We start from the raw sequence: 128,156 nt of genomic DNA on the forward strand, positions 1-128,156 counted from the left end.
ACTAATTAGACACGATATTACACCAGGGACAGTCCACTAATTATAGACATGATATTACACCAGGGACACTCCACTAATTAGACATGATATTACACCAGGGACAGTCCACTAATTAGACACGATATTACACCAGGGACAGTCCACTAATTATAGACATGATATTACACCAGGGACACTCCACTAATTAGACACGATATTACACCAGGGACAGTCCACTAATTATAGACATGATATTACACCAGGGACACTCCACTAATTAGACATGATATTACACCAGGGACAGTCCACTAATTAGACACGATATTACACCAGGGACAGTCCACTAATTATAGACACGATATTACACCAGGGACAGTCCACTAGTTATAGACATGATATTACACCAGGGACAGTCCACTAATTATAGACATGATATTACACCAGGGACAGTCCACTAATTATAGACATGATATTACACCAGGGACACTCCACTAATTAGACACGATATTACACCAGGTACAGTCCACTAATTATAGACATGATATTACACCAGGGACAGTCCACTAATTATAGACATGATATTACACCAGGGACACTCCACTAATTATAGACATGATATTACACCAGGGACAGTCCACTAATTATAGACATGATATTACACCAGGGACACTCCACTAATTAGACACGATATTACACCAGGGACAGTCCACTAATTATAGACACGATATTACACCAGGGACACTCCACTAATTATAGACACGATATTACACCAGGGACACTCCACTAATTAGACACGATATTACACCAGGGACAGTCCACTAATTATAGACACGATATTACACCAGGGACAGTCCACTTATTAGACACGATATTACACCAGGGACAGTCCACTAATTATAGACACGATATTACACCAGGGACAGTCCACTAATTATAGACACGATATTACACCAGGGACAGTCCACTAATTATAGACACGATATTACACCAGGGACAGTCCACTAATTATAGACACGATATTACACCAGGGACAGTCCACTAATTATAGACACGATATTACACCAGGGACAGTCCACTAATTATAGACACGATATTACACCAGGGACAGTCCACTAATTAGACACGATATTACACCAGGGACATTCCACTAATTATAGACATGATATTACACCAGGGACACTCCACTAATTATAGACACGATATTACACCAGGGACAGTCCACTAATTATAGACACGATATTACACCAGGGACACTTCACTAATTATAGACATGATATTACACCAGGGACACATTCCACTAATTATAGACATGATATTACACCAGGGACACTCCACTAATTATAGACATGATATTACACCAGGGACACTCCACTAATTATAGACATGATATTACACCAGGGACAGTCCACTAATTATAGACATGATATTACACCAGGGGACAGTCCACTAATTATAGACACGATATTACACCAAGGACACTCCACTAATTATAGAAACGATATTACACCAGGGACACTTCACTAATTATAGACATGATATTACACCAGGGACAGTCCACTAATTATAGACATGATATTACACCAGGGACATTCCACTAATTATAGACATGATATTACACCAGGGACACTCCACTAATTATAGACATGATATTACACCAGGGACAGTCCACTAATTATAGACATGATATTACACCAGGGACAGTCCACTAATTATAGACATGATATTACACCAGGGACAGTCCACTAATTATAGACATGATATTACACCAGGGACAGTCCACTAGTTATAGACATGGTATTACACCAGGGACAGTCCACTAATTAGACACGATATTACACCGGGGACAGTCCACTTATTATAGACATGATATTACACCAGGGACAGTCCACTAATTAGACATGATATTACACCAGGGACAGTCCACTAATTATAGACATGATATTACACCAGGGACAGTCCACCAATTATAGACATGATATTACACCAGGGACAGTCCTCTATATATAGACATATTACACCAGGGACAGTCCACTAATTATAGACATGATATTACACCAGGGACAGTTCACTAATTATAGACATGATATTACACCAGGGACAGTCCACTAATTATAGACATGATATTACACCAGGGACAGTCCACTAATTATAGACATGATATTACACCAGGGACAGTCCACTAATTATAGACATGATATTACACCAGGGACAGTCCACTTATTATAGACATGATATTACACCAGGGACACTCCACTAATTATAGACACGATATTACACCAGGGACAGTCCACTAATTATAGACATGATATTACACCAGGTACAATCCACTAATTATAGACATGATATTACACCAGGTACAATCCACTAATTAGACATGATATTACACCAGGTACAATCCACTAATTAGACACGATATTACATCAGGGACAGTTCAAAGTATCTTAATGCTTAATTTCCCTCTAATTAATTGTTCGGTTTGTTTTAAAAATATCGCTGGATTTGGAGGACTGACAAAATAACCACAAAAAGACTTAAAGTCCATGCACACTTGTACCCAATCACACGCCTCTATAAATGTCAGAAACCCGTGATATGAACATGGATTTGTCCCAGATATTGACCCTACACGAACAACAGCGAGCTCGTCGGATGAGCGATGTTATTGACTGTAGTCATACATAATGTATGCGTCTTATTACATTGTTTTATCATGAGACCTACCGGAAGTTGCCGATTGAAGTCGAGACTAAAAAATTTAATTTTGAATCTACATTTTGAATTCAACAGAACAACTCGCGCTCTATCAGGTTGCCAATTTACACAATTTATGTCACGTCGGAACGAATGCCACAATTAAATGATTGATATTATGTTATACTGCATCTAGAGATCAACTTGGTTTTTGTGCATGTTGATTACATATGTTTCAGAGCTAGTCAGAATTAATTCGACTGTGTTCTCCGCCATTTTGTACTAATGAATTGGTGTAAAATATATTTGTATCTTGGAATCATATATGGTGTGTTAATTTTGGAAATAAACTGAAATGACTTTAATTTAATTGACACAGTTGTTCTATACGTGACCTATATTATATTTTTTTTACACTACACAAATGAATGGCTACACAGTTTGGGTAGAGAATGAGGCTAATCATTTGATTGTTTGGATTACATCAGAGACATTTGTTATCAATAAATAATACATTCTGTCCAGTGGAAAAAGGAACGACGTGTTTTTTCGTTCGAGTCTCTGCATTATTCACTTTCATTAAAATCAAATAAAATATTTAATGTGAAAATTATACAAAAATGCTTTCGAAATTATAACAATAACACAAGTTGCATACCTACAGCGCACAACAAGCAGATCACATGACTCCAAAGCACTACCAATGATGTACACGTGATAATAATTAAATTATTATAATGTAAATGACATTAAGTGCCAGCAAGGTACATGACATGCAAAGCACCTCAAGTACGCTCCATATACAAGCACCATGGCAATGTTGTTGAAACAAACACTAAGCATGAAATTGTAGTAATTTATTTGTTCAATGTACAGATGAATTGTCAGTAAACGTGAATAATTATATTTATATCGAGTATCTGTAAAGAACACACACACATACATTGTAGGCTACATATATATATGTATATAAATCGTATAATATACAGTAATCAGATAACACGTATATCACCGTGTCCTTTAAGAAGCACGATGACAATTATCCGTACATACATTTTTTTTTTTTCTTTCTCTAAATCGTACAAATGTTACAAATCATTCTCAAAACCAAAACTATAAGTTTCCTTTACTGCAAGTATCAGTGATGTGGAAGCTGTCACTTTGACACCTCCAAAGTGTAATTTCGTGCTCAACTTCAAAATAAATAAACAAATAAATTTTAGATAAATAATGTCATGACATATCTTACTACACTATTTCTATATCAGGATTTAAGTTGGATTTACTATGAAACTAAGATAAACAGATTCAGGAACATTTGAATGATTGATTGCTTTCCCCCCCTCCGGATCGTGTTCACTAGTGTCTGTTAAAAAGGGACTGACTTTGTACGTTTGATTATGTACCTGCTTTTTTTAAATCAAGAAAACTGTGTCTATAAAATGATATGAAGTGTATAACCAGAAAGAACGATTTGCGAAATCAGATGTACAGTTTCCTATCATCAAAATAATATAGATTATAGTATAGTTACAATGTCTTCATGCTAGTTGGTTTTAAAGACACGATGAACGCAGGGGCATTTCGAAATAAGGAATATCATTTGATTTTGAGTCATGGCACGGCCAATATAAATAGAACAAATGTAGGTAGTACCATACTACCATTGCACTTGGATTAAAACTGGGTCTATAAACACAGAGTTGTTCTACCCAACCGAGGAATGGTTAGGCTCTTTTTACACAACCCGTATAGAGTAAAAGACTGACAATGAGATACCTTTGTACAATTTAAAATACACACATGTGATCGACGACAATGATACGCTTGGATTCCCATTGTTCGTTCTAGATTATAACCCTATGCTCTGTTATATAGTCAGTATAACTTACGCGAGCTAGGTAGTCCGATTCTGGTACACAAGCAGCACGATCGATATCTGACGGAGCAATACAGTTAAGTGTCAATCTACCATAGGTTCATACGTACCCGGCACATCTTAGCAACAACACTGTTACAGTCATTCATCGACAAATCCTATATATTCTGTTACCATGGACGCCATTTAACACAGTTCGAAAAGTGACTTCAGGTAAAAGACAACATGGGAATGTTAATGCAGTTTGGTTTATTACTATGGAAGAATTTCACCGTGTCCCGGAGGAGGACCTGTGCCACAGTGTTCGAGATCGCTCTGCCAGTGACATTTGCACTTCTTATGCTAGTTATACGCTTCCTTACCAGCACCACAAACCACACCACGTCGTCCACTTGGGACCCATTCTCAGTAAGTGATGTGGGTCTGGCTGTACCAACTTCGGCGAGAACAAAGATCTACTACTCTCCAACCTCTACAGCTGTTGATGACGTCATGAACAACAAAGTGTCCACGGCGTTAAGTGGCAATGCTACAGGTATACATTTATGTATATATCTCTCGATAAAATGAAATTAGATATGTCAGAGGACGAACATCTTATTTCCCATTTGATTTAAACATATTTATTGTATCTTATTATATTCAGGGAAATTGGGCACAATTTCCCTATTTGACATCTAGATTGTCTAACAACTCTAAGATTATATGAAAAACTTGTATTAATTAAATTGTCACTACAACTGAGGAGCTAGAGTGGGCGTGTATTCATCGTTATCTAATATTCTACTTATATTGTTATTGTCATCAAATTACTTATGTAATGGGATTGTGTAGTAAACATATTGATTTGAATTTCAATTGAATAAGATACGTATACATTTTAATATAATATACTGCTGGGTTTTTCGTGATGGCAAGTCGTATTTCATGTTTGTTACACTTTCATTTAAAATATCTATGTTTGAAGTAGGCGATACAAATATTTCAAGCCTAAATAATCTACGAAAGATGCTCCGTAAATAGACAACTCAAACCTTGACGTAGGCAATTTGAAGCATTAAAATCATATCAGAACACGTAATCATCCATCTGCTAGTTACATCAATAGTCAATGGAACTGGTAAAGATAAAAACAATACAGCAGCGCTGACCAAGAATCTTTATTCTTTAACACATGTGTACTATAAATTACGGTGAGAAAAAATATATTATAATCCAAAAATGAACGAAACAATACATATACACTGTTCGATAGAATCACATAGAAATATGACACGTGCCCTGACCGGGCCTAGAACTCGCAATCCCCACCCTGGCTAGGCGAGACTTCAGGCGAGTGTCATGTGAATTTATTGAATAAGTTTAATCAGCTCCATATGACAAAGTCACCGTAAGATCCTGTTTATCACATTACTTATATTTATGAGAATATGCAGCTTCAGTAGAAAGTCATAATTTGAAGTGAAATATAGTACGATATAATACCACATCACACAAAAGTACATATATTCCCTGAATTATTGACTTTATTATATGATAACGGGTAATGTATATACAGCAACATACGTCACAGAATTACCAAGAAACACAATACATGTACAATGAAATTTAAGTGAACAGTAATAACGTCGATAGAGGTGGGGTTTACTTATACACCAGAAAATAATCACCAGGTAATCTCGTATCACAAACAATAAAGCATTTCCGGCATAATTCACCAGCTTATAGAACTAGATAGAAAGAAGGCAAATGAGAGACTCAGGAAAAAGTCAAGATAGTTCTTTATTTTAATAAAATACATTACAGTCTTTGGAAAAGATTGATACATGTTTTTAATAACCAGAAAAAATATCCATCGAGGACGATGTCCGCGGTTGATATTTTCGGGCAAATAAAACACGCATTGACCAACATATAGAGGTTGTACATAATAGTGTTATTATAAAATGACTATTTTGCTTCTTTTTATTTTTTAAATTTATATATAAATCTTTGAATGCAAGAAACAGTTGTCGATTTATTGATCCCGAATGTTTTAAGGAGCATTTGCAAATATCTAATTATACCTTTTAAACAGCACACAGTCGAGAGTTAACTTATGCATTAAAATGCATTCATTACACTAATTCTTTATTTATGATAAAAAAAGGGTCATCCAACACTCCTTACATAGAACTTTGCGGTAGTGTCCTTGGGTGGATATGTTTATAGGATTCAATAGAATTCCTAAACAAACACACATAATAGAAAAAAGGGGAACACAACACAACGAAGATGTTTTGTGACATTTACCTGCATGTTCATAATGTATCTAATTCTTTAATGATTTTATACGCTTGAAACATCCATAGTTATTGTTTCTCCTGTTTCAGTATCGAAGAAGACATTTGACACTGTTAAATAACATTAAGAGGAAGTAATTCACAATTAATCTATTATCAAGAACACCAAATAAATCAACAAGTTTTACTACTTTTTTGTTCAGACAATTACAATGACAATTGTTCAGCAGGGCAATATGATATTTTACTGAGAATCACATGGCACTATTTTATCCAATCAGAAAGTGGGGGAAATATGATTTTATAATAATAACAATAATGTTGTCACAACTTTTTATAGATGCTTAGTTGGATGACAAGCTAATTGAATTCTGCTTTCGTTTGAAAATGATCTTATGCAATGTAATATGCGATATCAAAAAATCGAAAACGTCAAAACAGAAAGAGGAAAAGGGTTTAGGCTTGTGTATCGCTCCTTGTACATATCATATACTATGTATAATTTCTCACTGCTACATTTCACAGTTACCGGCTTCGCCTCCTCTACACTGTTAAGAAATGCGTATGATCTGAACTCTGCGTCGGTGTGGGCGGCGGTCGAGTTCGACGAGTCGGCCGACTACTCGTCCAGCCTCCCCAGTCTTGTGACATACTCCCTGCGAGTGGCTCTCTATGAGAAAGCAGACGACAAAAAATGGTACACAGATCGTTCTTATCAATTTTTCCAAGCACCGGGTTATAGAAACAACTTCTCAACGGCAGGGGAACCATGTGAGTAAACGATTAAAATAAATCTTTCAAATATGTTTGAAGGGACCTTAAACACTGAACGGGAAAGTATTTGGATCTTACATTTAGTGGAAGTGGTTATCGGTGGTGTAATCATGTTCCATTGAGTATAGTTATTACTTTGAACAATCACGAAAAAGTGACAAAATCCACCATTCCATTGTATGAGAAAGCTCTACGGATATGGTCGATAATGTACATGTACCGTTAATGTAAATATTTAATGATCAATATTTGATGTCGTGTCAGCAGATGAATTTTACTTGTCTGGATAGACAATCAAGCTGTTAAACCCCCAGTGTGTTTAACTATTTCGAAAAAAAATACGTTATATTAATAGGACAAAGTTTTATTTTCTGGTATTCAGAGTTGTAAAATATGTCCCTCTTTCCATTACAAATAATTCAGCCGTCAAGATATTCTTCTGTCTAGCTTCCAACACAATCTTATTTAAAAAATAATAAATTTCATTAATATTTATGATTTATAATTTTCTTGTTACAAGTATAATGCATGTCAATACAGTTAACGAGGTAATGTGAAGTTCATGGATACGACAATTATTGATTGACGTCGTTATAAGAAAACCATATGATATGTTTGCACGTGAGTTACCGATGTTAAAAATGTGTACTGTACTGATAAAACAGATTGATTTTATGCTATTTTAGATTTAAGTAAACTATATTCCACTGTAAGTATGATGGATTAGAATGAGATTGAGTTGGGACACTTCGTACAATGACGTCACACTTAACCAAATTGTTCACGTGATATTTTATTTTCTGTCTGGTTTATCTGCTCTGCTCTTGTTTCTTCGTATCCATGCAGGTGTTGTTATCATGGGTTTGTCTTAGGTCTTCTAACCATACCGATATTTCAATGTAAAAACAATAAAATATTCTGATGATAGTGGTAGACATTGATTGTGAGGTACTATACAATGGACAGTTGGTAGTGGTATATACATTATGAGGTACTATACAATGGACAGTTGGTAGTGGTATATACATTGATTGTGAGGTACTATACAATGGACAGTTGGTAGTGGTATAGACATTGATTGTGAGGTACTATACAATGGACAGTTGGTAGTGGTATATACATTGTGAGGTACTATACAATGGACAGTTGGTAGTGGTATATACATTGATTGTGAGGTACTATACAATGGACAGTTGGTAGTGGTATATACATTGATTGTGAGGTACTATACAATGGACAGTTGGTAGTGGTATAGACATTGTTTGTGAGGTACTATACAATGGACAGTTGGTAGTGGTATATACATTGATTGTGAGGTACTATACAATGGACAGTTGGTAGTGGTATATACATTATGAGGTACTATACAATGGACAGTTGGTAGTGGTATATACATTGATTGTGAGGTACTATACAATGGACAGTTGGTAGTGGTATATACATTGATTGTGAGGTACTATACAATGAACAGTTGGTAGTGGTATACACATTGATTGTGATGTACTATACAATGGACAGTTGGTAGTGGTATATACATTATGAGGTACTATACAATGGACAGTTGGTAGTGGTATATACATTGATTGTGAGGTACTATACAATGGACAGTTGGTAGTGGTAGACATTGATTGTGAGGTACTATACAATGGACAGTTGGTAGTGGTATATATATTGATTATGAGGTACTATACAATGGACAGTTGGTAGTGGTATAGACATTGATTGTGAGGTACTATACAATGGACAGTTGGTAGTGGTATAGACATTGATTGTGAGGTACTATACAATGGACAGTTGGTAGTGGTAGACATTGATTGTGATGTACTATACAATGGACAGTTGGTAGTGGTATAGACATTGATTGTGAGGTACTATACAATGGACAGTTGGTAGTGGTATATACATTGATTGTGAGGTACTATACAATGGACAGTTGGTAGTAGTATATACATTGATTGTGAGGTACTATACAATGGACAGTTGGTAGTGGTATATACATTGATTGTGAGGTACTATACAATGGACAGTTGGTAGTGGTATAGACATTATGAGGTACTATACAATGGACAGTTGGTAGTGGTATATACATTGATTGTGAGGTACTATACAATGGACAGTTGGTAGTGGTATAGACATTGATTGTGATGTACTATACAATGGACAGTTGGTAGTGGTATAGACATTGATTGTGATGTACTATACAATGGACAGTTGGTAGTGGTATATACATTCATTGTGAGGTACTATACAATGGACAGTTGGTAGTGGTATAGACATTATGAGGTACTATACAATGGACAGTTGGTAGTGGTATATACATTGATTGTGAGGTACTATACAATGGACAGTTGGTAGTGGTATAGACATTGATTGTGATGTACTATACAATGGACAGTTGGTAGTGGTATAGACATTGATTGTGATGTACTATACAATGGACAGTTGGTAGTGGTATATACATTGATTGTGAGGTACTATACAATGGACAGTTGGTAGTGGTATAGACATTGATTGTGAGGTACTATACAATGGACAGTTGGTAGTGGTATATACATTGTTTGTGAGGTACTATACAATGGACAGTTGTTAGTGGTATATACATTGTTTGTGAGGTACTATACAATGGACAGTTGGTAGTGGTATATACATTGTTTGTGAGGTACTATACAATGGACAGTTGGTAGTGGTATAGACATTGATTGTGATGTACTATACAATGGACAGTTGGTAGTGGTATCGACATTGTTTGTGAGGTACTATACAATGGACAGTTGGTAGTGGTATCGACATTGATTGTGAGGTACTATACAATGGACAGTTAGTAGTGGTATATACATTATGAGGTACTATACAATGGAGAGTTGGTAGTGGTATAGACATTGATTGTGAGGTACTATACAATGGACAGTTGGTAGTGGTATATACATTATGAGGTACTATACAATGGACAGTTGGTAGTGGTATAGACATTGATTGTGAGGTACTATACAATGGACAGTTGGTAGTGGTATAGACATTGATTGTGAGGTACTATACAATGGACAGTTGGTAGTGGTATAGACATTGTTTGTGAGGTACTATACAATGGACAGTTGGTAGTGGTATATACATTATGAGGTACTATACAATGGACAGTTGGTAGTGGTATATACATTGTGAGGTACTATACAATAGACAGTTGGTAGTGGTATATACATTGATTGTGAGGTACTATACAATAGACAGTTGGTAGTGGTATAGACATTGTTTGTGATGTACTATACAATGGACAGTTGGTAGTGGTATAGACATTGATTGTGATGTACTATACAATGGACAGTTGGTAGTGGTATATACATTGATTGTGAGGTACTATACAATAGACAGTTGGTAGTGGTATAGACATTGATTGTGAGGTACTATACAATGGACAGTTGGTAGTGGTATAGACATTGATTGTGAGGTACTATACAATGGACAGTTGGTAGTGGTATAGACATTGATTGTGATGTACTATACAATGGACAGTTGGTAGTGGTATCGACATTGTTTGTGAGGTACTATACAATGGACAGTTGGTAGTGGTATCGACATTGATTGTGAGGTACTATACAATGGACAGTTAGTAGTGGTATATACATTATGAGGTACTATACAATGGACAGTTGGTAGTGGTATAGACATTGATTGTGAGGTACTATACAATGGACAGTTAGTAGTGGTATATACATTATGAGGTACTATACAATGGACAGTTGGTAGTGGTATAGACATTGATTGTGAGGTACCATACAATGGACAGTTGGTAGTGGTATAGACATTGATTGTGAGGTATTATACAATGGACAGTTGGTGGTGGTATATACATTGATTGTGAGGTATTATTCAATAGACAGTAGGTGGTCGAATTTCAGACTACTACAAGTTAGCATACAATAACAATATTTCAGACTACTGCGAGTAACTATATAATAGTAATACTATTTCAGACTACTACGAGTAACTACACAGTACAAATATTTCAGACTATTACGAGTAGAGATACTATACTAACTCTATTTCAGACTACCATGAGTAACTTTACAAAAATAACACTATTTCAGATTACTACGAGACAGGATTTCTGGCACTACAGTATGCTATTGACAAAGCTATAATAGATAACAAATTCCCATCCAATACCCTCGGCACTACATACACAATTCAGCTCAAGAAAATGGCATACCCGACATTTGTGGAGGACGATCTTACAGCGACTCTCACCACTGTTCTGCCACTCTTTCTCATGCTGTCGTTCATCGTCACTGTTTTCACGTCAACTAAAAACATCGTCCTCGAAAAAGAAACCAAACTCAAGGTAAGGAGAAGCCTAGCGTAGCTATTGCCCCGACACTAATCCCAAGGTAAAGGAAGCCTAGCGTAACTATTGCCCCGACACTAATCCCAAGGTAAAGGATGTCTAGCGTAACTATTGCCCGACACTAATCCCAAGGTAAAGGAAGCCCAGCGTAACTATTGTCCCGACACTAATCCCAAGGTAAAGGAAGCCTAGAGTAACTATTGCCCGACACTAATCCCAAGGTAAAGGAAGCCTAGCGTAACTATTGCCCGACACTAATCCCAAGGTAAGGGAAGCCTAGCGTAACTATTGCCCCGACACTAATCCCAAGGTAAAGGAAGCCTAGCGTAAGTATTGCCCGACACTAATCCCAAGGTAAAGGATGCCTAGCGTAACTATTGCCCGACACTAATCCCAAGGTAAGGGAAGCCTAGCGTAACTATTGCCCCGACACTAATCCCAAGGTAAAGGAAGCCTAGCGTAACTTTTGCCCCGACACTAATCCAAAGGTAAAGGATGTCTAGCGTAACTATTGCCCCGACACTAATCCAAAGGTAAAGGATGTCTAGCGTAAATATTGCCCCGACACTAATCCCAAGGTAAAGGATGTCTAGCGTAAGTATTGCCCCGACACTAATCCCAAGGTAAAGGAGAAGCCCAGAGTAACTATTGCCCCAACACTAATCCCAAGGTAAAGGAAGCCTAGCGTAAATATTGCCCCGACACTAATCCCAAGGTAAAGGATGTCTAGCGTAACTATTGCCCCGACACTAATCCCAAGGTAAAGGAAGCCTAGCGTAACTATTGCCCCGACACTAATCCCAAGGTAAAGGAAGCCTAGCGTAACTATTGCCCCGACACTAATCCAAAGGTAAAGGAAGCCTAGCGTAACTATTGCCCCGACACTAATCCCAAGGTAAAGGATGTCTAGCGTAACTATTACCCCGACACTAATCCCAAGGTAAAGGAAGCCTAGCGTAACTATTGCCCCGACACTAATCCCAAGGTAAAGGAAGCCTAGCGTAACTATTGCCCCGACACTAATCCCAAGGTAAAGGATGTCTAGCGTAACTATTGCCCCGACACTAATCCCAAGGTAAAGGATGTCTAGCGTAACTATTGCCCCGACACTAATCCCAAGGTAAAGGATGCCTAGCGTAACTATTACCCCGACACTAATCCCAAGGTAAAGGAAGCCTAGCGTAACTATTGCCCCGACACTAATCCCAAGGTAAAGGAAGCCTAAAAAGGCGTAACTATCGCCTCTACACTGAACTCTTCGATCTTTCCTAATCTAAATACAATAATTTCAATAAAATGAGAAATTGAGGTAACTGTTAAAACTATATGTAACATAATGTAAATAGAATGTTGAAATGAATGATGCAACGGAAAATAGAAATAAATATATATATATATATATATATATATATATATATAGTAATAATAATAAAAAACACAAACCAGAAATTCACACTAGCGCTTTCAACATGCTTTGAGAGCAAGCTCTTCAGGCATGTTGAAAGCGCTAGTGTGAATTTCTGGTTTGTGTTTTTTATTATTATTACTATGTATACCCATCACAAGGACATTAATATATTTTTAATTATATATATATATATATATTTAATCAAGGTCATGAAAAGCCTACTGTAACTATTGACTTGTCTGTAACTAGTCTTACCTGAACTCCCGACAGCTACAGGTGTGAGGTTGTCGACCTTACATAAGGTAGAGTTAGAGCTGGTCCCTACCGTGTGATGAAGCCGTCCACCGTGTCAGTTTATATTTGGTTGTCACCACCCGTAGTGGCAAAATGTCCCGTATCCTTATTCGCAGAAGTCCCACAATGAAAGTAATGATCGTCATTCTGGCTCTACCATATCCTTGACTATGTACATTTGTTCTGTTTAACAGGAGTCGATGAAGTTGATGGGGATGAGTCCCACGATGTACTGGTTGTCTTGGTTCGTCAAGCTCTTCATCTACCTGTTTGTTATTTGTTTCTTGTTCGCGCTGCTGTTCGGGATCAAGGCAGGCAACAATGGCAGTGTCTTACAGTCGTCTCAGCCATCACTCGTATTTGTATTCCTTCTCCTCTTTGGCATCTCAATCATCGCCTTTTGCTTTATGATGGCAACACTATTCAAGAAAGGTAAATTTAATGCATTTGTAAACCATCTGATTTTGAGAGAGGAAAATAAATCCTTCTTGAGAGAAAATCCGTCATCTCACAACCTGGCTGCTTCACGGACTGTTAAACTCCAAACGAACATGCAAAAAATAAACAAACTGGTTTGACATTTTTTTAGATAGAAATGCTGCTTTGTATTACATTCAGGTAAGTAAGGTAAACTGCTACTTTTTGAGAAAGAGGCATATTCGAGATATTTTTTACAAATGTATACAGTTTGCTAGTGTGATGGTAAATGAATTTTCGTATTTATCTAGAGATTACGCTAAGTACCGGAAGGACCTATTTTACTGGTAAACATTATGATTGCCCTTATCGAAGTTTCGTTTAATTGTTTTGTGTTAGGTTTATTGCGGATGTGTCAATCTTTTTCATTTGATAATGCACTAAAATTTGAGAACCTTTAATATGTAAAAGTATTGAGTTCTTTGAGGCCGTAGATACTTTCAATACTATCGTATTATAGATTTCGTTATATAGTATCATTAACCATATATATATATATATACATGATGTATAGGCTATTAGTAATATGCTTGTGCAATTGAACTTTCTATATCTGGTATTCGTAGTCAAATACCAATTTACTCAGAGAACGAACATGTCTGTTCATTTGTTTTTAACATATTGGCGTAAATCAAATTCGTGTGAGTTATTAAGTCTTAATCCTGTCCTAAGGAAAGCTACATAGTGTATGATTACTAGGTATCGATAATATACTTCAATATTAGATATTAACAATGATGGATGTATACACTCCACCTTGTAGGGTAACACTATGACCACAGGTGTAATGTCATTTTACTGTTAAATATGTAGGGTAACAATATGACATAAGGTGGAATGTCAGTTTACTGTTAAATCTATAGGGTAACACAATGTTCACAGGTGTAATATCAGTTTACTGTTAAATCTGTAGGGTAACACTATGACGTAAGGTGCAATATCAGTTTTCCGTTAAATCTGTAGGGTAACACAATGACCACAGGTGCAATGTCACTTTACTGTTAAATCTGTAGGGTAACATAATGACCACAGGTGTAATATCAGTTTACTGTTTAATCTGTAGGATAACACAATGTCCACAGGTGTAATATATGTTTACTGTTAAATCTGTAGGGTAACACAATGTCCACAGGTGTAATGTCAGTTTACTGTTTAATCTGTAGGGTAACACAATGTCCACAGGTGTAATATCAGTTTACTGTTTAATCTGTAGGGTAACACAATGACCACAGGTGTAATATCAGTTTACTGTTAAATATGTAGGGTAACACAATGTCCACATGTGTAATATCAGTTTACTGTTTAATCTGTAGGGTAACACAATGTCCACAGGTGTAATATCAGTTTACTGTTTAATCTGTTAACACAATAACCACAGGTGTAAAGTCAGTTTTCTGCTAACACAATGTCCACAGGTGTAATATCAGTTTACTGTTAACACAATAACCACAGGTGTAAAGTCAGTTTTCTGTTAACGCAATGTCCACATGTGTAATGTCAATATTTTGAGACTATGACAGATAGAATGATGAGTATGTCAATGTAGTAATATGCTGTTTGTAATGCTTGTTAATAAATGAGTAACATCCTATTACAATTGTGTATTGTAGCCACATCTGCGGCGTTCGCGGCAGGAATCATTTATTACCTGTTCTACACGCCCCAGTTCTTCCTAAGTCGGTCCTACGATACATTGGGAAAGGGAGAGAAGGTAGCCATCTCCCTGCTCAACCTCATGGCGATGTCATTCGGGGTTACCACCCTTACTCTGTATGAAGGCACAGGTATACATTTTACTTCCTTTTAACGAACTACGATTTTCTATAACGACAAGAACGAAATGAAGCGTTCATTATGATATTGTATTATGTGTATTTTAACGTTACCGAACATGTTTGACGTCTTTTGAAGGAAAATTGCGTCATAGAATTATCATTTTGTGTGTCCTGGTTTTGGTAAAAAAAAATAGCATTGAAAATTAGCAGATTTGTGGAGGCTTGCCAGTGGTCAAGCTTCCATAAACCTGCTAATTTTCAATACTACTTTTTATACTAAAGGTGCTGGCACCTAGTGATCAAGCTTCCACAAGCCTGCTAATGTACAATGCTACGTTTTATCCTTAAGGTGCTGGCGCTCAGTGGTCGAACTTCTACGAGCCTGCAACAGTTGATGATAACTACTCCCTTGGGGACGCCATGGGCATGCTTTTGCTGGATAGCATCATCTACTTTCTGGTGGCTTGGTATATGGAGAATATTCGTCCCGGCGATTTCGGAATCCCCAAACCATTTTACTTTCCTTTCACGGTACGACATAACTGCAGTAATTGCCTTGTTACAGATTGACCACATTATAAAAGAATGGGTTTACCGGACTATTGTTTAGCCCTACATTTTTGGAATTCGGTATACCTTTTTGTATTTAACACAACGTTTAATTGACATTATATCGTAATGAGATCCAGGTATTGAACACGTTTCCTACAAATGGAATGACTCCTTGTTATGAGAATTGTCGTGTTATGTTAAACAGAAGAGCTACTGGTGCGGTGTCCGGACGGAGGCTGAAATGCTACAGGTCACTGTAGACCACAAAGACCAGGAAAAGTTCGAACCAGACCCCGCAGACCTGCATGCTGGTATAAACATCAGCCATCTACGTAAGGTAGGTTGTACGGATGTGTAACAGTATAAAATCAATCTTAATGTCATCTATGTAAGGTAGGATGTTCGGATGTCTGACAGTATAAAAGCAATCTTAATGTCTTGTTTGATAGAACGTTTGTCTCGTAGGTATCAACACTAACCTATTAGGTCCTTTACGTAACTGACTAGTCCTAAAAGCACAAAACGGTTGTATGGTGTTGTCAAGTTTTAAATTTGTTTACTCTGCTGTATGTAACTCTCAATTAGTATTGAAGTCTAAGGCGCTGATAGTTTGTGTGTCTTTTGTACAATCCCTTCGGAAGGTTTCTATTTCATTGTGCTCTCACTGAAATTTGTATGATTCAGGAATTTGGCAGCGGCAAGGATAAGAAGGTGGCAGTAGCCGATACATCTCTGAACATGTACGAGAATCAGATAACAGTGTTACTGGGCCACAACGGGGCGGGCAAGACTACCACCATGTCTATGATCACAGGTACGTGTGACTCGAGCGCATCATATAATATTACAATCATTAAAATCATAGGTACGTGTAACCCAAGCGCAGCATACAACATTACAATCACTTCAATCGCATGTACAAGATATATATATATATATAACTCACGCGCATCATAAGATATCACAATCATATTATATGACAATAAGGTAAGAAAAACGTCCAGATATGCCCGAATCACTACGAATATTCGGTATGTGTAACGCATATGTATTTCTTTATCACAACCACTTTAACCAGTTGAGAGCGAATCACTCATCTTACAACAATCGCAAGCAGTATAAATTGCAGGTACATGTATGTGTAATTCGCAAGCAGGTAAATGTACATGTATGTGTAATTCACACGCACCCATATCATGCCATAATAACTACAATCCTTTTGGACCATTGAATTTGACTTACCAAGACATACACTATAGTAAGCTACAAACGATGAATGTATATGACCAGCTTTTACTTATTGAATAGTTTCTGATGAACATCAAGTAACTGTATACTTGCTAACTACTTTAAGTAATTATTTGATGACGAATTGTGATTACCATCCTAGGTTTTATACCACCTACCAGTGGAACAGCCATCATTAATGGCAGCGACATCCGAAAAGACATAGAGGGTGTCCGACAGAGTCTTGGACTTTGCCCACAACACAATATCCTGTACGACAACATGACTGTCGAGGAACACTTGTGGTTCTTTGCCAAGGTACAATTTCGGTGTTAAGGTCGAGGTAGCCACATGGCAAAATTGATTTTCTGTCGCTGTTAGAGTGCATAGTGCGTGGGTCGTATCAGATAATTTTCGAGACAGGATGATGCGACATTACTTAATAAAATTGTGTTTTAGTTGAAGGGATGTCCATCGGAACAAGTCAAAAAGGAGATCGATGACATTATAAAGGTGATGGGAATAGAAGCAAAAAGACATAGACTCTCATCAACACTTTCTGGGGGACAGAAGAGGAAACTCTCTGTTGGCATTGCACTGATCGGCAACTCAAAGGTATGTACATCTCAACCTTAATCGACAACTAAATGGTATGTACATCTCAACCTTAATCGACAACTAAATGGTATGTAGAACTCAGCCTTAATCGACAACTAAATGGTATGTAGAACTCAGCCTTAATCGACAACTAAATGGTATGTAGAACTCAACCTTAATCGACAACTAAATGGTATGTAGAACTCAGCCTTAATCGACAACTAAATGGTATGTAGAACTCAGCCTTAATCGACAACTAAATGGTATGTAGAACTCAGTCTTAATCTCAAACTCAGAGGTATATACAGCTCAACTTTAATTAGAGGTATATACAGTTCTAATCAAGATATAAAGCAGTATATAGTTCTCGGCAACCCCTCATCGCTGATTCAACTGTTTAGATATTTACAATTTATGACATAGCTCTCTCAAAAATAGTATTTACTGACACACGTAGCTCTTGACATACATCGTGATCGCCATCTTCATTGTATGCATATCATAAGACAATGTTATGGTCAGTAATGGACTTGCCGTATTTGACGAGTGTATCTTTGAGATTTAGAATTAATTCTGTTAAGTACCAAATCGATTATAATCAAATAGAAACAGACATTCAAGAATAAAAGAATCTAAAAAAATGAATCTGTTTTTCCCCAACGATCAAAAATTTTGCTGTTTCGTTACAATTAAAGCAAAAAGAAGGTAATCGTCATTGAAAATGCGATTCATTACGTTTATCTTTACAATTTTCATTTTCAATTCGGTATTTAAGCGATTTTCTCTATTTCTTGGGTTATCCTAAAAATTGACAAAAAAAATAGTACTTCCTATTTGGATGTGTGGTATTACCGTGAGTATGTCTTTGCAGTGCTTCATATTTGGACTTTTATACCATCATGTTGGTTAGAGACCAATTGAAATGTCTTTAGTGTCAAATTTACAGTATGAAATGGATTGTTAAGAAATTTTCTCAAGCATTCTGCAAATATTATAGGTTTTTGTTAACGCTTGTAGTACATTCACAAAAATAAACTATAATTTGAATCCCGTAAACTATTCGCGTTTTGTTGTAAAGTTTTATTCTGGCGGATAAATGGAAAATACAATGCCTAATCTACCTAAATCTCCAAAACTGCATACCAATACTAATAAATTGTGTCCATGAAAACAACAGGTGGTTGTACTTGACGAACCAACTTCGGGAATGGATCCGGCCGCTCGCAGGGAGACATGGGAAATTCTCCGTCAATACAAAGAAGGTCGAACAATTCTACTGTCGACGCACTTCATGGACGAAGCAGATCTTCTTGGTGACCGAATCGCTATCATGTCTGATGGAGTCATCAAATGTTGTGGAACCTCTTTGTTCCTTAAAAAAGCTTACGGTAAGTTTGTTTCAACCTTTACAATTAGTGAAGATAAAGGACTAAAACAAATCACATGTCATTACGAGATAAAGGACTGACAAGAATTATAGATAGCTTGAGTGTCTCCTGATCCGCCTAGACCATGTAATATATTAGGCATCCCCTGATCCGCTTAGACCGCGTTATAGATTAGTGTCCCCTAATCTGCCCACACCATGTAATAGATTAGGCATCCCCTGATCCGCCCAGAATGTGTTATAGATTGGTGTCCCCTGATCTGCCCAGACCATGTAATAGATAGGGCGGTTGGTTTTCATATGATCTTGGTGTTGTTTTATTTGATTATTGTGAAAAAATTAAGGTCATGTTCGAATACGGTACGCGGTAGTAAATGAGTGAAGAAAAAGGACATATTACACTTTGCCATTTCTGCAATAGTGTCTTCATTATCTTCGAAATTGGGTAAACTGTCATTCCAGACTAAAACAGTATAGTAAATTTATACCTAACTATAGCCAGTTGTATTGATAAAATGAATACCAGAAACACGTACGCATATTAACATCATATGCCACTGTTAAATCTACAGGAGCCGGCTACCATTTGGTCACCGTAAAGACAAAAAACTGTGATGTATCCAAGGTGACAAGTCTCATTCAAAGCCACATCCCACGGGCTTACGTTGAAAGTGATATCAGTGCGGAGTTGTCGTTCCTGTTACCGTTTGATGAGTCCGCCAAATTCGTGAAATTGTTCGAGGAATTGGAGGCTAAATTGTCATCAATAGGACTTAGTAGCTTTGGTATCACAGCTACTACGATGGAGGAGGTGTTCCTCTCGTAAGTATCAACATGTTTTCAGTTTCATATTGACTGTACCGCAGGATGAATAAAACAATGTACACCAATGCAAAACATCAATAAAGATACAAAAAAGTAATATTATTGTCTTCGGAGTAATACCACGTAGCAGCAAGAAAAAAACAACAAATAAGTACAATTGATAGGATACCTTTATGTTTGATAGGGTTGGCGAGGGGACGAGTAATGAAGACGACGATGAGGAAGACAATTCTACTGATAAGACTGGACTTCTTAAACAGAATGGTATTAGGCCTGGTGTCATCAACAACGCATTTCTTATTGATGAAAAGGCCAACGGGAATCCGACTGGAACTGTGGACCAAACCGTAGATCCTGGAACGTCTACAGGTACATGTCAATGCTACTCTTTAAAATACAAAGGTTTCACTCTGAATAATCATACTGTTTCGGATCATGCCGTGTGAACGTTATAAAGAAAAACATTTAAGCTGATGCATTTGCACCAGTCAATAAATTGTTGCACAGTAAAACATAGTTTTCATACAAATTAGAAGAAATAACACAATCGACATGTCTATTCCTATTTGGACGCGACTCAGTTGTAATCTAACAAAATGTCTTTATTTTCTATTCAATTTTATAAATTCCAAGTTACAGGGAAATCTATTGAGAGTAGAACCGTTTTATTTCGAAGACCTACCGTAGAACTGTTATATTGTTACCTGTTAATAGTATTGGCCTACCTTTGTAATTATCAGTGATATGGTTCTAATAAGGATCAAGTACATTCACCATGTAGCTTAACAATGTTTCTATAGCAATGAGTCATTAATTATGACGATGTTACTGTGAAATGTAGTTGTCTTTATCGCGCTAATGGCACCATTATCAACTCTATTAATCATTATCTGTATTTATGGTCATTGTTACCCTGGTAATGAGCCTGTATCTATTTATGATTGGTTTTCCATAGTCATTATGCTTATAGTTACGCACAATATCAGATATTATGCGTCATGGTTGTTTAAATTTTACACATCCAGTTTTCATATAGTAATGCAGTGAAATTTTTTCCTCGTACTTTTATCAAATTTTATACACTGTATTATAAACTGAGGCAGCATTCTATTGCTATTCAAACATTTTATTTGATTCCTGAATACAAAATTGTTTTTCAATTACATTATTTAACTGAATATTAGGCAAATTAATAGCAACATTAATTAAATTTCTTTCAGGTTCGCCTGGATTAAAGAAGAACTCTGGCATAAAATGGGCTACCCAGCAATTCTACGGTATGTTTGTAAAGAAGGCAATTCACAGCTGGAGGAACAGAATCGTGTCTATAGTACAGCTATCCCTGCCTATTGTGTTTGTTATCCTAGCGTTGACAGTAGACCAAACCGCTCCCACTAACGACGATGAACCGGCTTTGACACTGAGTCTTACCCAGTTTGGGACAAGTGCGGTGGCAATTTACACGGATGGGACATCACCAACCACGGCTTCAACCAGGATTGCCAACCTCTATAGTAATTTCTTGTCTAACTTCCAGAGAGAGGATGTTGGGACCACGTCCTTCGACACGTACGCGGTAGACAAGGCAAACGCTATAGGCGTGGATACGTTCAGTAACAAATATATTATTGGCGGCGATTTTGACCAGTCAAACACCTTCACAGCTTACTTCAACGGCGAGCCCTATCACTCACCCGCCATCGCCTTGAATGCTATGACTAATACAATGCTCCAAGAATTCGGTACTGGTCACTATATAACTGCCATCAACCATCCCTTACCGCTGACACTTGCTGAAAAGAATGAGAGTGTGGTCGTAACTGCCCTGGCAACAGGCTTCGTAGTAGCATTTCTTGTGCTTTTCGGAATGGCCTTCTTGTCTACCAGTTTCATACTTTTCCTCATTAAGGAGCGTTCCACGGGTGCAAAGCATCTACAGAAGGTGAGCGGCGTTGGGTCTCTCACCTACTGGCTGTCAAACTACTGCTGGGATATCATTAACTACCTAATTCCTGTTCTGTTCATCCTAGTGGTTTTTGCGGCATTCCAGACTCCTGCCTACGTCAACGACAATCGCCTAGGAATGGTTTTCCTGTTGTTCTTCATATATGGGCTATGCTGTTTGCCATTTGTATATCTGCTTCATTTCCCGTTCAATGTTCCCTCCACAGGAATGGCCACTGTCACCCTCGTGAACATATTATCAGGTACATGTACCCTGTAAATGTCAATTTTACATAATTTTACATTATTTGGCAACATTTTCCAATAGGATAATGCTAGCTAATGTCTAAATGTTAGACAAAAATAAGCTATCTTAATTCTGTATTATGTTTAAATAATGCAGAATCATCTCACTACTATTTTCTGATGCGAAAATGTAATGTATCAACATATCCATAACAACACCTTTTGCCCCGTGTCTACAGGTTTGGCGACGTTACTTACCGTGTTTATACTACAAATTCCTTCGTTGGGTGCCGAGGCTGTCGGTGATGGTCTCGACTGGTTGTTTACCATCTTCATTCCACACTATTGTCTGGGGCAGGGACTCAACAACATCTATAACAACTACGCCAACCTCAAGACGTGCCAGGATATCAACTATGAAGTGTTGTGTACGCTCAACAACACGCTGCCTTGTTGTACAGGTCAGTTAAGTATTGTCTTTTAAATTATCAATTATCATCAATAAAACAATTTTAATTTTACAGGAAAATTATAAACAAACTCTGTGAGTATTATGTAAAAGAATACTAGTAAGCTTAAGCACTCCTTAGATGTAGATCCATTACTAACATATTTTTACATGCTAGCTATCTTAAACATTGTTATAAACAATAATCAACCAAATAAAACTAATACCATTGTGTTTTTCCTACTTTTACATTTCACAAAGAAGTTTGGATATTTATCATTTACTACTGAAAGCATATTTAATATATATAGGTCATCTATTTCTAATAGCCTTGTAAATAATTAAAAACAAAACCCATAAATATCGTTTCAAGTTTATGTTTCGTTGTATTTACTTGATTCACAGCATTGGAACACCGTATTATCCTGTCGTAAATATCAATTCTGTCGTTGCGAGCATTCCAGAACGGTGTTATTATCTGCATATTTTGCTGATAGTGATTAACCGAAATTTCATATTTTGAACGGATGCCACATTGCAAAAGAAAACTGACATAATCAAAATATTTGAATCTGGGCTTAGCAATAGAAGTGCGCTTGAAAATATATATTTCGGATTCAGAAAGAAGATAATAGACTGCCAGTATTTTTTGGTTTAACGTACAAATGTACATGAAATTATTTTTTTGTTTTGGTTTTAATTCAGTTAGTTATTTCAATATTCTTTCAGTGGAACATATTCTTAAATCGTTTGATGATTTTTGTTCATTAGAATTTTTAGAAATACATTGGTAATTTGTTATACATTGGTTCTTCATTGAATTGGTATAACGTTGTACATGTATATAACTTTTTGTTCGGGTAACATTTACTAGTTTTTCAATTAGAATGGTTCTCGTCTCAGTGAATGGTTTATTTTCCAGGATGCACATCCACCTGTTACGAGTTTAGTACCAACTACTTCGCGTGGAAGACTCCCGGGATCCTGCGATATATCATCTTCATGTTATTACAAACCGTCTTCTTTATATGTATCGTCCTCATGATAGAATATGGCGTCATCAACCGACTGGTGTACTATGTTTCAAACCGGTCTAATGTGATAAATCCCAACGAGGAAGAACTGATTGACGGAAACACAGAGGATAGCGATGTTATGGAGGAACGAAAGAGGATCCGCGATACGCCTCTGGATACTCTTTTGGAAACTGACGCTTTGGTTATTAACAACATTGCTAAGACTTACGGTAGCTTTAAGGCTGTGCGGGGAATTAGTGTCGGTGTAGGCAGCCAGGAGTGCTTCGGACTGTTGGGACAAAATGGCGCAGGGAAAACAACCACATTTAAAATGATGACGGGAGATGTGTTCGTTAGCAACGGAAACGCCTACCTCAACAAGTATGATGTCAAGCAGCATCTAACCCAGGTAAAATATAATATTCAAAGAAATATATATTTCAAACATGTTCGTGATAAAAGTAGTAACTTAACTGCAGTCATGTATAGCCATTGAATAACGGCATTGTACGGTAGTGTTGTTTTGTAAAGTGAAAGCGAAATCCAACATATAACACGATCTCACAAATACAGCATCAGTAACTGATCTTTAAGAAAACACTCCAGTTAGAGACGACGACCGGAACTCACTGAAATAAAAACATGATTTTTTTAACAACGAACGAACGATAGTCATTTAAAATGTTATCTTCACAGGTTCAGCAGAACCTCGGCTACTGTCCACAGTTCGATGCTCTGATTGACCAGATGACTGGCCGGGAGACTTTGACCATGTACGCTAGACTCCGAGGAGTACCAGAGGAAGACATCAAATCTACTGTTAACGATCTGATCGACACGATGATGCTAAGGAAACATGCTGATAAGAACTGTGACGTTTACAGGTAAAGAAGCTGATGGTTTACAGGTATTCAAGATAAACATGTTTGAAATTTGCCAGTGTTTTTTAACTAAAGGATTTAAGTGTATATATGTCAAAGTATCATGAAGAAATGTACGTGATTGTCTTTTTTCCTTTTCAAGTAAAGGTGTGTTTTGGTCGTTATGATAATTGTCCGTTGATTTCTTACAGTGGCGGAAACAAACGGAAACTAAGCACGGCCATTGCTTTGATAGGCGACCCGCCATTTGTATTTCTGGATGAGCCGACGACAGGAATGGATCCAGGTGCTCGACGAAAACTCTGGAATGTGCTCTCTGACGTCAGGGCAAGGGGGAGGACGTTAGTGATGACGTCACACAGGTATGTTATCAAACTTTGTGGATAATACGATAAATTCATAAAGGTTAATATTTCGTTTACCATATGCAATGTTACAACTCTTATTGTAATAACAACGCTTAATGTAATGGATGTTTTATTCCAATAGGCGTAGCAGTCGCAACGTTTATTGGAATAATCATATGTATTAATTAAGTGCTGTTACTAACATCACAGGTGTAGCAATATATGTACTGTAGTAATTTTTATTATCGAATATTCTAAATGTTCTTACATTTATTTCAGCATGGAGGAATGCGATGCGCTTTGTACCAAGATTGTTATCATGGTCAATGGAAAGTTTGTCTGTCTGGGAAGTCCACAGCATCTCAAAAACAAGTTTGGACAGGGTTACACGCTGATAATACGGATGACCGGAAGTGCAGGAGAACTGGTTTCCTCCACTCCCATCAAAAACTATGTCATGGAAACGTTTCCCATGGCGGAGGTGTTTGGTAACCACCAAGGCTACTTACACTTTCAAATCAAAGACGCCAGCATTCCACTGGCTAAGGTGTTTGATGCTATGGAACAGGTAAAGGATCAGTTCAATATCGAAGACTATTCTGTGAATCAGACAACACTAGAACAGGTGTTCCTAGGATTTACTAGAGACCAGACCGCTCCATCAGACACCGGCAAAATCATTAGATGTTGTGGAGTGTATATGTGTAAGAATTAGTAACGTTCTGCAGAGTTCCATACAACTGAACAAGACCAGGATATATTGATACTGTTACGTTGAGTAATTAATCACTGGTTGTTGTAAAAGCAGGGTATATTTCAGACGCAGGATTTGAGGATGTGTGATGTGTTTGTATGTGATAAGCTGTTGTTTAACTTGTAATATTTGTCAAGTGTAAGACAAAGTGCGTTACAATTAAGTGACATATGTTAATGGTCGATCGACAGTCACTTTATATATAGTTAACGTGACAATTTCTATTTAATCATGTGGATCAGTGTTTTTTTCTACTCTGATATAGTACACAGTGGGCTGTTCAATGACAGCTGAGTTGATATAGCTGTTAACGGAAATCGAATGTTAATAATGTGTAAAGTATGGTGAAATATCGATTTCCTTTAATTAATAACTGTAGTTGACTTATGGCACTTCAGCATTATAATCATAAACTAAGAACTAATACTTACCAATATAACATCAGATTTAATTGATAAATTAGCTAATTATAGAAATGATAGATACTGTCTACATCAGTACTCTTACATCATTAATGATCAGGCCAAAATTATCGTTGTTTGAAACGTAATTTAGAAACAAAAACATGTCATTAAGATGTTGATTGATTACTGTTGGTATTGACACGTTATAGTGTGTGCGTTACCCCGGTTTGGACAGCATGACAATGTGCATTCTGGTCAACCCCGAAATGTGTGTACACGCCTGTCGGTTAGTCAGTTTTTGCTTTAACTCATTGTGATATTGCGTTTATTGTTTATTGTTAATGCTACCATACTTTGATATAAGCATCATTGTGATATTTTATTAGATATTTCTATTATATATTGCAAATATAGTCAATAATTGGTCACATCAGCTGTCGTGACGGCAATGTATCTGTGATAACTTGTATTTCTCGTGTTTACGATTTTTTGTGTCATAGAAATAGAAGTTATTTTATAAATATTATATTTTTATATTGCTTTAGAGAGAGAGAGGGAGACAGAGAGACAGAGAGAGACAGAGAGAGAGAGAGGGGGGGGGGGGGGGGGTATGCACTGTTCACAGTTGTGATCCTCCGTCCAGTTTACTGTTATATTTATACTAACCAATACATGTAGATACTAAAATTCCGAGCTCTGTTACTCTATCACAAGGCCATTGGTCAACCCCTTCATGTTCGTGTCTTTTGTTACAGTATCGTATACAATGTGACTTGTATCTTTTCTCTCACTTACAGTAGCTTAATGTCACAAGATCATTGTCTATAGTATACTCTCTTCAAATACAACGGTAAACTTAAGTGTGTACCTTGTGATCCTTTTTCAAAGATACGATATAGTTACCAGATTATCTGCTTGCTCTTACTTTCTAGATCTGTTATGAAGCGTCAGTGTTACATGACAGAGTTATCTCAGATATAGTACTGTATATTGATGGCTAATAGTTATGCTACCCATTACTTAGGCGATGTTATTTACAGTATGGAAGTACAATATAGAAGACTTACATGATTTTTTTTATGTATTCTTTTAAGCTAAAGTATGACTTTCTGTTCGGAAGTGAATTTAGCTGTAGGTTTAAAGGTTGGTATACATTATGTTAGGAGGTAACGGACAGCAATTATTTTGCAGTGAAGCATTTCTTAGTTCGATGTAACGTTCTGTTTCGAAGTAAAAGACTCGGTATGACGTTCTATTTAGCGGTGAGTAGCTAGGGGAATGCAGTAAATCCCGCGGTGGACCACCACTATTAGTATCATTGTAGTTTCGTGTTTATTTGTAATGGAATAAGGTGAATCATTTCTATTACTCAACTAGGACAAAAAAACGAAGTCGTAAAAGTTCATTGCAAATGTGTGAAAATGGATAAAATATATAGTAAAAGTATCAAACTGGCGAATAATACTTTGACCCTGGTTCTGTATCTCTCTGTTTGGAGGTAACAGACTACGGTGAATTTCACAGTAAAGTTTTTCTATAAAGTTTATATTTTTCTGATTGGATATAACAGACTACGGTGAATTTCACAGTAAAGTTTTTCTATAAAGTTTATATTTTTCTGATTGGATATAACAGACTACGGCGAATTTCACAGTAAAGTAGTTGGAGGTAACAGACTACGGCGAATTTCACAGTAAAGTAGTTTGGAGGTAACAGACTACAGTAAATTTCACTGTAAAGTATTTCTATAAAGTATATATTTTTTTTTCTGATTGGAGATGCCAGACTTCGGTGAATATCGCAGTATAGTATTCCTATGAAGTTTATATTGGTATTTTTTCAGATTGGAGCTAACAGACTACGGTGAATTTAACTGTTCAGTATTTCTATTAAGTTTGTTTGTTTCTGTTTGAAGTACAGTGTACTAGACTTTAGTGGATTTTTGCTGTGACGCGGGTTAAGTAGGATAGATATGGTGCATGTTTGTTCAAATGTGTATTTTATCTAATTGTTTGATGTTGACTTTTAACGCTATACTTGTTTCTTGTTTTTAAATACTTACATTGTTTGTCTGTTAATTAATAATTTATTAAAAAGTAAGATCTCAATAGTTGTTTTTATTTTCTGCTAACGGACTCGATACTCGGTAGATATAAAAAAAAAATGAGCATCCAACCCATTGGAACGTCCAGTAGCGCAGAAAGAAATGTTATTGTGAAGCAGCAACACCAACGTCTTTCTGCATTGTTTACGTATAATCTATGGACAAGCGGAGAAATACTTGCAACTTTCGTAAATTACTAACTCAAAGAAAAGTGAAAGAGGGAAAAGTATAATGAAAATTCAAAATCACATATGGGAGATAACTGTGTGGTACTACGCTAAATTGATATATAATTTTACCACTTTTACAAATTTAAAAAAAAATGGATTTGGAGGCGGTGGGGCACAAAGATCTTATGGCTCTCAAGAATATCTAGGCAAAACAGTTATTTTCCGTTTCATTACATGTTTACCTCGTACTCGTGAAAATTATCAAAATATTAGCACCACTCGTGAAATGATATACATGTATTTGGTATTATTAAAGACACTGTTATATATCCTCTATATCATTTTACATACAAAAGAAGTCGAAATCTTGATGGTATTGCAAACAGATTAATGTTACATTTAGATTAATGATGGATCCTACCCAATCAAACCCTCTGCCATTTAAAAAACTTTGAGGGTAGTGTAAACTCTAAGTGTTCATTTCAGTGGGATATATATTGTAAATCATAAAATCAGGGACTCTACAGAGTCTTCAACATCAGCCGCTTACCTGGATATTTACTTAATACCGAACCAGCATGGACAATATTAAGCTGTATTATAAGCGTGGTGATTTAAATTATCCCTGCCTCTCCTACTTACGCCGTTTACATATGTCAACTGATTCGATATTCAATAACTTAACTTATTCCCATTACTTACAATCTAATTAAAATTTAGATGGTCATTCTCACTATGTTACATGAACATCTAACGACATCGCATAAGGGTCAAATTCTGGTGACCTTCGTTATCTCAATATTTCACTTTCAGGTCTAATTGTCAATTTTTCCGATGTCATCGATCTCATCCATTCGTCACACCATGTATCTGAAGCTAACCATGTCGGTACAGTATGGTTATAGTTATATGCTTCGTTGGACGAAATGAGTTGAAACATATTGACAGATTTTGCAAGCTATGCACTCTAGTCATGCTCTTTCACAATACGAAATTCACTTCCAATATTCTGTAAGTAGTAATTTAATTGGTTAATTCAAAAAGTCACCCCACGTGATCCCTTTTGCGATGTCGTTAGATGTTTAGTCGGAATACACCCATCATATATATTTTTGCTGTATACGGCAGTGACGGAAAACAGCTGTATTTTGGAATCTTTGCACGTTCGTCAATTCGACTAGCCTACTTCCAAGTTATTTGGATTATTGTTGATACCGTTTCACTTCAAAATTATGATTTTTGATGACTGTTGCAGGATAAATAGAATACATGGACAGTGTCTTGAAATATAAGCTGTATTTTGGCGAGGGTAAAGAAAGACAAAAGTGACGAGCCATGGCGAGCCACTTTTGTCCTCTGTCCCGAGCCAAAAATACAGCTTATATTTTAAGACACTGACTATGTATTCTCTATGTAACATAGTGAGAATGACTTTCTAGATTTTAATTAGATTGTATTACTTAGCATCACGATTTCGTAACAGTTATATTGTATATTTGACTACTGACGGAGAAATTAACAAGGTTTTGAGAGATGTTTGTTGATGCGATATAAAGTCAGATGTGTTGATGTAGGAGGCACGGTGGTCCAGAGTGGTCTAGTAGTAGGGCTACGTGACCAAAAGGTTGCTACATGAAGTTCGAGTCCCGAAATGGGAACAAGATACCATACTATGTTGTGTTCCAGTGGACTCCGCTGTAAATGAGTACGTGGTATGACAGTGCAAGAATGTCCCGAGTAAGGTGTTAACGCCGTAATGGCAGTTCCGACTGTATGATCATCAGGTAGTTGAGAGAGACATTACGACCTTGAGTTGACCAAGATTTGTATGGCTGGTGTCGTCGATTTGACCTAGATTTGTATGGCTGGTTTCGTCGATTTGACCCAGATTTGTATGGCTGATTTCGTCGATTTGACCTAGATTTGTATGGCTGGTGTCGTCGATTTGACCTAGATTTGTATGACTGGTGTCGTCGATTTGACCTAGATTTGTATGGCTGGTGTCGTCGATTTGTCCTGGATTTGTATGGCTGGTGTCGTCGATTTGACCCAGATTTGCATGACTAGTGTCGTAGAGTTGACCAAGATTTGTATGGCTGGTGTCGTCGATTTCACCTAGATTTGTATGGCTGGTGTCGTCAATTTGACCTAGATTTGTATTGCTGGTGTCGTCGATTTGACCTAGATTTGTATTGCTGGTGTCGTCGATTTGACCTAGATTTGTATTGCTGGTGTCGTCGATTTGACCTAGATTTGTATGGCTGGTGTCGTCGATTTGACCTAGATTTGTATGGCTGGTGTCGTCGATTTGACCTAGATTTGTATGGCTGGTGTAACCGATTTGACCTAGATTTGTATGGCTGGTGTCGTCGATTCGACCCAGATTTGTAGGGCTGGTGTCGTCGATTTGACCTAGATTTGTATGGCTGGTGTCGTCGAGTTGACCCAGATTTGTATGGCTGGTGTCGTCGATTTGACCTAGATTTGTAGGGCTGGTGTCGTCGAGTTGACTCAGAATTGTATGGCTGGTGTCGTCGATTTGACCTAGATTTGTATGGCTCGTGTCGTCGAGTTGACCCAGATTTGTATGGCTGGTGTCGTCGATTTGACTCATATTTGTATGGCTGATGTCACCGATTTGACCTAGATTTGTATGGCTGGTGTCGTCGAGTTGACCCAGATTTGTATGGCTGATGTCGTCGATTTGACTCATATTTGTATGGCTGATGTCACCGATTTGACCTAGATTGGTATGGCTGGTTTCGTCGAGTTGACCAAGATTTGTATGGCTGGTGTCGTCGATTTGACCTAGATTTGTATGGCTGGTTTCGTCGATTTGACCCAGATTTGTATGGCTGATTTCGTCGATTTGACCTAGATTTGTATGGCTGGTGTCGTCGATTTGACCTAGATTTGTATGACTGGTGTCGTCGATTTGACCTAGATTTGTATGGCTGGTGTCGTCGATTTGTCCTGGATTTGTATGGCTGGTGTCGTCGATTTGACCCAGATTTGCATGACTAGTGTCGTAGAGTTGACCAAGATTTGTATGGCTGGTGTCGTCGATTTCACCTAGATTTGTATGGTTGGTGTCGTCAATTTGACCTAGATTTGTATTGCTGGTGTCGTCGATTTCACCTAGATTTGTATTGCTGGTGTCGTCGATTTGACCTAGATTTGTATTGCTGGTGTCGTCGATTTGACCTAGATTTGTATGGCTGGTGTCGTCGATTTGACCTAGATTTGTATGGCTGGTGTCGTCGATTTGACCTAGATTTGTATGGCTGGTGTAACCGATTTGACCTAGATTTGTATGGCTGGTGTCGTCGATTTGACCCAGATTTGTAGGGCTGGTGTCGTCGATTTGACCTAGATTTGTATGGCTGGTGTCGTCGAGTTGACCCAGATTTGTATGGCTGGTGTCGTCGATTTGACCTAGATTTGTAGGGCTGGTGTCGTCGAGTTGACTCAGAATTGTATGGCTGGTGTCGTCGATTTGACCTAGATTTGTATGGCTCGTGTCGTCGAGTTGACCCAGATTTGTATGGCTGGTGTCGTCGATTTGACTCATATTTGTATGGCTGATGTCACCGATTTGACCTAGATTTGTATGGCTGGTGTCGTCGAGTTGACCCAGATTTGTATGGCTGATGTCGTCGATTTGACTCATATTTGTATGGCTGATGTCACCGATTTGACCTAGATTGGTATGGCTGGTTTCGTCGAGTTGACCCAGATTTGTATGGCTGATGTCACCGATTTGACCTAGATTGGTATGGCTGGTGTCGTTGATTTGACCTAGATTTGAATGGCTGGTGTCGTCGACGAAGCAGACAACTCTTGGTCTTAATTTAGTTTTAAGAATAAATTAAATTAATTATATTTGAAAAGATCTGCATTTAACGCGCTACAGCCATGACTGAGTCTAGTATGTTTTATTTCAAATTTCCTGTTGCCTACAGACAGTACCGATCATATTGTTATGGTAGAGCTATCTTGTGAACTTCACATTATCAGTGTACTGGGGATGAAATATCAAGCTGAGAGGGTTCTGAGAAATCTTATAGAGATCAGAATTTCGGTACATTATCATCGGAATGTGATTCAGTAAACTTTTACAATTAGGTGGAAGAAGAAAACGCTTTCTTTCAGTACATGTATGATACCATAGTAGATCTAGATTTTTTTTTCAGAATGCATCTCTTCATGGTTGCGGAAGAAAAATTATGAGGACTTATAAGTGGTATGTTCTCTTTCTCCTGATCATCACACTCATGTACTGAAATAATGCATGTGATGCACATGTATATGAACGTGATTTAAACTGTATAGCCTGTTATATGCATTCTCAGTGAAAGAGGGAAGGTGCATTCATTGTATATCACATCAACTCATAACTTGCAAACTACACGTATTACTCGTGCGATTTTTATATGTTGTAAAATTATCATTTAAAATTAATAATTCGTTGATATCAATCATTAATTTATTATAACTGAATATAATTGAAGTATGTTTATGCCAATAAATCACCATCCCCTTCCCTCTCCCCCTCTGATATCAAAATACATAAAAATTATCGCAATTATTCTAATATTAAAAATAAAATATAGATGTCCGTCGCTGCTTAGAGTTGTCGTTCCTTGCATTCCACAATAACTCTGGTTTAGGTACATGTACATATATAGATAGAAACTAGCATACCATGAATAGGTGATTTGAATATAACTTAATCATCAATTGTCTTTATTGTCTCGTCAATTAAAGAGCAGTTATGACATATGCCTATCATGTATCTTGAAGGCAGATTCTTTAAAGATGGGTTTGGGAAATTCCTTGCACACGAAATAGTCCACGTCCTGTATTTTGATTGGATAAAATGGGGGAATCCCTCAAGTAAAAATATATTCATTCGCGTCAGAAATTCAACGTATACCTATATATTCACATGCAAAGTTAATACATAACGTTAAAGAATAAATTCCTATGATACTTGTTACGTATGTTTATTCCGTGTTACTTAAGGATATCGTTTAAGAACTATTTTTTACATGTGTAGTAATCATTTAAAGGTGTTGCAGGGCACTTCCGGAAACAAAAGTCAAAGTTAGCTGAGTTGTCAAGAAAACGAAATATTGTAACTTAGGAGAAAGTAATGGGCTATTATGAAAAAATTGATAATTTTGTTCACTTTAATAGTTTTGTTCTCATACAAAATCCAGGGTTTACATAGATTTTGGAACGATAATACTGTAAACGGAAAGAAATATGGTGAGTTTTCAGACGAGGAGAGATTGGAGATGTTGGAAGCAACAAAACGTATGTTTCAGTTCGGATACGACAATTATATAAAGTATGCATTCCCGGACGACGAACTTAATCCAATTTACTGCAAGGGCCGGGGACATGACCACGCCGATCCGTATGTATAGTTAGTTCCTCTTCAATCAATCGTTTCATGTTTGATTTATGAACAGGGAGAACAGGAATGTTTGTCTGTTTGTATCAATCAAACAGTGCTCCTTCAATATCTAAAGTTATCGGTAATTATCACAAATATGTATTGAATAAAATATTGTAAAATTGTATTAACTGTACGCCATGTATAATTGTTATTACATATATGTGTGACATCTTGTTACACATGTTAGTGAGACAGAGTGATAATTCCTGGCTCTACCTCGTGGGTCAATTTGAAGCATGCTCCATCAGCTGAGTGATAGAGACCTATATTAACACTATATACAAGCCACACTGACCCATCTCTTTTACATATATATGGAATGTTTATGTGTAACGGAAGTGGACTTGGCTGAACATATGTGTTACGGGAGAGGAGAAAATGTAGCGGCCAGACCAGGGTTCGAACCCGGGACCTCCAATAATCGACCCAGTCCAGTCCCGCTATAATTGGCTCCCAACTAAATACCCTCAGAGGTGTTAGGTCTCATGTGCGTCTTCTAGGTCAAAGACTTTGTTGAAGGAGCTCAAGAGATCGAGGAATGTAGTGAAACTGGACTTGGCCCAGTGAAGTAGCTCAAATGGTTATAATGTCTGTATAAAGATAGGAGGTCCTGGGTTCAAGTCCTGATCGGTCATTACATTTTTGATACACAGTCTGTACATCAAAGCATTATTGTACATGTACAGTATTAAAGTATTATCGGACATTAAATCTATCAGGGCCTGAAACAAACACAGCTTTGATATGTTGACTGGATTCAAATCCCTGTCTCAGGTTGTAGCATTTTTCTCTTCTTTGTTTTGTTGTACATTTCGACCCCCAACTAAATACCAGCTTTTCTCTCCTGACTCCTATTTCAAGGGTAGCATTAACATTTTGCACTTGTAATAGCCTAATAAGGATAGAAGAAAGAACCCAAAGCAAAGTTACAGAAACGTTACTCATTAATTTCAAAAATAAAATAAATTGAAAACATGATATTACAGTAGAACTGTACATATGGTTCAAAGTTTTAACACCTACTTTTGTTATGTTCATGTTACTTGAAATGAGTTTTGTTCATTATCAGTATAATATGACCAAGTTGGTGTCATGTTCATTATCAGTATACGTATAATATGACCAAGTTGGTGTCATGTCACCATGTCCAGGTGAGGTATTTCAGTGTAACATTACAATAAATCATCCAAATCAGTGGCCTTAATTATTCTTTGTGGACATCGTCTTTATGAGTAATTTACCTTATTGTATTAATTGGACATATTGTAAACCAAACCAATATAATTCTCTTATTAATATATATCAGATGAGACTTGGGAAAATAGTTTACAACTCTCTCAACATTATATACACACACATTTTAAGGGAAAAATATAAGGTAAAGTTTATAATTTATTTATAATTTGCAGGTCAAATATCAACATAAATGATGCTCTGGGTGACTATATCCTGACACTGGTGGATTCACTGGACACACTGGCAGTATGTATTTCATAATAATTATTATGTACCTTAATATAGCTTTGTGTAGCATCACACCTTCATATATATATACTGGCTTTATGTACATGCAGCTATAACATTACCCTTTTTACATGTACACTGCAGGCTGTATTTAAATTAAGATTAATTTTGTACCCTGATCATCACTACATATATATCATAAGCTGTGGTATGATGGATGTGCTATAATCGAAGCCTTTAAAGTGTTAATTTTTATTGTTTTCTATTTGACAGGTAATGGGTAACAGCTCAGAGTTTAAGCGTGCTGTTAAGCTGGTAGTGGAGAATTTATCCTTTGAGAAAGCCAATACAATCCAAGTCTTCGAGGCAACGATAAGGTCAGTGTCTTGTTATTACTCACACCAGAAGTGTCAATTTTAACATGGACAAAAAAACTGAATGTGTATGAATTTTAATCTCGGAAATATAATCCTGGATATTATGTAAAATAATTGAACTATTAAATGTCTAATTTTATAAACAAGTAAAAGAACTTTGAATGTTAAATGAACTTTCTTCCATGCCCAGCTGGTTGACATGTTTTCATGGGATGCATAGTATGTGTGTTATTGAGTTTATATAGTCGTACATGTATCTAGATAATTTATATATTATAACTAGTTATAAAACATCATTTTCATTAAATGTAAATGTGTTTTATTTTAGAAATGAAAACAGTCATATAAGAATATATATATAGTGCCATGCGTAGTATATTCACTGTACTAACTAATGTTTAAATGATCAAGATTCATCTGGGTATTCACAATAATCTTGAAAGAAAGTGCATGGCCACAATTTTCATGTTATAAACTAGGCGATTGTCATAAATCTCTCAATTTAATGTATGATATGATTTCTTGGTTCAGAACTTCTTGTTGACCTAGGATGCTCAGTTCAGCCCTTGATAATCATCTCTTCTTGTTCATATCTGTATTGTATACAAGATTCTCAGTTTGGAGCTTGATATACTGTGACTTCTTGTTCATGTTGTATACAGGATTCTCAGATCAGAGCCCTATATCGTAAATGTATTTTTGAATACAGGGTTCTTGGATCACTATTGTCTGCCCATCTCATCATTACGGATCCAGACCAACCATTCGGAGATATGGTCCCTCCTCAATATGACAACGAGCTTCTTTCATTGGCTAGCGACCTTGCCACAAGACTTCTTCCAGCATTTGAAAACACAGCTACAGGAATTCCATTTCCCAGGGTGAGTCAGCATTTTAGATAAATCATACTATATTCTATGTCTTTTTGTTGACCTACCTGGCAGTGTGTATATGTAATTATTGTGCAACCCTGGTAAATACTAGCCACAATATACAGCTCGGCTAGATAGATCTTCTCTTTAGCCTGATTGGTTGAGTGTAAGACTAGTAAGCCAGAGGTCCTGGGTTTGATCCCTAGCTGAGGCAAATATTTAAATTTAGTTTATCATGTGCTCTGTTACAATAGTATAGTCATATATATACAGTCTGGTGGGAAATCGGTTGCAAATGCAAAACCAATTATTGGTTATAATAATAACTAATTTACTTAGGTCTTCTGATGTAGTTACATATTATGTAATTCATTATATAATCCAATGACTCTGTATTCCGATTACCTATAAAATGATTAAGTTTTCAGTTGATGTCTTATTATCTTTTTTGTAAATTTAAGTAAAAAATGGCCAACTTATTTCGGATTAACTGATGAATTAAATATATCAACAACTGACACCTTGTTTATGCAGTCTAATTAGGATATATATGAAATTTGATTGATATAAAATACACTCAGGAAAATATCAATATCTACGGTCCCAATGATATTTTACTATCGATTATCAGATCAGTTAATGTTTAACAATTAGTTAATAGATTATCTCTATCATTAACCCATCACTATTACTAAAAGTAATTATATTGTACATTTTTATTTCACGTTCATCTTTAATTGTGTTATTTCAAAGACTTTTAATTGCATATACAGTATTTAAGAGTAGTTTATAGCATCCTGCAAAATCAGGAAGATATACAGTGTATTTCTGCAATAGTTTTTTGACGAGTATGTCAAATTACTGAAATATTGATACCATATATAAAAATAACAGTGACTTGGCACAAACCACAACATCACAATCCGTATACCAGGGTATGTGTATTTCCCAGGATCAGGATTTTGTGCTAAGTTACTGGTAACAGATCTAGATGATAGACACAAACTTATAAATTAGAGTCTCTGCTCTAGGTATCTCTCACTTTAGCTTCCAAGAATGGGTCTCCCAAAAAAGTCAACAGCTTTGTGATAATCTTTGTTATTATAAATCATCAATTATAGAAAAGGATGGTGTATTCATAGTAACAATAATATGCAGCAAAAGCTATCTTCATCATGTATGCACTCGCTAGCTGAAGTTCAGTTGAAATTTGGAGACTTTGACCCATACAATGTATACAAATTGATTTTAAATTTTGCCAAATTAGATTAACTATTAATAAAAATTGTGTTTATCAATATAGCTGATATATATATTATTGTGCTGATTAAACTTGAAAAGTGAATGATTTACTGGCGAAAACACAATATAGAATCATGGATATATTTCCATGTGAATTTAGGGTTGAAAACAAAAAGAATTCTATTTTTTAGAAAAATAGACTCTTTATTGCATGATATATATGTACATGTATAGTGGTATTAGACATAATCAATCTGATAATACAGATCATTATAAACACTATGTTATGAAAATCTGATGGTGGCTGGTTAGGGGTCACGTTCAGATGACCTTTCAACCAACCAATCATAATTCAACTGACAAAATTTTGCCAGAATCTGCTTCCCCTTGCCATCCTCATGGTTGTTCCTTATTGAATAGATGATATCCAAGTGTCTTGAATGTTAACTTAACTTAGATGGCTGTGCCAATCGCTAGCCACTTCACATCCAAAGCGATGTATTTAGTGGACAGAGTATGCGTAGTTTGTGGATTTTCCATTGTTGTAATGGACAATACCCAGGAATGAAATGAAGAAGCGAAATTGAGATGTACATGTATATATATTAAGAGGATGAGAGGCTAATTAACATTTCCAACACTGTTGGATCGCCTGTTCAATTTACACACAGAATCAAACAGGCATGCAAGAGACGCTTTTTGATTTGCTAATTATTATATAGTATACCATACATGGTAAGCTTTGAGGTCAACTGAACAATCCCTTACCAGCAACCATCAGATCTTCATAATATAGTGTATAAAGATGATCTGTATTTAATCAGATTGAGACACAATTTGTACATGAGTGAGTGGATGTATGAAGTAATGGTACGTCAATGGTAATAGACATATTAAGTATCAATATATATTACTCAAACACAAAAATATGTAAGTATCGATATCTTTGTTCTTCAGTACAGAATTTCAGTTGAACAAATATACAGTGAAATGAAAGTTTTTCTCTCATATGGATGCACTTCCCTGTATATCTCTTCATCTTTGTCATGTAATTTAATACAAAAGGGAAAACAAAAAAGTGTCAAGTCAAAACCTTATACGAATTAACTTTTAACAAGTGCACCCAACCTCTTTCCTAGAAAAAATGTAAAATACCTATCTGGGTCCATACTACATCAATAATAGGTCTGCCTCATGTTTTTTTTTTTTTTTACTTCAGACAATGTAACTGGATATGCTGACTGTTACAGGTTAACTTGAAGCATGGTGTGCCAGAAAACAGCGTGAACACAACTTGTACTGCTGGGGCTGGTACTCTGGTACTGGAGTTTGGTGTGTTGTCACGGTTACTTGGAGATCCGACTTACGAGTCATTTGCTCGTCGAGCAGTGAAGAGACTTTGGTCCTTTCGTTCTAACATAACAGGGATGCTAGGTAAGAATTTACTGTAACCAAGGTTATGGTAGTATACATAAAATACCTTATAAAAGGTTTTGATTTTAAAAAAATGAACACATGCTTAGTTCTAAATTAATGAAGAAAAAAACAGCGTGATTGGTGACTTAAATGATATGGGTGGTTTGATATTACAGGTGATGTGATCAATGTACAGACGGGGGAGTGGGTAGGTGAGATGAGTGGTCTAGGGGCTGGACTGGATTCCTTCTTTGAGTATTTATTAAAGGTAAGTTATTCTGTTACTGAAATATAGAAAATATTTTTTTTTTTTATAAATGTTAAGTATAAATTGGTACATGACATATGTTACAAAAAATAAGTAATGATACATCCCATAATATTTTTTTCTAGATATTAACATCTGCCTGATGAACATCGGTACATATCTTTTCTCTTTGTCCTCACCACAGATTGTGTAATTATGATATAATGTACAAACCCACCAATATAGAATTATGCTTTGTTTAATCAAATTAGTAAGGAATGTAATTTAGCTTAATTTGTTTTATTATAATCTATAGGAAATGTAATTTTAGGTTTGTTTTATTAATTAGTAAAGAATGTAATTTAGCTTTGTTTTATTAATTAGTAAAGAATGTAATTTAGCTTAATTTGTTATATTATAATCAGTGAGAAATGTAATTTTAGGTTTGTTTTATTAATTAGTAAGGAATGTAATTTAGCTTTGTTTTATTAGTTAGTAAAGAATGTAATTTAGCTTAATTTGTTATATTATAATCAGTGAGAAATGTAATTAGCTTTGTTTTGTTAATTAGTAAGGAATGTGATTTTAGCTTTGTTTTATTAATTAGTAAGGAATGTAATTAACATAATTTTCATTTTCCTTCTACAAGTACTTCTTTATACATTTGTATATATATGTACAGTGCATATTAATGTAGAGTGTTTAATTAACAGATCACAAAATGTGTTAGTATTTCCTGTCATAAAGTTAATATTAAACTTTTTTGTCTTTACTATAATAAGGTTTTCCCATTTTTTCACTTGATGATATGACATATTGCCAGAAAAAAATGAATATTTTCATGAGAAGCTTAGAATGGTTCGATTTCTACTGTTACTGAAATATACATGTTATCATTACTGTTGAGTCATACATTATGTCTGGTTGATTTACTGCATGTTCGATAGACAGTCATATATTTTTTTCTTATTTTTTCACTTGGCTTAATTAGTAGTGCCAAGATTTAAAAGTTGCTCAAAACATATACAGGTTCAGTTTTCACCAAGTAAACAAATTAAACTCTTTACCAATTCCAAGTTACTTTAAAATACTTTTGTCTTGGGCCAGATTTATAATGTGTATACTTAATATATTTGTTGTAAAATAGTGATAATTACAGCTATCTTCTGTTTTTCAGGCATTTATATTATTTGGTGAAGATGAGGACTTGAAAATGTTTAATGAATCGTACGAAACCATAAAATTCCACATGAGAAGAGGGTAAGTGTGTATGTTGAGGGTATTTCTAGCTAGTTGTATTTTGCTTACCCAGGAATTCCTCTTCCCTACACTACAAGCTTTATTATCCCCTTTCGACTGTTTCAGTATGTACATGTATATGTTATACTATGTAATGCCCATCTTTGTAAGTACTCTGGACTAGAGGCTACATTCCTGGAGAGACTTTCAAACCCCACCCACTTTATTATTAGGACCACAATGTCTTGGATGATTTAAGTTTTAGGATTAGGGGCCAAGGATGATTTAAGTTTTAGGATTAGGGACCAAGGTCTTGGTTACTATTATAATACTATATATTTAGAAACTCTAGTGGCTTCATTTTATCTGGATTTTTTATTAAACTGATCACGTTTGTAGGACTAGAATATTTTAAGTTGGAGTTCAAGGTTTAAAGTGGCAAGGTCATGCTTACCATTGCTATTTTTAGAACAACCTTGTCTGTGTCTGCAACTTCATTCCTGCAGGTTTTTATAAAACCTTACTCCCTTATATTTATTTAGTTATAAAGGACCATAATGTCTCAGATGAATTTGTACTACAGGGTTCTAGGGTCAAGGTCAAGGTCATACTTACTATTTTTAGAAAATCTTTGTCAGCATGCTAGTGGCTTTCTGATTCATCCGTTTAACGTTGAGGGATTTTTTATCAAACACTTTCATAAAGGACCATGATATCATGGAAGGGATCAGTTAAAGTGGAATCGCAAAAATATTTGTTTTGTCTTGTTCCTTTGGATGTAGATCTACTTCTTCAGGACTATGTAAGGCAAAAACAAGAACCCTACTTAAGAGTATTGTTTTATTTCTTTAGGAGACAGAGTTGCAACAATGGCAATGGCTATCCTCCTATCTATGTGAACGTCAACATGAAAACAGGTGTTACCTCCAACAATTGGATTGACTCCCTTCAGGCAGCCTGGGCAGGTGTACAGGTAGGTAATATCAGGTTCACTACAGACACTCTGAATGATAGAGTCACTACAGACACTCTGAATCACTTATTATAGTGTCACTACAGACACTCTGAATCACTTATTAAAATGTCACTATAGCTAGAGACACTCTGAATCACTTATTATAGTGTCACTACAGACACTCTGAAATCACTTATTAAAATGTCACTAAAGCTAGAGACACTCTGAATCAAAAACAAATATTTCGTTAACTCTTTAATATTATTCAGACATACATTTTTAATCTTTCCTTTATTTTCTACAGGTACTGAAGGGAGATATAGAGGAGGCCATCTGTTCTCATGCACTTTTCTACACCATTTGGCAAAAGTATGGGTTTTTACCAGAGAGATTTAACTGGCACCTTAAGGCTCCTGATGTGCTGTTTTACCCACTGAGGCCAGAGCTAGTGGAGTCCACCTACCTGTTGTACCAGGCCACCAAGAACCCATTCTATCTCCATGTCGGCAGGGACATCTTCACTAGTATAGACGAGCATGCTAAGGCCAAGTGAGTATTATAACCTGTTTCTCAGTTTATGGTCTGCTGATCATGACCTCATAGACCAGAATGACCAACCAGTGTATATCCTTTTTTTATGAACTTTTCTTTACATTTGCATTACATCTTACCACTAGCAGGTGTGTGAAGTAAAACTTTTAGCTTTGTTTACAGATGTGTGAGGTAAAACTTTTAGCTTTGTTTACAGGTGTGTGAGGTAAAACTTTTACCTTTGTTTACAGGTGTGTGAAGTAAAACTTTTAGCTTTGTTTACAGATGTGTGAGGTAAAACTTTTAGCTTTGTTTACAGGTGTGTGAGGTAAAACTTTTACCTTTGTTTACAGGTGTGTGAGGTAAAACTTTTACCTTTGTTTACAGGTGTGTGAGGTAAAACTTTTACCTTTGTTTACAGGTGTGTGAGGTAAAACTTTTACCTTTGTTTACGGGTGTGTGAGGTAAAACTTTAACTTTGTTTACAGGTGTGTGAGGTAAAACTTTTACCTTTGTTTACAGGTGTGTGAGGTAAAACTTTTACCTTTGTTTACAGGTGTGTGAGGTAAAACTTTTACCTTTGTTTACAGATGTGTGAGGTAAAACTTTTATCTTTGTTTACAGGTGTGTGAGGTAAAACTTTTAGCTTTGTTTACAGGTGTGTGAGGTAAAACTTTTAGCTTTGTTTACAGGTGTGTGAGGTAAAACTTTTACCTTTGTTTACAGGTGTGTGAGGTAAAACTTTTACCTTTGTTTACAGGTGTGTGAGGTAAAACTTTTATCTTTGTTTACAGGTGTGTGAGGTAAAACTTTTAGCTTTGTTTACAGGTGTGTGAGGTAAAACTTTTACCTTTGTTTACAGGTGTGTGAGGTAAAACTTTTACCTTTGTTTACAGGTGTGTGAGGTAAAACTTTTACCTTTGTTTACAGGTGTGTGAGGTAAAACTTTTACCTTTGTTTACAGGTGTGTGAGGTAAAACTTTTACCTTTGTTTACAGGTGTGTGAGGTAAAACTTTTACCTTTGTTTACAGATGTGTGAGGTAAAACTTTTACCTTTGTTTACAGGTGTGTGAGGTAAAACTTTTACCTTTGTTTACAGGTGTGTGAGGTAAAACTTCTACCTTTGTTTACAGGTGTGTGAGGTAAAACTTTTACCTTTGTTTAGATAATGTTTACAAATATGTGATGTAAAACTTTAACCTTTGTTTACAGGTGTGGCTATGGTACAGTGCATGATGTCAATACTAAATCCTTAGAGGACCGTATGGAAAGCTTCTTCCTCAGCGAGACTTGTAAATATCTATATCTGGTAAGTACACTTCCTCAGGGAGACTTGTAAATATCTATATCTAGGTAAGTACACTTCCTCAGCGAGACTTGTAAATATCTATATCTGGTACGTACACTTCCTTAGCGAGACTTGAAAATATCTATATCTGGTAAGTACACTTCCTCAGGGAGACTTGTAAATATCTATATCTGGTAAGTACACTTCCTCAGCGAGACTTGTAAATATCTATATCTGGTACGTACACTTCCTTAGCGAGACTTGAAAATATCTATATCTGGTCAGTACACTTCCTCAGCGAGACTTTTATCCTCAGCGAGACTTGTAAATATCTATATCTGGTAAGTACACTTCCTCAGGGAGACTTTTATCCTCAGCGAGACTTGTAAATATCTTTATCTGGTAAGTACACTTTCTCAGGGAGACTTGTAAATATCTATATCTGGTAAGTACACTTCCTCATCGAGACTTGCAAATATCTATATCTGGTATGTACACTTCCTCGTCGAGACTTGTAAATATCTATATCTGGTAAGTACACTTCCTCAGCGAGACTTGTAATTATCTATATCTGGTAAGTACACTTCCTCAGCGAGACTTGTAAATATCTATATCTGGTAAGTACACTTCCTCAGCGAGACTTGTAATTATCTATATCTGGTAAGTACACTTCCTCAGCGAGACTTGTAAATATCTATATCTGGTAAGTACACTTCCTCAGCGAGACTTGTAATTATCTATATCTGGTAAATACAATGCCTCAATACTGGATGATGATGTGGTACATATACAATGAAACTCTCCTCTGTATCTGATAATTTTCATGAACACCTGCTCAGGTCACCTTGAATAAATTAATATCCTACACAACTATCAGGTATAGCCTAATACTGAAACAGAACAATATGTTCTTGATAGAGTGACAAGTTTTACTTACATATCTTTTAATTGAATATCTTACACTGTATTAGGTAGAAGCATCTCCTGATAACAATGGAGCCCTGCTCAGAAAACATATTAGATATATAACGTATCAATATCTGGCGAGGAAAAAAAACAAAACTTAAGTGAATACTGAGTAATCAAATAGCTTTGTCAGTGAATTATTTGAATATCTTGATGTAACTTCCTACATAAGCAAAACACAAAGTTCTACATATCATTCTGTTATGTTTGTGTGAATGATATTGTTTATCATTATTCAGTTGTTTGACAAAGACAATCACGTTAACAAGGAACAGTCACGGTATCTGTTCAGCACAGAGGGACATTTATTTCCAGTGGACAGAATGTTTCGTCTTAAGCCATGGCAGACCAAGGAATTTAATACATATGCCAAAAAGAAAAAGCGGAAAATGGCCTCTGTAGTCAATGTAAGACACAATTCAACTTATTCCAACGTAAGTATATGACGCTGTTTATAATTGTCCAAAAAATGAAGAGAAAAAACTTAAATTAGAATAAAGCTCTAAGTAGAAGTAAGTTTATTCAATGCATCTGCTAGGGAGGTAGGGGTCTCTGGCATACTCATGTCTGAGTGATGATTTGCTGTATCTGGCATACTCATGTCTGAGTGATGATTTGCTGTATCTGGCATACTCATGTCTGAGTGATGATTTGCTGAATCAATTAAAGAGAAACTCTCTAGCGGTCGTAGTGTTTATATACAATAATACTCAATCTGGTATGTTGTATTAGAAATGATTATTAATGTATCTTGAACCTCTGGGATAGTTAAATTTCAATAAATCTAAATTGATACAGTTCTCAGGTTCCTTTTTTTACACTGTAAATATATACTATCAATGTTATGAAATTAAATGGTTTCAATAATTTAAAAGGGAAAACTTTCAGATTTTTATCAGTTATCACAGAGATTAATATTTGATTCACTTTTAATGAAAAATGAATTTAATTTATTTTTGTGATCACTTCATTTGAACACATACAGTGCTATAGGTGAAACATAGGTTAGGCTCTTTATTGTATGTATTAAGTTATCTAAGGATGTGTATTGGGAATGGTGTATATATTAGGTTATCGGAGGATATGTTTTGGGAATGGTGTATATATTAGGTTATCTGAGGATGTGTATTGGGAATGGTGTATATATTAGGTTATCTGAGGATATGTATTGGGAATGGTGTATATATTAGGTTATCTGAGGTTGTGTATTGGGAATGGTGTATATATTAGGTTATCTAAGGATGTGTATTGGGAATGGTGTATATATTAGGTTATCTGAGGATATGTATTGGGAATGGTGTATATATTAGGTTATCTAAGGATGTGTATTGGGAATGGTGTATATATTAGGTTATCTGAGGATATGTATTGGGAATGGTGTATATATTAGGTTATCTGAGGATATGTGTTGGGAATGGTGTATATATAGAGGTTACACAACGAGTGGTTGTTGGATATGGAATTTATTTCACACGAGTAAGTTATTTTTTAAAAGTTACAAAAGACACGAGCTTTAGCGAGTGTTTTTTGCAACTTTTAAAAATAACTTATGAGTGTGAAATATATTCCATATCTAACAATTTCGAGTCGTGTGACCTGTTTCTACCACAATAATATCGGCTTGGATCAAAGGGAAACGTGGCCAAGTATAATTTCGCGTATGCAAATAAAGTGTACCGGTGACGTCCGGGACCCGGTGATGTGACGTCATTAGATTATTGATGACGTCAATAACAATTGCAGCTTGGGTCAAAGTTTACCGTGTTAGCCAATCAAAATGCGTACAGAGTTTATACCACGTGTGGTATAAACAGATTGTTAATCAACAGCTGTAATGATTAACTGATGGTCTGAGAGTTGAATAACACAGGGTATTGTGGTAGAAATTAGGTTATCTAAGGATGTGTATTGGGAATGGTGTATATATTAGGTTATCTGAGGATATGTATTGGGAATGGTGTATATATTAGGTTATCTGAGGATATGTTTTGGGAATGGTGTATATATTAGGTTATCTAAGGATGTGTATTGGGAATGGTGTATATATTAGGTTATCGGAGGATATGTATTGGGAATGGTGTATATATTAGGTTATCTAAGGATATGTATTGGGAATGGTGTATATATTAGGTTATCTGAGGATATGTTTTGGGAATGGTGTATATATTAGGTTATCTAAGGATGTGTATTGGGAATGGTGTATATATTAGGTTATCGGAGGATATGTATTGGGAATGGTGTATATATTAGGTTATCTAAGGACGTGTAATGGGAATGGTGTATATATTAGGTTATCTAAGGATGTGTATTGGGAATGATTTATATATTAGGTTATCTAAGGATATGTTTTGGGAATGGTGTATATATTAGGTTATCTAAGGATATGTTTTGGGAATGGTGTATATATTAGGTTATCTAAGGATGTGTTTTGTGAATGTTGTATATGAGGTTATGTAAGAATGTAATATGAGCATTGTGTATGTATTAGGTTATCTATAAGGATGTACTCATTGTATATTGAGAATTGTGTATATATTAGGTTATCTAAGGATGTATTGTGAGAATTGTATGAATATTTTCTCTGCAGTGTGATAACATTCCAGCAGAACGTCGTTACTTCATGCCCATACTCAGCCCCTACTTTGAGCAGATCCAGGAAAGTGTTGGGCTGTGGTGATCTCTATTGTATTGTATGGTGATTGGTAAGGCCTTGTAGTCATGGTGATGTTTGTACATCCTTGCAATTGTGACAATTGTACAACTTTGTTGTCATGGGATGTTTGTACATCCTTGTTATTGTGACAATTGTACAATTTAGTTGTCATGGTGATGTTTGTACATCCTTGTAATTGTGACAATTGTACAACTTTAGTTGTCATGGTGATGTGTGTACATCCTTGTAATTGTGACAATTGTACAACTTTGTTGTCATGGTGATGTGTGTACATCCTTGCAATTGTGACAATTGTACAACTTTAGTTGTCATGGTGATGTTTGTACATCCTTGTAACTGTGACAATTGTACAACTTCATTGTCATGGTGATGTTTGTACATCCTTGTAACTGTGACAATTGTACAATTTAGTTGTCATGGGATGTTTTTATTTTTTGTACATCCTTGTAATTGTGGCAATTTTACAGCCTTGCTGTCATGGTGATGATTGTGATATATCTATTGTTTAGTCAATGATGACCTACTAATTTAAAAACTGCCATCATTATGATAGTGATTGTAAACATCTGGTTTTTTAGGTGATGGTTGTATAGTACTGTTCAATGTTTTGTACTTTGTCCACTGTCATGAGATGGTGGGCTATTTGAATTGCCTTACGTCCATAGTACGTCATATGATGTTCATTGGTACATTCATCATCCGTCTGTTAATAATTCTGATAATTGCTATTTCATGAGACTTTTTGGAAGGATATTTCTCAAATCATATGTATTGGTTCCCTTTGGTCTCTATTTTTGATCATTTAATTTTGAGTCTGAAAAAGTCTTTTTGTTTGTTTATCATTTCTCAGAAATTACTTGATGGATCTTTCTCTAAAATAATATGCAGGTATCCCCTGGTTCCCAATGGTGCATGCTCAATTTTGAGACTAATCTCTAAGACAAACAATTGCCAGCTTGCATGTAGGAATGTTTGATATTAAGAGATGAAATTTGGTGTTTTTCTCAGAAAGTTCTTAGAAGTCATATGTAGGTTCCCCTTTTTACCAAATGGTTAAGATACATGTAGATAGAGAAAAGAAGGGAAAAGAAGATAAAAGATTAGTATCTTACATAGAACCAATAAAGATCATTCAATGGTGGGCGCCAAGATCCCACTGAATTACGTTTTTGTAATATAATATCAAGAGCAATACTAAGATCTCAATATGATTTTCAAACTGCAAACCTGCAATTTAACTGAATTTGTTCTTGTTTTTAATTGTTCTGTTATTTAGGTTTATGTTTTCAATTAATTTGTTTTTATGCAAGACACATCATTTGCCAATAACAAATCTGAATGTATTTCTCAAGCACATGAAGGACAATGTTTTACTCAACAGTCTTATATTGCAATCCAGTAGAGGTGCGCATCTCAAGCTATGCAAATTGTCTTATGTGACTAAGTGTATATATATGTAAGACTGAGAATGAGTAGATGTTAGAGTTTACAATCTATTTGGATTGAAAGATGGTGAAAATCAAAAATTCATCGTAAGCTGGCCGAGACTCCTCTTGTCGGGTCTGTAGACAGCTAGGTGAAGTTTTTATAAAACAGTGTTGTGTCAATACAAATGATGATACAGCTTAGGTTTTTGACATGTGTGCTCCTTGTGATAAAACCTATAATAGTACTACAGTAACTGTTAACAGTTGCTGACCTTGACTATGACCTTTGATTACTTTAAAAAAACTTTAACCTTGGCCACTGTACAACACAGGGCTTCCATATTTGAAATGTGTGTTCCTTGTGACAAGACCTTTCCATTGGTACTACATTTGTGGATGAGTTGACCTTTGACTGACTTTTAAAAACTTTAACCTTGGCCTCTGTATGTTAACTGTATGAGATGAGCTTTCATACTTGATATGTTATCCTGTTGACAAGACTTTACCATAGGTACTTCATTTGTAGACCTGCTGACCTTGACTTTGACCTTTGACCTACTACAAAATTATTAAATCCAAATTTCAACCCAGTTGGCGAGCCATGTTGTCTTCTGACAACTTTTGTTTTAGGTAACATCGTCAGCTGGATTTGATATCTAAATACTGTAATGTGATTCTTCCGCCGCCAAATCAAAAGTGTTCTAACACACACATTTATCAACCAATGTTTGCATATTTTTTTGGGTAACTATTTTTATTAGTAATTAAGTAAATCTTGTCTGTTATATTGTAGTCCTATGAGGACATGTAGTTTTTCAAGGAAAAGTTTGTTGATTGCATTTGATAAAACAAGATTTGACACCTGTTTGGAAATAATCAAAAGGTGTTTCGAATTTACAGTTATTAACAGTAAATCCTGCCAAGTGCTGTATATTTTGTTATATTACAATGGGTATTGGCTGACATTTGACGACTACACTAAATTGTCACCCCTATCAAAATAAGGACATGTGTATGTCACCAAAATACCAGAAATGAATTCCATTAGCAGTTGTAATAAATCCATTCCTATTGACCCACAAAAAATGTTTTATGATCAATTATATGTTATTATTTGACAGTTGGTGACAAATGGATTCTGAGTTACCCCCCTTGAATAATGGTCTACACACTACATGTATTTGTATACCTTTCCTTATTTGATTTTACAGCATTTTCTTCATAGTCAAAAAATACCATGCCAATGAATTATCCTAAATGATTATGTATGTTGTATTTGACATATGCACTTGATAAACATATTTTTGTAAACCTCATACTAAGTGCTCTTTATATATGTTAACACAACACATCTGTTACCAACCGAGAATTTTTAAAAACCATTTTTGTTATGTTGTCAAAACAAGTTACATTGGATTCCTGCTGTGTTTGTTTTCTTTTTCTGTAATACAGTTGAACATATATATATATATATATATATAGTAGAAATAATGAAATCAACACAGCATTTTCGCTAACGCTATAGTCTGTTCTACAGTAATAATAACTATAGTCTGCTCTACCATAATAATAACTTTAATCTGTTCTATCGTAATAATAGCTATAGTCTGTTCTATAGTAATAATAACAGTAGTCTTTACGATCGTAATAATAACTATAGTCTTTCTATTGTAATAATAACAATAGTCTGTTCTACAGTAATAATAACTATAGTCTGCTCTACCATAATAATAACTATAGTCTGCTCTACCATAATAATAACTATAGTCTGTTCTATTGTAATAATAACTATAGTCTGTTCTATCGTAATAATAACAGTAGTCTTTCTATTGTAATAATAACTATAGTCTGTTCTATAGTAATAATAACTAAAGTCTGTTCTATAGTAATAATAACTATAGTCTGTTCTATAGTAATAATAACTATAGTCTGTTCTATAGTAATAATAACTGAAGTCTGTTCTATAGTAATAATAACTATAGTCTTTTCTATCTGAGACTTTTGGAGGGTAATAATGGTGTATAATATCAACCTATTTACATTTTGTACAATAGACAAGGGCACAGTTGTTCAAAATGTCATTAGGCTAGTTACAGTTTAACAATCAATTTTACAATTCTGTTGAAAGTCATTTCTGGTAAAACTAACTTGACAAAGTTTTATGAGACTATAACACTGCTTAGTATCATCATACTTGTCTATTTTAAGTAATATACCTACAGAGGTATTGAAGTAAATGATATTTTCACTAATCAAGTGATTATGCTAATGACCTTTTAAAAAATGGGCCATTGATTAATTTTAATAACAGCTAAGCTCTTCAGACCTGCTTCAGGCCCTTTGGGCCTCTTGCTGTTATTAGCTCACCTGGCCCGAAGGAAGGGCCGGTGAGCTTATGGCATGGCGCGTCGTCCGTCCGTCAACTTTTCCTTTAAATCGCTACTAGTCCTTAACTACTCAGTGGATTTTGACCAAATTTGGTCTGAAGCATCCTTGGGTGAAGGGGAACCAATTTTGTATAAACGGTGGGTCTGGCCCCCCAGGGGCCTTACATGTAGGGGCGGGGCCCAATAGGGGAAATATAGAAAATTCTTTAAAATCCTTCTTCTTCTGTAGAAATGAAGGGATTTGATTCATATTTGGTCTGAAACATCCTTGGGTGAAGGGGAACCAATTTTGTATAAACGGTGGGTCTGGCCCCCCAGGGACCTTAGGGGCAGGGCCCAATAGGGGAAATATAGCAAATTCTTTAAAATCCTTCTTCTTCTGTAGAAATGGAGGGATTTGATTCATATTTGGTCTGAAGCATCCTTGGGTGAAGGGATACCAATTTTGTATAAACGGGGGGTCTGGCCTCCCAGGGGCCTGAGGGGCGGTGCCCAATAGGGGAAATAAAGCAAATTCTTTGAAATCCTTCTTCTTCCGTAGGAATAAAGGGATTTGATCCATATTTGGTCTGAAACATCCTTGGGTGAAGGGGAACCAATTTTGTATAAACGGTGGGTCTGGTTCCCCAGGTGCCTGAGGGGCGGGGCCCAATAGGGGAAATAGGGTTAATCTTTTAAATCACTACTTGTCATAAAGTTATAAATGAATTTGACCTAAATTTGGTCAGGAACATCCGTGGGAGAAGGGGAACAGAGTTTGTATACATTTTTACTCTGAACCCCCAGGGGCCTGGGGGGGCGGAGCCAAATTGGGGAAATAGAGATTAGTCTTTAAATCGCTACTGGTCATAAAATTTTTCATGGATTTTAATTAGATTTGGTCAGGAACATCCTTGGGGGGAGGGGAACAGAGTTTGTATAAATTTTACTCTGAATCCCCAGGGGCCTGAGGGGCAGGGCCAAATAGAGGAAATAGGGTTAATCCTTTAAATCGCTACTAGTCATAAAGTTATGAATGAATTTGAACCAAATTTGGTCAGGAATATCCTTGGGAGAAGGGGGAACAGAGTTTGTATAAATTTTTACTCTGAACCCCCAGGGGCCTGAGGGGCGGGGCCAAATAGGGGAAATAGAGATTAGTCTTTAAATGGCAACAAGTCATAAAGTTATGAATGAATTAGAACCAAATTTGGTCAGGAACATCCTACGGGGGAGGGGAACAGAGTTTGTATGAATTTTATTCTGAACCCCAAGGGGCATTAGGGGCGGGGCCCAATAGGGAAAATAGGGGTTTATCCTATGAATCGCTATTTATCATAAAGTTATGTATGGATTTGAACCAAATTTGGTCTGGAATATCCTTGGGGGAAGAGGGGAAAGAAAGTTTATGTAAATATTGACTCTGACCCCCAAGGGGCCTGAAGAGTGGGGCCAAATAGGGGAAATAAAGATCTGTCTTTATATCGCTCCTAGTCATAAAGTTTTAAATGGATTTGAACCCAATTTGGTCAGAAACATCCTTGGTGAAAGGGGAACAGATTTTGCATAAATGGTTACTGTGAACCTCCATCCCATAACTATGTATAACATCACTTGACATTAAGGGATAAACACAATTCTGATGTAAAAATAGGCCCAAGGGTCTTTCCCCACCCTAAGGGACTTAGTTTCTTCAAACGCAATTAGGTTGTAAAAATAATCCATAGGGTCTTTCAGTCCCTCAGAGAGTATGTGTATTAACAAATTGAACATGAACATTATATTGACATTTGGTCAAATCCTGGAACCAGGTGAGCGATACAGGCCCCATGGGCCTCTTGTTTTTTTCTTTGGCTTAGGTGCTTTTCATTGTTTTTAACAAATAGTCATAAATACAAGAAATATTTGTTTTCAACAAATAGTTATAAATTAAATGATCATTTTATGAAGAGTACAGTAGGGCTGTAAGGCAGATCCCTTAATTTGTTTGATGATCATGGTTAATGGGTCTGTACATTTCCAATAGTGACAGCTTCATTATTAAGTACAAGGTTTTTCTTGGCTGTCCTCTGAAATCCCTTATCTTTGTACAGCTATCAGTATCATACATATTGTATTTTGTATAAGGAATCTTAAACTTCACTGTTTGAGTAAAAAAAATTAAGATTTAAAAAATGATGACTGTAAATATACATTTTAGTAGTAATCCTTGATGATATTTGCAGTTTACTGCTAAATTATGACTGCTAATCACACTACTGTTGTATTCTATGATTTATATCACTGTCTTTACAGTATTTACTATTAGGTGGTTTTAAAATAATGTTGATTTGAAATGGGAATTAAGAATTAACAATGTACTCTATAAGATATCAATGAATTACTATCACCAATAGCAGTTTTACAGTGTATCAGAATTAAGATTAATCAATGATTAATTATTCAGTGAAAACTTAATCGAAATTAAAACATCTTGTTTCAGAATTGTTGTAAAAAAAAAGAAAGAAATAAAGCAGCATATTTACTGTATGTGATTAATGATAAGAAATTAATTAAGCAAGTTTCAATAGATAAAACCGATATTAATGTAAATGTAGAGGATGAGATATTGAAACAATGTAGAAAGGACGTTTATACATGATAGTATAAATTGGAAGTCTTCCGGATGTCACATTTACACAGTAAGCTTATTGTGATGATGTGTCTTTGATTGCGGATCACAATGGTACAGGTATTTGTTCTGTTTGTAATTAGCTCACCTGGTTAGAATGACCGAGTTTAAGTCATAGTGTGACATCCATTTTCTGTGTTCCGTCAGTGGTTTTAGGTCACCTGTTATAATCTGTCTGTCCGTCCAACATCCCTCAAAGTTTTCTCAAAATGGCTTCTTTTGAAGAACAGTTCGTATATGCATAAACAAATCATGTAGTTGCCAGACGTAACATGACAAATTTGCCACAAAGATTTTTCCCTCCCCTCGTTATGCCACAAATATTTTACCCTCCTCTTGTTGTGCCACAAATATTTTACCCTCCTCTTGTTGTGCCACAAATATTTTACCCTCCTCTCAGTGCCACAAATATTTTACCCTCCTCTCAGTGCCACAAAGATTTTACCCTCCTCTCAGTGCCACAAAGATTTTACCCTCCTCTCAGTGCCACAAAGATTTTACCCTCCTCTCAGTGCCACAAAGATTTCGCCCTCCTCTCAGTGCCACAAATATTTTACCCTCCTCTCGGTGCCAAAAATGTGTTACCCTCCTCTCAGTGCCACAAAGACTTTGCCCTCCTCTCAGTGCCACAAAGATTTTACCCTCCTCTCAGTGCCACAAAGATTTCGCCCTCCTCTCGGTGCCAAAAATGTGTTACCCTCCTCTCAGTGCCACAAAGACTTTGCCCTCCTCAGTGCCACAAGGATTTCGTCCTCCTCTCAGTGTTACAAAGATAATTTATATAAAAAAATCCAATTTCTTCCAACAAACTGAACGATAAAAATTGATGATATTCGACAAGGCTTGCTTACAAGGAGTGTTAAAAAAGTTTTTTTTTTTTTTTTTTTTTTATAATGAAATATCACTGAATATGTCTATAAGTTGTTTATTAATGTTCTTTACAATACCATAGTGGTTCAGTTTATTAATTTAAAATACTGCAATGATCTCTTTTGATGGATTGAGAAGTCGAAGTTATTCTTTTCATTAGCTCGTAGCTTGCTTGTACAGAGTGCTACTAAGTTTCAACAAGGTCATACAGTTAAAATCTACGTATATATCAGAAGCCTCAAACAGTATCTTCTTTTGAGCTAAATTATCTGTAATGTAAGTAAGAAGCAATTAAAATACCTACAGTAAGAATTAAATTCTCTATTATAGAATTCCACGTTAAACTTGGAAACGTTATTCCTGTACACGTGTTGATGGCTCCAAAAGTCTGTTGGACAGGACAAAAGGATAATAACCTAGAGGGCCCAAATAACCTTAAACGAATTCAGGACAAGTAGAGCCGAACGTAATCAAGCTCCCGGAATTTGTCACGTGATCTGGCCCTGCCCTGGGTTTACGTTCACCCATATAGAGAGCGTCTTGGACTCCCCTAAAGGTCATAATTAACATGGAGCATTCGAAATGTCTCGTCCTCTGAAAGGTCGAAAGGCCGTAATAGCTTACCCCGTTAATGATAAGAATATGAAAACCCCACACGGGAACCGGTTATAAATCAGCAATTTACTGATCGCGTTAACACGTTCTGTATTGGCCCTGCTCGACGGTACGGTGGATATGTGAACACGTGCTGCTAAAGTATATATGACCCTACTTCTAAATACGTGTAATGTTGTTTATTAATGGGGATATCGTACGGTTATTACGACATCCAGGTGAGCGATGAATGTCCTAATGTTATAATTATATTAATTAGAATGTCGTACTAATTATTTAAAAACGGACAGGGTTTCTTTTATTTTTTTGGTGCTATTACTATGTTTCTATACAAAATGCATCTTGGTCAAATTGTGAGATACGGTTCGAGTGAGAAAACGTGAGATACGGTATGTTCGAGTGCGAAAACGTGAGATACGGTATGTTCGAGTGAGAAAACGTGAGATACGGTATGTTCGAGTGAGAAAACGTGAGATACGGTATGCTCGTCTGAGAAAACGTGAGATACGGTATGCTCGTCTGAGAAAGTTCGAGTAAGTATTCTCATATTTAAGCAAATAATAAACCTTAACTTTCTGAAAGCCTAGTGATTTTGTTGTCATTTCATGAAGTGGGATACAGATTTCTTTCCCGAACCAGCGTAGGGTATATCGCTACCATGCATGATATCGTGGTAGTATGTACACGTATTCGCAAGGACTGGACACGCCTTCCAAACCAATGGTTCTCATATCATTTAAGGTTGAGAATTTGTTTTAAGTTCCTGTGTCTGTATTGATACAGCTATTGTCCTGTGTCTGTATTGATACAGCTATTGTTTTCAGTCAAGATTTTGAAACATAAATGTATAAATACATAAATTACGTTGACATTTCAGAGGCATTGGACCCACATTTCCGACAGCCATAGTTTGATGCTCATGCAAGCTAGTCCAGATTTCCACATTAGCTAGATACGATGTAGGGAAAAAAGTGTCTTCTAACCAACTTCAGCTGTTAAATACCTAGATTACATGCACTATGGTAGAGTTTGGCCATCTGAAACATGGCTTACTGATATACTCTCTGCATGTTCAGCCTCAAAGTTGAACGCTGTCAGCAAAGAAAACCAAGATAACTTATTGTAGAGAAAGTTGCATCAAATCCTTTTGTGTGTGTGTGTTACCTGCAATAAGCAAGCGAAATTTTGGTATCACTATCTCGGCGTCGGCGGCGACGTCGTCCGCACAGAGATTTCCGTGCGATATCTCGAGTTCCTTTGGCAAAATGCTTGGGTCAAACTTCATGCAGATCTTCCTTACCACAATTGCTTGCATGTGATTGCTTTTTAGGTCCAGAGGTCAGGGGTCAAGTTCACTGTTACTGAAAATAGAAAATTTATGTTGCTATAATAGAAAATCTGTTTCCATGCAATAACTCTTGTAATCACCCAACTTTCTGCGCAGGCGATACATCAATTTCTGTTCTTTTAAGCAGTCTACAAATGAAATAAGCACAGCTACCGGTAGGGACCAAGATGAAACTGCTTATGAAAGAGAAATGCAATTACTTCAAATGCAACATACGCAATTACGTCCAAACGAGGGACTTTCGTAATTATTTTCGACGTTTCCAACGATCTGTCCAGTACACCCTGAGAGATGTAAATAGCAAACTTCAACAGTGAAACTGAAAAATGGCCACCTGGCATGCGCAGCCGTCTTCTTTTCCCTAATCAACTATAACGTACCGTAAACCGAACAGTCGCGAGTGATCTGCGTTAAATTAATGTTCTTTTTGAGTGACATAAACTTTGATCACACGATTCTTCCATGGTAATGAAACCACCTAAAATGACCAGAGAGAATTGGATTTAAAAGAAAGTAAGTCAATCATCGAAACCCATTTTGACGTCATCGGCATATGACTACATACCTGTATACCTCACAACTGTTGTCGACAGGTGTCATTCACAGTATTCCCTGGGGTCAGTTTCGTCAACGTTCCTTCACTCAAGGATTTTCCATACGAAAGCATTACATAATCCAAGGAAGGTTCTTTTACTAAGATGGTTCCCTTGAATTCTGTAATGCTTTCCTTTGGAAAAATTAAAGCTAAGGTACCCAAGAAATACACGATTGTTTTCTTTCAAATCTGATTAAAACCTTAATATGACAGCAAATTGCAAATCTAATCATTGAACTGTACCTCAACAAAAGACCGAGCTATAATATGTTTTCCCGCAAAGCTTTGCTATCTATGTGTGTATTGGCTACCGTAGAAAGACAGTCCAATATGCTTAAATCAAATGAAATGAAGCAACAATTAAGCACAGTTAAATGCAACAAATGTTCCACTTTATTCTATACCAACAATCAGAATATCCGTACTTTAAGATGTTTTAAGCATTGTGTTTGTGGAATGTCTATGAGAAAGTGTCCAGATATGTCATTTCATTTGGATATACTTAAACGGAAACACCAGTGACGAGTTTTTCTGTAGTATAGAAGGATCCCCTGCGTGGCATACGACGATATGGGTATGGAAATTCCTACAGGCGAACAGGGAGCGGGACTAATACTATCACTGTACTTAAAAACGATTAGGTATACTGGTTTACATTTCAGTTTGTCAATAGTAACGACAGCCAGACTGTTTTACCACGTACACCTCTGACGATATCTGATATATCTGACCCATCCGTAGACACGCGAGGATCCGCTCCTCATTCACTCGTTTGAATACGGTAGGAGTGTTATGACGTCACCAGTTCCTAGAGTTCAGCAGCCCCAGCCCTCTAGTACAATATTTGTAAACATAGTCACTTCCGGGCTTTACATCAGTTCTCACCGTGGATACTTACTACACTAGAAGTACAATGGGTAAGTACATATGAACATGTATCTACGAATATTTTTGTTAAATGTGAGTAATTATAATAATGATACTTAATTAACAAAGTTTAAATTAGGATTTAACCGACATATGGTGTGAAATATGATAAAATGTCAGAATGCCTTATTTAGAGTTTTCTCCACTGACAGGTATCGTACTGTGTATAATGTTAAACGTTGAAATTCGGATCGCATCACACAGTTAAAACACTTTTTACAAATATGAAAGAACGTTAAATATCTTAATAATCAAATGAACCGTGATAGGTCATTAAAGACGGGAAACTAGCTGTTCCTAATAAGCAAGTTGTTATTGTAGACAAGGTGTTGACAAAAAATATTTTACATTTAAAATTAGACAATTCAGTTTCAATAGTTTATTAGAGTCTTGCCCTAAATAACACAATTTCATATATAGAGTCAAGTAGTCAGTCCACTCTGTAATATACAGAGTAGAGAGACCCTAAAGGATATTTACAAGTTAAAACATTTGATCACATTAAAATATTAATTTAGCTTTTACGTCCATCTAAGATGTTTTGGCTTATAAACTCTTGATGAGTACAACACTTGATGTATCGGTATCACAAAGTTTAACCAAAATTTGTCAAATTTTCCGTCTCTAAAAACAATTCATTTCTTGTATCTTTGTGGCTAGGTAACTACTATCATTTATATTTCACGTCGGGCATATTAACGGGTATATATAGACTGATGTTAATTATAGATACTAGTAGTTGATTGTTATAGACAGTACACACAGTGTAGCTATAGATAGACGATGATTGTAGGCAGGTGGTAACCATAGACACGTAGTTATTAGGCATGTGTAGTAATAGACAGGTGGTAGTTACAGACAGGTGGGTCTTATAGACAGGTAGTAGTTATAGGCAGGTAATGTCGGGGTATAGACAGGTAATGTCGGGGTATAGACAGGTGATGGAGTATAGACAGGTGATGTCGGGATATAGACAGGTAATGTCGGGTTATAGACAGGTGATGTCGAGGTATAGACAGGTAATGTCGAGTTATAGACAGGTAATGTCGGGGTATAGACAGGTGATGTCGGGTTATAGACAGGTAGTGTCGGGTTATAGACAGGTGATGTCGGGTTAAAGAAGGTAATGTCGGGTTATAGACAGGTAATGTCGGGGTATAGACAGGTAATGTCGGGGTATAGACAGGTAATGTCGGGGTATAGAAGGTAATGTCGGGTTATAGACAGGTGATGTCGGGGTATAGACAGGTGATATCGGGGTATAGAAGGTAATGTCGGAGTATAGACAGGTAATGTCGGGGTATAGACAGGTAATGTCGGGGTATAGACAGGTGATATCGGGGTATAGAAGGTAATGTCGGGGTATAGACAGGTGATGTCGGGATATAGAAAGGTAATGTCGGGTTATAGACAGGTAATGTCGGGTTATAGACAGGTGATGTCGGGATATAGAAAGGTAATGTCGGGTTATAGACAGGTAATGTCGGGATATAGACAGGTAATGTCGGGGTATACACAGGTGATATCGAGGTATAGACAGGTAATGTCGGGATATAGACAGGTGATGTCGGGGTATAGACAGGTGATGTCGGGGTATACACAGGTAATGTCAGGGTATAGACAGGTTATGTCGGGGTATAGACAGGTAATGTCAGGGTATAGAAGGTAATGTCGGGGTATAGACAGGTAATGTCGGAGTATAGACAGGTGATGTCGGGATATAAAAAGGTAATGTCGGGATATAGACAGGTGATGTCGGGATATAGACAGGTAATGGCAGGGTTTAGACAGGTTATGTCGGAGTATAGACAGGTGATGTCGGGATATAGAAAGGTAATGTCGGGATATAGACAGGTAATGTCGGAGTATAGACAGGTGATGTCGGGATATAGACAGGTAATGTCGGGGTATACACAGGTGATATCGAGGTATAGACAGGTAATGTCGGGATATAGACAGGTGATGTCGGGGTATAGACAGGTAATGTCGGAGTATAGACAGGTAATGTCGGAGTATAGACAGGTAATGTCGGGGTATAGACAGGTAATGTCGGAGTATAGACAGGTGATGTCGGGATATAGAAAGGTAATGTCGGGTTATAGAAAGGTAATGTCGGGGTATACACAGGTGATATCGGGGTATAGACAGGTAATGTCGGGATATAGACAGGTGATGTCGGGGTATAGACAGGTGATGTCGGGGTATACACAGGTGATGTCGGGGTATAGACAGGTAATGTCGGGGTATAGACAGGTAATGTCAGGGTATAGACAGGTTATGTCGGGTATATACAGGTATTGTTGGGGTAAACCCCCTCCCCCACCCCCTATTTGAAAATCCTGTATCCGCCCCTGGACAGGTGATGTCGGGGTGTAGATAATCTAGATATGCAGTTGAGCGTTATGCCTTTACGATATCATCAACCCTTATATAACGATATGTATAACTATAATTATGGGTTTTAGAATTTCGCTGTTGGTCAATTTTGGTCTGTACGCTCTTCTTCGCCTATCGCTCAGTGGCTGGAGCACGAGGAGTCGACCTGGGGATGTGCTCTGATGACCACATAAAGTGTTCGTGCGGCCCCCAGTCCAGCGATAGAATGTTCAAAGTGGATATATCAATCAGAAGGTAATGATGGCGGGCAACGCATAACAGTGAACGTCAAAAGTGTATCGGTATTTCATCAGAATTGCATTGTTTACATTTTCCATCGTATTGAGCATGGCTATATTTCCAGAAACAAATTGTTTGAATTTCGATTGTGATCGACTCTGTCACAAAATCTACCTTTTTTCTTTAGTAATAATTTTTTTTCATAATCTTGTATTTTCCCTGAACTAGATGTTCCTATTTTCACCGATACAAGATGTTCTGTAAGCCTTGCACGCCATACAGGAGACCGGAAGTGTGTCGTCGTTTCCGACATTGCGACACGTGCACCGCAAACCAGGAAGGGGGATGTCTCTCGTGCCCACGCAACAGATATGGCCGATTTTGTGAAAATGGCAAGTTTGTTGATTTGTGAATAATACTTATTGGAAAACAATGGTATCATAATGGGTTTAAATAATCCTTGAAAAATATTCTGCATTTTCGTCGTTAATATAATGTGCGAAAACAATTATCTTAACAATAGAGCATTGTTCTAATTTCAGAATGTAGCTGTCAGAACGAAGGTACCTGTAATCCGGACGGATCCTGTAATTGTTTACCTCAGTACAATGGTACCAGCTGTGAGAATAGTAACGGTATGTACATATGTAGGCGATTACTGCTCATTTCACCATTCAGTAGTGTACATAAATCTGTAACAATTTTAACATTATCTTAAGGATAAAATTATTATTAATAAAAAAATCTCTTCTCAGTATGCAGATGTTTACACGGGGGAAGCTGTCTACCAGACAGGACCTGTGTGTGCTTACCGGAGTACGAGGGAGCACTTTGTGAACGACGAAAACGTAAGGGAAAACATGGCATTACATTAAATGAATTCTCTGAAAGAGGTTAACGTTTGTTATATGTGTGTTGAAATTGAGCTTTATTTTAATATTTTTTTGCAATTTATAATTTATGATAACTAGGAAATCCAATCCCCTGTTAGAATTATACCATCATATTTACAAATACTGTATTTCGATTTCCAGGTGTGTCTTGTGGTCCCCCATCTATGCCAATCCATGTCAGGGTCCGGGCGGACGACTATCTGGAAGGGAGTGTGGCCACGTTCTTATGTCCTTCCTCATATGTTATGGTGGGTCACATGACGGTCACGTGTCTACAGTCAGGACGATGGTCAGCTTCGTCACCTGTTTGTGGTAAATAACAATCTTATACAATTATTAAAATAAGCGTTTGTTTTACTTAGATTAGCGTACATTTTTATAAATATTTCATAGACAATGAATAATATTAATAATCCCCCTACGTGTACATATTGATAGTATAAACCCAATAGAATGTGTCAGTTGGTTATATATGATACTGACGATAATAACTAGTTATATATGATACTGACGATAATCACTACAGTCATATATGATACTGACGATAATAACTAGTTATATATGATACTGACGATAATAACTACAGTTATATATGATACTGACGATAATCGCTACAGTTATATATGATACTGACGATAATCACTACAGTTATATATGATACTGACGATAATAACTACAGTTATATATGATACTGACGATAATCACTACAGTCATATATGATACTGACGATAATCACTACAGTTACATATGATACTGACGATAATAACTAGTTATATATGATACTGACGATAATCACTACAGTTATATATGATACTGACGATAATAACTAGTTATATATGATACTGACGATAATCACTACAGTTATATATGATACTGACGATAATAACTACAGTTATATATGATACTGACGATAATCACTACAGTTATATATGAAACTGACGATAAATACTACGGTTATATATGATACTGACGATAATCACTACAGTTATATATGATACTGACGATACTCACTACAGTTATATATGATACTGACGATAATAACTACGGTTATATATGATACTGACGATAATTACTACAATTATATATGATACTGACGATAATAACTACAGTTATATATGATACTAACGATAATCACTATAGTTATATATGATACTGACGATAATAACTACGGTTATATATGATACTGACGATAATCACTACAGTTATATATGATACTGACGATAATCACTATAGTTATATATGATACTGACGTTGATTACTACAGTTATATATGATACTGACGATAATAACTACAGTTATATATGATACTGACGATAATCGCTACAGTTATATATGATACTGACGATTATCACTACAGTTATATATGATACTGACGATAATCACTAGTTATATATGATACTGACGATAATAACTACAGTTAGATATGATACTGACGATGATTACTACAGTTATATATGATACTGACGATAATTACTACGGTTATATATGATACTGACGATAATAACTACAGTTATATATGATACTGACGTTGATTACTACAGTTATATATGATACTGACGATAATTACTACAGTTATATATGATACTGACGATTATCACTACAGTTATATATGATACTGACGATAATCACTACAGTTATATATGATACTGACGATAATCACTACAGTTATATATGATACTGACGATGATTACTACAGTTATATATGATACTGACGATAATCACTACAGTTATATATGATACTGACGATTAACACTACGGTTATATATGATACTGACGATAATCACTACAGTTATATATGATACTGACGATAATCAGTATAGTTATATATGATACTGACGATAATCACTACAGTTATATATGATACTGACGATGATTACTACAGTTATATATGATACTGGCGATAATCACTACAGTTATATATGATACTGACGATAATAACTACGGTTATATATGATACTGACGATAATTACTAGTTATATATGATACTGACGATAATCACTACAGTAATATATGATACTGACGATGATTACTACAGTTATATATGATACTGACGATAATAACTACGGTTATATATGATACTGACGATGATTACTACAGTTATATATGATACTGACGATAATTACTACAGTTATACATGATACTGACGATGATTACTACAGTTATATATGATACTGACGATGATTACTACAGTTATATATGATACTGACGATAATCACTACAGTTATATATGTCGTACAGAGTTCCAGTGTACCGTACCTGAACCTAAACCTCACCAGACTGTAGAAGTGATTCCAACCATCATCAACACACCAGGGGTCAATACAGGTATGTTTCTAACCATCATCAACACTTCAGGGACCAATACAGGTATGTTCTAACCATCATCAACACTCCAGGGGTCAATACAGGTATGTTCTAACCATCATCAACACTCCAGGGACCAATACAGGTATGTTCTAACCATCATCCACACACAAGGGGTCAATACAGGTATGTTCCAATCATCATCCACACACCAGGGACCAATACAGGTATGTTCTAACCATCATCAACACTCCAGGGACCAATACAGGTATGTTCTAACCATCATCCACACTCCAGGGACCAATGCAAGTATGTTCTTACCATCATCCACACATTAGGGGTCAATACAGGTATGTTCTAACCATCATCCACACACCAGGGACCAATACAGGTATGTTTCTAACCATCATCAACACTCCAGGGACCAATACAGGTATGTTCTAACCATCATCCACACACAAGGGGTCAATACAGGTATGTTCCAATCATCATCCACACACCAGGGGTCAATACAGGTATGTTTCTAACCATCATCAACACTCCAGGGACCAATACAGGTATGTTCTAACCATCATCCACACACCAGGGACCAATACAGGTATGTTTTTAACCATCATCAACATACCAGGGGTCAATACAGGTATGTTCTAACCATCATCAACACACCAGGGACCAATACAGGTATGTTCTAACTGTCATCCACACATCAGGGGTCAATACAGGTATGTTCTAACCATCATCAACACTCCAGGGACCAATACAGGTATGTTCTAACCATCATCAACACACCAGGGACCAATACAGGTATGTTCTAACCATCATCAACACATTAGGGGTCAATACAGGTATGTTCTAACCATCATAAACACACCAGGGACCAATACAGGTATGTTCTAACTGTCATCCACACATCAGGGGCCAATACAGGTATGTTCTAACCATCATCAACACTCCAGGGACCAATACAGGTATGTTCTAACCATCACCAACACACCAGGGACCAATACAGGTATGTTCTAACTGTCATCCACACATCAGGGACCAATACAGGTATGTTCTAACCATCATCAACACTCCAGGGACCAATACAGGTATGTTCTAACCATCATCCACACACAAGGGGTCAATACAGGTATGTTCTAACCATCATCAACACACCAGGGGTCAATACAGGTATGTTTCTAACCATCATCAACACACCAGGGACCAATACAGGTATGCTTCTAACCATCATCAACACACCAGGGACCAATACAGGTATGTTTTTAACCATCATCAACACACCAGGGACCAATACAGGTATGTTCTAACCATCATCAACACACCAGGGGACAATACAGGTATGTTCTAACCATCATCAACAATCCAGGGACCAATGCAAGTATGTTCTAACCATCATCCACACACAAGGGGTCAATACAGGTATGTTCCAATCATCATCCACACTCCAGGTACCAATACAGGTATGTTCTAACCATCATCAACACACCAGGTACCAATACAGGTATGTTCTCACCATCATCAACACACCAGGGACCAATACACGTATGTTCTAACCATCATCCACACATTAGGGGTCAATACAGGTATGTTCTAACCATCATCAACACACCAGGGACCAATACAGGTATGTTTCAACCATCATCCACACATTAGGGGTCAATACAGGTATGTTCTAACCATCATCCACACATCAGGGGTCAATACAGGTATGTTCTAACCATCATCCACACACCAGGTACCAATACAGGTATGTTCTAACCATCATCCACACATCAGGGGTCAATACAGGTATGTTCTAACCATCATCCACATACCAGGGACCAATACAGGTATGTTCTAACCATCATCCACACATTATGGGTCAATACAGGTATGTTCTAACCATCATCCACACACCAGGGACCAATACAGGTATGTTTCAACCATCATCCACACACCAGGGACCAATGCAGGTATGTTTCAACCATCATCAACACTCCAGGGACCAATACAGGTATGTTCTAACCATCATCCACACATCAGGGGTCAATACAGGTATGTTCTAACCATCATCAACACTCCAGGGACCAATACAGGTATGTTTCAACCATCATCCACACATCAGGGACCAATACAGGTATGTTTCAACCATCATCAACACACCAGGGACCAATACAGGTATGTTCTAACCATCATCCACACACCAGGGACCAATACAGGTATGTTTCTAACCACCATCCACACATCAGAGACCAATACAGGTATGTTCTAACCATCATCCACACACCAGGGACCAATACAGGTATGTTTCTAACCATTATCCACACACCAGGGACCAATACAGGTATGTTCTAACCATCATCCACACATCAGAGACCAATACAGGTATGTTTAGGCACATGAAGTGTACATATCAAGTGTTACTACAAGGGCATGGTTAAAAGATTGTCCATTATGTATGGATTGTTTACACAATTATGTTCTTCATCTACTAGCCACCTTGAATGTATTTCTTTACTGTTGATACGATATCCCTTAATCCATATTTCAACGATGATTACAATGTTCAAATTGTATTCAACATTAATTAAATACAATTTTTTTTAAAGTTACATTTTGACAAAGATAACGAAATGTGTTGTCTACATCTTTAAATCTGTGTTCACGTCTGCTATAGAGCTCGTGAGAGAAGTACAGTTCTCTTGTCGGAGCGGATACGCTGTCGACGGTGTGGCAAATCTCCGATGTCTGCCGAACGGAATATGGAACAGTGAGGTACCAAACTGTGGTAGGTATACTTGATAACAAAGATTCTAGAGTAGGTAAGAGCCTGCATGAAGTAAAGTGTCGGGAACGTTTACCGTCATCATAAATCCGCATCTCCTTCCCGCCGTTCACACATATACCAATATCCGGTGTCGTGAACATGTATACGTACATTGCGACAATGATACTTTGGCACATGTACCACGTAAATGGCGATGGCTTTCTCTATAGACTCTATTATTACCGTATTTAATTATTTATTTTTATCGACTAGATGTAGCTTTTAAATCCAACTACGGCGTTGAAAACAGATTTCATAGATAAAACAGAGATATTGCTATCAGAGGGAGTGGGCACGAATTCCCAACTCACGGCCCATATACATATATTATAATATGTAGATACTATAATACACATAATATGGACCGTCGGTGAGAAAGTCTTGCCAAGTCCCTGTGAGCGTTATCTCATGGTCACTTGAATCCCCAGACAATGTCTACAACAGAGGTTACTAAGATTAACATTTTAGGGATACCTTAACATAACTTTTACAAATCAATAATTCACTGGAAATAAAAGAAAAAAGGTCAATCAGTGTTTTTTTGTTTTTTTTTCGTTTTTTCTCTTCTTTTTTTTCTCTTCTTTTTTTTCGTTTTTTTTTTTTTTTTCTTTCTTTCTTGGACCTTGGAGATACCATGCGTAATACATATACATCACCGTTTCAGTCCGAACCTGTGATCCACCAAACCAGATCCAGTACGGACGTGTCCGTGGAGACAATTACCTAGAGGGCGCCAGTGTTGCGTACGAGTGTGACCAGGGATACCGGATGATTGGAGCATCAGCAATGTTGTGCTTGGAAGGACATTGGAGGGTCGAAGTCCCCCGATGTGGTAAGTTCGGTTATAATGAATTTTACTTGAACATTATGATCAAAAGCATGTGTTAGTGTTCGTCTTTGAAATCTACTTTTAAACAAATGTTGTAGAGTAAGTATAAGGTATACTAAACTATTGTTGTCATCATTTATCCTATCGTGTGTTTCAGAAAGACGAGTCGAGTGTTCGCCACCCCGTACAATCGCCCATGGCGTGCTGCAAAGCAATAGCACAACTCACCCCGTCGGCAGCTCCGTGCAATACGTCTGTCAGGAGGGGTTTCGATTGGAGGGGGCAAACGCGACTCGAACTTGCACGGAAGCCGGCCATTGGTCCGGTGAAGAACCTTGGTCAGTAAATACGTATGTTTCATTTTTATGCCGCCGTGCTTATTTGATGATCCTATGAATAAGCTCAACGTTTGCTTTGTATGTACTTACAGGTGCGAAAGAGACACACTCTTTATTGAGAACACGTGTTCTACGCCGGAAGTTCCTGTCCATGGTTCTATAAAAAATCTACACTACATCCAAGCATTTACAGAAGATGTTCGGTTAGTGTCCCTCCAATGGTAATCTTTGTAAAAGTGCATAGGACAAAAACAAATTTATCGACATACATCTGTATTTCTAATGCTGTTTTAATGTGCCACATGCCTCGGTTTGATTGTTAGCGTCCTCGTGTAAAAACGATTTCGAATATATTTTGACTTGTACACAACACAGATACATCTGTTTGTTTTGTTTATTGTCGAGAAGATCATGTTTATTTTTTTTATTTCCCTGAAGCTTGCTCTTCGCATGCGAGGACGGCTATGTCTTGGTGGGAGACAGTGAGCGAGCGTGCCGAGAAGATGGTACATGGAGCGGGACCTTACCTCGCTGTGTACAGGGTAAGTTTCTTCCTTTGATAGTACATGTACATGTACTTAGAGTGGGAAGTGGAAACTAACATAGACCCTGTAACAACGGGAAGGATGGTATGCTGGGAAAACTAAAATCACTGTGACTTGATAGGATAGCACGTGGGTCAGGAACTAATATCCCTGCCACTGGGATGATAGCACGTGGGTCAGGAACTAATATCCGTCACTGGGAGGTTAACACGTGCACTCGGAACCAATATCCCTGCCACTGGGAGGATAGCACGTGGGATGGGAACTTATATCCATGTCACTGGGAGGATAGCACGTGGGATGGGAACTTATATCCATGTCACTGGGAGGATAGCACGTTGGTTGTGAACTAATATCCCAATCACTGGGAAGGATAACACGTGGGATGGGAACTAATATCTTTGTTATTGTATAGACTAGTTCTTGGAATTCTTTTTCATTTGTGTTAGTACCAAAATGTTTTGAGTTATGAAATAAATGCCGTTTAATGGTTGTAATGCTTTTCTGCACAAGTCTACAACCGTTGTGTCCATTTACCCTTTAACCAAAGCACCTTAAAATGGTAATATTTACATTTGGTGTGGCAATGCCCTTATATATTACTAGTAAATCCCTACCAAAAGCAGCTTCATCTATGAGAGTATAACTGAAGTTGCCCTGAGGGCGTATGAATATCTCACTTGCAAAAAATGTAAACAAAGATGGCCGCCATACATTGTAAAGTCACATTGACATGAGATTTTAATAAATTCTGAATAAATAGAACTAATAGAACTTAAATATAAGCGATAAACTGCCTAGATGCGGCAGACCTACTGGTATAACTACCACATGTGTCACAGACAAACAATCATGGCTAGCGCGCACCATTCAGTTTGTCTGTGACACATGTGGCAGTTATACCAGTAGGTCTGCCGCATCTAGGCAGTTTATTGCTTAATTATACTAGTTGAACAATCATTACTGAACTCGGTAATTGGTCGTGGTCTTTGATACTGTGCTTCAAGGGTTTTACCTTTCATTATGTTTAGTTCATGAGATTATAACACAAAATGGAGTCCTGTTCATTGCGTAAACGTTGGCGCTTACATAATTTACTTCATGCTCCATCGGAAAATATGACCTCATAAACTAAACAAAATTAATGGTTATTCCTTATATTTGCCGTACTAAGTACTTATTTTAACAACGGTGCCGTTCAAAAAGTCATATGCAAACATTTACCTTGTTATAAGTGGCCTACGTTCAAAATTAGTTTGATGTAAATTTTATCCATTTACAACAGCCATTTCAGTGTAAAAAGTCGATGACAGACAGCCTGACCCCGTCCACTTTCTCCGTTGCAACAGAAGAAATATTTCGTGCATTTCGATTATTTTATTCACATAACAATTTCATAGTTGTTTCGTATCGATAATAATATGAAAGTATCATACTGCATATAATTATACATGTGACTAAAGGGAGACAGCCCCTACAGATATGCAATACTATGTGGTTTACTCAAGGGAAATAACTCTTAAGACCTTCGGCCTAGACCTTCGGCCTATACCTATCTTACTACTTGAAATATTTGGCAATATATAGTATATTCAGAACTGATTGACAGTTGCCAAGGAGAGCTCTAAGAATTCTGTTGGATTATTAATTGCATGGAACTGTGAACTGTTAATAAACATTCTTAATTCTGGAGAAACGGATAGGAAAGAATCACTCAAGGACGGCTGTTTTAATTAACAGTGTTCATTTTGTAATTGTGAATTATCTCTGTAACTTGCTTACTTTTAAATATATATCATTAAAGGTATTTTGAACTTAACTGCTGTTTTTCATCTTTCTGTCATTATCACATTACAGAACGTGGATTTACACTAAGGTACAAAAATGTAATTGAAAAATAAACAGACCTGCTTACACTTAGGTTATCGGTTAAGAAAAAGTAGCATTTGTAAATGTCTTTTTTTTTCTTTCCCTAACTAGTGATCACGTGCGATGATCCGGGGATCCCCAGTAACGTCATCAGACAGGTGATTGTTCCAGAGCTGAGAAACAGTCGAAGGTGAGTTAGACCTAGTTTATAACGTGACAAGGACCATACCAGTCGTACTTTATTTAGAGCAGATTGTTTTTGTTAGAATGCTTAATTTGTATAGGTGACTTATTTTTATACTAACCCTTCTTTCCATTGTTTTCGCTTTGTCTACACAAGAATTCATCTTGTATCATTTAAGATCCCGTCTTCCTGACATCCTACGTTCAGGCTTTGATTCCCCGGGCGATAACCAGAACACAGATTTCACACTACCGGAGGGAAAGTTTCGCGTGTATACGAGGCTAAACTACCAGTGTGAATCCCAGTTCTACTACCGAGTGGGGTCCCGTCGGAGGAGGTGTAGGAGGGACGGCACATGGTCTGGTCGTCAGCCGGCCTGTCTCCCCAGTAAATAGAACCTAAACAATACTGTACTTAAAGCTGAAGCTTCAATTCTTAAGAAGTTTATTCAAAAATTGTCTCTTTTCTAACATAAGTGTTTGTATAATTGGAAAGCCAGTGACTTGATGATGTCAAAAAAGGTTATATCCTTCGAGACGATTGTATTTCCGGTTAATACGTAACTGTCGACAATACTGTGTAGCATCTGATGTATATGTCTGGTAACTTATAGAATTCCCTTTCTCCAGTTTGCGGTAAGTCGGCCACTGCCCGCCTGCCTCTGGTATACAATGGCACCGTTTCCGGTATCGGACAATGGCCATGGCAGGCCGCCATGTCTCGCCACCTGCAGGATAACTATTGGTACATCACGTGCGGGGGTTCCCTCGTGTCGGAGAACCTCGTTGTAACAGCAGCTCACTGCGTGACTCATTATGAGACGGACATTCCGATTGCTGTAGACGATATCGCCATCTACCTTGGCAAGCACTACCGATCCGACGTCCTGAACAGCACGTTTGTCCAGAAGAGAAAGGTGGGTTAAAAGTTACCATCGTATATGTATTCCATGGAGTGGAATAGAAAACCAATACTGCTTAATGTATAAATGGAAAAGATAAAGAAAAGACAGATAACTTTACATTGTGACAAACTATCTATATTCGTTTTGGACGGTAAGTTAGATGCACACCGTAATACATCTACCTCGCCACACCAAGAAACGCTAGAACATACAGTTGCAGTAATCAAATATGTCCAAGAAGATTTACAAATAACATCGCAATTACTCCCGTTTCGTTCGTTAAGATTAACATCCGAATATTTAACACGGTTTCTTAAATTTCTAGGTTACGTCGATCGAAATACATCCTCACTACGACCCCAGTACGTATGACATTGACATTGCAGTGTTGTTCCTTGATAGTCCAGTGATCTTGACCCATTACGTCAGACCTGTGTGTCTGCCGGATCAGCTAGGCAGTGAGCGTCTAATACGCCCAGGAAGAGAGGGCGTGGTGACAGGATGGGGAGTCACGGAAAATTCAAGAATCTCCGAGGAGCTACGAATGGCCAAAGTACAAACTACCACCAATACGGATTGTATGGACAAATACGCACAAGTTGGTAGGTCTACTGTCCTGGTCTGTATGATGTAATGGCAATGTGGTGTGGACCCACAATAATGCAGAGTACATGAATTGCGCATTATACATTGTACATGTGGGTACAGGCATATAATTCGTACCTGAAGAAATCCTGGAAGAGAAGTAATTACTTGTCTACTGCAAAAAAATTAAACTGATGTTTCTCATCTCCGATTCATCTGAGAGTAGTCCTCCGACTGTCCACCGCCTATTAACAGAAATGGGACGGTTTGATAAATGCAGAATACAGAGACCTAACAAACGTCAATCGCAGAACTTCATTCTTTGTATATGGGTAAACCTAAGTGAGGCGGTAATTTACCGGATTGTCTTGTAAAAATATTTTCCTATTTTACAATATTTTCTTTATACATGAATATAAATGTATTTTGATTATCCGTAAATGATAATATCGGATACTGGTACCTCAAATACATATTGATGCACGTGTGCCATTGTAGGTTACCCGCAAACGATCACAGAAAACATGTTCTGTGCTGGACAGGAAGACGGAAGTAGTGACGCGTGTGAGGGAGATTCTGGGGGACCTCTAGTCTTCCCTGATACAGGTACAATATACTATCACAGAACACGTGCGATAGAGATTCTGGGGGATCTCTGGTCTTCCCTGATACAGGTACAATATACTATCACAGAACACGTGCGATAGAGATTCTGGGGGATCTCTGGTCTTCCCTGATACAGGTATGGTATACAATCACAGAACACGTGTGAGGGAGATTCTGGGGGACCTCTGGTCTTCCCTGATACAGGTATAGTATACTACCACGGAACACGTGCGATGGAGATTCTGGGGGATCTCTGGTCTTCCCTGATACAGGTATAGTATACTACCACGGAACACGTGCGATAGAGATTCTGGGGGACCTCTGGTCTTCCCTGATAAAGGTATAGTATACTACCACGGAACACGTGCGATATCTCGTTCCTTAGGAGACTTCTGACCTTTCCCGATACGGCAAACACGCGAGAGGGATTCTGGGAACCTTTGGTCTTCACTGACTACCTCGGCACGCGTCCGAAGGGGGACCCCTGGTCTTCTCTGAAACATTTAGTACACAATAAACGGTAGTGTGCGAGGGGTATTCTGGAGGACCCCTGCTCTTCTCTGAAACATTTAGTACACAATAAACGGTAGTGTGCGAGGGGTATTCTGGAGGACCCCTGCTCTTCTCTGAAACATTTAGTACACAATAAACGGTAGTGTGCGAGGGGTATTCTGGAGGACCCCTGGTCTTCTCTGAAACATTTAGTACACAATAAACGGTAGTGTGCGAGGGGTATTCTGGAGGACCCCTGGTCTTCCCTGAAACATTTAGTACACAATAAACGGTAGTGTGTGAGAGGGATTCTGGAGGATCCCTGGTCTTCTCTGAAACATTTAATACACAATAAACGGTAGTGTGCGAGGGGTATTCTGGAGGACCCCTGGTCTTCTCTAAAACATTTAGTACACAATAAACGGTAGTGTGTGAGAGGGATTCTGGAGGACTTCAGGTCAGCTCCGATAGATGTACGTAAACGTGCGATGGGGATTCGGGGACTCTCTTATCTTACCTGATACTGCCGCGGTTCATGTACATTTGTATGTGCGATGGGGATTCTGTGGGACCTCTGGTCTTCCCTGATGCTACCATGACAAGCGTGTGAGGGGGGTTCTAGGAAACGCCAGACCCTCCCTGATACAGTCATACCTCATTTCAGTAGTGCTTCCATGACAGTATACTAAGACTGTCCGGATTTCTTTGAATGTTTGCGGGACACACACTGTCACTAACTTGGCTTCACTATACACTGTAATCATCTAATTTCCTGTTCTTATCCGTAATTTGTCCCATGGTTACTGACAGCATTATCTCCCTTATTTGTCTCCTCGATTGATGATTTATTGTACGTGATTTTTTCTGATTTTATTTCAATTATTGATATGTGTTAAGGTAGGAAAGTCACTACGTAGAATTTATAGTGTGTGCGTGTGGTTTGCAGATGCTGACCGGAAGTGGTACTTAGAAGGCGTGGTGAGCTGGGGCAGTCCCCTGGGGTGTGGAATAGAGCTACAGTACGGAGTCTACACGAAGGTCAGAAACTGTCTGGACTGGCTTGCCAACTTCGTATGACAAAATTCTGATGACTTACGACAAAATACTGTGATATTAGATAAGATATATATATTGCTTTCGAAAGGGTATGGAATGTTGTGTATCAAATGACAATGTTTACCTGCGGTATCAAATCAAGAAATACCTCCTCATGCAGTGAGAAGCCACAGTATCAAACGAAGAAGTACGTCGCTGGCATATCCAACAATTCTACTAGAAAAGATATCAACCTAGGAAGTCCGCAGTGTCCAACCAGGAAATAGATATACGGTGTTAAAACAGAAAAAGATGTTCGATGAAAATAGTGCAGAGAAAAGATACCTTAAGAAATAAGAAAATGCCTGATCATTCCAAGGAAATCAATACTTGTATCCTGGATGCTATAACTCTAGAACGAAGGCACATGTGTTCACTGAAAATTAAAAATGTATTCGACACTGTTTTTATAGCATTGCTCCGAGGTAAAAGTTCATTGTCGTATTTTTTCTTGTAGACATGAATACGTAGAATACATTCCCAGACCTATTGTAGTGGATCGCCAGTAATATAATACACGAATTAACGTTATTGGTTTTAAATCATTTTATACTTAGGATTAGCAGGGATACTAGATTATAGTACTGTACTACATATTTACTAGAATTATGTTTATACTCCGATAACGACACGTGTTACACGAGATTACAGTAATGGCAGTATTTGTGTTGTTGTTTCATGTCTTGTTCGTAGTATCCATGTTATTGGAGCATTGCCTTTGTCTACATTAATTGTTTCTGATTATCTAAGGTTGATGTATTTTTATAATTCTCATGTCTGTGTAAGGAAGTTCAGTGCAAATAAATGACATAAAACACTTCAAATTATCTATAATTTTTTTAAAGCTTTTTGCACTTTAGATGTAATTGATCGTCCGTTTAGTTAGAATTAACACAATGTTGCATTAAGAAATAATGAAATGATTAAGTGAATTAGTTAGCCCCTGTTTCATCAACCTTACTCAACTAAAGGAATTTCCCTAACCCAAACTTGTCCATATGAATGTACTTTATTGATATTATCATCACCCAATAATGCTTTAATATAAGTTAATGAGTAACCTTATAAGGAACGCTGATGACACCCGAGACTGAAATCATTGTTTATGGTATATCCTCAATTTATATGTTGAAGCTGTGATGCATCATCATGTCTTGAACGATATCGGATGTTGATTTCACTAAAAGTATCTAATACCGGTGTGATAGGCCGTATCACTTAATAAGAAATGTATTAATACCAACAATTTAATAAGTAATGTATCTTGTGAATAATTGTACAGCGAACCATATGTTCCCTGTTTATATAGCATTATCTTACTGTGTTTAAATTGCCTCTGTGACATTGTATTGGTAAACCAGATTTGTATGTGTATGCCGTCTATTTCTACATTCTGATTGTCATTTCGAATCGTTTATAATTCTACATATAACACAATTGGAGCATTCCTTAGCAAGACCTAAAAGAGTTTGCATGAATCCCGAAAACAATGCATTGTCAGAAACACTTCAGACTTCATGAAAACTCCTATAATATATTGGTGTAACAGTCCGTACTTTGTATCATTCTTCTTTCCACCTGTCATTCAAACAGATATAGGAGTTACCTCCCCTAACTCACATTGGTGTTATGTATATTTTTACGACACCATTCTCTGATCTTCCGCTAGCATAACTCTGTTGAAATAGACTGGATATGAATACTGACTGGATATGAATACATGTTTATAATAATCTCTCTCTATAGTAATACGGACCACAGTAAACTTGTGGATATCTCTATAGTAATACTGACCACGGTAAACCTGTGGACATCTCTATAGTAATACTGACCACAGTGAACCTGTGGATATCTCTATAGTAATACTGACCACAGTAAACCTGTGGATATCTCTATAGTAATACTGACCACAGTGAACCTATATATATCTCTATAGTAATACTGACCACAGTAAACCTGTGGGTATCTCTATAGTAATACTGACCACAATAAACCTGTGGATATCTCTATAGTAATACTGACCACAGTAAACTGTAGATATCTCTATAGTAATACTGACCACAATAAACCTGTAGATATCTCTATAGTAATACTGACCACAATAAACCTGTAGATATCTCTATAGTAATACTGACCACAGTAAACTGTAGATACCTCTATAGTAATACTGACCACAGTAAACCTGTATATATCTCTATAGTAATACTGACCACAGTAAACCTGTAGATATCTCTATAGTAATACTGACCACAGTAAACCTGTATATATCTCTATAGTAATACTGACCACAATAAACCTGTGGATATCTCTATAGTAATACTGACCACAGTAAACCTGTGGATATCTCTATAGTAATACTGACCATAGTAAACCTGTAGATATCTCTATAATAATACTGACAACAGTAAACCTGTGGATATCTCTATAGTAATACTGACCACAGTAAACCTGTATATATCTCTATAGTAATACTGACCACAATAAACCTGTGGATATCTCTATAGTAATACTGACCACAGTAAACTGTAGATATCTCTATAGTAATACTGACCACAATAAACCTGTAGATATCTCTATAGTAATACTGACCACAATAAACCTGTAGATATCTCTATAGTAATACTGACCACAGTAAACTGTAGATACCTCTATAGTAATACTGACCACAGTAAACCTGTATATATCTCTATAGTAATACTGACCACAGTAAACCTGTAGATATCTCTATAGTAATACTGACCACAGTAAACCTGTATATATCTCTATAGTAATACTGACCACAATAAACCTGTGGATATCTCTATAGTAATACTGACCACAGTAAACCTGTGGATATCTCTATAGTAATACTGACCATAGTAAACCTGTAGATATCTCTATAATAATACTGACAACAGTAAACCTGTGGATATCTCTATAGTAATACTGACCACAGTAAACCTGTATATATCTCTATAGTAATACTGACCACAATAAACCTGTATATATCTCTATAGTAATACTGACCACAGTAAACCTGTGGATATCTCTATAGTAATACTGACCACAGTAAATTCGTGGATAACTGTATAGTAATACTGACCACAGTAAACCTGTAGATATCTCTATAGTAATACTGACCATAGTAAACCTGTGGATATCTCTATAGTAATACTAACCACAGTGAACCTGTAGATATCTCTATAGTAATACTGACCACAATAAACCTGACGATATCTCTATAGTAATACTGACCACAGTAAACCTGTGGATATCTCTATAGTAATACTGACCACGGTAAACCTGTGGACATCTCTATAGTAATACTGACCACAGTAAACCTGTGGATATCTCTATAGTAATACTGACCACAGTAAACTGTAGATATCTCTATAGTAATACTGACCACAGTAAACTGTAGATATCTCTATAGTAATACTGACCACAATAAACCTGTAGATATCTCTATAGTAATACTGACCAAAATAAACCTGTGGATATCTCTATAGTAATACTGACCACAATAAACCTGTAGATATCTCTATAGTAATACTGACCACAGTAAACTGTAGATACCTCTATAGTAATACTGACCACAGTAAACCTGTATATATATCTCTATAGTAATACTGACCACAGTAAACCTGTAGATATCTCTATAGTAATACTGACCACAGTAAACCTGTGGATATCTCTATAGTAATACTGACAACAGTAAATTCGTGGATAACTATATAGTAATACTGACCACAGTAAACCTGTATATATCTCTATAGTAATACTGACCACAAAAAACCTGTGGATATCTCTATAGTAATACTGACCACAGTAAACCTGTATATATCTCTATAGTAATACTGACAACAGTAAACCTGTGGATATCTCTATAGTAATACTGACCACAGTAAATTCGTGGATAACTATATAGTAATACTGACCACAGTAAACCTGTATATATCTCTATAGTAATACTGACCACAGTAAACCTGTGGGTATCTCTATAGTAATACTGACCACAGTAAACCTGTGGATATATCTATAGTAATACTGACAACAGTAAATTCGTGGATAACTATATAGTAATACTGACCACAGTAAACCTGTATATATCTCTATAGTAATACTGACCACAATAAACCTGTGGATATCTCTATAGTAATACTGACCACAGTAAACCTGTATATATCTCTATAGTAATACTGACCACAATAAACCTGTATATATCTCTATAGTAATACTGACCACAATAAACCTGTGGATATCTCTATAGTAATACTGACAACAGTAAACCTGTGGATATCTCTATAGTAATACTGACAACAGTAAACCTGTGGATATCTCTATAGTAATACTGACCACAGTAAACCTGTATATATCTCTATAGTAATACTGACCACAGTAAACCTGTATATATCTCTATAGTAATACTGACCACAATAAACCTGTATATATCTCTATAGTAATACTGACCACAGTAAATTCGTGGATAACTATATAGTAATACTGACCACAGTAAACCTGTAGATATCTCTATAGTAATACTGACCACAGTGAACCTCTGGATATCTCTATAGTAATACTGACCACAGTAAACCTGTATATATCTCTATAGTAATACTGACCATAGTAAACCTGTGGATATCTCTATAGTAATACTGACCACAGTGAACCTGTAGATATCTCTATAGTAATACTGACCACAATAAACCTGACGATATCTCTATAGTAATACTGACCACAGTAAACCTGTATATATCTCTATAGTAATACTGACCACAGTAAACCTGACGATATCTCTATAGTAATACTGACCACAGTAAACCTGTATATATCTCTATAGTAATACTGACCATAGTAAACCCGTGGATATCTCTAGTAATACTGACCACAGTAAACCTGACGATATCTCTATAGTAATACTGACCACAGTAAACCTGTAGATATCTCTATAGTAATACTGACCACAGTTAACCTGTAGATATCTCTATAGTAATACTGACCACAGTAAACCCGTGGATATCTCTATAGTAATACTGACCACAGTAAACCTGTAGATATCTCTATCGTAATACTGACCACAGTAAACCTGTATATATCTCTATAGTAATACTGACCACAGTAAACCTGTGGATATCTCTATAGTAATACTGACCACAGTAAACCTGACGATATCTCTATAGTAATACTGACCACAGTAAACCTGTGGGTATCTCTATAGTAATACTGACCACAGTAAACCTGTGGATATCTCTATAGTAATACTGACCATAGTAAACCTGTGGATATCTCTATAGTAATACTGACCACAGTAAACCTGTATATATCTCTATAGTAATACTGACCACAGTGAACCTGTAGATATCTCTATAGTAATACTGACCACAGTAAACCTGTAGATATCTCTATAGTAATACTGACCACAGTAAACCTGTGGGTATCTCTATAGTAATACTGACCACAGTAAACCTGTGGGTATCTCTATTGTTATACTGACCACAGTAAACCTGTGGATATCTCTATAGAAATACTGACCACAGTAAACCTGTAGATATCTTTATGTTTTACGCCTCGACTAGAGAATGCTACAACACGATTTTATTGGAGTCTGTATTATTACTTATTGGGGTGTGTATTATAACTTATTGGGGTCTGTATTATAACTTTTTTTGAGGTCTGTATCATAACTAATTGGGGTCTGTTTTATAACTTATTGGGTCTGTATTATAACTTATTGCAGTCTGTATCATAACTTATTGGGGTCTGTATTATAACTTATTGCAGTCTGTATTATAACTTATTTGGGTCTGTATTATAACTTATTGAGGTCTGTATTATAACTTATTGAGGTCTGTATTATAACTTATTGAAGTCTGTATTATAACTTATTGAGGTCTGTAGTATAACTTATTGAGGTCTGTATTATAACTTATTGAGGTCTGTATCATAACTTATTGAGGTCTGTATTATAACTTATTGAGGTCTGTATCATAACTAATTGGGGTCTGTTTTATAACTTATTGAGGTCTGTATTATAACTTATTGAGGTCTGTATTATAACTTATTGAGGTCTGTAGTATAACTTATTGAGGTCTGTATTATAACTTATTGAGGTCTGTATTATAACTTATTGAGGTCTGTTTTATAACTTATTGAGGTCTGTATTATAACTTATTGGGGTCTGTATTATAACTTATTGAGGTCTGTATTATAACTTATTGAGGTCTGTATTATAACTTATTGAGGTCTGTATTATAACTTATTGGGGTCTGTATTATAACTTATTGAGGTCTGTATTATAACTTATTGGAGTCTGTATTATAACTTATTGGGGTCTGTATTATAACTTATTGGGGTCTGTATTATAACTTAGTAGCCTGTATCATAACTTATTGGAGTCTGTATTATAACTAATTGTAACAATTTCTTCATTTTTTATAATAACCGAACACATCAAAAAGCATCTACTGCTGAACACCCCAAGATACTGCTGGTCATAGGAATCCAAAGCCTTCCTCACAGGGGCGCACGCTCAAATAAAGGTCAACAGTTGGGCAGTGTCAAAATGGACATTAGGAAGAATAAAGTTACAAGAAAGAAGAGAAAAGATGAAATAAGATATCGAAAGTAGTCGCCTCTAACGATCATACAAAGAGGGCGACAGATACCACCCTTACGCCCTACCTTATGAAGACTATGGGAAAAGTTTTATCAGGATCCCATCTGGAAACATTTCATTTCCTTGTGCGATATGAAGTCAGACGTGTTTGATGCTTGTTGATAAACCTATTATTTGAATCATTTTCCAGATATCCTCTTCTTCATTTGTCACCCGGTCTCTTTGGAACATGGTTAGCTGTGTAATCACTAGTGTTGGGAATCGGTTGATATTTTGTGATCGATCATCACTTGTGTGTAACCAATCGATGATCGATTAAAATCGATTAATTTCCAAATGTATTTTTTGTATAAATTGATGTCTCAATATTTTGTGAAATGCTTTCAACAACAATTTCAGTAACTAATAAACTCTTATACCTATGTATACTATTTTTATACCTACATGTATACTATCTTCCTGTGTGTTTATTTGTTTATTACACAGATAAAAATGAACCAAAATTGGTTTTTTTTAATAACTTTATTCAACACGTAAAAAAAAAAAAAAAAAATTGTTATTGGAGTATTTAGCTGATTGAATTTGTTTTGCACGGGCCGTAAAATGCTTTAATCCATCCGTTATCGAAAGTCTAATATACTTTGAAAACAAAAGTAGAACTGTGACTTACCATTGAAGGAATACGACTTTCTGCACATTTTACAAATAGTTTTCATCGTATTTAAAGTATCAGTACTCAACGGACCTTCTGCTTCTTGTTTTCATTAAAAAAAACAAAATGTTTCCATAAAACAGACCATGTGCGTTTACCGGGAAGAAAGATCGTATACGTTAACGTTGCTTACATAGCTAGTCGCTTATGTTATCACAAAAGAAATCTTAGTCATCGGTACGTTTGCATTCCCTGTATTTCTACACTGTACCAGTTAATGTGACGCTTGATTTTTTATGATACAAGCATTTCCCGCAAGCGACTGTGTTGTAGACATTGTCAAGCTGAATTTGCGTATGTTTATCTGAAATCCGGCTAATATATTTTCATAAAACCTGATGTAGGGCACTTCCGACGAAACTCTATTACAGATTTCTTACTCGATTAATTGATCAAACGTCTCAAACAAGTGATACTCGACGAACTCGATTAATCGGAACACCACTAGGTAATCACATGTATTTGTGTTTCTCTCGACGGCATTTTGATTCGTCTAATTTTGCGACAGAACTGCCTTTTGTTTATTTCAGAATTTTCTTGTTGTTGGTGATCCTGTCCCTCAATTTTAGCCAATTCCTTTCAAAGTACAGTTTGCTATGACGTGAAATTGTACTTCCAATCAATTTCTCATTTCCATATTTGCATTTATTTTGATACAATGATGGATGTATTTTTCCGCGAAACTCTATAACGTGTAGCCGGACATTCTTACGTATGGCTGAGAAGTGTTACTTTATATATTGTTTAATAAAAAAACACATCGTTGGACTTTTTTTTATCCTTTCAATGCGAGTCTTTGTTTAAATATAGGGATCTGCTTATAAATGCAAGAACCGACTTCATTTCTAATTTGACTGTTACCTGCACGCGGACACACCTGTTTCTTAACCATACCTTGTTGCATTTCAAGTCAATTCAATTTATTTCGATTGTTTTATTTGCGCTTTCGTAACTACAGAGTAGTTTGAAGGCAAAGTAACGTTTAAAAAAACACACAGACGTGACGGAACCATGCCATACAACAACAGCCATTGAACTGCAGTAATGTAAGTACATGATCAGTACATTTGTATTAGTTATGCAGACAACCTATATTCTTTCACAAACCAACTATCCTTAGTTCCAGTGACTGTTTAATGAATAAGCAAGATCCCAGTATTATCAGAAGACATGACTGACGTCAACAAGTTAAAGATTGTGGCGCGGCTACTCGGTAACTACTTAGAAAATACAGTAGTTACACAAAAATGTACCCCTGTTTTTTGTTTTTGTTTTTGTTAATACAGAGGACAATAAAAGAAAAAATGGTAATTTTCAACGCCGCTACATTTCTTACAGTCTTTGATTCTTGGTATATCTTAGGCGTCCAATAGCTAATTCTAGTTTATGTCCGCAGAGCCAAAAAGGCGCAAATAGCGCCCTTAAGTTGTTAAAGTTACCTGACACTCTATGTAAAGTCAATAAACTGTTTACGAATGTTATCAGTCAGCAGTCAAACTCTTTTCCGAGATGTTGGGACCAACCCGATGAACTGTTTCCCGTGGCCGCAAAAAAAAAAAACGGAAAAAATGACTGATACTTGCGGTCTCGGGAAACAGTTTATCGGGTTGGTCCTAACATCTTGGAGAAGAGTTTTAACTGTTGACTGATAAGGCATGAAACAATTGTTTACGAACAACCGATAAAAAACATTTACTGGACTTTATCGATGATTTTATATATTGATGAAGATATAGTTCACAACTTTCATCCGTGTTGTTAGTTTAATGAAAAAAACATATCTTTATATTTTTGGGCAATGTTTTTTCTTTATATATGTTTTGTGTGGCGTTTACTATGGGAGGTATTGCTTCCTGTGAATTTCCTGGAGGTCAACCTCGTGAACACTTTCATCTACATAGATAAACCAGTAATATATATATACTTTTAACATGAATAAACTTAATCAAATAGTATTGAAGGGTATGTTGGTTTACTAAGTGCTTATATAAAACACATTTAGGTGAGGTCTCTAATAACCCTCTCAGATATTGTTGACTTTGATCAAATATTCCTTGTCTTTATCAGATACAAACTACTTTTATGGTTATAAGAATAGTAATTTGTCCGTACATCTGCGAATCCGAGAGAGAAAAGACACTGTTTGACATAATTAACCCAGTTCAAGCAATTGCATATGTTGCTCCTTAAAAATGAGGACGCAGTCTTCACAATACAATTTTTCGAATCCATTAGTTTTAACCAATATTTTGTTATTCTAAAGTTTCTTACATATTCTAATGTTTATCGACCTTATTCTACATACACCATTACATTATAGATTAACTCCTTAACTTTTAAAATCTTCTAACAAAAGTGCAAGTGTGCTCTCTCAATACCCGAACTTTTTGTAGATCCACAAACTGCACATGCATAATGCAATATACTGTAAACATACGTATCAAATATATGCAATAAAATTGTACAAATAAAGCTCAAGTAAGAACAGCTTAAAAAAAGAGAAAGCATGGCCTTACGTCCTTTATCAGATTTCTGTTTATGATTAAATCTATTATTGATTTTAAGTTTTACCCCTAAATAGCTTAACACGTCTACAAACTCCACCTCCACACCATTATACATGTACATCTATCTTTCTCTGTCTCGTATACGACCTCCATTTCTAAATACAACATTTTTTTTTCAGTGTTAACTGTTAATTTCCATTTAGCGGAATAATCATTCAGCTAATCTAAAATGCTCTGTAAACCTTCCATAGTTTCAGAAACATTACTAAGTGTCATCCACATACATTAACAGAAGCAAACTTAACTCACCAAAATCATAGTCCAACAATGTAGTCTGTTGCACCATTTTCAATAAATGATATTTCAAAGTCATTAACAAAACCTGACAACAATAGAGGAGATACTATTTCCCCTTGTATTAATCCAACACTCTTCTCTAAATAACTAGAACATTTACCGTTAATTGATACACAAGATTTCACTGATTTGTACAATGACATAACGACAGATAACATTTTCCCTCACGTTCATTCTCTCGGATACCAAGCTTAGTCAGTCTACGCCATAAGCTTCACTTATCAACAAAATCAAACGCTTTGTAGAAATCAACAAAACAATAGTACAAAAGTTTCATCGAAGATAAAGTTTCCGTCATAATAGAATGTAATGCAAAAAATAGCATCATCCGAACTGTGCATCAGTGATAAGGTCATACTTTGTACATACATCTAAAATACATTTATATAGTACAGAGGTAAAAAGTTTACTTAGACAGGTAATTAAACTGACCCCTAAAATTACTTGGGTCATTAAAAACACCTTTCGTATGAACAGGAATGCCCAATAAACATCGTAGATAAAGTTGGAAGAAGTAATACAATATAATACATGCAATAACCCAGCACACGTCTCGACAGTCGTACTATAAGATAGTTTTATGTTGTGATTATAGTTGAATATTTTACTTAAATGAACTATGAACAGACCTTTGTGACTTGCATGTGGTTTTGGCGACTATGGTGTTTCACATTTAATTTGATATTTGATTGATTTTTCTTCAAAGCTTCCGATGTAAGAATGTCGCAAAATAATGAATAATATTTGTCAAATAAAGTTGAACTATCTGTATAAGGATCACTATGTCCTGTCAATCATCGCCATTAGTTGTCGTAGTAAGAGACGTGTCGCCCTGACAGGTTTGGACAGTATCGACACAACAGTATCAAAGTGGCCGGTCACGTGTAGATATTATCACAGATACTTTAATTTAATAGTAAATGACAGTTTGGTGATTTTATTGTGTATAGACGACTAATAATAAGGAAGTCATTTCCCCCCGGGCAGAGTTACGTACTAAAACCATATACGTACGTGACCCGTACCCACGGGACTCGTGCCCCGGGGGTAGGGCTGGACATGCGGCTGTACATGTGTCCTAACTCGTCATGTACATGTTGCCCCACACCTCTATCGAACATTGTACATTTTCCCTCGTATTAGTATATATTATATCTCCTGTTGGTAAAGTTAAGATATTTCACCAGGGGCACCGAATGGTAGTCATCAATGAAGCATGACAACATTTAATAAAACATGACAACATTTAATAAAACATGACAACATTTAATAAACCATGACAACATTTAATAAAACATGACAACATTTAATAAAACTTTAACAACATTTAATAAACCATGACAACATTAATAAAACATGACAACATTAATAAAACATGATTTATAAAACATGACAACATTTAATAAAACATGACAACATTTAATAAAACATGACAACATTAATAAAACATGACAACATTTAATAACACATGGCAACATTTAATAAAACATGACAACATTTAATAAACCATGACAACATTAATAAAACATGACAACATTAATAAAACTCTAACAACATTTAATAAAACATGACAACATTAATAATACATGATTTGGTTTGGTTTGTTTTTGTTTAACGTCCTATTAACATTTAATAAAACATGACAACATTTAGTAAAACATGACAACATTTAATAAAACATGACAACATTAATAAAACTTTAACTTTATTGACTCATTGACATAAGTTTTTCAAATTCAGAAAAAGCTTTGCTGACATATAATGTTTGGAAACGTCCATTAGCATTTTACAATATTGTATAAATAAGGCTTTCATGGAAAACAGCAGAAACATATTGATTCTGGTATATTTATAGAATAAAAGGGTGCATTGTGCAATAATTTTAAATCTAGTCGTGGTGCAATGTTAACGGATCGTGTACGATGTATTTTTATGATAACTACGGTACGCGGATACGGTGATTATAATATACAGGTATATCAAAGATGTCTTCCTCTCACGATACTCGGTTAATTTGAGGATATTTTCGGTGCAAAAATAACTTTGTGTTGAGGCACGGGCTTTTAACGAGAAACTTCTTTTTTCTAAAAATAAAACTAATCATGTTCCGATTATGTTTTTATGGCAATATTTGGTCGTTTCTGATCAGGAATGTTTGCAAGCTGTTTGTCAAATGTCCATACATTGAATTAACAGCGTGTATCATCATTAAATACAACTGTTATTACAGTCATTTGGATGTACGTGTGTTATTTTTCGGTTAATAGGGAGAGAAATCAATACCTGGCGGACCGTCAGTTTTACTGTAAAGCCACATATCTGTATGCATGTCTCGTCAGCTTATCGATATATCCAATTAATTATATACACATCATTTATTTATATTACAGCGATTTTGTGTCCCGTTACATGTTCTTACTACAAAATATTTTATATACATTGAGTGATTCTAGATGGTGTCAATTTAGAAATATCGTTGGGCTAATATTTTGGTAAAAGTTGACCATACCTGTACGATATAGGTCAGTTAGGTGTCGCGTGAATAATATATAAACCTAACATTCAGTTATACAGTAATGGTCAGTTCTGACCAGAGGCTACTGACTAAGACATGGCAGTACTAGTGGTCAGTTGTCCGTGTCCTCCTGTCCAAACAAGCTGACCACATGGTCGGTGGCCGAGCGGTGTCCGGTCTTGTCAGGGTAGATCTACCACTAGCCTATTTAGACACGTGATTGATTTTACACGTATACATTTTTTCGGACATAATATCCACTGTCCTTGATCCTAAATAGCGCGAACAACAAGGACTATGATTGGTCAATACTAAATGCGACCTCCGGCTAAATGTACGAATGAATGCGCATAGAAATAGGTTCCATTGAAATGTATTGAGTATGCCTAGCTATTAGCATCACTGCTTCTCGTCGTTACATAATGGGCCTCGCTTCCTCGCTGGAAAACCCGCACAGAGCGTGCGAGGGCAGACGGGTGGAAGACGTCTCGTCCGACTCATGGTGAGAAGGGAACTAGGGATCCAGGTAAGACTTTGACAATTTACCTTTACGAGAGAGAGAGAGAGTTTATGTATACCTGTAACAAGTTGTGTGACTGACGTCAGTATTTAACTGTGGTCAGCTAATGGAATATTGCTGTGTTAAAATGGCCGCATTGACAATTGCGTGGGTACGTACGATCTATCAGCGTGGATATAGAGGGAAACGTGTACCGTTCTGTATCGGTGTACTGTAGGTTTAGTTTACTATTGTCTTATAGCAGTAAAATGTTTATTTGAATTATCGTAAGAAAAAGATCATTTAGAATTTTACATATTCATTGAACTTTTAAACAGGATAAAATATCGCGCATATCCACTATGACCTTTTTTCACAATGTTGTAGTTTGTTTTAAATGTTCGGATATACAGTTAGAGGAGTTGGAACCTTTAAAAGAATATCCGTGTCATATCTTAACACTAGAAAATGTCACTGGCTGATTTCCCATTTAATTATCACCAGGTGAAATGGAAAATAATTTTAATGTATATTCCACGTTCAATGTACTACCTGTCGGTTGGGTACGTCATTAGAGATAATCCGCTTAGGTATAGGTAGCGATAATCCCCCGAGCCGCTTTTCTGCCTCGGTTCCACACATGACAGGACTGGTTCTGCGTGGAGATTACCTGTACCCCTCTCGCCGCTCAACCGACCCTGGTCATCTAGAAATTACATAGATGGCACCAATCATTTTCACTATCAATAATAACTCTTCTTTGACTTTTACTACAATACGTTGAGGTATCTTACTCTTATTCCATTTTGATTGACATCTTTTTCGTTGAGTGATTTTTTTTCTTCGACTAATTTTAATGTGATAATTTAGGAATATGACATTGAAAACATGGGGAAAGTTGGTTGACATAAGAGATATAGGACTTTTTGAGATAAAAGAAGCCAGACGAAAAGAAACTAATGTTAGTTAATAGTCGAGTATTTATTTATTTCTATTTATTTATTTATTTTGTAACCAGAAATTTTAAAGAGAATGCATATTAGATTGTGCATTATTTTCTACGGGTAGGAGGGGGTAGGGTTCCATTACTCAAACAATGCATTTAACCACGTAGTCTTTGAGCAAATCGGGAGTGGACATTTAAGATATATCAACCAATATTTAAAATATTGTGTTGAGATTTACAAAATACGAAACTTACTTGTTATCACTCTTTACATACGGACAGATACTGAACAATTTCTTATATACGGACAGATACTGAACAATTTCTTATATACGGACAGATACTGAACAATTTCTTATATACGGACAGATACTGAACAATTCCTTATATACGGACAGATACTGAACAATTCCTTATATACGGACAGATACTGAACAATTCCTTATATACGGACATACGGACTGATACTGAACAATTAGATTGACAAATTATTGCAAACCACCTGTAGAAAACAAAGGACGCATACTAGATAAGATGTATATATGTCCTTGAGAATACTTCATTTTTGAATGACATCAGATTATACGGTCTTTAATATTACACGATACTTATCAAACCCAAACCGGAAATGACGTTTGATATCAATGCAATGGCCGACGACTCCGTGGTTTTATTGGAGGTATTATTCGTATGCATGTAATTAAATGTTGTTGACGACTCTGATCACCTTGACATGTGTGTAGGTCACACTATGCCCAGTCAGTCAATTTCGTTTGACCTTCGGCCACCTGTCAGACACGGATGTACTGAACTTATCTGATCGCTCCCTTTCACCTCGGGACAGTTATTTTTTGATTACATCAGAAAGTTTATTCCGCTATAAACTTTGTCGCTATCGGTAAACATTGCAAATTTGGAAACGTCATTTCCGGGAAATAAGGATGAAATCAGCTCCATTTAGGTTTGTTTTGACAAAAATCTTTTATTGGTGGGAGTGGAAAAGTATTAAATGATTTGAAATCATATAGGCCTAATTCTTGTCCTTCCAAGGTATATATAGTATGATTTCAATATAAGCCTACATTCAGTATAAGCGATCTTGGTATGCAGTGACGGCTTTCATACTGACCTTTGGTAAGGAATACTTTATAGGATTCGATACAGGGCTAGGTTTTATAGGATTCGATACAGGGCTGTGTTTAACACTGACCTTTGGCAAGGAATAATTTATAGGATTCGATGCAGGGCTATGTTTAACACTGACGTTCGGTAAGGTTTAACGCTGACCTTCGGTAAGGAATAATTTATAGGATTCAATACTTTGCTGGGTGTAATACTGACCTTTGGTAAGGAATAATTTATAGGATTCAATACTTTGCTGGGTGTAATACTGACCTTTGGTAAGGAATAATTTATAGGATTCAATACTTTGCTGGTTTTAATACTGACCTTTGGTAAGGAATAATTTATAGGATTCAATACTTTGCTGGGTTTAACACTGAACTTTGGTAAGGAATAATTTATAGGATTCAATACTTTGCTGGGTTTAACACTGACCTTTGGTAAGGAATAATTTATAGGATTCGGTATAGGGCTAGGTTTCTAATTTACTTTGATAGGAGTAAAATAGGATTCGATATATTATTTTGTATTCTACTGTCCTGTGATGAGAAATATTAGTAGAATTCGTTTGGAGTACGGTACTTATACGCTGATATTAGACTTAGTGTTTATTCAGTAGGGTTTCGAAAGTGATGTTGGTGTCCTAGTTTCTGTTGTGCTGTGAAAATATTTTAACTTAGGGCACATAACATTTATACAAGACCATCTTACTACCTCTTGACCCGGTAGGACATTATCCCCTCCCCCTAGGTTTGTACATTGGGACTGGGTACCCTACCTATCGGGGAATTTTCGCATATTTACCTGTACCATTAATGAAGCAATATAATTGACATTATGTAGTTTTTATTCCTCGGGGACAAATACAACTGGGGTAGCTTTGGTGTCATAGGTCTATAAGTACATTAACAATAGGGGTAATTACATCGATACTATGATTGTTTGGACCTCTAAGATTTATCGCGATTTTGTAATGGGGACCAAACGTGTGGACAGCTACTGTTGGGCCGTCAGCGATTGGCTGGGAAACAATGGTCGTTGATATGGCGTAATGACAAACTTGTTTGGATCTGTACACTGGGACGTTCTTTACAAACACACCCATGACATTGATTCGTCTCGCTAATTTCCTTTTCAGAATATATTTGGATCCATTTTGGAATTCGTTATGCTGCTATTGTTCCCCGAGATCCCGCTGCGTCTCTCAAACCTGTTTTGGTTTGGTATTTTAATCCCCTCGCCCCGGTATTATTCTTACGCCATAGAATAGTAGGACTGGTCGATTCCTGCCCTATATTGGTGTGGACTTAACGCCTTTTTCTGTTTATTTTGGCAGTGGTCGTACAGGACACACAAGGACTAAAATTTCCTCTCTGTTAATGGCACTGGTAGAATTCACGGGGTCTATCGAACATCCGTGGTCTCCCGGTTGCCATACATAGAGAGGATTGCTACAACTGAGAAACCCGACCATTGGGAGAAGATTGCAGACCTATACAAATCAACGGAGGTAAACCTACAGGAGAGTCGGAACGCCTTGGATACTGGAGTACAATACATTGGTGTTGTAGACAAACATCGCAAACTGGACAAACAATTACGTTTCTTTTCTGGATTGCATTCAACTCACAATTTACCTAACGAATTAGCAAGCATTATATTTTTCGGTGAAGTACATAACTATTAAGACCTCTCGTTTCACAGTGGACGGTACATTTTAATACAGATTACGTTGGGAACTTTCTCCTCCGACCGCGGGATATAATTCTATTTTTATAAAGATTTAAAGCAATAGAAGCACTTGCGTACAGTTAGCATATGACCTGGGGCGAGCTATACAACTTTACTTCTCATGGAGATGGGATTTGTACGAAACTTGTTCAATTATTCTAGGTAAACCCGTCTGTAAACACTTTGGATGATGTCCAAACAATTGTGGTAAAATTTGGCCATTACAGCGGTCACCCGAGGGAAGGACGGGCACCTGTTTATACCGTCAGCCAGTCGACCATGTTGACAGTCGCTACTTTCAGTATAGTATTACACTGTGCCAAGCCCCTTATTTAAAATTTAACCTTGCTATGATACTCGTCAACATCTGAATTAGTGCTTCAGTGGGATTTATCTAACCCCACCCTTCCCCTATCACCACACTACAGAATAGGTCGTTTGTGGAGCTGGATGTGAAGATTTCTGTACAGACTCTCCGCAATATATTTAACCATTTTACGTTAAAAAAATAGATCTTTTCGTTGGATGGGTACGACCATTTGTCACGTGGAACAAAATATGCTTATGTGCGTGTATGGATAAGTGATTTTGCGAAGTTTGAAATTTGTTCTGTTATGAATCAATATTTTAACATGTCTAATGTGTACAGGGAGTTGCAATGCTATTTCAAGTTGGGTTTTTTTGTTGAATATTGGGGGGGGGGGGGGGGACTTAAATTTTGGTGACTTTTGGGATTTTTTCAACTTGCTATACCGTTAAAGTGGAACGAGACATATAAATAGTGTAATTCTTGAGGTTCTTTTTGTTGTCTCTGTTGGAAGAAGCATTATTTGTGTATTTTCCTGTGCTCCTTTATTAATTTATTTAACTGGTTTTATGTCCTTTATTACGCCATTCAGCTGACGATCCTGTACTATTCTATATACAGGTGAATTTAAGTTGTAGGGAGAGCGGAAATAAGGGACCCCTCCCCGAAGCAACATATCATACATTGTTCCTAACACGACTACCCGGATCAGGGACACCGTTAAATACGATTATTTATAGGTTAATTAATCAGTCATTATGGATATACAAATACTGAGTGTTGAAATTTTTACATTTATACCAGAAGTCTTTTACTATTTACAAGATCTGTATTCCTAGCCTAGCAAAAGAGGGTCGCCTAAACAGTGAACACGATTACGTCATCATTGTACTGCTAGAAACTATGACTACCGGGTCACTGGCTGGACACGATGTAGGAATAATCAATTCACGGACAATGTTCATTACCGGTAGTGGTCAGTTGGAGATCAATATGGCCAGAACAGTATTATAGTGCGATGGGTCTGTGTGACGTAATTAGCACTGAACACAAACCATACACAATAATAGGCCGGGATTGGACCAGTACTCTCTACACTATGTACACCAGGGTAGTATAATTAGGTTTCGTTCTATAACACTGGTGGTCGATGGTTATGAACAAATACGGATGACAAAGCGATTGTGACGTTACGACTATCGTAACATATCGGACAGTAGATCTAGTGTCTCCCCCCCCCCATATTAATCTATGGTCATACTCAGAATGCAGTACGAACATACAAAATAATTCGTATTTCAAATAATTTCCACACGTGACGGGCATTAACTCTAGTCTGGTACGAAATTCACTATTCGTTTGTCTCGACAAAAAGCCTCTATACTCGCTGATCAAAATTTTCATGACTTTGAACTAAAAATATTTACATACAAACCGTCTTTATCCCAAGCAACACATATATCGGATATTTTCTATTAAATTGTGTTTTACGGATACAAAAGGGTTTTTTTATTAAAGAATTTTCATGACACACAGCTGGTGCATTGTCTCCCAGGGTTCCCTGTACAAACTACAGTAACGCACTTCAGTGGCATAACGTCTCTAGTTACACCAGATCTAAACAGTAATTATCGAATATGACGTCTCTGATTAAATATAGCTAGTTACACCAGATCTAAATAGTTATTATCGGATATGACGTCTCTGATTATATATAGCTAGTTACATCCGATCTCCTACACAGTAATTACCGGATATGACGTCTCTGATTATATATATCTAGTTACACCAGATCTAAACAGTAATTATCGGATATGACGTCTCGGATTATATATAGCTAGTTACACTAGATCTCCTACACAGTAATTATCGGATATGACGTCTCGGATTATTTATAGCTAGTTACACCAGATCTAAATAGTAATTATCGGATATGACGTCTCGGATTATATATAGCTAGTTACACCCGATCTCCTACACAGTAATTATCGAATATGACGTCTCGGATTATATATAGCTAGTTACACTTGATCTCCTACACAGTAATTATCGAATATGACGTCTCGGATTATATATATAGCTAGTTACACTAGATCTAAACAGTAATTATCGAATATGACGTCTCGGATTATATATAGCTAGTTACACTAGATCTCCTACACAGTAAATATCGGATATGACGTCTCAGATTATATATAGCTAGTTACACTAGATCTAAACAGTAATTATCGGATATGACGTCTCGGATTATATATAGCGAGTTACACCAGATCTAAACAGTAATTATCGGATATGACGTCTCAGATTATTTATAGCTAGTTACACCAGATCTAAATAGTAATTATCCGATAAGACGTATCAGATTATATATACATGTAGCTGGTTACACCAGATCTCCTACACAGTAATTATCGGATATGACCTCTCAGATTATATATAGCTAGTTACACCAGATCTAAACAGTAATTATCGGATATGACGTCTCAGATTATATATAGCTAGTTACACAAGATCTAAACAGTAATTATCGGATATGACGTCTCAGATTATATATAGCTAGTTACACTAAATCTCCTACACAGTAATTATCGGATATGAGGTCTCGGATTATATATAGCTAGTTACACCAGATCTAAACAGTAATTATCGGATATGACCTGTCAGATTATATATAGCTAGTTACACCAGATCTAAACAGTAATTATCGGATATGACGTCTCTGATTATATACAGCTAGTTACACAAGATCTAAACAGTAATTATCGGATATGACGTCTCGGATTATATATAGCTAGTTACACTAGATCACATACACAGTAATTACCGGATATGACGTCTCGGATTATATATAGCTAGTTACACTAGATCACATACACAGTAATTACCGGATATGACGTCTCGGATTATATATAGCTAGTTACACCAGATCACATACACAGTAATTACCGGATATGACGTCTCGGATTATATATAACTAGTTACACTAGATCACATACACAGTAATTACCGGATATGACGTCTCGGATTATATATAGCGAGTTACACCAGATCTAAACAGTAATTATCGGATATGACGTCTCAGATTATTTATAGCTAGTTACACCAGATCTAAATAGTAATTATCCGATATGACGTATCAGATTATATATACATGTAGCTGGTTACACCAGATCTCCTACACAGTAATTATCGGATATGACCTCTCAGATTATATTTAGCTAGTTACACCAGATCTAAACAGTAATTATCGGATATGACGTCTCAGATTATATATAGCTAGTTACACAAGATCTAAACAGTAATTATCGGATATGACGTCTCAGATTATATATAGCTAGTTACACTAGATCTCCTACACGGTAATTATCGGATATGACGTCTCGGATTATATATAGCTAGTTACACCAGATCTAAACAGTAATTATCGGATATGACCTGTCAGATTATATATAGCTAGTTACACCAGATCTAAACAGTAATTATCGGATATGACGTCTCTGATTATATACAGCTAGTTACACAAGATCTAAACAGTAATTATCGGATATGACGTCTCGGATTATATATAGCTAGTTACACTAGATCACATACACAGTAATTACCGGATATGACGTCTCGGATTATATATAGCTAGTTACACTAGATCACATACACAGTAATTACCGGATATGACGTCTCGGATTATATATAGCTAGTTACACTAGATCACATACACAGTAATTACCGGATATGACGTCTCGGATTATATATAGCTAGTTACACTAATCTCCTAAACAGTAATTATCGGATATGACGTCTCGTATTATATATATCTAGTTACACCAGATCTAAACATTAATTCTCGGATATGACGTCTCTGATTATATAGAGCTAGTTACACTAGATCTCCTACACAGTAATTATCGGATATGACGTCTCGGATTATATATAGCTAGTTACACTAGATCTCCTACTCAGTAATTATCGGATATGACGTCTCGTATTATATTTAGCTAGTTACACCAGATCTCCTACACAGTAATTATCGGATATGACGTCTCGGATTATATACAGCTAGTTACACAAGATCTAAACAGTAATTATCGGATATGACGTCTCGTATTATATATAACTAGTTACACTAGATCTCCTACACAGTAATTATCGGATATGACGTCTCAGATTATATATAGCTAGTTGCACCAGATCTCCTACACAGTAATTATCGGATATGACGTCTCGTATTATATATATCTAGTTACACCAGATCTAAACAGTAATTCTCGGATATGACGTCTCGGATTATATATAGCTGGTTACATTAGATCTCCTACACAGTAATTATCGGATATGAGGTCTCGGATTATATATAGCTAGTTACACTAGATCTCCTACACAATAATTATCGGATATGACGTCTCGGATTATATACAGCTAGTTACACTAGATCTAAACAGTAGTTATCGGATATGACGTCTCGGATTATATATAGCTAGTTACACTAGATCTCCTACACAGTAATTATCGAATATGACGTCTCGGATTATATATAGCTAGTTACACCAGATATAAACAGTAATTATCGGATATGACCTGTCGGATTATATATAGCTAGTTACACTAGATCTCCTACACAGTAATTATCGAATATGACGTCTCGGATTATATATAGCTAGTTACACTAGATCTAAACAGTAATTATCGGATATGACGTCTCGGATTATATATAGCTAGTTACACCAGATGTAAACAGTAATTATCGGATATGACGTCTCGGATTATATATAGCTAGTTACACCAGACCTAAACAGTAATTATCGGATATGACGTCTCGGATTATATATATCTAGTTACACCAGATCTCCTACACAGTAATTATCGGATATGACGTCTCGGATTATATACAGCTAGTTACACCAGATCTAAACAGTAATTATCGGATATGACGTCTCGTATTATATATAGCTAGTTACACTAGATCTCCTACACAGTAATTATCGGATATGACGTCTCGGATTATATATAGCTAGTTACACCAGATCTCCTACACAGTAATTATCGGATATGACGTCTCGGATTATATATAGCTGGTTACATTAGATCTCCTACACAGTAATTATCGGATATGAGGTCTCGGATTATATATAGCTAGTTGCACCAGATCTCCTACACAGTAATTATCGGATATGACGTCTCAGATTATTTATAGCTAGTTACACCATATCTAAATAGTAATTATCGGATATGACCTGTCGGATTATATATAGCTAGTTACACTAGATCTCCTACACAGTAATTATCGGATATGACGTCTCTGATTATATATAGCTAGTTACACAAGATCTAAACAGTAATTATCGGATATGACGTCTAGGATTATATATAGCTGGTTACACTAGATCTCCTACACAGTAATTAATGGATATGAGGTCTCGGATTATATATCGCTAGTTACACAAGATATATTTACATTCTGTGTTGCATTTGCCTATATGTCGTTAGTAAACCAAATTGTATTCATGAGACTGTATACTACAATTTACAGTGATTCGGTCTGTGTAGGAATACAGCTTCAGGTGTTGTAGGTTAAAACAATGGCCGCCAGTTACATTCGGCCTAGAGAGCTTTCGAATGCTAGTATTTATCTAAATAAACCACCACAAAGAAATAAATCAACACCAGTTATGAGAGTAAAATTTAATAATAGAAAAAATGAAGTCGAACGACTCGACACAAAATTATTATAACCTCTATTCCTGATGTTAGGAAGTAATCAAATTGTCAATGTCGTCACACAGGGGCTCGTTGTCGAATTGTCTGAAATGCTAGACACGACAACATTGAAAGTCCAGCATTTATAAAAAAAAAATCCTGCGAAAAATCGGCAGTATCGACATGGTTTCTGGTTGTGTATGCATACTGAATTATAGTTATGTGGTTATTCACTGATGTCAAAGGCCTACCTTACTCCAAAATCGAGCCCCTGTGAAGTTGAACATCGTCTGCTAAGTTAGCGACACTGATGTGACCGGTTAGACTGGATTCTGTTTCGAACGAAATATCCTTGGAATCGTTTTCACCTACTGTCAAGACGACTTTCATTTAGAATTTAAGAGATGATATTCCTCTGAAAATAACGTAAATCCAGTCGATAGAAACATAAGTGTTTCCGAGGAATCGAGTCTGTCCTGTGCAATACCCGTTCAGCGCCGCATCACTTCTAAATGGTAACCGTTTATCATTGAGCCGAAAAACGGCTTTATTTTTAAACAATCAGAAATTATGCAATTGTGAACAATTTGAAGATATCTACAAACGTTTATAAAATATAATATCAAGCCAAATTTGTGCAAAAACATTTCATGTGATTGCTATTGTTAACGACATGAGGGACTATATTATTCCGTTTGGAAATTTCGGCTGTTCCGGTATTTGAACTTGATGACGTCAGTGATAGGGTAAGCGGCAAATTTAAACGCGTCTTTAGCTACAGTAAATAAAAAAAAATTATGAATGTAAATATAAGCATTGAACTGTTACCAAATGGTAGTATACAGTCGATATGAATACAATTTGGGTGACAGATAAATAGAATGTCGCCCTACAATTTGGGTGACAGATAAATATTTCATGTCGCCCTAACGGGCGACATTCTATTTATCTGTCACCCAAATTGTATTCATATCGACTGTATACTACCATTTGGTAACAGTTCAATGCTTAACTAAACAGTAATTATCGGATATGACGTCTCGGATTATATATAGCTGGTTACACTAGATCTCCTACACAGTAATTATCGGATATGACGTCTCGGATTATATATATAGAGGTTACACAACGAGTGGTTGTTGGATATGGAATTTATTTCACACGAGTAAGTTATTTTTTAAAAGTTACAAAAGACACGAGCTTTAGCGAGTGTTTTTTTGCAACTTTTAAAAAATAACTTACGAGTGTGAAATAAATTCCATATCCAACAATCACGAGTCGTGTGACCTGTTTCTACCACAATAATATCGGCTTGAATCAAAGGGAAACGTGGCCAAGTATAATTTCGCGTATGCAAATAAAGTGTACCGGTGACGTCCGGGACCCGGTGATGTGACGTCATTAGATTATTGATGACGTCAATAACAATTGCAGCTTGGGTCAAAGTTCACCGTGTTAGCCAATCGAAATGCGTACAGAGTTTATACCACGTGTGGTATAAACAGATTGTTAATCAACAGCTGTAATGATTAACTGATGGTCTGAGAGTTGAATAACACAGGGTATTGTGGTAGAAATAGAGGTTACACAACGAGTGATTGTTGGATATGGAATTTATTTGACACGAGTAAGTTATTTTTTAAAAGTTACAAAAAACACGAGCTTTAGCGAGTGTTTTTTGCAACTTTTAAAAAATAACTTACGAGTGTGAAATATATTCCATATCCAACAATTTCGAGTCGTGTGACCTGTTTCTACCACAATAATATCGGCTTGAATCAAAGGGAAACGTGGCCAAGTATAATTTCGCGTATGCAAATAAAGTGTACCGGTGACGTCCGGGACCCGGTGATGTGACGTCATTAGATTATTGATGACGTCAATAACAATTGCAGCTTGGGTCAAAGTTCACCGTGTTAGCCAATCGAAATGCGTACAGAGTTTATACCACGTGTGGTATAAACAGATTGTTAATCAACAGCTGTAATGATTAACTGATGGTCTGAGAGTTGAATAACACAGGGTATTGTGGTAGAAAGCTGGTTACACCAGATCTAAACAGTAATTATCGAATATGACGTCTCGGATTATATATAGCTAGTTACACCAGATCTCCTACACAGTAATTATTGGATATGACGTCTCGGATTATATATCGCTAGTTATCGCCCATTGACACCATACTTATTAGCGAACTCTGTAACATTTTATTGGAATCTATCATCGCTGGGGATAATAAAAAAAAATACATTTTTTTTTTGTTATTCTTCTCGAAAGAGAGACTGATTTCTTGGAAGAGTTTCTCAAACAGATGCTAGAAATGGCCATATTCAGTGGAGAAATCCAGCATATACTGTTTATACGTGTACAATATAAACCTTTCTTTTCAGCTTATCTTAAGATTCCATTTGTTTATTCATATTTGTTATTAGTTGTCAAAGAATCCCTCTGACTGCAGTGACTATAAGTTTAAATTATACCGCTAAAGTTTTGAGGGATGGTTATAAAGTTTTAAAATGGCTAAATTGAGTTCCATTTCAGACATTCATTTTCTGTCTCTTGTATACAACCAAGTGTTTCTGGTTTAAGAGTTACTTCCCTTGCCAATAAGAAATACCCCGTGCGACAGTGTGATTAATTATGCTTATTAGCTTGGCTGTGTGATTTTAATCTGACTTGCTATCAGTAACGAAATATGAATGCTTTCAATAAGCGTCTTTAGTAAACATGTCTCCTAATCAATAAAGCATAGTATACCGACACGTATATGTACCTACCTGTAATGTATGGTTTTATATACATTGTATGAATTGTCTCGTGTATACTAAAAGTATGGTGGAATTTGGATTCAAAAACTAAATTTGAAACACAAGAGAAAGGCCATGATACAAAAGGAAAGTAGTATGTGTAAAGTAAGGTAAGAGAGATCATCTTTGGTACAATGTAACATTGATACAGTAATAAACCTTCGACACACGATGTCTGATGGGATATTTAACAGTATCTTATAATACTAATCTTTCACATACAAGTGATTTTGGATGCTTAAATATTTGAAACATGTCTGGATACATTAGATTTGTTTGGATACCAACTAAACCATACATAGATACATCAAAAAGTAGCTGGTCGTGGGCACAGTGCTAACACTTGCCTTTCACACAGGCGGTCGGGGTTCGATTCTCGATCGTACGTGAAAAGGTATGGGATTGCCTGCCTGACCACGTGGATTTTCTCCTGGTATTCCGGGTTCCTCCCACAGTATGACCCCTCGATCGGGGGCCAACAGGAGTGATTAATACACATTTGTATAACAGGTTTCGCATACAGTTTGTATATTCTAAAAAGTTAGTAGAGGTCACCTACATCCAATTTAATCATGTAATTCTACAAACCTTCAGCAATTAGGAGTAAATAACGTATAGGAAATATTGCATATTGATAAACTGATATTGAAAAAAAAGCTTACTTTTTGAAGACAAAGGAACATGAAAACGAAATTCTTGTATCTTGAAAACTATTGACTTTGGGATATAATTGCTATTTTTTCCTTCGATATAATTCATGAAATCAAAACTTATCTAAACCGAAACATGACAAAACACATCATGACCCTTGTAAAATTGTCATTGCCTTTTTTCCAATATGCATTGAACACGCTAGGATTTGCGATTTTGATTTGATCATATATTTTGTTAAACTCATTGACAAAGGATTAGATACAAATTATTTAAACTTATCACCGCCATCTGTCTCGGTTGTATCTATAGATTATACATTAAAATACGAATCAAATAACAACAATCCAAGCAAAAACAAACAAAATGAAATAAACTCTACCTGACCCGTGCCAGCGATATACGATTCAAAGGAACGATAATAGATACAATAGGCACATGTTACCATAGCAATGTTTTATCGTATACATTTCTGATTATATCTACCAAATCTATAAAGATCTATAAAACAAGTTTAACAAAATGGCAATTGGTCATCCATATTGGCGAATAATGTTGAATTTCAAAAACCAATTAATATCTACATCTGCACAAATCTAATCATGAAATATACCGGAATGTTTGTCTAGTCATGTAGGTTAACAAAATAACCAGTAATTTGCTGTAGATGCCGACAGTGTCTTATGTAGAGTTACTAGTGGTAAGATGTTACAGGGAATAAAATAACCATGTTGTTATACTCACAAGTGAAAATAGCACGAGATAGGCGCATTTGTTTAACCGGATTTGACTTTTTGTACGTGTGAACTTTGACATTGAAATGCAAATGGCAGCTGTGAATATTATTACACAAATATGGAATAAATGGAGGCATTGCAGTAAATAGAAATGCTGTTTAGTTTGGGTCCTTTTTCAAAAATACTTGTACACATCTTTTACCTAAAAATCAGCGATTGCACATTTTTTCCTAAAACAAATTCTTGTTGCCATGTTCAGAGTTTTTAATAGCGTCTAATTAGAGCATTTGTAATGTTTGAAATGCCTCCCTATATGCCATATTTGTGCGATGTGTTTCACAGCCGCCATTTACATTTCTAGGTCAGGATAAAATCAATGTTGATTCATGTAGAGTAAAATCCGGTCAAACCAATATACCCCTATTGTGTGTTACAGACACTTGTCAGCAAATCGTCATGGTTATTTTGTGCAGTTGATCTGATACAGAATGAGTTAATTGTATCCCCTGAAACGTATATTTTCGCAATAACAAGCAACTTAACGAAATACATGTCAACAGCAAGACCCACGGTTTGCCAGTCTCGACAGTAAAATGCTCATTAAGGAATTTAATTGATATTTTGTGAAAGGAGTTCACATTAATTCCTTAGCAAACTTCATTATATCTTGTTGTGTTCTAAATTTTCCAATGACTTCCATTCTCTACACAAATACTCATTCTATAAGATATCTCAATCTCGCCACTCGCTACCAACCTTAATAACAATGTGGACCAGTTACACGATCACTAGTACATGTGGCGGTTTCCAGAGCAAAATATGCACATACAGATGGCCTATGTTGATCAACAAATTATATTTACATTGTGTGTTACATTTGTCTATATATCGTTAGCGTATTCTACAATTAACAGTGATACGGTCAGTGTGGAAATACAGCTCCAGATGTTCTACATTGTAGGTAAAACAAATTAATCATGGCTGCCTGTTACTTCCGGTATCAATAGGCCTGTAGAGTGCTTTCTTAATTTGACAGTATTTAGCTATATAACTACCACTAAAAGCAGAGCAACTTCACAAGTCATGACGCTTTAAATTTATTATAAGAAATGTAGTTGTCACAAAATCATTATAAGCGCAATTCTAGATACAAAATATTCAAACTTATCAACGGCATCACTGGGGCTCGGTTTCGACTTTTGAGAAATGCAAGTCGCATACATTTAGCTAAAAAGCCAGCATTTATAATAAAAAAAACTTTGTGCAAATGGGGACATCGACTTGGTTTTCGGAAGTATATACATGTTGTGGCTAGTCACTGATTCACTTGCCTTTTACTTAGGCGGCCAGGGTTCGATTCCCTAATCGGACGTGTAAAGCTATGGTAGCATCTGTCCGATCACGTAGGGTTTCCTCGGGTTCCTCCACATTAATTCCCCTCGCGCACTTCCATCAGGACTAACTAGAGTGGTTAACATAAGTTGGTATAATTTCTTTCGCAATTGTTGTAAAAGAAATAAAGTTCACATTTTATTTCTTTGGATGAGAGATGGCGTCTTGTCGGCTCCTGTCGATGTTTTTGGTATCTTGTCAGTCCCTATCGATGTTTTTGGTATCTTGTCAGTCCCTATCGATGTTTTTTGGCGTCTTGTCAGTCCCTATTGATGTTTTTGGCGTCTTGTCAGTCCCTATCGATGTTTTTGGCGTCTTGTCAGTCCCTATCGATGTTTTTGACGTCTTGTCGGCTCCTGTCGATGTTTTTGGTATCTTGTCAGTCCCTATTGATGTTTTTGGTATCTTGTCAGTCCCTATCGATGTTTTTGGTATCTTGTCAGTCCCTATCGATGTTTTTGGTATCTTGTCAGTCCCTATTGATGTTTTTGGTATCTTGTCAGTCCCTATCGATGTTTTTGGTACCTTGTCAGTCCCTATCGATGTTTTTGGTATCTTGTGAGTCCCTATTGATGTTTTTGGTATCTTGTGAGTCCCTATCGATGTTTTTGGTATCTTGTCAGTCACTATTGATGTTTTTGGTATCTTGTCAGTCCCTATCGATGTTTTTGTCGTCTTGTCGGCTCCTATCGATGTTTTTGGCGTTTTGTCAGTCCCTATCGATGTTTTTGGTATCTTGTCAGTCCCTATCGATGATATTCGCGTCTTGTCAGTCCCTATTGATGTTTTTGGTATCTTGTGAGTCCCTATCGATGTTTTTGGTATCTTGTCAGTCCCTATCGATGTTTTTGGCGTCTTGTCAGTCCCTATCGATGTTTTTGGCGTCTTGTCAGTCCCTATCGATGTTTTTGGTATCTTGTCAGTCCCTATCGATGATATTCGCGTCTTGTCAGTCCCTATTGATGTTTTTGGTATCTTGTCAGTCCCTATCGATGTTTTTGGTATCTTGTCAGTCCCTATCGATGTTTTTGGTATCTTGTCAGTCCCTATCGATGTTTTTGGTATCTTGTCAGTCCCTATCGATGTTTTTGGTGTCTTGTCAGTCCCTATCGATGTTTTTGGTATCTTGTCAGTCCCTATCGATGTTTTTGGTATCTTGTCAGTCCCTATTCGATGTTTTTGGTATCTTGTCAGTCCCTATCGATGTTTTTTGGTATCTTGTCAGTCCCTATCGATGTTTTTGGTATCTTGTCAGTCCCTATTCGATGTTTTTGGTATCTTGACTGTCACTATCGATGTTTTTGGTATCTTGTCAGTCCCTATCGATGTTTATGACGTCTTGTCAGTCCCTATCGATGTTTTTGGTATCTTGTCAGTCCCTATTGATGTTTTTGGTATCTTGTCAGTCCCTATCGATGATATTCGCGTCTTGTCAGTCCCTATTGATGTTTTTGGTATCTTGTCAGTCCCTATCGATGTTTTTGGTATCTTGTCAGTCCCCTATCGATATTTTTGGTATCTTGTCAGTCCCTATCGATGTTTTTGGTATCTTGTCAGTCCCTATCGATGTTTTTGGTATCTTGTCAGTCCCTATCGATGTTTTGGTATCTTGTCAGTCCCTATCGATGTTTTTGGTATCTTGTCAGTCCCTATCGATGTTTTTGGTATCTTGTCAGTCCCTATCGATGTTTTTGGTATCTTGTCAGTCCCTATCGATGTTTTGGTATCTTGTCAGTCCCTATCGATGTTTTTGGTATCTTGTGAGTCCCTATCGATGTTTTTGGTATCTTGTGAGTCCCTATCGATGTTTTTGGTATCTTGTCAGTCCCTATCGATGTTTTTGGTATCTTGTCAGTCCCTATCGATGTTTTTGGTATCTTGTCAGTCCCTATCGATGTTTTTGGTATCTTGTCAGTCCCTATCGATGTTTTTGGTATCTTGTCAGTCCCTATCGATGTTTTGGTATCTTGTCAGTCCCTATTGATGTTTTTGGTATCTTGTCAGTCCCTATCGATGTTTTTGGTATCTTGTCAGTCCCTATCGATGTTTTTGGCGTCTTGTCAGTCCCTATCGATGTTTTTGGCGTCTTGTCAGTCCCTATCGATATTTTTGGTATCTTGTCAGTCCCTATCGATGTTTTGGTATCTTGTCAGTCCCTATCGATGTTTTTGGTATCTTGTCAGTCCATATCGATGTTTTTGGTATCTTGTCAGTCCCTATCGTTGTTTTTGGTATCTTGTCAGTCCCTATCGATGTTTTTGGTATCTTGTCAGTCCCTATCGATGTTTTTGGTATCTTGTCAGTCCCTATCGATGTTTTTGGTATCTTGTGAGTCCCTATCGATGTTTTGGTATCTTGTGAGTCCCTATCGATGTTTTTGGTATCTTGTCAGTCCCTATCGATGTTTTTGGTATCTTGTCAGTCCCTATCGATGTTTTTGGTATCTTGTCAGTCCCTATCGATGTTTTTGGTATCTTGTCAGTCCCTATCGATGTTTTTGGTATCTTGTCAGTCCCTATTGATGTTTTTGGTATCTTGTCAGTCCCTATCGATGTTTTTGGTATCTTGTCAGTCCCTATTGATGTTTTTGGTATCTTGTCAGTCCCTATTGATGTTTTTGGTATCTGGTCAGTCCCTATTGATTTTTTTGGCGTCTTGTCAGTCCCTATCGATGTTTTTGGCGTCTTGTCAGTCCCTATTGATGTTTTTGGTATTTTGTCAGTCCTTGTCGATAATTTTTTGGCGTCTTGTCAGTCCTTGTCGATGTTTTTTTAACGTCTTGTCAGTCCCTGTCGATGTTTTATGCGTCTTGTTAGTATATACTGGTATTCCTCCGGAGTGTCTACTGGTGTTTCGGAGTATCTACTGGTGTTGCGGCGTATCTACTGGTGTTCCAGAGTATCTTCTGGTGTTCCGGAGTATCTACTGGTGTTTCGGATTATATACTGGTGTTCCAGAGTATCTACTGGTATTCCGGAGTATCTACTGGTGTTTCGGAGTATCTAATGGTGTTCCGGAGTATCTACTGTTGTTTCGGAGTATCTAATGGTGTTCCGGAGTATATACTGGTGTTCCGGAGTATATACTGGTGTTCCGGAGTATATACTGGTATTCCGGAGTATCTTCTGGTGTTCCGGAGTATCTACTGGTGTTTCGGAGTATATACTGGTGTTCCGGAGTATATACTGATGTTCCGGAGTATATACTGGTATTCCGGAGTATCTTCTGGTGTTCCGGAGTATCTACTGGTGTTTCGGAGTATATACAGGTGTTCCGGAGTATATACTGGTGTTCCGGAGTATATACTGGTATTCCGGAGTATATACTGGTATTCCGGAGTATATACTGGTGTTCCGGAGTATCTACTGATGTTCCGGAGTATCTACCGGTGTTCCGGAGTATATACTGGTGTTCCGGAGTATATACTGGTGTTCCGGAGTATATACTGGTGTTCCGGAGTATATACTGGTGTTCCGGAGTATCTTCTGGTGTTCCGGAGTATATACTGGTGTTCCGGAGTATATACTGGTGTTCCGGAGTATCTTCTGGTGTTCCGGAGTATATACTGGTGTTCCGGAGTATATACTGGTGTTCCGGAGTATATACTGGTGTTCCGGAGTATATACTGGTGTTCCGGAGTATATACTGGTATTCCGGAGAATCTTCTGGTGTTCCGGAGTATATACTGGTGTTCCGGAGTATATACTGGTGTTTCGGAGTATCTACTGGTGTTCCGGAGTATCTACTGGTGTTCCGGAGTATCTACTGGTATTCCGGAGTATCTACTGGTGTTCCGGAGTATCTACTGGTGTTTCGGAGTATATACTGGTGTTCCGGAGTATATACTGGTGTTCCGGAGTATCTACTGGTGTTTCGGAGTAAATACTGGTATTCCGGAGTATCTACTGGTGTTTCGGAGTAAATACTGGTGTTTCGGAGTATCTACTGTTGTTCCGGAGTATATACTGTTGTTTCGGAGTATCTACTGGTATTCCTCCAGAGTATCTACTGGTGTTCCGGAGTATATACTGGTGATCCGATGTATCTACTGTTGTTTCGGAGTATCTACTGGTGTTCCAGAGTATCTACTGGTGTTTCGGAGTATATACTGGTGTTTCGGAGTATCTACTGTTGTTTCGGAGTATCTACTGGTGTTCTGGAGTATCTACTGGTATTTCGGAGTATATGCTGGTGTTTCGGTGTATCTAATTCTGAATTCCTTTAATGTTCATTTCGTTTCGTTGTTTTTCGAAGTCTCCTGATATATGATTCTCCATAGGGTGCTCACTGTCATTGCATGTTGCCGCTACGATACATCTACAACTGTCTTATCTAGATCTGTTTTCATATTCATGTGGTAACATGTAATCCTTCAATCGCTTAATTATATAATCCATTGCATATAGATATAAACAAGTCTTTTAACAAATTATTTTCCGATTACAATATTTATTAGATATCCAATAGTACCAAGGCTCCAAATGGGTTCAGTATTCAATAAAATTATTTAATTTCTTGTCAAAACATGTAACTCATAATGCTTTAAAAGTTGTACACAAGCCTCATAGCACATGTCCCTTCTTAAGTAACATTTACCCTCTTAACATGAAAACCACGAGCAGACATTCCATTTATATGTTAAATAGACGTAGACCGAGATTCTTTTTATATATTTTTTTTCACGTGTTATAAAGTACCAACAATAGACCGTGTAAATACCCCTTTCATTCGTAATTTTGAAATAATGTTTGGTTTCGCACTGCCACCTTTAAAAAACAAAACTCACTTTTTATACAAATACATAATGCACATATAAAACATCTCTATTTCATATAGACAGGTAAAATAAGATACATTTTGTACATGTATTGATAATTCTTAAAATGTACTTACAATAAAGAGATCGTTATATTCCGAGTTCTGTCTAACAAATCAGGATCAAGGTACATAACAATATTCCACTGTATATGCCCTGCTTACAATAGTCGTGGGCTAACGTAGAGTATATGAAAACTATCTCCTTACAAAAGCAAGCGATGAAAACACAATTCAATTCAATTCAGTTTATTTCCGAATGTAGCATAATAGTATATAGGAATTCCATGATACATAAAACGCACAATTACGTTTGGACAAGATGGCAGACAACACAACCGAAATAATTATGATTCAAACCATCATACACATGTATATAACACGCTCTCTAAAGCAAACAAAATAACGAAACATGGCAAATGCTGACTGAACCAATTCAGTTATTCAGTAGAGATATTCTTTTGGATGAAACATGAATTAAGTATTTATTAATATTTCTCAAAGATTTATCATTTTTACTTGCGAATAGGGGCGCCGATAAAAATACAGCTTGATGTACAAAATGCTCAACTCTGAATAAACGGGACATTTTAATATAGAATAGGTTTCATCTTCAACTTTTCTTCTATTACATGATAGATACAATCTTTGGGCTCTGGACATACCTTGGTATCTACTCGTTTCTATCATGTGCTTGTATCCTTAACTTAGTAGGGACACTTTTGAATTTAACACTTAAAGACTTCGTGAGATAAAACTGCAATTCAAATCGATCTACAATATACTGGTTTACATTTAGAAGAATTTTCAAAGTTGTTTCTCAACTCTTTGATAAAAATATCACGTACCCATTCAGTGGATAACAACAAAAATGTTTTTCATTAGGAACACATTTGGTCAACCTGACGTTATAGAATCCGAGACTACTTAGCTTTGCTTTACATGATACATATATTTCATATTTTGACTTCGCTATGTTAAGCTCTACAAGTTCATTACAACATAATTATAAATCACAATTATACGTATTCAGAAGTTTAATCCAATACTTTAAAACATCAATATTGCGACTAATTTGTAAAGGGAAACGTCCAAGCTCAGAGTAGTTCATTTATACCAATTACATTTTTTAAGAACATCAAGTACAATTTCTCTTATTGTGACAACGGACTAAATCCTCAAACTTCACGCCCATAGTTCAGTAAACATGAAATATATGTATCATCTAATGACAATTTAGTTTCACAATTTAACAGGAATATTTTTCATTTTCCTGTTCAACAAAAAGAGAAATGTTCTACCTTGGGTAGCAAAATTATTCAAAGCAACAGTAAATTTCTATTAGCGTTATAAAATTAGCCCAGAGTAACAAAACTGATCTACCAACTACCTGGGCATACCATTGTAAGTTCAATAGAAAAAATCAGTTTACTTTTCTTGAACACAACAATTTTAGTTTATTTTCCAAGTTGAATAAAAAAAGGTCTAGCATGCTTTGAAAGCCCTGTATGTGTTCTGAAAACAGGACGGTATCATCTACATACATTAGAATGAGCACGTTAATCAACAGCAACTAATAGCTTTCCATAATGAATGAAGAAAAACAATCATCGAGAAAGATTCTTCTTGTAATAATCCGACATGTAGGTCAAACATTGCCGATAATTTACCATTTAGCTTAACACAAGATTTACTTATTTAGAGGTGACTAACAAACACCTTCTGACCCCCAGCTTTGTACTATCAAATGCCTTTCTGTAATCAACTAACACACAACACAGCCTTTTACTGTTGTCAAAAGAGAAATGTTATGAACTGCAATTCTGGTTCGATTTAGAATGTAAGCGATTATGTAAAAACTATAAGACTGTCCTTTATCATTTTAGTAGCTGTGAGACGATGAGCATAGATCCAATTTGACAGTAAAATAAAGGTTTACACATGCTACGAAGCTTAAATGAAAAGTTAAGTACCTGGCCGGTGACATAATTGTCACCTTAAAACGTAATTATCCCAAGTCTTTTTATCAACATTTTTCAAAGCGAATATCTTATGGTACTGGTAATTCGTCACTTGATTTTTATTTTTTTGTCATTTCATGAATTTAGCTGACAACCCGTCTGACTCACACGGGAGTGATGTTGTAGATATTGATAACAATGAGTGTGTCTATCATGCGCTTGATGTTACATGTAATCTTCAGGAGTAAGTTACTGTTTGTTTTGTTGCTCAACGAGTATTTTAACGCATACAGCGATCTATTCGACCCAGTTTTATTAGAATTTTAAATACTATCCTTAATGTAGGATATTTTACCAAAGTATGGACGTAGGGTGTAGGACCTGTGTATAAAAAAACGATAAAATAATGTCAATAACTATAGAGGTATTACAATTATTAGTCATATATCTAAGCTTTTTACTTCTCTCCTGAATAAGCGGTTATTGGTGTTGAGCGAAAGTGAAAATGTCATTTCCGACGCCCAGTTTGGGTTTCGGCCTAAATGTGGAACTAGACGCGCAATTTTTGTTTTGAATGCCTTGATTACCAAGACTTTAGAAAATATAAAACGGTCAAATATAAAACGAACATTTTCTGCAACGGTATCAAGACAACAATCAATCCTCTCAGCAGTCTTGACAAGCTCACCAAATAAATTATTGATAATACCTCTAATGTCATTAACAAATTTGTCAACACTAGGCCAAGATACAGACTTTATCGAAGAGGTGTTAATATTATTTAAACACAAAAATTTCAATGTTGGCAATAATGGCGCGTAGTCAGAGTATTCATTAAATAACGAACCTCACAACTATCGACCAAATCCATAGATTCAGTGTTACGAAGTGTGTAGCCGGTCACACTTGGACCCAAAGCATTGTAAAAAGTTATCTTACCAACCATATCGCCTTAGTACGACCATTCGAAATAAGAAGACGCCTTGTTTCGCAGAAGGCGACGACCAGATGTTAACGTTCAAGTCCTGCGACTTACAATTACTGAGTATTTCACTGATATAATACACAGCATTGTCAATGATTCGTTGTACACCTGCATGGAGAACATCATGGGATATATGATCACGTACATCAAATATTAGTATAACATTAATGGACAAGACTTTTATTTATCTGAATTATGATAACTAGACAATGATTTTCAAAACTGCAAGGCCACTAGTCTCTCTTGGGACTGGCGGCAGGCGAAGTTTGTCGGTACATCTGCTACCCTTTGTTGATTTAGGTCTGGCCTTATTTTTTTTTTTTTTTTTTGTAATTGTCCAATGAAATATAAAATGTCTTTTTTGATAGCGCATAATATGAATCGATTTCATTGTACTCATTTTACAGTAATTACGTCTGTATCAGCCCTATAAGTCAAGTTTGAGTAGTGATATCGCATCACTTAAATAACATAAATAGAATTAGAGAAATTGGTTAACACACGCACAGTGCTAACGATTCATTAGGAAATATATGGATTCTGTTAAGATTATAGGTATCAACTCTAATGTCCCATACAATAGTTTAGTTACACGAGTATAGATTAATATCACAATATGTGTTTAGAACGTCAATAGATAGTGTCATTGGATTGATAAGATAGTTATCGATACGAAAGGTTACAAAGTTACAGACATCTTTTTGGTAATTGTAGCAAAGTCTATATAAACTTGTAATAACACGTACAGCGTTAGTTTGACACTAAACTGTACCTTTAACGCTATGTCCTTGGGGTACAGTTCGTCGACTGATACATAAAGGCATATTGCAAAATTTAAAAAGTATAATTTATCACAAGGGATTTTCTGTCAATCCCTTAATTCAACATTCCTGGAATATAAATCACTTGGTTAGTTTCGTACACGATTTTATTTTATATGGCTAGGGAAATCAGCTGAACGTTCAGTCTGCTTATTCTCGATCGGCTTTGAGGAAAGTAGAAGCTTGTACGTGTAGTTTTCTCTCCGAATAACAAGACAGTTTATCTCGTTAAAACAAGATACATAATTGTAGTCCAATTAATCTGAATTGAAGTCGTTACTATAGTCTTACTTCTCAGAAACTCCTTCCCCGACCATGAAGTTTGAAGATGTGTCATTCTACGAGTCCTTTTACGGGACCAATTTACCACCGACATAAGTAATTTGAGAATGATAAAGTATGGCCCCAAAACTGACTCAGGGGAGGCCAAATTTGATTGAAATCCATCTGTGATCTATCCCCGTCAACATATTTAGAAAAAAAAAATATTTTTCACGAAATCAGTATGAAGTCATCCTACTCAACCATTTGTATTTTTGTATGACTTTGCTGATATTGTTTTTCTTTCTGGTTTCTAACGACATCGGTGTAAATCACTAATAATTGATAGATAGTAAAATCATTAGGTATTATATCTCACTAAGTATATTACTGCTATATAAAATAATGGTTACAAATATTTCAATGATAATAGGATTAACAGATATATTGCTTATAAATCCAAAGTTCGCCTTTACTGACATTGTCCATATAAAGATACAAAATAGGAACAATGTTCCAAACGTTAGATGTTTTTTTTACGTTTAAGAAGACGCGTCCTGAGTGTGTGTTAGAATCAATAAGATGCTATTATAGATCAAGACAATCAGGTTGACTACCACAGGAGAGTCAGTTTCTCTTTGTATTTTGAAAATACATACCCGATTTTGCATCATGTCACATCTGCAAGAGGAATGTTGTTGTCAATAAGGTTTCGTCTAATGTCAAATTTTGTCATTAAGAATAAACTTCTTTTTTTTTTTAATTTTTATAAAGCTAAGAAAAAAATAAAAATAAACTGAATATTTTTATCGTTTTATCATAATTCGTCCATTATTGCCTTGTAGATAAAGTTTCCTTTAGGCCAACTACCATGAGCATTGACCCCTTCACAGTCATGAAGTAATGGTCATGTTTTAAATGGGTTTCTTACACACCTGTTTTATGAATAACTTGAAGTTCCTGTCTACTATACCACAATTAACTATATATATCCCAGGTTACAATGATATGGCAGTTTTTAATACAGTTCAAAATGTTTTGATTTAAGGCCCCACCATGAGCATTTCAACCAACCAACGAGAATCTGTTAAAAAAGACTGCCAAGGAAAAAATGATATACATAATTGGTACGTCAACTCATCTCAATTAGATATTATCTGACTCAAGAATAAGTCTGTGTTTAATAATAACATTATGTTAGGACAACTTAAAACACCACATCCACGATAGTAAATCCTTCATTGGTGTAAAATAGGTTTGGTTCATCAGCAAATAAGTATTAGTAGGGCACACATAATTATCAAGAGTATCTGCATTATTCATGGAGTTGTGTGAACGTACCAGTGAGCTGTTGTATCTATTATCTGACCTTAGTGCAGGTGTACTGAGTATTGCTAATATAGATAAAAGTTTACATCAGTTTCCAGCATTTAGATTGAAAACGTAGATGGAATGCAATGACGTCGGAAAGGATCACACGTATTCTAGCCAAAATATCGGGACGAGAACAACCAGGTTTATATATACATTTTGTATATACATATCATCGCTCTGATCGATACGCGTTCTAACAAAGTCGGAGCTCAAGGTTAATTAAGATACAATGTATAATCAACACATATACAGCGCTTGTATCCGTCAGCCATAGCTATTGCTGTTTATGTCTAAAACTATGATGATTTCTCGATCAAAATTTTATAAAGAGAACTCTAAACGAGTTTCTTATATTCAATGGAGTATAAAATCCGTGACCATTCATTTCAGCAATCCTTAGTGAGCGAGCTGTTAGACAGTTCGACAGCAAGACACCGTGTCTATGTTACAGAGTGAAGTCAGTGACACCATACATGTGGGGATCGTCCTAAATGAAGCAATGAGAACGTATAGACAAATTATTTGCAAAACAAATAATAACACTTATTACGGTCAGAGGGTTTCTTTTCTTCGAGTTGCGAGTTGCGAGTTACAAAGTGCGAGTTGCGAGTTACTAAGTGCGAATTGCGAGTTGCGAGTTGCAAAATGCGAGGTTTCGAGTTGCAAAATGCGTGAGAGTGTACATATGTAGGTGTCTGAGAGTGTTCATATGTAGGTATGTGAGAGTGTACATATGTATGTGTGAGTGTTCATATGTAGGTGTGTAAAAGTGCTCATATGTAGGTGTGTGAGTGTACATATGTAGGTGTGTGAGAGTGTACATATGTAGGTGTGTGAGAGTGCACATATGTAGGTGTGTGAGAGTATACATATGTATGTGTATGAGAGTGTACATATGTAGGTGTGTGAGAGTGTACATATGTAGGTGTGTGAGTACATATGTAGGTGTGTGAGAGTGTACATATGTAGATGTGTGAGAGTGTACATATGTAGGTGTGTGACAGTGTACATATGTAGATGTGTGAGAGTGTACATATGTAGGTGTGTGACAGTGTACATATGTAGTTGTGTGAGAGTACATATGTAGGTGTGTGAGAGTGTACATATGTAGGTGTGTGAGAGTGTACATATGTAGTTGTGTGAGAGTACATATGTAGGTGTGTGAGAGTGTACATATGTAGGTGTGTGAGAGTGTACATATGTAGGTGTGTGATAGTGTACATATGTAGGTGTGTGAGAGTGTACATTTAAGCATTGAACTGTTACCAAATGGTAGTATACAGTCGATATGAATACAATTTGGGTGACAGATAAATATTTCATGTCGCCCGTTAGGGCGACATGAAATATTTATCTGTCACCCAAATTGTATTCATATCGACTGTATACTACCATTTGGTAACAGTTCAATGCTTATATTTACATTCATAATTTTATTTTATTTACTGTAGCTTAAGACGCGTTTAAATTTGCCGCTTCTCCTATCACTGACGTCATCAAGTTCAAATACCGGAACAGCCGAAATTTCCAGAAGGAATAATATAGTCCCTCATGTAGTTATCAATAGCAATCACATGAAATGTTTTTTTGCACAATTTGGCTTTATATTATATTTATAAACGTTTGTAGATATCTTCAAATTGTTCACAATTGCATAATTTCTGATTGTTTAAAACTAAAGCCGTTTTTCGGCGCATGATATACGGTTAACATTTAGAAGTGATGCGGCGTTGAATGGATACTGCACAGGACAGACTCGATTCCTCGGAAACACTTATGTTTCTATCGACTGGATTTACGTTATTTTCAGAGGAATATCATCTCTTAAATTCTAAATGAACGTCGTCTTGACAGCAGGTGAAAACGATTCCAAGGACATTTCATTAGAAACAGAATCCAGTCTAACCGGTCACATCAGTGTCGCTAACTTAGCAGACGATGTTCAACTTCACAGGGGCTCGATTTTGGAGTAAGGTAGGCCTTTGACATCAGTGAATAACCACATAACTATAATTCAGTATGCACACACAACCAGAAACCATGTCGATACTGCCGATTTTTCGCAAGATTTTTTTTTTAAATGCTGGACTTTAAATGTTGTCGTGTCTAGCATTTCTGACAATATTCGACAACGAGCCCCTGTGTGACGACAGTGACAATTTGATTACTTCCTAGAATATATCAGGAATAGAGCTTATAATAATTTTGTGTCGAGTCGGTCGACTTCATTTTTTCTATTATTAAATTTTACTCTCATAACTTGCTTTTCTTTTTTTTGTGGTGGTTTATGTAGATAAATGCTAGCATTCGAAATCTCTCCTGGCCGAATGTAACTGGGGCCCATTGTTTTGACCAGCAACACCTGGGGCTGTATCCCTACTCTGACCGAATCACTGTAAATTGTAGTATACAGTCTCATGAATACAATTTGGTTTACTAACGACATGTAGGCAAATGCAACACGGAATGTAAATATATGTATGTGTGTGAGAGTGTACATATGTTGATGTGTGACAGTGTACATATGTAGGTGTGTGAGAGTGTATATATGTAGTGTAGGTGTGTGAGAGTGTACATATGTAGGTGTGTGAGAGTGTACATATGTAGGTGTGTGATAGTGTACATGTGTAGGTGTGTGGAAGTGTACATATGTAGGTGTGTGAGAGTGTACATATGTAGATGTGTGAGAGTGTACATATGTAGGTGTGTGTGAGTATACATATGTAGGTGTGTGAGAGTGTACATATGTAGATGTGTGAGAGTGTACATATGTAGATGTGTGACAGTGTACATATATAGGTGTGTGAGAGTGTACATATATAGGTGTGTGAGAGTGTACATATGTAGGTGTGTGAGAGTGTACATATGTAGGTGTGTGAGAGTGTACATATGTAGGTGTGTGAGAGTGTACATATGTAGGTGTGTGACAGTGTACATATGTAGGTGTGTGACAATGTACATATGTAGGTGTGTGACAGTGTACATATATAGGTTTGTGAGTTTGCATTATCTTCCTTTGATTTAGGATGTGTGTGTTTATGTGTACTGTTGTTTTGAGGTTTTGTTTAGGTCGGAGCGTTTCAGTATTTAAGATCAAAGTAGACATTTTATGATTTGTTAATTGCTTTTATAAGTTACATAATTACAGTATGCAAGTATATATATATGCGCATGGGTGGATGCATTCGTGTATGTGTTTACTATACCAGAATATAGATACAGGCAGATGAATTATATAATTATATAATTTAATTCCCATTTTGGGGGCAGAAATATGTGCAAATGACAATGTGATGATGTAAATGTTTTTCATTAATGTATTTACAATGAAACTCTTTGAAAATAAACATATACAAAGACAGGTAAATATTTTGTCTATTATAGTATACGACAGTTGATATTTTGAAGTTATATTTTGAATACCACAGATAGATTCTGTAACATTATTTTTCGATTGAGAACTTTAGTGACAGTATTTGTAATACGTTATCAGTACATTGTATCTGTTAATGGAAACGTCTACATTGTATTTAAGTACGTTCCAATGTAAACGATCACATTGGTTGACTTGTTGTTGGAACAATGAATACACAATGTACTTTCAATTTTGTTTAAGAAAGTACCATAGAGCATTTTTTATCTTTGGGTCCTATAAAAGATGCCTAATTAACATTGTACGACTACGGAGTTGAAACATAATTGTTTATTTTAAGCGTTTGACTAAGACGTGTATTATTCACAGCTACGATAGCTAAAGACAGTGTCATTGAAAACAAATAATATTGGTAACCTTGTACTCTACACATTTTAAATATAACGAATAATTTCATGTCTAATTCTTAGCTAACCAAACACGGATACACCCTTAATAAAGAAACACCTGTGGTTTCTAGCAAGGATTTTTTTATATCGATTTAAAAGTCAAATAAAGGACATTCTATTCACTAATCAATGTATATCATACCCATCACATGTTACTGATGCAGTAAACATATGATGAATGACCTTTTAAATAAGACTCTCGAAATGTTCTAATAAAATACAACCCATAACAGTCCTCTTCAGGATATAGCATGCCATTTCATATCCACGAGCAAAAATTGTACATATCGTGATAGCTTTGCTATGGTTAGTTAGTAATTTTTGTCTAAATATTAATTATTTTGTTCTTTTAATGGCGGAGTGTACAAGACATATGTCAATAGCATCCTTAATTATGAGTTAAGTAATAGATACAATTTTAGCTGAATATTGAATATGGAACTACATTACACAGCTGGCGATATCATACAGCTGTTTAGTCATTATATGATTCTTCAGTGGTACTGGCGATACCATACAGCTACTTCATACTTCTAAGACTCATCAGTGGTTGCTCGGGTAGCAGTGTACAGTTACAGTACCCCATTCTGAAAAATATGGCTCACAGTTTTAGATGTAAACATAGCAGGTTTAGTTTTAAAACATGATAATATATCAGGGGTGGACATTAACCGTTACTGTGATTATACTACTGACAAATACTAAAATATCAGGGGTGGACATTATATACTAATGACAAATACTAAAATATATCAGGGACGGACATTTTATACTACTGACAAATACTAATATATCAGGGGTGGACATTATATACTACTGACAAATACTAAAATACATCAGGGGTGGACATGATATACTACTGACAAATACTAAAATATATCAGGGACGGACATTATATACTACTGACAAATACTAAAATATATCAGGGGTGGTCATTATATACTACTGACAAATACTAAAATATATCAGGGACGGACATTATATACTACTGATAAATACTAAAATATATCAGGAGTGGACATTATATACTACTGACAAATACTAAAATATATCAGGGACGGACATTATATACTACTGACAAGTACTAAAATATATCAGGGACGGACATTATATACTACTGACAAATACTAAAATATATCAGGGACGGACATTATATACTACTGATAAATACTAAAATATATCAGGGACGGACATTATATACTACTGACAAATACTAAAATATATCAGGGACGGACATTATATACTACTGACAAATACTAAAATATATCAGGGGTGGACATTATATACTAATGACAAATACTAAAATATATCGGGGACGGATATTATATACTACTGACAAGTACTAAAATATATCAGGGGTGGACATTATATACTACTGACAAATACTAAAATATATCCGGGGTGGACATTATATACTAATGACAAATACTAAAATATATCAGGGGTGGACATTAACCGTTACTGTGATATATACTACTGACAAATACTAAAATATATCAGGGGTGGACATTATATACTAATGACAAATACTAAAATATATCGGGGACGGATATTATATACTACTGACAAGTACTAAAATATATCAGGGGTGGACATTATATACTACTGACAAATACTAAAATATATCAGGGACGGACATTATATACTACTGACAAATACTAAAATATATCAGGGGTGGACATTATATACTACTGACAAATACTAAAATATATCAGGGACGGACATTATATACTACTGACAAATACTAAAATACATCAGGGGTGGACATGATATACTACTGACAAATACTAAAATATATCAGGGACGGATATTATATACTACTGACAAATACTAAAATATATCAGGGGTGGACATTATATACTACTGACAAATACTAAAATATATCAGGGGTGGACATCATATACTAATGACAAGTACTAAAATATATCAAAATAAGCGTATATATACTACTGAAAATGCTAAAATTACACCGATATTCATTTTAATTGATTGCTGAGTTAGATAATAGGTATGATGTTAAGTGAACTACGTCAAGAGAACCCTTACACCGTACATATATCATCGTATAAATACTAATGGTTTTATCAAATAGAGAAAGGTCAATATTTTAATGGCAAAATAGAAAAGAAGTAATAACGTATACGTGTCCTTTATGACTAAGTCATAGTTAAAGCAAATTATGTTTGAAATGCAAATAAATTCTCACGGTTGAATGAATCAGGAACCTTTGCAAAAATACATGGATTAGGATCATATAAAAATGAAGGTTTTATTACCATATATTTCCGTTGTTCTTTCAAAACAACATGTCAGGAAATCTTCTCTTCTAAAGAGCACTAAAACCGAATAAAATGGGAATGAAATGATAAACAGATAATACATTTTTTTAATTGTTGTAATCAATGGCTTGGCAGTACACTGTGGATATGACAAAAAATGAAAGTTCGGTTTTCTTCAGAAGTAAAAATCACTGTTCATGTAAAATACAGTCTCTGAATGAAAGCAATGAAATGTTTTTATTTGATTTAATTTCCAACTACATTATCTTGTAATTATGCTTTTTGTGTAATTACACTCATCCTCACATTTTCTTGTGATTACATATATATTGTATCTACAGCTATCCTGTACAAATGATCACTTCTCTTGTTAATGGTTTACATGTTATTCGTTCCAGTGACTGTACTGAAATAATATAAGGCGACTGAACACTAACTTTAGATATGCGATTTTGACTTAACTGTGTCCCAACAAACTATGTTTTTAGAGATAATCCATAAATATGTCATAGATATAGACCTTTCATTGCTCTATCCTTAACTTCTTCTGTAAATTATACTCCTAACTTGTCTACTGAGTCCTTAGAGCCGAGAGGAATGGATCTATAACCAGAATACGTACTCGGTACAATGTAAAGATTTATGTTCCTTTAACCGCCACAATACCATTAGACAAAAGTGCAGTAAATATCAAATTGAAATGAATTAACTATAAACAGTTTGGCGACTTGCCATTGCCGAGGGTTACAGATAAACAGATACTGCTGTGTCCTGTGGGTTCTGGCCAGACAAATGTAGCGAGACTGGACAGGTCAGTCGTGCCACGTAAGAACTGTCCTTGTATAGTTGTACGTGTCCATCCTGTCCCGACGGTGACCTGTTAATCAGAGATATGCAAAATCCCCATTTTATACGCTACAATTGATAGGTAATTACCATACAAATTATTTCTGTTTACCCAGAACAACTCATCCATTTACGACATTTGGGCCCATTTACTGTCTGCCTTACGTTATACAGCCGGTTCAATAGCTTGGCATGGATCATCTTGATACACGCTGGTAAGCATTCGGTTGAGTCTTTGGGTCAGTTGGATCAGAAATAGAACAACGTAGACAGCCGCATACTCTTCAGTAAGCTGTCTTCGGGGTTGATCCTGATGCATCACGTAAGCGACTTGCATTGCTTATCATGACCTCAACCTTGGACACAGTGCAAAACCATAAGAAGCTAGTCAAGTCTTTATTTAGCCAAGCTCAGGGCAGCCAATTATCGACTGTTTAAAACTTCATGGAATACTCTGGCTGCAGGAACGCTAAAGGTCATTTATATTTTGGAGCGGAAGTTGATGGGGGAAGTCAATAAGAATAACAGTATTACGATATGTAAGGACATAGTAAAGGCCTTGGGTACACTTTTAACTTATCATTGGCGTTTACTAGTCCTTTTTATGCATTTCAGACATTTCAGTAGTACATTTATCAGCGTAGAACTAGGGACAGGTCAGATTGACACTAATCAATTAACACGAGTATTTGTTTCATCTTGACCACTCAGATATACTCTGTGTTTTAATCGGTATGTGTTGGACATGTTAATAACCTTAAAAACTCGCTCCAAACAACATTTTACAAGGCGCGGAATCGAAGGCCGTAAATTGTATGTGGTATGCACTTGACATACATATGTTTTATTGTTTGTAAAGGTAAGCAGACCATACCGACAAACACAAGCTTGGCTCCAGGCTAGAAACACTGGCAGTGCTCGGCGTATAGTCGACAAATTAGTCAACTGAACACAGCTGAGTTAACACTAAATCAATACTTCCTATATAAAATAAACAGCAATTTATCTTTAATTTCCCTATTTCTACCAATAAAACAGCTAAATATATCCTGACTGGCGAATAGCTTAGGCGGGTGACATGGGACAGAGGGAGGCACTGCCACAGAGTACCTTAATCACCACCAGTCACATGAATACATGTGTGTGCGGCAGGACGCCATATTGTTGTAAGCATCACAAAGCAACTCCGCCGTGTGTTCAGTGAACGGTGACCGTCAGCGTTGTACTATCAGTGCGTCAGTATACCAGCGTTGATGTCCCGCCATGGAAATATAACCAGGTCATCTGCGTCCATTGCAGGTCCTGCCCGACCCCGGCGGATTTCTCTGCACCCACGGAATGAATTTGGAGAAACATAGCTGCTCTTGGCACTTGTAGAATTCACTGAAGCTAGATATTCCATCTCAGTGAATCTCCAGTTCCAAACTCGGTATGCTTCTGAAAACGTCATGACTACAGAAAGCAGGCAGGCGACAGGTGTAACACATGTTTCACTGATCTTTCGTGATTTTATTCGACAGATTCATTTAGGTAAGTACTTTGTACCAAGATTGGTGCCGAAGCTAATCTAGGGCGGTTCTGGGAACGGGTTTAGGCCGGGGAGCGGGGCTTAGCTGCCTAACAATAGCCACAAAGACGCAATCAATGGAGGCAAAGAGAAGGAGACACCGGGATAAACCGGCGTATTTAAAATTGTATAGTTTCACCGTATATAGTGTAAATCGCCTTATATTGAAGTAGAGGTTCACGTGTTTGGTGTGTATACACGAATTTACCAGTGTGTAGGGGATGTCATTTACATTGCTGACTAATAGCTCTCTACATATACCATGTATACTGTGTGGCGAAACTTTGTTCGCAGGCCAACAATGGCTGTAATATGGTATATCAATATTACTGAGCGGTATCGATCTTTGACATGTACATAAATGTGAGTTGTGTGTGTGTATGAATGATTCTGGGTCCATTACTGAACCAAGCACACGTGGTGGTCAAATGGTAGTGCTATGACAACCACTGTTAGGAATGTTGGGGGAGGGTTGTCCTCGCACTCACTCGACAGTTAATTATTTAGAGTAGTAATGGGGACGTATAGATTGAATAAGACTTCAACAAACATATATTGCACTTACATATCTTTTATCAATTAGGTTGTGTTTGTACACACGTTTCTGATTTTGAAGTGTTATTGAGTAAGAAGGAATACATGTATATCGCATTTCTAATGAAAATCTTCCTAGTAAATTAACACGTTTTGCCCTCAACGCACATTTCAAAAACATCTTATGATAGAAAACGCACCACGTACTCTCCATCCTAACCTTCCTCATTGCCTGTGCTCCCAGGTGAAGCATAATTTATTATAATTAGCTTTTTGTACGATCTTCACCAGAGAAGGTCCATGCTACGTAGTTTAAAAGGAATTTTGGAATAAGGATTTCCATTTTCTTGTTGTGTGAGAAAAGGTACACAGTTATTGATAGGGTTGTTTTTGTATATTAGTCTGTTGGGAGGTAAACAATTGCAAACACAATTCTATTGTATTTATTCCATTAAACTAGGTGAAATATAGCCGGTACGATAGAGAGAATTAAATGGCCATTGTTGTATTGTTTAATGGGTTTCTTTGAAAGCGTTTCAATTCCCGCTTTCTCCCTCTGTGAGTAAATGCATTGTTAGATCTTATAACTAGATACAGGTAGGTGATAGGCAGATTTTTCCCCCACGGGCAAACATTTGTTCCGAATTACGCAATTCTTGTTCAGGTACAAACCCGCTTCACACGTTTACCTGGCTGTACCACTGGACAATTTAGATATCGCGTCCAAGCTAAAAAATGACATTTGTGTTAGGTACGGCGTCCCCTAATTTGGCCCCCCTCTTTGTAATTAGCGAATATGGCCACGGATGGGTAAGCGTGTGATGGGTCGATGTAACACGGCCCTGAGCCTTAATACTCCACTACTATTAACAATCCAGTGTTATAGGGTCGGTATAGTTGTGGCCTGCCCAACACATACCTGTTTGCTTGTTACCTGTATGACACCGGGTCACGATAGGGGTAGATTCCACTGGTCGACCGATTGCATCAACTCTCTCCAATTGGGCGTACAATGGCGGCCCAGTTTGGTGACTGGTATACCATACCGGGATTCTGTAGTAAAATAAAGAATTTCATGTGTTCTGACACGTTTGTGGAAAGCTTTTTGTTCCCATTTGAGTCGAGTCTAGTCCTCGTAGTACTGTAGGAAAGCAATTACAGAAATATGCAGATATCTCCATTGGCAACTGGCAGGTGATATCAATGTGTGTCCATTTGTTCAAAAATTTGAAACGTGATAACAAGTTAATGGAATTATTATATCGTTAAAACGGCAGATATCAACGAAAAAATATGTTTAACTCTATACAATAATGCTTGGTTAATATAACATCAATATGTTATTTGGGTTTTAATTACGTCTGGTACAGTTTATATATCGATTATTACGGTTTATATACAGGTGATTACCACGGATACAGTTTATATACAGGTGATTACCTCTGGTACAGTTTATATACAGGTGATTACCACAGGTACAGTTTATATACAGGTGATTACCTCTGGTACAGTTTATATACAGGTGATTACCACAGGTACAGTTTATATACAGGTGATTACCTCTGGTACAGTGTATAAACAGGTGATTACCACTGGTACAGTTTATATACAGGTGATTACATCAGGTACAGTTTATATACAGGTGATTACATCAGGTACAGTTTATATACAGGTGATTACCTCTGGTACAGTGTATATACAGGTGATTACCTCTGGTACAGTGTATATACAGGTGATTACCACTGGTACAGTTTATATACAGGTGATTACCTCTGGTACAGTTTATATACAGGTGATTACCTCTGGTACAGTGTATATACAGGTGATTACCATTGGTACAGTGTATAAACAGGTGATTACCATTGGTACAGTGTATATACAGGTGATTACCACGGGTACAGTGTATATACAGGTGATTACCTCTGGTGCAGTTGATATACAGGTGTGATTACCACTGGTACAGTTTATATACAGGTGATTACTATTGGTACAGTTTATATACAGGTGATTACCTCTGGTACAGTTTATATACAGGTCATTACATCTGGTACAGTTTATATACAGGTCATTACCACTGGTACAGTTTATATACAGGTGATTACCTCTGGTACAGTGTATATACAGGTGATTACCACTGGTACAGTTTATATACAGGTGTGATTACCACTGGTACAGTGTATATACAGGTGATTACCATTGGTACAGTTTATATACAGGTGATTACCATTGGTATAATGTATATACAGGTGATTACCTCTGGTACAGTTGATATACAGGTGTGATTACCATTGGTACATTTTATATACAGGTGATTACCTCTGATACAGTTTATAAACAGGTGATTACCTATGTTATAGTCTATATGAAGGTGTATTGATTTGATTATCTGTGGTGCAGCTAATATACAGATTAAAGATCAAATCAACACACCTGTATGTCAATTGTACCACATGTAATCAACTTACCTGTATATAAACTCTTCCATAGGTAATCAACACACCTGTAGATAATCTATACCATAGGTAATCAACACACCTGTATATAAACTCTTCCATAGGTAATCAACACACCTGTAGATAAACTATACCATAGGTAATCAACACAACTGTATATAAACTATACCACAGGTAATCAACACACCTGTATATAAACTATACCATAGGTAATCAACACACCTGTATATAAACTATACCACAGGTAATCAACACAACTGTATATAAACTATACCACAGGTAATCAACACACCTGTATATAAACTATACCAGAGGTAATCAACCCACCTGTATATAAACTATACCACAGGTAATCAACACACCTGTATATAAACTATACCAGAGGTAATCAACACACCTGTATATAAACTATACCAGAGGTAATCAACACAACTGTATATAAACTATACCACAGGTAATCAACACACCTGTATATAAACTATACCATAGGTAATCAACACACCTGTATATAAACTATACCAGAGGTAATCAACACACCTGTATATAAACTATACCAGAGGTAATCAACACACCTGTATATAAACTATACCAGAGGTAATCAACACACCTGTATATAAACTATACCACAGGTAATCAACACAACTGTATATAAACTATACCACAGGTAATCAACACACCTGTATATAAACTATACCATAGGTAATCAACACACCTGTATATAAACTATACCAGAGGTAATCAACACAACTGTATAGAAACTATACCAGAGGTAATCAACACACCTGTATATAAACTATACCATAGGTAATCAACACACCTGTATATAAACTATACCATAGCTAATCAACACAACTGTATATAAACTATACCATAGGTAATCAACACAAATGTATAGAAACTATACCATAGGTAATCAACACAACTGTATATAAACTATACCACAGGTAATCAACACACCTGTATATAAACTATACCAGAGGTAATCAACACACCTGTATATAAACTATACCACAGGTAATCAACACACCTGTATATAAACTATACCATAGGTAATCAACACACCTGTATATAAACTATACCATAGCTAATCAACACAAATGTATAGAAACTATACCATAGGTAATCAACACACCTGTATATAAACTATACCATAGGTAATCAACACACCTGTATATAAACTATACCAGAGGTAATCAACACACCTGTATATAAACTATACCACAGGTAATCAACACACCTGTATATAAACTATACCATAGGTAATCAACACACCTGTATATAAACTATACCATAGGTAATCAACACACCTGTATATAAACTATACCATAGGTAATCAACACACCTGTATATAAACTATACCAGAGGTAATCAACACACCTGTATATAAACTATACCATAGGTAATCAACACACCTGTATATAAACTATACCATAGGTAATCAACACAAATGTATAGAAACTATACCATAGGTAATCAACACAACTGTATATAAACTATACCACAGGTAATCAACACACCTGTATATAAACTATACCAGAGGTAATCAACACACCTGTATATAAACTATACCACAGGTAATCAACACACCTGTATATAAACTATACCATAGGTAATCAACACACCTGTATATAAACTATACCATAGCTAATCAACACAAATGTATAGAAACTATACCATAGGTAATCAACACACCTGTATATAAACTATACCATAGGTAATCAACACACCTGTATATAAACTATACCAGAGGTAATCAACACACCTGTATATAAACTATACCACAGGTAATCAACACACATGTATATAAACTATACCATAGGTAATCAACACACCTGTATATAAACTATACCATAGGTAATCAACACACCTGTATATAAACTATACCAGAGGTAATCAACACACCTGTATATAAACTATACCAGAGGTAATCAACACACCTGTATATAAACTATGCCAGAGGTAGTCAACACACCTGTATATAAACTATACCATAGGTAATCAACACACCTGTATATAAACTATACCACAGGTAATCAACACACCTGTATATAAACTATACCACAGGTAATCAACACACCTGTATATAAACTATACCATAGGTAATCAACACACCTGTATATAAACTATGCCAGAGGTAGTCAACACACCTGTATATAAACTATACCATAGGTAATCAACACACCTGTATATAAACTATACCACAGGTAATCAACACACCTGTATATAAACTATACCACAGGTAATCAACACACCTGTATATAAACTATACCAGAGGTAATCAACACACCTGTATATAAACTATACCATAGGTAGTCAACACACCTGTATATAAACTATGCCAGAGGTAGTCAACACACCTGTATATAAACTATGCCAGAGGTAGTCAACACACCTGTATATAAACTATACCAGAGGTAATCAACACAAATGTATAGAAACTATACCATAGGTAATCAACACACCTGTATATAAACTATACCATAGCTAATCAACACAAATGTATAGAAACTATACCATAGGTAATCAACACACCTGTATATAAACTATACCATAGGTAATCAACACACCTGTATATAAACTATACCATAGGTAATCAACACACCTGTATATAAACTATACCATAGGTAATCAACACAACTGTATATAAACTATACCATAGCTAATCAACACAAATGTATAGAAACTATACCATAGGTAATCAACACACCTGTATATAAACTATACCATAGGTAATCAACACACCTGTATATAAACTATACCATAGGTAATCAACATACCTGTATATAAACTATACCATAGGTAATCAACACACCTGTATATAAACTATACCACAGGTAATCAATACATCTTGTTATAAACTATACCATAGGTAATCAACACACCTGTATATAAACTATACCATAGGTAATCAACACACCTGTATATAAACTATACCATAGGTAATCAACACACCTGTATATAAACTATGCCAGAGGTAGTCAACACACCTGTATATAAACTATACCATAGGTAGTCAACACACCTGTATATAAACTATGCCAGAGGTAGTCAACACAAATGTATATAAACTATACCAGAGGTAATCAACACACCTGTATATAAACTATACCACAGGTAATCAATACATCTTGTTATAAACTATACCACAGGTAATCAACCCATCTGTTTGACGAGATATTATGATACAACTATGGTATAAGTTTTACTTATAAATGTAAGTTTTCTGATGAAGAATTCTGATGCAAAATAAAAAACATCGTTCGAATAAAATATACTGACACCTTGTGTACCACTCCGAAAGAAACTTGACGTTTCCTTCTCGTAATATGGACTCTACTTGCGCTTTTTTTTCAGGAAAAATAAACATTATTTACTTTGATGATGAAAATGCTTGTTTTTCTTCATAGAATTATTGATTTTTTTGACAGATTGATTGTTATGGTGT

General features: G+C 36.3%; 3 protein-coding genes and 1 long non-coding RNA gene across 6 annotated transcripts; 3 read left to right on the forward strand and 1 right to left on the reverse strand.

Moving 5' to 3' along the window:
• Nucleotides 1-4,564: 4,564 nt before the first annotated feature.
• Nucleotides 4,565-28,634, forward strand: LOC117331711 (ATP-binding cassette sub-family A member 3-like). The gene is made up of 19 exons (XM_033890557.1): nt 4,565-5,084; nt 7,357-7,602; nt 11,688-11,941; nt 13,841-14,078; nt 15,734-15,907; nt 16,248-16,429; nt 16,656-16,787; nt 17,135-17,264; nt 17,841-17,995; nt 18,137-18,292; nt 19,452-19,662; nt 20,234-20,483; nt 20,671-20,855; nt 21,707-22,693; nt 22,916-23,137; nt 24,047-24,549; nt 24,837-25,024; nt 25,213-25,383; nt 25,648-28,634. The coding sequence occupies exons 1-19, from the start codon at nt 4,775-4,777 to the stop codon at nt 26,081-26,083; spliced, it is 5,130 nt and encodes a 1,709-aa protein (XP_033746448.1). The 5' UTR covers nt 4,565-4,774; the 3' UTR covers nt 26,084-28,634.
• Nucleotides 28,635-33,864: 5,230 nt separating this feature from the next.
• Nucleotides 33,865-50,379, forward strand: LOC117331712 (ER degradation-enhancing alpha-mannosidase-like protein 1). The gene is made up of 12 exons (XM_033890558.1): nt 33,865-34,222; nt 35,674-35,746; nt 36,002-36,105; nt 36,815-36,986; nt 39,470-39,653; nt 39,812-39,903; nt 41,060-41,142; nt 41,974-42,094; nt 42,381-42,625; nt 43,821-43,917; nt 45,102-45,296; nt 47,450-50,379. The coding sequence occupies exons 1-12, from the start codon at nt 33,966-33,968 to the stop codon at nt 47,537-47,539; spliced, it is 1,713 nt and encodes a 570-aa protein (XP_033746449.1). The 5' UTR covers nt 33,865-33,965; the 3' UTR covers nt 47,540-50,379.
• Nucleotides 50,380-54,868: 4,489 nt separating this feature from the next.
• Nucleotides 54,869-58,016, reverse strand: LOC117331714. The gene is made up of 2 exons (XR_004533633.1): nt 57,931-58,016; nt 54,869-56,846 (listed from the first exon to the last, which is right to left on the reverse strand). It is a non-coding gene; the product is annotated as an uncharacterized LOC117331714 (long non-coding RNA).
• Nucleotides 58,017-58,246: 230 nt separating this feature from the next.
• LOC117331713 (limulus clotting factor C-like) lies at nt 58,247-81,475 on the forward strand. Of its 3 annotated transcripts, none has more exons than XR_004533632.1 (19): nt 58,247-58,345; nt 60,821-60,986; nt 61,200-61,363; nt 61,514-61,606; nt 61,727-61,819; nt 62,006-62,176; nt 64,103-64,189; nt 66,828-66,938; nt 67,642-67,809; nt 67,964-68,144; nt 68,237-68,347; nt 68,583-68,686; nt 70,670-70,748; nt 70,921-71,129; nt 71,372-71,658; nt 71,972-72,248; nt 72,730-72,905; nt 74,276-74,367; nt 80,862-81,475. XR_004533632.1 is itself a non-coding variant. In XM_033890559.1 (19 exons), exons 1-19 carry the CDS (start codon nt 58,342-58,344, stop codon nt 80,898-80,900), a joined length of 2,544 nt encoding a protein of 847 aa, XP_033746450.1. In that variant the 5' UTR covers nt 58,247-58,341; the 3' UTR covers nt 80,901-81,475. The 3 variants fall into 3 exon arrangements, 2 of the variants coding, with proteins under 2 accessions (XP_033746450.1, XP_033746451.1); XM_033890559.1 differs by having other exon boundaries at nt 72,730-72,837; XM_033890560.1 differs by lacking the exon at nt 80,862-81,475 and having other exon boundaries at nt 74,276-75,244.
• The last annotated feature ends 46,681 nt before the right edge of the window (nt 81,476-128,156 follow it).

Source organism: Pecten maximus, chromosome 7, assembly GCF_902652985.1.
Source record: "Pecten maximus chromosome 7, xPecMax1.1, whole genome shotgun sequence".
NCBI classification, from domain to species: Eukaryota; Metazoa; Mollusca; class Bivalvia; order Pectinida; family Pectinidae; genus Pecten; species Pecten maximus.

What these genes read in the sequence shown, in the direction of transcription:
- LOC117331711 (XM_033890557.1), top strand. Translation starts at nt 4,775, where the DNA reads ATGGGAATGTTAATGCAGTTTGGTTTATTACTATGGAAGAATTTCACC. An exon ending in CACTGATCGGCAACTCAAAG is followed by an intron (nt 18,293 to 19,451) that starts GTATGTACATCT and finishes TGAAAACAACAG; the next exon opens with GTGGTTGTACTTGACGAACC. An exon ending in GTTCCTTAAAAAAGCTTACG is followed by an intron (nt 19,663 to 20,233) that starts GTAAGTTTGTTT and finishes TTAAATCTACAG; the next exon opens with GAGCCGGCTACCATTTGGTC.
- LOC117331713 (XM_033890559.1), top strand. An exon ending in TGGCCGATTTTGTGAAAATG is followed by an intron (nt 61,364 to 61,513) that starts GCAAGTTTGTTG and finishes TTCTAATTTCAG; the next exon opens with AATGTAGCTGTCAGAACGAA. An exon ending in ACTTTGTGAACGACGAAAAC is followed by an intron (nt 61,820 to 62,005) that starts GTAAGGGAAAAC and finishes TTCGATTTCCAG; the next exon opens with GTGTGTCTTGTGGTCCCCCA.
- LOC117331712 (XM_033890558.1), top strand. Translation starts at nt 33,966, where the DNA reads ATGAAAAAATTGATAATTTTGTTCACTTTAATAGTTTTGTTCTCATAC. An exon ending in TAACATAACAGGGATGCTAG is followed by an intron (nt 39,654 to 39,811) that starts GTAAGAATTTAC and finishes TTGATATTACAG; the next exon opens with GTGATGTGATCAATGTACAG. An exon ending in CTTGTAAATATCTATATCTG is followed by an intron (nt 43,918 to 45,101) that starts GTAAGTACACTT and finishes ATCATTATTCAG; the next exon opens with TTGTTTGACAAAGACAATCA.